The sequence below is a fragment of the Bos javanicus genome, chromosome 1, assembly GCF_032452875.1.
Source record: "Bos javanicus breed banteng chromosome 1, ARS-OSU_banteng_1.0, whole genome shotgun sequence".
Taxonomy (NCBI): Eukaryota; Metazoa; Chordata; class Mammalia; order Artiodactyla; family Bovidae; genus Bos; species Bos javanicus.
In genome coordinates, this window is record NC_083868.1 from 22,787,114 (window position 1) to 22,931,292 (window position 144,179).

General features: G+C 38.4%; 1 protein-coding gene across 1 annotated transcript; it reads left to right on the top strand.

Annotated features, from left to right (window-relative positions):
- The first annotated feature begins 66,147 nt into the window (after positions 1–66,147).
- Positions 66,148–120,751, top strand: LOC133254875 (putative uncharacterized protein ENSP00000383407). Its single transcript, XM_061429265.1, has 6 exons — positions 66,148–66,246; positions 72,158–72,289; positions 96,051–96,088; positions 98,956–98,993; positions 105,461–105,547; positions 113,672–120,751. Exons 1-6 carry the CDS (start codon positions 66,223–66,225, stop codon positions 113,758–113,760), a joined length of 408 nt encoding a protein of 135 aa, XP_061285249.1. The 5' UTR covers positions 66,148–66,222; the 3' UTR covers positions 113,761–120,751.
- Positions 120,752–144,179: the final 23,428 nt, after the last annotated feature.

Consider the following 144,179-nt stretch of genomic DNA (forward strand, 5'->3'; position numbering starts at 1 on the left):
ACTGACTCATTGGAAAATACCCTGATGCTGGGAAAGATTGAAGGCAGGAGGAGAAGGGGATGACAGAGGATGAGATGGTTGGATGGCATCACTGACACAATGGTCATGAGTTTGAACAGGCTCAGGGAGTTGGTGATGGACAGGGAAGCCTGGCGTGCTGCAGTCCATGGGGTCGCAGAGAGTTGGACACAACTGAGCAACTGAACTGAACTGAACTGAAGCCCTCCAGGTGATTCTGACAAAGGTGGTCAAAGATTTACTCCTTAGGAAACTCTGCCTTTTAGGTACTCCGCAGTGGATGATTCCAAGATGGATCAGCAGATAGCTCACACAAATAGAGAAGTCTGAGTTACCATCAAGTGAACCAGATATTTGGACCTCCTATCATTTCACTTTATACCAACTCTCATTGTAGAAAGGATGAAGTGTGTACACAAATGGAAGTTTGACAGTTCGATCTGTAATGAGGAATTAAGATTTGCATGGTTTTCCAATTCCCAATATATTTAAACTAGAAGTAAAGAAAAAATGACTTGAGAAAAGGGAGTCTTTGAAATGATAAAAAATGACTTTCCTAGTTGTCTTTCATGTTGATTTTCATGTCTATTTCTTATATGCTATTTTATTAGTCTATAATTCTAATTAACTTCTAGAGTTTCAATTAAAATTGAGTGAAAATACTCATTTCAATGAAAACCTAAAGAACAATAGTTTTTTTTTAATATTTACTTATAATGTAAATAATATAGATTTTTTTTAATCTTTAGTAATTTAATACACTTGCACTATGCTTTATTTAGCTTAGTTAAGTCAATACTTTTTCACTTTGAATCTAATAAGTACTTGAAGTCTTTAAGTCCTCAGATGACACTATGATAATAATAATATCAATAAGTATTGAATTTTTGTATGAAACACCTGACCTATCTGGTAGATACATGGACAAAAAGAAATCATAAGCATAAGCTATGCATTGTTGCTGTCTAGTTACTAAGTCGTGTCTGATTCTTTTACAATTCTGGGGACTGTAGCACTCCAGGGTCCTCTGCCTATCGGATTTTCCCAGGCAAGAATGTTGGAATGGGTTGCCATTTCCTTCTCCAGGGGATCTTCCTGACCCAGGGATCAAACCTGCACATCCTGCTTGGCAGGTAGACTCTCTACTTGGTACAAAGTGAAGTGATAGAAATTATATATCTGGCTCACTTTGTAGAACACTTCTCTACACTGAGCCACCAGGGAAGCCCAAAGTTATGGATATTCTTCAGCTATTCAAAAGGTGTCAGCCTTTCAAAAGGTATCACACACTTGGTAAAGCTAAATATTCTTATTATTTATCTGAAAAATGAAAATGATTGTTAATGAACCAACAAATCTAAATATTAGAACATATGAAACCACAAAATAAAGTAAGTTGGTAGATTAGGTCACTCATTTTAAACACCCCTTTATAGGTGCTTCCCAAGTGGCTCAGTGGTAAAGAACCTCCCTACCAAAGCAGGAGATACAGGGGTTGGGAAGATCTCGATGGGCATGAGTTTGAGCAAGCTCCGGGAGTTGGTGATGGGCAGGGAAGCCTGGAGCGCAGCAGTCAATGGGGTGACAGAACACAACCTGTAGGACACAACTGGACGACTGAACTGAACTGAATACTGTATCTAAGTGCCTCCTACAGGCCATGGTAGTAACTGCTGCTGTATAAATAGTCCCTGGACAACAGTTAGTCAGGGCCTCTCAGGATTTCTCATAGAAAGCTCCTTGAGGACAGGTATTCCTTTTCTAGTACTGTATTGAGCACCTCATCAGAGACCATCCATAAATATTCAGGAAATAACGAGAAAATATAAAGGGGAGTCAACTATGGCATCCCCCAGGGGGTGCTAAAGGCCCAAGTCTTGTTTACTTATGACTTCAACCAGAGTAAAATTGCTCTGTGTAGTTTCCATTTAAGTAAATTTATTTATTTAAGACATTTATTGAGAGTTTTGGGTTTCCATAGAATTGCAAAGGTAACTAAGACTTGCTCCCTCTCTTGAGGTATTTTACAAGCTGCTGTAGTGACTAATGTAGCAGAAAATTACATCAAGATTATCTACTCAGGGAAAATCCCTGGCCTTCTAGCTGCAGTAAATTAGATGCTGCTGCAGTGGCCACAACATTTACTTCAAGGCTATTTGCACTGTCACCACAGACTATCCCAGATCGTTTGCAACCATACCCAAAATTCTCTCCTCCTTAGGCATTCTACCACAAAGCTTGGGATAATTCCCTACTCCAGAATATCTAGAGTTGGGGAAAACATTCAACACCTTTCTACAAGCAACTTTCTATTCTCCCTAGATGCAGGTTCAGGATTGGCCAGACCTGATTGAAATAAAAGCACTATTCCTTTTAATCCTTTAAGACAGGTTATATACCATTTGATGGTCGGGAGCTGCATTGGAAAGAATGGCCACATGTATTTGGCTATATGCCCAGAAATTTGGGCCCTATCAGAGATGCCTGTTGCAATAATGACCCCTTTCTGGCCATGGATTCTAATCTCAAGTGTCTGTAACATAATCTGAACATAGATCAAAAGACTTCTGGGTGAAGTTTTCATAGGGTAATTTTCTTTTCCTGGCAATGATCAAAACTTTCCAATTGTACCTAACGAGAGAATATGATTTTTGAGTGATCAAGGTTTAAGTAAGTTTTAAGATTATTACTAACAAAATACATATCACCTGTGACCTAAACTGAGTTGGGACCTATAATTCTTTCAGGTAAGAAACGAGTTTGCAAACTTCTTTTAACTGCTAGGAACTTTACAACAAAAGTTTTTAATATTAAATTTGGAATTAGATGGGTAGAGTAGTAATTCTTAGTAGGAACTGCTTGGCTAACTCCGTGTCTCACAGAAAATTTATACCCTAATATTAGCTTTTGGCTAATGTTTATTCTATGAGTGAGATATAAGTTCTGTTTTTATAAGGGCCCATATTGAGTGGTAGAAACGGCCATGGGAGGGTCCAATTCTTATTGACCCCTTGCATATTTTATGTAAGCTGAAATATAACTTGAGATAAAGTGATAAAATATTAGGAGAGAGTTTAATGTATAATGTTACCGTCTGCAAGAAATAGGATATTTACCCTGTTTTTATAATCATGCAAAGAACCAACAAGACAGGTGTTTCTAAATGATGTTTAGTTCAACAAAGAATGTGTTCCTTTAATAGTGAGAGCCATATTTTTGTCTTATGCTGGCTCACTACACATTTAAAATTGACAGACATTGGAGCACTTCAAATTTATATCTTCATTTCAACCATTCATTTAGTAGGTCAAATCATCATTATATTTCACCAGTATGGTGGATTTTAATTCATTTAACGTTTTAATCTTTCATCAGTTTTTCATTTAAGAGGATTTCACAGCATATATGGGATTTGTATAAATTTGTGTGCAGTAAATTTATTCTTTTAACAGTTTTATTCTTTCATCAGAAATTCATTTAAATGGATTCCACTATATATCACTTCTACTTCCAGTGCAGCTTTAGGTCAGGCTGTAATTGATGCAAAAGCAATGAGGTATTAAAAGAGATAGGAAATATCTGAAATTGGAAAGAGTTCAAGAAGTGGCCCATTGTAAGGGCATTACGCTCCTCAGATAAAGTGGGGAGGGAGAATAATACAGCATTTTGATCTGAAGCCTTGCATGCTTTATAATTTCAATTCTCAACAAAGTCACAAAGATCTATTTTATCTAAGCCTGTGTCTTTAAAGCAAAATTAACTGCTCCAGTGCTCTAAAACAGCCCCCATATGGCCATGTGGATGTGTGTGCTTGTCTTTACCATCCATTTGAATTAATGGCACAGCTTCTTTCAGTGAACATTCTATCTCTTCCCTCCCCTCTGCCGACATTCATTAAATGACATCCAAGTGATAAACATTAATATAATAAATACAGTAGCTATGAAAATAACCCAGGGAAGAGGGGCAGTCTATCATGTTTTCATATAGAAGTAGATGAAAATCACCAGTAGTGCATTATAGTTGGTGACAGAAAACTGCGGTATGAGAGATGCCTTTACCCAAGAACAGAGGTGCTAGTGTTTGCTTTGTGTGCTTCAGGAAAGTAGAAGGTGACCTTGAGAAAAGTCCTCCTTGCTCTCCAGATCTCTGCAAAGGGAGTGACTGCTTTTATGATGCCTATTGTAAGAGGGCATTGGTGTCGATTGGTGAGTACTAGAGAAGATGCTAGAGAAATGATATTGGTGAAAATCAACATTTACTTGAATTTGCTAATGTCTCTTTAAGAAGACCATGCCCCAGGAAGAAATGTTCTCACCAAACTCACACACACATAATGGTAGTTTTGAGAGATAGTGTATGTATTTACCAACCCTATTGGGATAATTCTTTCACATATATGTGTGTGTGTGTTAAGTTGCTCAGTCGTGTCTGACTATTTGGGATCCCATAGACTGTAGCCCGCCAGGCTCCTTTGTCCATGTAATTCTCCAGGCAAGAATACTGGAGTGGGTAGCCTATCCCTTCTCCAAGGGATCTTCCTGACCCAGGGATCAAACCCAGGTCTTGTTCATTGAAGGGAGATTCTTTACCATCTGAGCTACCAATATCAAATCACACTGTATACCTTAAACTTACACAATGTTATATGTCAATCATATCTCAGTAAAGCTGGGGTGTGTAGAAAAAAAGAAAGAAGGAAGAAAGGAAGGAAAGGAAGGAAAAAAGAAAACAAGGAAGAAAGAGGAGAGAGGGATATATCTTGCGATATTGTTGTTTTCAATATCCTCCTTTATGAGACTGACATCTACTTCTGTCTTCTGGTTTATTGACTCTGTGAATTGTCACATCAAATGCCCAATTAATGTTTATAAAACTGAATTGAACTGTACTGAATTGAAAGAAGAAAATTTTAAATACTGGGAAAGATGATCCAACTCCATCATCCTCTCTCTCCCATCCCCCCACAAACTCATAGCATAATCCAGAGTTAGAAATATGGAATCAGTTTAGCTTATCACACTGTTCATAGTGCATATCTGTTTACTGCATCTGGTTAGGGAGAGAATATAACTGAGAGAAAAAAGATTGCTCTCAGACTAAGCATCTAAATTAGTTATTTCTAATGAGATTGATGATTGGTCATGAAAGATTGCAGGAGGGTTGTGGGAGGGTCATACTTCCACTTTAATGTCATGTCAAGCTTTCTTGTGCCTCCTCTTATAAGATTATGGAAGGCTCAGTCCTGATCCATTTATAGATCTATGGCAGTTTTCATATAGGAGTTTATGAGTGAGTTGGGGGCAATCCCTGGATTTCTCTCTAGGTTCAATGTATCTGTCATAAGTTCTAGATCCCATAGGGCATCCTAGAATGGGCTCAAATATAGAAAGTCTAGAATATTTCCACTTATGCCTAGAGAAAAGCTTCATTTTTCTACAGTGGTCTAGGGGAGAAAAGGAGAAGGTAAGGGACACATTTATTTTTCTCTCCAAGATTTCCAGCACTTTAGTTGATTGCATGCAAGAAAGTTCAGTCAACAGTTTTTGCAGGTCCATTTGGGTGAAGCTTCTTGTCCTCCAAAGGATATCTTATGTGAAGTGAAATTGCTCAGTCATATCCAACTCTGCAATCCCATGAACTGTAGCCTACCAGGCTCCTCCGTCCATGGAATTTTCCAGGCAAGAGTACTGGAGTGTGTCGCCATTTTCTTCTCCAGGGGATCTTCCTGACCCAGGGATCAAACCCAGGTCTCCCGCATTGCAGGCAGATGGTTTACTGTCTGAGCCACCAGAGAAGCCCATCTTATGTACCAGGAAGTTTATTACAGTAATGTGAAAGCCTCTTGCATGTGTGCATGTGGTGCTAAGTCGCTTCAGTCCTGTCCAACTCTTTGCCACCCTATGGACTGTACCCTGCCAGACTCCTCTGTCCATGGGATTCTCCAGGCAAGAACACTGAAGTGGGTTGCCATGCCTTCCTCCAGGGGAACCTTTCCAACCCAGGGATCCAACCCATGTCTCTTAGGTCTCCTGCCTTGGCAGGTGGGCTCTTTACCACTAGCGCCACCTGGGGAGCCTGAAAGCATCTTCCTGAAGGCTAATTTTATCTGGATGTAACTTATCAACCTTGCTGTCAAACTACAAGTGGAAAGGTGAATTTCACTGTATGGACAATTTTATAGCCTTTCAAATAATAATTTCCTGAATTTTTATGCAGGCATATATTGATGGAAATGAACAGATATTGAAAAGAGTAGAGCCACAAGCCACACCACAGAACTGAGGATGAAAATTATCTTCCTGCTTGTCTCTCCTCTCTTACTATTTTTGTAATGCATCAAAGCTCTCTTTCAAATGCAAAATACGAAGCTGAGCTCTTATTTATCTAACTGATCTTGCATACGTGTTTCCTTTAGCTTTGGCTGCTCTTTGGACCAGCAACCTCCTGCCAGCAATTTCTTATCAGTATGTTCATCTAGATGATTTTCTAGTTATTACTCTTCTGTTCAATATTGGTAAGATCTGGACTTAATACTTGAGTAATTTGGTTCAGGAAGAACTAAAAGTCTGCAAATCTGTAATCATCAATCAGTTACACAAGGTCTGAGCCCCACAATATATTAGACTATGTGAGCACTGTTGAGTATGTTAATAAACACATAAAGAACTCTCTCTAAATCTTTATTTTAAACTCATGTCTACATGGAATATCTTTTCTCATCCCTTTACTTTCAACCTGCCTAGGTTGTTTCAGAAGTGAATTTCTTATAGACAATATGTATTTGGGTCATGCTTTTCTCTCTGCTCCGCCAACTCTTTCTTCTAATTGCTGTACTTAGATCAATTATATTACAGATAATTTTTGATATGATAGGGCTTAAGTCTTCCATGGAGAAGGAAATGGCAACCCACTCCAGTGTTCTTGCCTGGAGAATCCCAGGGCCAGGGGAGCCTGGTGGGCTGCGGTCTATGGGGTCGCACAGAGTTGGACACGACTGAAGCAACTTAGCAGTAGCAGCAGCAGCAAGTCTTCCATATTACTTGTTTGCTGTTTTTGTTTCTCTCTGTTTTCCATCTCTCTCTCTTTTCTTGCCTTCTGTGAGTTACTTGACCATTTTTTTAGGATACCACTTTGACTTTTAATGACTTTGAATATATGTCTTTATATTGTTTTCTTAGTGGTCATTCTAGATGTTATAATATACATATGTAAGCTATTAACAGTGTACTAGTCTTCAAGTTTTACTACTTCCAGTGAGGTATAGAAATATTGTTTTCATTTCAGTCTCTTAATCCTCCAACTTTGACTCTATATATTGAATATAGGGTCTTTGCTTCAGTGATCAAATGTTATTTTTAAAAATTATGCTGAGGAAAATAGTCTTACTGTATTTTTGCCCTTTGTTTTGTTTATCTTTCTCTTCTGGAATTCCTAATCTCATCTCGTCATTTTCATTCTATTTAGAAATCTCTTCAGCCATTCTTTAAAGGTACTTCTGCTCATTAATAAATTCTCTTAAATCTCCTCTGTCTGAAAATGACTTTATTTTCTCTTCATACTGAAAGGACATAGTTGAGGTTAACAGTTCTTTTCTTTAAGTGATTGAAAAATGTCATTTAACTTCTTCCCAGCCTCTATGGTTTCAGATGAGAAAAATATCTGTAGTCTCCTCATAAATAATATGTTGTTTGGCTACTTTTTCTGTGTTTGCTTTCAAAGTTTTGTCAAAAATAAATAAAACCTTAATTTTAATATATCTTGGTATAGACCTTTTTGAGTTTATTCTTTTTATATTTGAAATTTGCTCAGCTTCTTGAATCTATAGTTTATGTCTTCCACCAAATTTAGGAGGATTTTAATCATTATTTCTTCAAATATTTCTTCAGATCTATTCGCTTTCTCCTCTTCTTCTGGGACTTTGATGACATAAATATTTGATCTTTTATTATTGTCCCACAAATTTATGAGGATTTATATGTGTGTGTATGTATGTAGTCTGTTTTGTCTGTTGTTCAAATTAGCTTATTCTGTTCTCAGGTTTACTGAATTTTTCCTTTGTCGTACTCATTCTGCTATTGAGCCCCTCCATTGAATTTTTAATTTGTTATTGTATTTTTCATTTCCACAATTTCCATTTGGTCTTTTAAATTTTTGATGAAATTTTACTTCTTTCCTGCTGTTTCGAAGGCATTCATAATTGCTTATAAAGCATTTTTATGATGACTATGGTAAAATCCTTATCAGATAATTCCAGTATCCTATTTATCTTAGTGTTGTCATCTGATGTCTTTTCTCATTCAAGTTGTGATTTTTCTGTTTTTTGTTATGGCAAATGATTTTCAAATGTCTCCTGGAAATTTTCATTATTATTTTGAGATATTCTGGGTCCTAATGAAGTTTTCTGCTTTATCAGTCATCCTTATCATGTCTGCTGCCATCTGTGGTTTTCTTTATCTTATGTCTTATTCTCAGGTTTATCATGTAGCACAAGACCTACATTTTGTGGGTTATAGTTGCACTGCCAATTTAGTTTTCTGAGTGTTTTTAGTCTATTTAATCTCTTTGGTTTGCTTAGTGCCATTTGGTATCCTCATGATTCTTTTTGATACCAGCTACCATATCAACCACCCAGAGTCTTTAGGGGAGAGAAGGGAGATTCTTGCTCACGGGATTGAGAAATTTCCATGTGTCTCCTATTGTTGGCAGGAATCCCACTCAATCCTTGCTTGAAAAGACTGCCTTGTGACTTTGAGCTTGGGGATAGGGGAGAGTCTTAGCCATAGGGGCAGAGAACACTTCTCCAGGTGAATTGTTTCTGGTGGTACACTTTTTCAATCTGGAGAAGGAATCAACGTACCTGAACCATGTTCATCTCTTAGGTTAGGGATCAGCAGAAGCTAGATCTGGTTTACCTTCTGCTGGAGCAGGAAGGGGCAGGAGGATGTGAGAAGATCCAGGCCTCTGTGTTGTCTATTCATCCCTGGGGTCTCTAGCTAGCCTATCTTCTCTTTCCCTTTCAGGGTTCTCTGTTGGATTATTTTCAGAGTTTTAACCTGTATTTAGTAAGAGAGGAAGAAAGAATAATGTCTTACATCATCTTGTTTCCCTTTTGCATTTTTAAGTGAATATATATTTTGAGGACTTCCCTGGGGGCTCAACAGTAAAGAACATGCCCGAAAATGCAGGAGACACAGGCTCAATCCCAGGTTGGGAAGATTCCCTGGAGGAAGAAATGGTAACCCACTCCAGTATTCTTGCCTGGGAAATCCCACAGACATAGGACTCTAGTGGGCTACAGTCCATGGGGTTGCAAAAGAGTCAGACATGACTTAGGGACAACAACAACGTTTTTTGAAAATATATTTTGATAAGTAAGATGTAATCTTCTATGTTGTCATTATAAATCCCTGGGCTTTTACATACTTTTGTGTGATTGTTGTTCAGTCGTGTCCAACTCTTTGAGACCCCATGGACTGGGGCCCACCAAGTTCCTCTATCCATGGAATTCTCCTGGCAAGAACACTGGAGTAGTTTGCCAAATCTTTCTCCAGGGGATCTTCCTGATCCAGGGACCAAACCCAGGTCTCCCATACTGCAGGCAGACTGTTTACCGTTTGAACCTAGGGCTCTTTATGTACTTAGGAACTTTATTAAATATGAAGAATAAATTTATTAGGAAAAACTAAGAAGAAAACCAAAAATGTGTAGTGATTTTCTTTTGGTTGATAAGATTATGAGTCATTCTTACTTTCTTCTCTATTATTTTTTGTATTTTCTACTTTCTTAAATCTATGAATGATATTATTTATTAAGAAACTTATTGATCAAAGAAGAAAAAAGATGCATGAGAACAAGACATGTAATAAGCATGGCTAGACTATAAATCACTAAATAATAGTAGAAATAATAGTATCAACATTTTTTATTTCTAGGAACTGGATTCATGGCTTTCTATGCATCAATACATACTGGATAAAATCATCATAATTCTCATTAACAGTTCAAAAAGATAATAGACCTCTAAAATCACAATGAAGGTAGTCTTAGAGGGCAGTGGGGAAGGGTGGTTATTTTAATAAATGGTGCTGGGTCAGTTGACTATCCTTCCATAGGAAAATGCACATGTCTCAACTCATATCTCTCACTACACATGAAAGTCAACTCTAAATGAACTACAGATCTGCATGTAAAAGGGAAAACGATAAATCTTTTAGAAGAAGCATTGGAAAATATCTTCATTTTCCTAAAATAGGGAAATATTTCCTAAATATGGCTTCAGAATCAATAACCATAAAAGAAAAATTATTAAACTCTTAAGAATGTCCATCAAACAATACTATTTAGAGAATATCAATCTGTAGATTGGGAGAAAATACCTGTGAATCAATAAGAAAAATACAGAAAACCCAAACAAAAAAATAAGCAGGTATCCAGAAAAGAGGATGTCAAAATGACCAATAAATGTATGGTAAAATATTAAGCTTTTTAGTTTTTAGAAAAATGCAAATTAAAATCACAATTAATACAACTGCATGCTCACCAGAATAGCTAAAGTAAAAAACACAGTATCAAATATTGGTGTGAATATAGAATTAATAAACTCTCGTATATTGCTGGAGGAAGTGTCCATTCATACAAGAAGTTTGGAAAATATTTGACTATTCTTATTAAAGTTGAACATCAATATATCCTATCCCAACAGTTTTAATCTCATTTATATATTCAAGAGAAATATTTACATATATTCACTGCAAGATATATAAAAAATTTTATTACCACTCTACACAAATAACTTCAAACTGGAAACTAACCAAATATCCATCAATTGTAGAATTAATAAATACACTATAGTTGATCAGACAGTGGAATCCAATACTACAGTGTGAATGAGTAAACTACAATTATAACCACAGTATGGATGTCCTGCATAAATATGGCGTTAAGTGTAAGAAGCCATGCACAAAAATGTATACACTCTCTGATTACATTCAGTAATGTTTGCAAACAGATCAAACTTATCTATAGTGTCAGAAGTCTGGATAGTGATCCTTTGAAGGAGAAAGTACCTAGAAGAGGAAACAAAAGTGGTTGCTCTGAGATGTTATTAATGTTCCATTTATTGATTTAGATTCTGGTTATATAAGTGTACTTAAAAATGTGAAAATCAATTGAGCTTACATTTACATTTTGTGTTCTTTTTTGTATATGTTATTTAATAAAAGTATGACTATATTTTCACATATAATAGAATTTTAATAAAGATAAAACCAAATAAAACACCTGTATGTTAGATAGGATCTGTAATCAATTTTAGTTTTTTATGAAATTCTTGCTTCACGAAGCCACAGAAACAGAGGGGACAATAATGAAGAGGTAGAAACTGGTGACAGATGCTCTTCACTCTCTTAGCCACTACCCTGGAGTGAGACAATCAATGACTTAGGAAACATATCTTATGCTTCTTCTCCTTTACTTTGTTTTTTTTTTTTTCGTACACCGGGTTATTGTTACCATCTTTCTAAATTCCATATATATGCGTTAGTATACTGTATTTATGTTTTTCCTTCTGGCTTACTTCACTCTGTATAATAGGCTCTTCTCCTTTACTTTGAATGGTCTCAAAATAAAATCTATCTTGTCTAACATTAGTATAGCTACTCTGACTTTCTTTTACTTGCTGTTCACCTTGTACATCTTTTTCCGTCTTTTCATTTTGGTCTGTTTTTGTCTTTGAACCTAAAGTATACCTCTTGTAGACAGCTGTGCTGTGCATTGTGCGTGCATGCTTAGTTGCTCAGTCATGTCTGACTCTGTGCAACCCCATGGACTGTGGCCCACCAGGCGCCTCTGTCCATGAGGATTCTCTGGGCAAGAATACTGCCCTCCTCTGGGGAATCTTCCCAACCCAGGGATTGAACCCAGTTCTCTCACATTGCAAGTGGATTCTCTACTGTCTGAGCCACCAGGGAAGTTCAAGAATATTGGAGTGGGCAGCCTATCCATTCTCCAGGGGATCTTCCAAACCTAGGAATTGAACTGTGGCCTCCTGCATTGCAGGCAGATTTTTTATCAGCTGAGCTACCAGGGAAATCTGTTATGCATTGTAACAAGCTACTAAAGGTTAGAGGCATGAGAATCAACATTGGCATTTGTGGGAATTGTTCTAAGAACACTTTGCCATTTTAATCCAGTTTAATATCGTTATGGTTATTAACAAAAAGGGGAATATATAAAGAACTTCACTCCACAGCCTTCCTATCCCTTTTTATGAGTTTTTAAAATGAGCTTTTATGAGCTTTTTTTTCTTTATTGTTTTACATGGATCAAAGTTACTGTCTAGTATGCTTTAATTTCAGTCTGAAGTATTCCCTGTGGTATTTCTTCCGGCAGTAGTAAATTATCTCAGCTTTTACTTATCTGGGAATGTCTTATTTTTAAAATTATTTGTAACTGGAGGATAATTGCTTTACATGACATACATCAACATGGATCAGTCATAGGTATACATATGTCACCTCCATCTTGAGCCTCCCTCCCACCCCTCAGTTCAGTTGAGTTCAGTTCAGTCACTCAGTCGTGTCCGACTCTTTGCGACCCCATGAATCGCAGAACGCCAGGCCTCCCTGTCCATCACCAACTCCCGGAGTTCACTCAAACTCATGTCCATCGAGTTGGTGATGCCATCCAGCCATCTCATCCTCTATCGTCCCCTTCTCCTCCTGCCCCCCAATCCCTCCCAGCATCAGAGTCTTTTCCAATGAGTCAACTCTTTGCATGAGGTGGCCAAAGTACTGGAGTTTCAGCTTTAGCATCATTCTTTCCAAAGAAATCCCAGGGCTGATCTCCTTTAGAATGGACTGGTTGGATCTCCTTGCACTCCAAGGGACTCTCAAGAGTCTTCTCCAACACCACAGTTCAAAAACATCAATTCTTCGGCGCTCAGCCTTCTTCACAGTCCAACTCTCACATCCATACATGACCACAGGAAAAACCATAGCCTTGACTAGATGGACCTTTGTTGGCAAAGAAATGTCTCTGCTTTTCAATATGCTATCTAGGTTGGTCATAACTTTCTTTCCAAGGAGTAAGCATCTTTTAATTTCATGGCTGCAGTCACCATCTGCAGTGATTTTGGAGCCCCCCAAAATAAAGTCTGACACTGTTTCCACTGTTTCCCCATCTATTTCCCATGGAGTGATGGGACCAGATGCCATGATCTTTGTTTTCTGAATGTTGAGCTTTAAGCCAACTTTTTCACTCTCCACTTTCACTTTCATCAAGAAGCTTTTTAGTTCCTCTTCACTTTCTGCCATAGGGTGGTGTCATCTGCATATCTGAGGTTATTGATATTTCTCCCGGAAATCTTGTGTTTCTTCCAGTCCAGCGTTTCTCATGATGTACTCAGCATATAAGTTAAATAATCAGGGTGACAATATACAGCCTTGACACTCCATCCCATACCTCTAGGTTGTTACAGAGTGCTGGGTTGAGCTCCCTGCATCATACAGAAAGTGGGAATGTCTTATTTTTTAAAGGATAGTTTTGTTGGATATAGAATTCTTGGTTGATAGTATTTTTCTTTTGCACTTTGAATATGTCAATTCATAGCTTTCTGGCCTTAATGGCTTCTGACAAGAAGTTAGCTGATAATTTAATGAAGATCTCTTATATACATTGAGTTATTTCTTTCTTGTTGCTTCAAAAATCTCTTTGGCTTTCAACAATTTGATTATTCTATATCTTGATGTGTATGTCTAATATTGTCAATGATACTTGTGTTGACTTTACTGATTTTACTGGGGAAATTAAGCCTGTTACCAACAGTCCCAATTCTTTTAATAAGTCTCTCAAATATTAACCTTGTATTCTATTTGACCTATATACATATGTACATTTGAATCTTTCCTAAATGACATCTAACCACAATGGACTGACCACAACTCTTGCCCCTGAATGAAGGTCAATCCCTCTGATTTTTCACCTATCACCTGAGTTACCCTCTTCATAGGGTTAGGACTGATTTTATCTGCTCTTTTTTATAATAAGATGTTCTCCAAAGTGTTCTCTGATGGTGATTTAGTCGCTAAGTCATGTCAAACTCTTGTGACCCCATGGACTGTAACATACCTGGTGTCTCAATAGGCTATAATTACATTGTGGAATAGGTGACAATGTACCACAGTAGCAAAGAGATGTGAACTAGGAAGAAGGACAGGGCCATCTGCTTTTGTTCTTCACTGACTGTTCTTCCTTCCCTCTCTTCTTACCGATGACAAAGTTCCTAGAGTCCATATTTTGGTGAACTATCTTTCAAAATAGCTGTATCAAGTGATACATTCAACTTTAACTCTCTCATTTGGAAAAAGATTGAACATAGTAAGATAGGGACATAAGACTTTGAGCTTATCTGGGCATCAAGAGTTGCTATTGGTCTGGAAGAGTGTATGTGTGTTATATGTATTTATACTACAGTAGGTCATCTAATCGGAGAAGGCAATGGCACCCCACTCCAATACTCTTGCCTGGAAAATTCCATGGATGGAGGAGCCTGGTAGGCTGCAGTCCATGGGGTCGCTAGAAGTCGGACACGACTGAGTGACTTCACTTTGACTTTTCACTTTCATGCATTGGAGAAGGAAATGGAAACCCACTCCAGTGTTCTTGCCTGGAGAATCCCAGGGACAGGGGAGCCTGGTGGGCTGCCATCTATGGGGGCGCACAGAGTCGGACACGACTGAAGGGACTTAGCAGCAGCAGCAGCAGGTCATCTAATATGACTGCATACGTCTTCTTACCTTCCTGTGGTTAGTGAAATGTTTTGTTGCCAAAACTATTATCTTTAAACAGGGCTAGTTCATAAGCTTGACACATAAACCAGAGATATTTTAGGTACTATCATAACTGGCTGAAAGGTCTACTCATGATTGCAATAGGTCATTGCAAAAATGACAGATCTGCCTTTATAACATTGGTGTTTGCCCTGAGATTCATGTAACATATAAAAATATAAGGAAAAACAAGCACTTCTTATAGCATCTTCTAATCCTTCATTGGATTGATATTATGGATCATCACATTGATAAAGATGTGGATAAACTGAAAATGAAATTGAAAAGAGCAATAAAGGTGATTAAAGATGTGGAAACAGAGCTTATGTGTAAATATTAAAGGAATAGGGCATATTTAGTTTAGAGATGAAGAACTCAAGGGAAGTCTTGAGCACTACTTTAAAATTTATTAAAGCTTTTAGGAGGAGCACACCTAACAGTTATGATTTTCTATTCATGGAGGACAAAATGAGAAAATAGATTTAACTCCTTACTTTTTATTATTATTATTTTACTTTCTGATTAACCACCTAACTAGATATTAATGGAATTCATTTCCCATTACCTAAATCACTCCCTGGCAGTAATTTGGACCCTAAGGGTTGTACATTAATTTTTTTTCAGAGCCCAGGGACACCATTTTGTACTCTTGAGCAGTGGCTCTATGTACTAAATAGTATAGGGCGAACTGAAGCTGGCTCACTGATCATTTAGTTATAGATCAAAACCTGACTTTAAGAGATCATCTGGCCCAGGATCCTTGGGGGTATAATGCATCATAGACAACATAGGTGTTTTGTTTTTTTTTCTCTTCTTGAAGCTTTCCAGGAATGGACACTTCATACCCTTTCTCATCAATGAGAAAGAAACACATACACATACTCTAGTTGACACATAAATTCATTACATACATTTACTGTTCATGAGAAAGCAGCATGTTAAATGCTGATGGTGAGAGAATGGAGAGTGGAAGGAGATGAAAAACAATAGAATCCATTATGTCTTTTAAAAAATGAGCACCTTAATAAATAATGGATGCAGAGGACATGATTTATGAAGGTGTAAGTCAAATTTGTCCATTTTGAAGGAGATCAGCCCTGGGATTTCTTTGGAAGGAATGATGCTAAAGCTGAAACTCCAGTACTTTGGCCACCTCATGCGAAGAGTTGACTCATTGGAAAAGACTCTGATGCTGGGAGGGATTGGGGGCAGGAGGAGAAGGGGACAACAGAGGGTGAGATGGCTGGATGGCATCACTGACTCGATGGACGTGAGTTTGAGTGAACTCTGGGAGTTGGTGATGGACAGGGAGGCCGGGCGTTCTACAATTCATGGGGCCGCAAAGAGTCAGACATGACTGAGTGACTGAACTGAACTAAACTGAACTGAAGTCAAATTTGTAGTTCTTTTCACTGATCCCAATTTACCTAGAAACTTTAATTCATAATTAGTTAAAAATCACAGTTACAAGCTATGCCTACATTACATATCTTTTCAAACTGGCCAAAAGGGCAGATTAAAGTTTAAATAATGAAAATAACTAGGTTATCCTGATTAGAAGTAGAGCTTTAAAGAAACTTGGCAGATTCTCCTGAAGAGTTGAACCATGGTATCTGATTTTATTAAATCATTAATACTTCTTTTTTTTCCAATAAGGTAAATGTGAAATTAATTTATGGTTCAAGAGGGAAATGAGCCCTAGTGAATTTTGATATCTTTAATCATACATCATTTTTTTTAATTAAAATGATACTTAGGATCGTTTGCACCATGATTTGAAAATTCACTATTCTGTACCGTCATTATTTCTTCTATTTATGATTGAATGTAGGTGGTATCTATAATTCCAAATTTCTGTTTTGGGAGTTTCACCTCCAGGCTGATCTGCCATCTCAGTATGTCAGAGAACTAGTTCCCAGCTTGCCACACTCCATTCCTTTCTGACAGTCAAGAAATTTGATTTTTATAATGAGGTGTAAATCCTAGAAAAGGGTTGTCTATAAAAGACTTCAACAGATATAAGAACAGGTGTATGAGTATGCCAGTGGTGCTGTAGGCTAAAAAGGAATGTGAGAACTCAGGATACCATCAGAGACTGAGAGAACGTCGGTTTACGTGTGTATCTAATCTCCATGTTCAATATACAGTGACAGTGAAAATTAACAGTGGTATATTTCATGTTTGGATCAATATCTCCTATGATTGTCAATGACAGAGGCATGGCATAATATACATGATAATCTTTGACATCCTCCTGTGACTTTCCACAAAGCATGAAGAAGAAGGTAGGGGAATATTTCCCCTTCATACTGAACCACACTTGAGGATAATTATAGCATGACATCACTGTAAGGACCATAGACACACAAAACAGAAAAGGAGAGTTTGAAATTGTGGCAAAAAGAAAGTAAGCTTTATTGAAATGAAAAACTTGTCTTAACTGATGGAGAAGGGTTTCATTTTAGAATTTAAGTGTAGTATTGATACTCTTGGTATTTAGTCAGCTTCTTATTTTATTACTATCTTTGAACACTTTTTTTCATATTTATATCTCAGATGATTATTAGAAAGAAACTTAACAAATGGCATGTATCCCTATTTAGGGTTCTTGTTCTTCCTTCTTCCCTAGCCCTAGGGAATTGTTATAGGTATTACTGGTCTAGCCAAGGCTATGGTTTTTCCAGTAGTCATGTATGGATGTGAAAGTTGGACTATAAAGAAAGCTGAGCACAGAAGAATTGATGCTTTTGAACTGTGGTGTTGTAGAAGATTCTTGAGAGTCACTTGGACTTCAAGGAGATCCAACCAGTCCATCCTCAAGAAATCAGTCCTGAATGTTCATTGGAAGGACTGATGTTGAAGCTGAAGCTCCAATACTTTGGCTACCTGATGTGAAGAGCTGACTGATTGGAAAAGACCCTGATGCTGGGAAAGATTAATGGCGAGAGGAGAAAGGGACAAGAGAGGATGAGATGGTTGGATGGCATCACTAACTCAATGGACATGAGTTTGAGTAAACTCCAGGAGTTGGTAATGGACAGGGAGGCCTGGCATGTTGCAGTCCATGGGGTAGATTCGGACATGACTGAGCGACTGAATTGAACTGAACTGAATTACTGGATTAGCACCTATATGTCAGGGTAAACCTGAATGCTCTTATCTTTAATTTACCAATCAAGTAAATTGTCACATTTATTCATAAAATAAAAGTGGCATGATACATAATGTTACAGCTATATAATTTCAAAAACCAGATCAAATTTTGGTCCAAAATACATATTCAGATTTTTGTGAACAAAATATGAAACACTCACATGGAGTCATAAATTCTAGTTAAATAACCAGATGTTTTGCTTATGTGATACCAAACATCCAGTTGCATCATTTCAGAAATATCCAGCTAACTGATTAGGTATTTCTATACTGCATGCAGATATTTGGCAATATTTATTGATGTATTTGCTCATGAAGCAATCACACAGAGGTGTGCAATCCTTTGTCATCTGAGATGAGTTTGGGTAGTTAGAGGGACATAGGCCTTAGAAAATTATATGCATTTTCTTTTTCCATTATATGTCTTATATGTTTGCAATTATTCTTTAACCATGATCAAGTTTTAATATTAATATCTTATTAGTCAAGATTATGGTTGGGTGCAGGAAGTGGGTATGAATCATGAATATAAAATGATCTTCTATCAGGCTTATATCACCCCTTGGACAAATTTCAAGTCCATTGGCTCAGATGCTGTATCAATAATTTGACTTTTAAAAAACAATTTGAGAAACTTTAATCTTGCTGACGAGGCTTATAATGATGATTCACAAGGAAGACCTATTTGTTTTTCTATATTTGCTTGTTTGCACATCATTCCTCCTGCTGGATTAGTGAGCAGAAGGAATTGTAAAACCACAGGGGAACAGTTTAAATGGGATAACGCAGACATTACAGAATGATTAACAGTGATTTCACAAAAGTGGAAGGTAAGCTGCTCACTTTTATGGAATGGAACAAATGTGTTTGGAATGATTAACAAAATAAGGCAACAACAACAAAAAAGGAAAAATGTAGCCACTCAATTCTATTTGGGTAACAAACCATATGAAATATAAATGCAAATTCTATCCCAATTCACGTACATTATTAAGTGTTAAACTTCAGTTAGACTGTGGCAGACAAGCCGCACAGAACATAAAAGCCACAGTGCTTAAATGTCAGCCATCCCACTCAGTTAAAAGGCAGTTTATATGGTGTGTGCTTTTCTTGAATTTTCTTATAAGCCAGCATAACACAGTGCTTGTCAATAGCATTTGAATAATGTCTAGACTCTCTTCCGCAGCTAGTAAGTCAATCAAAACACTGCAACCCTGAAAGCTTCCAATTATCTTATAAAATAAAGAAAATTCATTCACTCATTCATTTCACATATCTGTTGTTGTTCACCTGCTAAGTCATGTCCGACTCTTTGTGAACCCGTGGACTGCAGCACGGCGGGCTTCCCCGTCCTCACAGTCTCCCAGAGTTTGCTCAAACTTAGGTCCTTTGAGTCTGTGATGCTATCTAACCATCTCATCCTTTGTTGCCCCCTTTTCTTCCTGACCTGAATCTTTTCCAATACCAGGGTCTTTTCTAAAGAGTCAGCTCTTCACATCAGGTGGCCAAAGTATGTTTAACCTCTATTTTAGGGAGGGCACTATCTTTAGTGCTGAGAGAAATGCAGAAAAATATATGTAAAATTTTGTCCTGCAGAAGGTGGGCAATGACATGTCTATTTAAAATAAGTTTGTTGCTATCCAGAGGTACTTGTTTTGTCTGTTGCTTAGACTAAGTTGGAACCAGCTTTAATTTCTAGAATGCTGCTCCTGTAACTTTCTGAAGCAACTTTCATTATCATCCAGCTGTCCTTTCTTCTTTGCCTCCTTGCCCCTGCTCAGGGGTGGATGGACCAAAGAACTTTGAAAATACTGTCTCTACATCTCCCTAGCACAGTACCTCACTCAGGTCAGCTTTGTTCCATCTTTACTGCATTCTGATCCATGGATCTGAAGAACACAGGAGAATACTCTGGAGCTTTGATAATATGAGAAGGGTTCATTCCTAGGAGGGTTCAGGATTGTCTTTAAACCTTAAATCCTTGCTTAAAAAATGTAGTCCATAGACCAGTAGTATGGGCATCACTTGAAAGCTCTTACAAAAGCAGTATCTGAGGTTGCACTGAGATGTAATTAATCAGAATCTTCATTCATACAACTTGAGGTATGAGCACTGATAAACTACCAAAAGATAAAGGAATTGAAAGAGTTCTCTTTTACATTCTTTTTTAATTTAATTTTTATTGGAATATATTTGATTTACAATGTGTTAGTTTCAAGTGTATAGCAAAGTGATTCAACTATACATATATACACATACTAATATAGTCATTTTCAGAATCTTAGATTATTACAGAGTATTGAGTAGGATTCCCTGTGCTATATGTTCTTAATTTGGGTTCAGATTAATTAGGGCACATTAATCAGAATATGGTTTAATGAAGTCTTATTTTCAAAACAATGCAGGCAATTTAGGATAAGGATTGTATCTTTTCAGAAATTATATGTATCTCGGATTATATTTGTTTCCTAAATGCCCAGACCAATGATGACATACACTAAATAGATTTATGTTTAATAAGTTTATGTGGCCTGCACAGCATCAAATATAGAGCTATCTCTATACACAGTATATACTATTGACTACATATAAATGCCTCCTTGCAGTCAATATGTAATATTTATTAAGCTCTACAACTATTCCCTTTGCCAGAAACTGGAACTAAATAATGAAAAGAGATTTTCCTTGCTTTTAGGGTGTTTATAGTCCAGTTTGTGGGCAGTTACAGAAATATGCTGTCATATAAAGATACATAAAGTATAATAGGAAGATAATCTAATATTTCTGGAACATACCAAGAATGGCTTTGCAGAAACAGTATTTGAATTGAAACTTGATGGATGAGTAAGTACTTAAAATCAAAAAAGTTGGAGAGCATTCTAGACAAAGGAATCCAGGTGTAAGATAATTATAAGATAAACTTCTGGTATTTATGCAGAAAGGGTGAGAAGGGACACAAGATTGCACAGAAAGACAGTGGCCTGGACAAGCAAACCCTTGCATGACTTACCATCAGGTCTGATTATAACTGAGCAGACAATGTGAGAGCCACTGAAAAATTTTGGAACAGAATGTGACATGATCAGATGTATATTTTAGAAAGTGTGGGAAGTGAAGAGGATGGCTTGCGATCAGAGTTACAGAAACTATTAGGAGAAAATAGCAATAGTCTACTTTAGAAAAGATAAGAACATGGACTGTGACAATGAAAAGAGAGAGAGGAAAGGAAAAGAACTTCTCTCAGGCAGCAGAATGGTGAGGACTATAAAGTTGCCTGTATTTATTCAACTTTGACAAAGTCAAAGTGAATTGCTCTTGGCAGACGTATTTTCAATGCTGGAATGAGTAATTCCTCATATTTTTCAGAAAGTAAAAAGAACTAATGGTCTTCTGAGGATCAAATTTATGTGTGGTCTAGGAATTCAGAGGATAATATCAAGAATTTCAGAATCAACACAAAATGGGGAGACCTAGAGTTGACTCATTGGAAAAGACCCTGATGCTAGGAGGGATTGGGGGCAGGAGGAGAAGGTGACTACAGAGGATGAAATGGCTGGATGGCATCACCAACTCGATGCACATGAGTTTGGGTGAACTCTGGGAATTGATGATGAACAGGGAGGCCTGGCATGCTGCAATTCATGGGGTTGCAAAGAGTTGGACACCACTGAGCAATTGAACTGAACTGAGGGTACTTTCTATGAAAATCTAGGCAGAGACATTATCTTGGCACACACTGTCAAGACCAGTCCACAATAGTAGAACATTGGCTGTTATGCCTGATTTATTTCCTTTGCAAAAAATGCAAATATGAAAAAAATTTCCTCAAATGTAGGTAGGTTCCATTATTGCTTATATGATATGATTTAAGGAACAACTTCAAAAGCCTTGCCTGCCTGTTCCCTTACTTGCATCCCAAATTCTCATCATTGTAGAAGAAACAGGTATTTGGAGTAAGAAGTTGTCCATGTCAGGAGAAAACACTTAAAATATTCCCATGCTGTTGAGACACAGTAGAGGATCAGGAAATGTGAACACAGATTTCCTGTGAAATTACAGAACTGTACCTGAGTATCAGAGGTCATTACTCTGTATTTCCAGTTACAGTGTGATTTAAATAGAGGGCAGTGCACATCATGAGAAACGCTGCACTGGGTGAAACACAATCTGGAATCAAGATGGCCAGGAGAAATATCAATAACCTCAGATATGCAGATGACACCATCCTTATGACAGAAAGTGAAGAAGAAATAAAGAGCCTCTTGATGAAAGTGAAAGAGGAGAGTGAAAAATTTGGCTTAAAGCTCAACATTCAGAAAACTAAGATCATGGCATCTGGTCCCATTACTTCATGGCAAATAGATGGGGAAACAGTAGAAACAGTGGCTGAGTTTATTTTTCTGGGCTTGAAAATCACTGCAGATGGTGACTGCAGTCATGAAATAAAAAGATGCTTACTCCTTGGAAGGAAAGTTATGACCAACCTAGACAGCATATTAAAAAGCAGAGACATTACTTTGCCAACAAAGGTCTGTCTAGTCAAGGCCATGATTTTTCCAGTGGTCATGTATGGATGTGAGAGTTGGACTATAAAGAAAGCTGAGCACAGAATTGATGCTTCTGAACTGTGGTGTTGGAGAAGACTCTTGAGAGTCCCTTGGACTTCAAGGAAATCCAACCAGTCCATCCTAAAGGAGATCAGTCCTGGGTGTTCATTGGAAGGACTGATGTTGAAGCTGAAACTCCAATACATTGGCCACCTGATGCAAAGAGCTGACTCATTTGAAAAGACCCTGATTCTGGGAAAGGTTGAGGGCAGGAGGAGAAGGGGACGACAGAGGATGAGATTGTTGGACGGTATCACTGACTCGATGGGCATGGGTTTGAGTAGACTCCGGGAGTTGGTGATGGACAGGGAGGTCTGGCATGCTGCAGACATGGGGTCGCAAGAAAGATGGCCTTTTCATTATAGGGGATTGGAATGCAAAAGTAGGAAGTCAAGAAACACCAGGGGTAACAGGCAAAATGGCCTTGGAATACAGAATGAAGCAGAACAAAGGCTAACAGAGTTTTTCCAAGAGAACGCACTGGTCATAGCAAACACCCTGTTCCAATAACACAAGAGAAGATTCTCCACATGGACATCACCAGATGGTCAACATCGAAATCAGATTGATTATATTCTTTGCAGCCAAAGATGGAGAAGCTCTATACAGTCAGCAAAAACAAGACTGTGGCTCAGATCATGAACTCCTTATTGCCAAATTCAGGCTTAAATTGAAGAAAGTGGGAAAACCACTAGACCATTCAGGTATGACCTAAGTCAAATCCTTTATGATTATACAGTGGAAGTGCGAAATAGATTTAAGGGACTAGATCTGATCAATAGAGTGCCTGATGAACTATGGACGGAGATTCGTGACATTGTACAGGAGACAGGGATCAAGACCATCCCCATGGAAAAGAAATGCAAAAAAGCAAAATGACTGTCTGGGGAGGCCTTACAAATAGCTGTGAAAAGAAGAGAAGTGAAAAGCAAAGGAGAAAAGGAAAGATATAAGCATCTGAATGCAGTTCCAAAGAATAGCAAGGAGAGATAAGAAAGCCTTCCTCAGCAATCAATGCAAAGAAATAGAAGAAAACAACAGAATGGTAAAGACTAGAGATTTCAAGAAAATTAGAGATACCAATGGAACATTTCATGCAAAAATGGGCTTGATAAAGGACAGAAATGGTGTGGACCTAACAGAAGCACAAGATATCAAGAAGAGGTGGAACAGTCTTATGGACTCTGTGGGAGAGGGAGAGGGTGGGAAGATTTGGGAGAATGGCATTGAAACATGTAAAATATCATGTAAGAAACGAGTTGCCAGTCCAGGTTCGATGCAGGATACTGGATGCTTGGGGCTAGTGCACTGGGAGGACCCAGAGGGATGGTATGGGGAGGGAGGAGGGAGGAGGGTTCAGGATGGGGAACACATGTATACCTGTGGCGGATTCATTTTGATATTTGGCAAAACTAATACAATTATGTAAAGTTTAAAAATAAAATAAAATTAGAAAAAAAAAAAAACTCACCAAACCTCTAGGTATAAAATAGATAGCTAGCAGGAAGCTTCTGTAAGAACATAGGGAGCTCAGCTCGGTGCTCTATGATGACCTAGAGGGGTGGACAGGGGAGGTGAGAAGGGGGTTCAGGAGGGAGGAGATATATTTATACATATGGCTGAATCATGTTTTTGTACAGCAGAAACTAATGCAATATTGTAAAGCAATTCTATTCTAATAAAAAAAATAAGCAAATTCAAAAAAAAAAAAAAAGAAAAGAAAGATGCTGGATTCATTAAAAAAAAAAAAAAAAAGAAGAGGTGGGAGGAATACACAGAACTGTACAAAAAAGAGCTTCACGGCCCAGATCATCACGATGGTGTGATCACTGACCTAGGGCCAGACATCCTGGAATGTGAAGTCACGTGGGCCTTAGAAAGCATCACTAGGAACAAAGCTAGTGGAGGTGATGGAATTCCAGTTGAGCTATTTCAAATCCTGAAAGATGATGCTGTGAAAGTGCTGCACTCAATATACCAGCAAATTTGGAAAACTCAGTAGTGGCCACAGGACAATAAAAAGTCAGTTTTCATTCCAATCCCAAAGAAAGGCAATGCCAAAGAATGCTCAAACTACCACACAATTGCACTCATCTCACACGCTAGTAAAGTAATGCTCAAAATTCTCCAAGCCAGGCTTCAGCAATATGTGAACCATGAACTTCCAGATGTTCAAGCTGGTTTTAGAAAAGACAGAGGAACCAGAGATCAAATTGCCAACATCTGCTGGATCATCAAACAAGCAAGAGAGTTCCAGAAAAACATCTATTTCTGCTTTCTTGACTATGCCAAAGCCTTTGACTGTGTGGATCACCAGAAACTGCGGAAAATTCTGAAAGAGATGGGAATACCAGACCACCTGACCTGCCTCTTGAGAAACCTATATGCAGGTCAGGAAGCAATAGTTAGAGCTGGACACGGAACAATAGACTGGTTCCAAATAGGAAAAGGAGTATGTCAAGGCTGTATATTGTCTCCCTGCTTATTTAACTTATATGCAGAGTACATCATGAGAAACGCTGGGCTGGAGGAAGCACAAGCTGGAATCAAGATTGCCTGGAGAAATATCAATAACCTCAGATATGCAGATGACACCACCCTTATGGCAGAAAGTGAAGAGGAACTCAAAAGCCTCTTGATGAAAGTGAAAGTGGAGAGTGAAAAAGTTGGCTTAAATCTCAACATTCAGAAAACGAAGATCATGGCATCTGGTCCCATCACTTCATGGGAAATAGATGGGGAAACAGTGGAAACAGTGTCAGACTTTACTTTTCTGGGCTTGAAAATCACTGCAGATGGTGACTGCAGCCATGAAATTAAAAGATGCTTACTCCTTGGAAGGAAAGTTATGACCAACCTACATAACATATTCAAAAGCAGAGACATTACTTTGCCAACAAAGGTCTGTCTAGTCAAGGCTATGGTTTTTCCAGTAGTCATATATGGATGTGAGAGTTGGACTGTGAAGAAAGCTGAGCACCGAAGAATTGATGCTTTTGAACTGTGGTGTTGGAGAAGACTCTTGAGAGTCCCTTGGAGTGCAAGGAGATCCAACCAGTCCATTCTAAAGATCAGTCCTGTGTGTTCTCTGGAAGGAATGATGCTAAAGCTGAAACTCCAGTACTTGGCCACCTCATGTGAAGTGTTGACTCATTTGAAAAGACTCTGATGTTGGGAGGGATTGGGGGCAGGAGGAGAAGGGGATGACAGAGGATGAGATGGTTGGATGGCATCACTGACTCAATGGATGTGAATTTGAGTGAAGGCCAGGAGTTGGTGATGGACAGGGAGGCCTGGCATGCTGCAATTCATGGGGTTGCAATGAGTTGGACACGACTGAGCGACTGAACTGAACTGAACTGAGCGACTGAACTGAACTGAGTCAGACTATGGCTTAACGAGATCTAACTCAGATTTTCTCGAATATTAATGTCCTTTCAAATATCTGAGAATCTTATTAAAATGCAGACTCTGATTCAGTAAGTTTGAGATAGGATCTATCTCAACAAGAGATGTGTTTTCTGAAAGCTCCCAGTGATGTCATGTTGCAAACACTGGCTTAAAACGCCAGGAAGTGAGGAGTAAAGGTGACTAGAAGTTAAAAAATCAATTACCTCCCAGAACCCTGAAGGAATGAGACACAGGGTGGGTAATCTGGAATGTGGTGAGGGTCGTGTGGGTAGAAGGAGTTATTTGCCTTCATACTGCCTTCTCATAAAGAATACCTCTGAATACCACTCATTTATATTCCCTGGTGGCTCAGACATAAAGAATCTTCCTTCAATGCAGACTTGAGTTCGATCCCTGGGTTGGGAAGATCCCTGGGGAAGGGAACGTCCACCCACTCCAGTATTCTTGCGTGGAGAATTCCATATACAGTGTTTGGGGCTGCAGAGTGAGACACGACTGAGTGACTAATATTTTCATATGGCAAAGAGAAGCTGGTTCCTTTGAGTGATGCTTTATTTCTATAAATATTGCTAACAAGTTATACAGGGCATCCTTGCCACCAAGCACTCACAGAAGTCTTCACTTTTCTGAGGGTAGGGTCTGAAAACAGATAACCTTGCTATCATTAGTTTATTAGAAAAATGCCTCAAGATTATTTAAAGAGAATCTGCAGCCAGACTGACAAATCCGTAAACTGGAAGAAAATAAAAATAGAGAGAAACTATTTATAGAAGTAAGACAGAGAGCTGGGGGTTATTTAATAGAATTCTCACCTCAAATATTCTACACCACTTACTGCATATCTTCAGCTAAACTTGCTTTATTTTTTTGGAAAATCTAAATAATTGCTCACATTTTCCACTTCATATAGACATATCCTGATTGTAATTAGAAGAAGAAATGCATCTGGCGAATATAATCCGAAGCATAAAGCTGAAGTGAAGACATTAGATCTAGGTGACAGAACACTTAAAGGTGCAATTAAAAGATTGTCTCTGGCTATATTTATCATTGTCACTTCTAGCATAAAAAGTACTGGTTATTTTTAATGAAAGATTAGAATTTTCCTAAATGTTGACACTTTGAACAGCCATAATGCTAACAAATGGAAATTTTACCTGGCTTGAATTCAGCCTATAAAAAAACTCCCTTTCATTTTGCGTAACAGTCACTTGATCTGTATCAGCTTATTTAGTTATTTTATATTTTAAATAAATACAAAATATGTGACCAAGTAATATTACCAGGCTTTGAAAATTAGTCCCATGGCTGTTCGTGCTGTATAGCCATTCTCTGAACTTGTTGCAGATAGACAGTCATGGTATAAAAAGGATTAAAACTGTTTTTTGTATCCTCAACTTTATCAGGGATAACACATAAATCTCCATCATTTATACAGCATAGAGAGTTCTAAAGCATTAGTTTATCTGGCTTACACATTATAAAAGCTAGAAAGTATATATATTTTAAACCAATCACCTAATACAACCATAATGCAAAAAGTTGCATTGCAAGTTAGTACAGTTCCTGCTAAATGAATACAATAGAGCATGCTCCCAGAAAAGCTGGTGTCAATAAATAAATAACAATAAAAATAAATAACAATAAAATTTCATCCAAAGGGGTTAAAAATGTTTTGGGGGAAGCATATTGCTTTGCAAGAAAGGTGCTATCTTTGATGTGTAAATATTTTCATTTTTCTTCTTTGTATTGGATGAACTACATAAGGCATTGGCTTTTGCAAGAAAAAAGTTGTTAACAGATGCTTTAGTCATATAGATATAAATAAAACATTGATTACAATGTTCCTGGAGTTATTTCACCATCTCTTATCGTTTGTCCCGAAGAACTGCTTTGAAAAGTCGAGTTCAAATGGGGCTTTCAGAGTTGGCCTCAGGCAGATTCAAGAAGGAAGGATTCCTGTTCAATAACTTGCAATGCTTCTCCATGTTTTCTCTCCTCTGTACTGTCTTTTTAGCCCTCACTGTATATCTAGGATAGGGAATCTGTTTTTCTTTATTTCTTGTACAAAATCGGAAGTTTTGTGATGCGACAGGAAAAGTGATTTTGACATCCTTATAATAAGCTAGTTAACAGAATACATTTCCTAAAACCAAATAAATACCTAATAAATTTACTACATTTTTCAAATATAATTGATTATCATTTCTGGGCAATTGATTATAATTTATTTTTTATGTATTACTAGTAAATTATTTATTTATTTTTACAGCTTATAACACAACTTTTATTAGAAAAGTTATACATAACATAGCATCAACTATTTTCAAGAACAATATTAGTAATTTTATACTGCTAGTAAATTTATATTGCTAGAAAAACTGTAATTTTAAGGAAGTGTTTTTCAAAGTCTGGTTTAAATGTTTGCAATACAAACACAAAAGTTCAATGTACAAGATGAAAATAAGTCACTATAATTTGTAAAATACAGAACATGTGATAACAGAAAAATAAAATTAGGTAAGATGAATCTCAGTGTTTGATGCAAAGAAATAGAGCAAAACAATAGAATAGGAAAGACTAGAGATCTCTTCAAGAAAATTAGAGATACCAAGGGAAATTTTCATGCAAAAGTGGGCACAATAAAGGACAGAAGCAGTGTGGACCTAACAGAAGCAGAAGATATTAAGAAAAGGTGGTAAAAATGCACAGAAGAACTATACAAAAAAGATATTAATGACACAGATAACCATGATGGTGTGATCATTCTCCTATAGCCAAACATCCTGGAATGTGAAGTCAAGTGGGCCTTAGGAAGCCTCACTATGAACAGAGCTAGTGGAGGTGATGGAATTCCAGTTGAGCTATTTCAAATCCTAAAAGATGATGCTGTTAAAGTTCTGCACTCAATATGCCAGCAATTTTGGAAAATTCAACACTGGCCACAGGACTGGAAAAGGCCAGCTTTCATTCCAATCTCAAAGAAAGGCAATAACAAATAATGTTCAAACTACCACACAACTGCACTCATCTCACACGCTAGCAAGTTAATGCTCACAATTGTTCAAGCAGGGCTTCAAGAGTATGTGAACTGTGAAACTCCAGATGTTCAAGCTGGATTTAGAAAAAGCAGAGGAACCAGAGATCAAATTGCCAACATCCAGTGGATCACCAAAAAAGCAAGAGAGTTTCAGAAAAACATTGCTTCTGCTTTATTGACTGTGCCAAAGCCTTTGACTGCGTGGATCACAACAAACTGGAAAATTCTTCAAGAGATGGGAATATCAGACCACCTGACCTGCCTCTTGAGAAACCTATATGCAGGTCAAGAAACAACAGGTAGAATTGGACCAGGAGCAGTGGACTGGTTCCTAGTTGGGAAAGGAGTAGGTCAAGGCTGTAGATTGTCACCCTGCTTGTTTAACTTATATCCAGACTACATCATGCAAAATGCTGGCCTGGGGATGAAGCACAAGCTGGGATCAAGACTGCCGGGAGAAATATCAGTAATTTCAGATATGCAGATGACACTACCTCAATGGCAGAAAATGAAGCCATCAAGAGCCTCTTGATGAAAGTGAAAGAGAAGAATGAAAAAGCTGGCTTAAAACTCAGCATTTAAAAAATGAAGATTATGGCATCTGGCCCCATCACTTCATGTCAAATAGATGGGGAAACAATGGAAAGTGTGGCAGACTTTAATTTCTTGGGCTCCAAAATCACTGCAGATGGTGACTGCGGCCATGAAATTAAAAGACACTTGCTCCTTGGAAGAAAATCTGTGACAAACCTATACGACATATTAAAAAGCAGAGACATTACTTTGACAACAAAAGTCCATATAGTCAAAGCTATAGTTTTTCCAGTAGTCATGTATGGATGTAAGAGTTGGACCATAAAGAAAGCTCGCCACCGAGAATTGATGCTTTTGAACTATGGTGTTGGACAAGACTCTTGAGAGTCCCTAGGACTGCAAGGAGGTCAAACCAGTCAATCCTAAAGGAAACCAACCCTGAATATTTGTTGGAAGGACTGATGCTAAACCTGAAGCTCCAATTCTTTGGCCACCTGATGCAAAGAACTGACTCATTAGAAAAGACCCTGATGCTGGGAAAGATTGAAGGCAGGAGAAGGGGATGATAGAGGATGAGATGGTTGGAGTCCATCACCGACTCAATGGACATGAGTTTGAGCAGACTCCAGGAGTTGGTGATGGACAGAAAAGCCTGGCGTCCATGGGGTCGCAAAGAGTCGGACACGACTGAATGACTGAATTAAACTGAACTAAAGATGAATCTTTCTCCACCTCTAGTTCTCTCTTTTTGTTTCTGTCTCTCTTTCCCTCCCTTCCTTCTTCCACTGTATTTGAAATCCTTAATGTATCAAAAAGATGAGAAACAAAAAGAAAACCAGATAAATACAAAAATAGTCAAAAGAAAGTTGAATTTTACAAGAAATATCCATTGAGGGAACTGACCAGTGATAGCAATGATTTTAGGTGACTGCATTTTGGATATGACTGTGGATTCTAAGAATTAGGTAAAAATCTTCTTGACTTTGAATCACTTGCCAGCTCATTTGATATGGAGATGTCTGATCCCAGCTGAATAAGCCTTGGAATAAGACCTTTGAATAAGCCTTGGGAATTGGGCTTTCATCAGCATTTTAAACAAGTCCCTCTGATATTTTTATATACATCATGGTCTGAAAACCTCTGCATGATTGGATTCTTGAATCAATTGGACTTGTGTGCTTGATAGTCACAGTATCTAAGGCTGATGGTCTTCTTTTTCTTGTGTTGTAGAAGTGCAAAAATGTCATGTTGCTTTAAAAAGTATCTGTTGAAATTATTTGTCTTTGAAGAACAAGAAAGGTACAACTCAGCTCTCAACCAAGGGTTCTCAATTTCATGAATGTGTCCCTGTTTTGTGGTAGTCCTTAAATCAACTATCAAGTAATAAATTCTAAAACAAACAAACAAAAAAACCCCCACCAATATGTTGACAAATGAGGCTAAGTTTATTTACCTACTAGACTGAAGTCTTCCCTGGTGGCTCAGATGGTAAAGAATCCACCTGCAATGCAGGAGACCAGCATTTGATCCCTGGGTTGGGAAGATCTCCTGGAAGAGGGCATGGCAACTCATTCCAGTATTTTTGCCTGGAGAATCCCAATGGACAGAGGAGGCTGGTGGGCTATAGTCCATGGGATCTCAAAGAGTCAGACATGACTGAGTGACTAAGCAGAGCACAGACTAAGGGAGAACAATACCATATTGGGTCTTTGAAGTGTCTTAAGAAGCCACATGTTAGGACAGGATATTTACAGGGTTTGGAGTCTGAGTCTTAGGGTAGGTGATACATGGTGGGGAACTGTTTGGTCCCTGCTAACATTTATGACATAAAAGTTTAACCTTGGTGGACTTAAAAGGACAGGGCCTTGAAGTGAATCTTGCTAAGTTAATTGAAATTAAGTTAATTTTTTTAAAAACCTGTAAATACTGACCTTTTCTAGTGCAGTAGTCTAATAAACTTAGCTTTGCTTGATCAACACATTTTTCTGGTGATCTTTTGGGAAGCCAAAATTCAACACTACTAAACAATCAATAAATCATGTATTACTTTCTGGATATAATAGAATGCAATTAATTTCTGTTGCCTGAAATTAAAAATTATAAACTGTCTAATGTAGTATAATAAATGCTCATGGAATAAATTTCTGGAGGGCAAAAAAATGTCATATTGGGGGCTAACATTAAATAATGTAGAGTATAAGGAAATAGAATTACTACTTTGTGCCATCTCTTGTCTCTCAGTTTCTAGCATATTGTCTTAATAAAAGTGAATCTCTGATATTTATTTTTTGACAATGGTCATCGTGCTAATTTCATGAGGTCCATAACTTTTAAATAAAATCCTGCAGTTTACGTTATTTCAGTATCACCTATTTGAATCCTCTTTACATTTCAGTAGAAGACAGTCTATGATTCCTGAGTAACGTCTTTAGCATCTTGGTGCGGGTCTGCCCTTGGGAATTTGTTGCAGAGGCAACTCTTAACCAATAACTAATGAACATGGAGGGATTATTGGCCAGGGTGATTCCAAGTTTGTCAAGGTGTTGAATTTTAGTCATCCAATATGGTTACTGGCTTAATAACGCACTCTCACTGTTGCCTTCCCTCTATCTCTTCTCCATCCCCCTCTTGTATGAAGAATGTGTGCATGCATGCATTCTAAGTCACTTCAGTCATGTTTGATTCTGTGACCCCATGGATCATAGCCCTCCAGGCTACTCTGTCCATGGGATTCTCCAGGCAAGAATACTAGAGTGGGTTGCCGTTTCCTCCTCCAGAGCATCTTCCCAACCCAGGGATCAAACCCGTGTCTCTTATGTCTCCTGCATGGGCAGGCAGGGTCTTTACCACTGATGCCAGCTGGGAAACCCTGTGTGAGAAAAGTTATGCACAAAAATGATGTTCCTCAAACATGTCTGAAAATGGCCATAATTTAGTTAAAATTTTTTGTTTGCAGGTAATAGAAATTGATTTTGCCCTGCAGTGTCTAACTAAGAGGGTCTACTGCTAGGTTACTAGTTTTGACTCCTCACATTGCCAACAGGTGGTGGTGCTGGTTTAGTCACTAAGTCATGTCCGACTCTTCACAACCCCATTGACTGTAGCCCGCCAAGCTCCTCTCTCCATGGGATTTTCCAGGTAAGAATATTGGAGTGGGTTGCCATTTCCTTCTCCAGGGGGTCTTCCCAACCCAGGGATCGAACCCAGGTCTCCTGCATTGCAGACAGATTCTTTACCATCTGAACAACAGAAGTACCTGTTAATCAAGCAAGCTAAGTTTGTGCATAATCCTTGCCTTAGGATCTGCTCCTGGAGAGAAGCCAAACGAGACATAGACTTCATAGGAAAGCATGTTATCTTCATCCTTTCATGGTAAAACAGTTCCTTGAATTTCACCAGAGACAACTTTTGGTAAAGAGTCAGTGAGAATGTTCACTCCCTGGCAAGATGATGTCTAATTTGTCTTTCTCTATTTAGTGCCCAGTACAATGCACATCACAGAGTAGGTAATCAATAAATGTCTACTGAATGAATCACCATGGTCTACATAGCCTGGTTGCAGAGTATGATAATTCCAGAAATCTGAAAATCTCAGGAGACTAGAGTTGAACTATTCTGAGGATGAGAAAGGCATGTATTGAAAAAGTGTTTTAGCCAGTCCGTACCACGTAACCAGGACTGATGCTCAGGCAACATGCATGTGGATGGCTGGCCCAGTTGTCCATGGTGGTTGTAAATCATTATTTTCCATTTTAAAGCTTCTTTTGTCAGTACTGATTGGTGCATGCCCATGTTCTCCTCCTTTTAAAATATTTTCACATTATCCATGCTCAAAACTATTTTGTCTAACTCCTTTATTTCATATGTGCTTGGATCTGGCTCCTGAGATCTGAAGAGAATGCTCTTATATTCTCGCATGTTTCTTTTCTTAATGTCTCTTCTCCCCAGCTCATTAGCATTTCAAAGAAAGACACTGTCTTGGCCAAAATCATTGCTTATTTCTAAAGTACATACACCTGATCATGCATCCATACAAATATTTGTCTTCTGCCTCAGGAATTATTTTTCTTATCATCACTGATTGCCAGTCTACTGCATGGCCGGTTAGACAGCATTAAATATTAATTTTGGTTGATACTGTAGAACATTAGTTGTGATGGCCTGGAGAGTTTTAAGTCAGTACTTAAAACCAATCAATCAGAAAATGATATTTTAGTAGCTACTATAGGTAAAGCACTATGAACGTGGCCAAGGAGATCTACCAAAATTTTGGCAATGATCTCTGCCTTCTAAATATGTAAGATTCCAATCCAAGTGTGAACACAGTACTTATGTAGTTCCACGCAAGTGAGTTAACCCTTGTGTCTCATTTACTCCTATGTAAAGTGAAGATAATAACTACTGTGCAGATTTGATGTAAACTTTCAAATACATTGCTGTGGTTTAGTTGCTAAGTTGTGTCCGACTCTTTGCAGCCCCATGGACTATAGCCCACCAGGCTCCTTTGTGCATGGAATTTTCCAGGCAAGGACACTGGAGTGGCATGCCATTTTCTTCTCCATGGGAACTTGCAGACCCAGGGATTGAACTCAGCTCTCCTGTGTTGCAGGTGGTCTCCTGCATTGCAGGTGGATTCCCTACCAACTGAACCACCAAGGAAGCTCAATAAATGACCCTTAATGCTTGGTGGTGGTTTAGTCACTAAGCTGTGTCTGACTCTTCTGACTCCATGGACTGTAGCTGACAAGGTTCCTCTGTCCCTAGAATTTTCACATAATAGACTCAAAAATGGCAAGTGTGATCATCACTGGTCTTATTGCAAAGTTCAGATGTCAAACACAAGTAACACTTTAGAATATCACCTGGTAGGTATCAAAAGGCAGGGTAATTTTCCACATGCACAGCATCTAAGCACTGTTAATTCAGGGGAGGCAGCCATTCTGAATTGGAGAAACCTAGGGAATCATGTTGGCGTTAAATGGAATTAGAATTAAGTCTTGAAAAAGGGGTAGATGTTGACCAAACCTACTCACAGTCTTAAGATTGGACTGTGCAAGGTGGGCCAGGGTGCTTGGGACAGGTGACCTAGCCACACTAAATTAGGCTTCCAGGTTCAATTAGGCTTCCAGGCTGGGGTCAAGGGCAAAATGAGCCTGTGACTCATGTCCTTCACCGTGAAGAGATAAGATTGAGGAAGTTATAATTAGGTTATAACCATAGTGTAATGAAAGTAAAAAAGAAGATTGTAATGGACTCAGTTGTTAGAGGAAATGAACAGGGTGGAGGCAGAGGCTGATGAGGTGAGCAAGCACACCATCTACTGAGTTGGCCAAAGAGTTGGTTCGTGTCTTTATACAGGATATGGAAAAATGTGAACCAACTTTTCAGCCAACCCAATACTTCCTGAGAATCAACATTTCTTTGTACTCATTCTTCCTGGAGTAAGCATGTTTAGGGTGATCAAAAAAATGATAAAATCACTTGCCTTCTAATTTTTTTTTTTTAATTTTAAAAGAAGGTTTTACATCATACTGATTATACAAATGAAGAGTTATTTTCCAATTCTTTTGCCCATTTCATGTTGAAGTTTCATTTTTTTCCTACCTTAATTGTAGTTATTAATACAACAGTATTATAAGTTATTCTTTCATGGATTAGAGAAAATGTGAGATATTTTCTGTTTTTTTGTTTGTCTTAAAATTGGCCACATTTTTAGGGAAAATACTCACAGAGTCCACTCCTTAAAAGAAAATTTTAGAAATGAGAGTGATGTAAGACAGCAAATATGTTCTAGAGTTATTCTTAAAATTGTGCTATGCAGAGATGAAGGTGTTAACTTTAGTCCTCAGGTCCATTTTTCTCTTACCAGACAAAGATGCCTCCACTGAATTATAGGTATGAGAGCCACTATCTCCCAGAAGCACCTTGAAAAAGAGATGTCTAATCTCAATAATGTGACTTTTTTGCATTAAATAAATCCTCCATGTTCAGTAATTCTTAGTTCTTAAGGAGAAAATGTCGTATCCCTCTCTCATTCACCTCTTCTGAAGAAGAAAAGAATCTCAAATAAATTTGAATTTTACTAGCCAGAATTAATTTTATTTCTTCCTATTTGATATTTCTCATCATATTGTGTGTATGTGTGTGTATGCATGTGTGTGTGTACACATGAGTGTGTGTATGTGTGGAAATCCACTTTGCTTGCCAAATGTTTACCATAAAAACTATTTTCCTTTATATTGATTCTGTCTCCATTTCTTATAACTAAGTATATGTGTATTTAAAAAGCAGCTTAATAAGCCTTGTTTAATTAGTACACCTCTGAGGCAATACTTGGACAATGCTGGAGAAAGTATTTAACTGGGATGCTGTAAGGCCCACGAGGGGGAATTCCCTGGTAGTTCAATGGTAAGGACTGCACACTCTCTCTGTCCTATATGGGAGTTCAGTTGCTGGTCAGGGAACTAAGATCCCCAGGCGTAGTGACTTAAAAAAAAAAAAATGTTTCAGACCCAGGAGGCTTTTCACTTCTACAGATGAGCTACACTAGAGGGGCATCCTGAAGCAGCTTTATTCTCTCCTAAAAGATATGTTCTCTACACTTTTCAAGTACACTAACAATAATGTGCATTTGCAGGAAAATTTCTGGCCAAATCTGTATTTGGTATCAGTGCTGCTTCTTCTACATTATGACTTATGAAATGTGGTTAAATGATTATATAGAATGATCATTTGAGCAATAGGAAGGATAAGGAGAATTCTTTTTTCTGTAAATTTGACTGCAGGTGACTTTCTCTTCATCCAAACCAGTATATCCACACCTCCCCACCCCCAAGCACACAATCTCTTCAATGAAACAGAAACAAATATCAACTAAAAATAGAACAGTAAAATTATATGTTCACATTAGTGCTTCCAACCAGTGTACTACTGAGTGACAGTAAGGTTTTATTTTATCTATTTACATTTTTACTATTAGGGAGAAGCATACGGTTCACCCACGTATATACACAGCAGTAATGTAAAAAGTTAAATATTACTAAATATTTAAAACGCAGGAGTTTTTCAGATGCAAGTCTTATATGAATGGCATACACCTTATCTCATATTCTAAAATTATTTAGTTTGAGAAATCCTAAAACAAGTTTCCCTAGACTCAGAATTTTAGGGTTGGAAGTGATCATTAGTATTATTTAGCCTAACTCTCTGTATTAGAATAAAGATCTACAGGAATAACTAGGACTTGGCTCTCATTAAGGATAGAGACAAAACTGGTATCCATGTCTTTCACAAATTTTAAAGTGGTCATTATTTCCCTTTAATTACTGTCAGAAGAATATCCTCTTATAATGCTAACTTTCCTCATGAAAGTGAAAGTAAAGTGAAGTCTCTCAGTCGTGTCCGACTCTTTGCGACCCCATGGACTGTAGCCTATCAGTCTCCTCCGTCCATGGGATTTTCCAGGCAAGAGTGCTGGAGTGGATTGCCATTTCCTTCTCCAGGGGATCTTCCTGACCCAGGAATCGAACCCAGGTCTCCCGAACTTTCCTCATAACACTGTATTATAAAATCTTAAATATTAACACTAAAGGCTTCGACAAATTGACATGGTTGCCCTTGCCTGTACTGCGTGTCATTCTGGTGCTTAGTGGCTGAATATTAGCTCTGCATGGTGACTGTTGATGAAGATTTCTGCATGTTTCCTGACAAGCTATTCGCCTAGTAATACAGCTAAGAATGATGCTTTTTTAACTTATGGTGTTGTGTTATTATGCCAAGTTTCCAGTGGGGTCATCTCTGAATTCAAATGCCTTTCTTAGACCAGTCAGCTCAGCTCTCTCTGGATATTTTCTTGTTCCTTACCTAATTGACATGAGCTGTGCCTTGTTCCTTCATCCTATTAGACCCACGGGCTATTTCAGCTTATAAAAGTCATGTCTTATCGTAACTGGTTTTGGCTAATTTATAGCCATCTGAAAATGAATTAGAGAACAGATTCACCAAAGACCATATCTATACCTTGCTGCTTAGTCGCTCAGTCGTGTCTGTGGACACATGGACTATAGTCTGCCAGGCTCCTCTGGTCATGGGATTTCCCAGGCAAAAACACTGAAGTGGGGTGCCATTTCCTACTCCAGGGGATCTTCCCAAAACAGGACTGAACCTGCATCTCTTGTGTCTCCTGCATTGGCAAGAGTCTATCCTGTGGTCAATATTCAATTGATTTAGCGGAATGGGTGAAAAATCAGTCCAGTCAGTTGTGCAGCTTTTTTGAATGAAGCAACTGATTAATTTATTGTGTCACTTTTCAATAACTGCTGGATTTTTAATAAAATAATATTGTCTAAAGGTCTAATATAGGTGGAATGCTACTAGAATTTTGGCTGCTAGGAAAATCCCATGGATGGAGGAGCCTGGTGGGCTGCAGTCCATGGGGTCGCTAAGAGTCGGACACAACTGAACGACTTCACTTTCACTTTTCACTTTCATGCATTGGAGAAGGAAATGGCAACTTGCTCCAGTGTTCTTGCCTGGAGAATCCCAGGGACGGTGCAGCCTGATGGGCTGCTGTCTATGGGGTTGCACAGAGTCGGACATGACTGAAGCGACTTAGCAGCAGCAGGATCAGAAACACCCACAGTAAAGCTCCTTGGGAATGACCTCTAGGGCTTTTACACTCACCTGCTGATAGTTTGATTTAAATCACATTTCCTCAATCTGTTGGTGAGTACAGTATGCCATTTAGGACTGGATGAAGAAATGGATTTTCTTCTCATATTGTGTCTATTTCCTCCTCCAGCCTGGCAATTTTGTGAATGTAAAAGAAAAAGAATATTTTTCTAGCTTTTAGAACTTGATGTTGGAAAGTTTTTCTTAGTAAGGTTTAATAATTTTCAACAGAGGCTACATGGTGGACAGAAAACTGTGACTGGCATGAAAGAAAAGAAGCCGCTCTTTTAAATAATGAATAGCTGCTAAAAGGTCTCGTGCATTAGAGTTGGGGGGAAGGGAGAAGACCAGATTTAATCAGAGGATTCAGGAAGGAGGGTTGATGAGGGAGATTAATCAAACGAGTGCATGGTCATAGAAGGGACAGGATCAGATGATTCACTCACAAAAAATGAGGCAAAGCAGAGGAAGAGTGGGGGGAGGGAGACATGGTGAAGAAAGTCACATATGCGGTGGTAGTAAGATGTCAAACCTCATTAAAGAAGTTGTCCAAAACCTCTCTAATGAGCCGGAAGCAATATGCGACTCACCTGGTTAGAGGCTTTTCTGCACAAATTCAAACTCAGGCCAGGTTGCTCAATGGGTCTTCAGAGAAATTATGAACACTGAAGTGAATCCTAGCCAAGGAGAGCTGTGTTAACAGACTCTCCCCAACCACACCACTTTGGCGGTGGAGACAGAGATAGATGGCTTACCTCTCTGAGGTTAATATTGAGTTGGCTTCCCCTTTATGTTACCACTAATAATTGCAACAGTAGATATTGGGGCTGGAAAAACAAAAAATAAGAACAGCAACAAACAACGCAACACAGTTTGCCTGAAATGTCAAGATCAAGCGAGGCTGGGGGCCAGATATCGGCAAGCAGGGGAAGGATTTGATGGAAATCTGTCTCCCTCTGCCAAAAGACTTAGCTACACTGAGCCACCTAAGCCATCTGTATAAGCAGAATGACCTTGGCAGAAGTGGAACACATTATTTGTTCCCATGGAAGAAGGATGTGTGTGTGTGTGTGTGTGTGTGTGTGTGTGTTTTCATCTGGTGTCATGGTCTAGTACAGAGGTGTCCTCACTTTTCCTGCCAAAAACTCTGAGATGAAGGTTGGGAAGTTTTTTCAAGTTTTTTATCTACATTTGTCCTCCATGGAGGCTTTCAAATGAATGAAATTTTAAAGTCATCAGACCTCAATATTCTTTTTCCTTCCTCCAATTATAAGTAGTAGAAACTATCTTCTGCAATCATCCTTTTGGTTATGCCACTTAAAAGAACGCCTAGCTTTCATTTGCATTAAAATACAATGCTCTGTCTGGCTTTCTTCATCCATCCTGTGCTTCACTGTTCTGATTTGGCCTTTTACACTGCTCTCCCCACTTCTCTGCAGCTGAACATAAACTATTTTCCATCCTGCTTCCTTTATTATTTTCTTTCTTGAAGATTTGCCATTGTCCTCAACTAAAACATCACTCCCACCCCTTTCCATGAAACCAGGTCACCTATTTCTGTCCAAATTTAATTTTTAAAACTTTATTCTGTCTTATCTCGTGTGTATATATGTTTCTGATACTTAAAAAAATTCACATTTATGTCATGCTCTTCTCCACCAATGGTTTGTAAGTTCCTTAAGGATAGGAACACAATATTCTTTCTTTTTTTTTTATTATCATAGTGCAGAACTTATCAGTGTCATTGACTACCAGTCCCATTTACACCCAGTAAATACCATGCTCCTTGGCTGTCCCCTCAAGCTTGGGTAGACTATATCACTTTGAACTCAGATTAATCTTTTACATTTGCTGTTTCTTCAGGTCTCCATCTCAAGTTTTAACACGTCTCATGTCTTAACAAAAGCATGCTGTGGATGGATTCAGGTAACAAGGGCATGCTTGGAAAACTGAGAAAATGTAAGATAAGAGGCAAATTCACAATTCTCTCATCTCCCATTTACCCAACAGATGCCTGACTCTGCATTTATGTCCAAAATATTAGAGTCTTACTTATTCACATACTCAGCAGCAGCAGCTGTGTCTATTATTGTATTTACCATGTACGTTTCCAGAAATATCACTTTTCTATTACATTATGTTGTCTAATTTATAATACGGTATTATGTCTCCAGTCTCTTAGTTACTTACTGATGACAATTAAACCAAAACCACATTTTTAAACAAATATTTCCAAACCAAAAATAAAGAAAGAGAGAAAAGGCGTCATGTAGATGTCATCTTCTACATAAGCCTCACTTAAGTCCTAGCCATGATCTTGTTACTTGCCGTGAGAGCCAGACCAAGTAGTAAAAGAGCTCTGAGAACAGTGCGTGAAGTTCACATAGACCTTTAAATCTGAAGAATTTCGGTCTAAACATGTACTTGTGTTTATGTGCAATATTCACTTCTTTTCAGGATGTCTCAAACTGACCCCAGACAACCTTTCTTGTGGATGCCTGCCCTCCAGGACTCGTATTAGTCATTTAATTGCTCTTCTATCACTCAGTCTCTCAGGGTGTGAGCCTGACTCTGAGATCATTGTACTAATTTAAAATACTTGGAAACTGGCAAAAAGACAGAGTTGAGGATATATTGACTGCATCCTGGTTTCAGGAGGACTCACGTTTTCCATTGTGCTGAAAATGTCAAGTTTTTCCCTTCAACACTTTTCTAAACAACTCTCTCTCAATCAAAAGTCTCAATAGCAAAATAAAAATGAAAAAATAATGAATAGTTGAGAGAGTTAAGGAGGCATGAAGAGAATACTGTTCTGAAGTTTTATTGCATTTCCGGCCAGGAAAAGAAAGCACTACCGAGATCTCTGTGTCATGTGAGTGAGACTGCTTGTAGGAGAGCCTTGGGAAGTATTCCTGGGGATGGAAAGTTTGGATAAAATAATGAAGAAAAATGGCAAATTGATCCAGGCTATTATTTGTATTTCTAATTTGAATATTATGTAAAGCTGCTTCCCTCAGACTCAGGAGGAGCTTATTAAAAATGGCCCACAGGCCAGTGGGGCAGCCTCCTCTGGGGACGATACTCAGGGAATCCACCTTCTTAACAAGACATCCTAAATGATTCTCATGCTCAGCAAAGTTTAAGGGCCATATATACATAAAAGTGAAGTGAAAGTCACTCAGCCATGTCTGACTTATTGCGACCCCATGGACTATACAGTCCATGGACTGTTCTCCAGGCCAGAATACTGGACTGGGTAGCCTTTCCCTTCTCCAGGGATCTTAGTAAGGAAAAATATTCATCGAGTGTTATGTGCCATATTAGATATTAAAATAAAAGAGTCAATAAACCAAATCACTTCAAGAATTTCCGAAGGCAAATTATGACACCAAAGAAAGTGAACAGAGTTATGTGCTCCTATAGAGTTTCCAAAATTTAAGGACTGAGTTTTTAAATAGCTTACTTTCAGCTACTTTAAACAGAAACAAATTTTCTTATCAATTGAAATAATCTAAAAAATTTATGTAACATGTTCTTAAAATGTTTTGGCTGTTACAATCAGAACATTTGGAAAACTTATTGGTCTAAGCCAGTCTAGGATGTTTTGGCAGAACCAGGGGGCAAAGCAAGTTCCTTAACTCTTTGAGTTTCTTTATCTTAAAAATAAATGGTAGAGTTTTAAGAGCTCTAATAGTCTGCCTGGCCCTCTTTCTATGATTCATCAAGTTCTCCATGCATCACATTTCAAGAAGGGAACTGAAGTCTTCATTTCACAGGAAGGGAGGCCACAGAAGGAGGAGTCTTGTATGAGTCACTCACGGATGTTGGAGCAGGGATCTCAGCAGGGCCCCTTAGAGCCTGTGAGAAGTCAGAGCGTCCGTTTGAGGGTGCCCAGTTCTATCTGTGTCTTGGTGTGTGAGATGGTAACACATCGTCTGGTTTCTCTGTGATTGATTTTCCTCATTTTAGGGGTGGAAATAGTAATGATAACTGTTCTCACTGTATCATTATTACCCAGGGGATGAGCAGACATGTTTAAGTCACAGGGTGGGTATTCCATAAGGTTTCTTTATGCACTGTGAAGATGTGGCTTATTCACTGCCTTACATTACCTTCTCGAACAAGCACATTCAGGGCTCATGATGTTCTAGGAACTGATTGGAGTAACTCTTCATAGTAACTTCATAGTAACTCTTCATCCTTATAATAAGCCTGCAAGGAACTGTTACCATCCTACTATACACATAAGGAATCGAAGTTACATAACCTGTCTCCCATGGTCACCCAGACAGCAAGCCAGGCTGCAGTCTGGGTGCACAGCCTGTGCTGTCAATCTTTGTTCTGAGAGCCTACATGGAAGGTCAGAGAATAAGACATGGGTGGCGGGGGGGGGGGGCGGTGGGAACACACAATATTGTTTGTTAAAGACAGCATAAATTTGGTGTGTGTGCTTAGTCTCTCAGGCGTGTCTGACTCTGCCCATGTCAGCCGTGTCTGACTCTTACAGCCCATGGACTGTAGCCCGCCAGGCTCCTCTGTTCATGGGATTCTCCAGGCAAGACTACTGGAGTGGGTAGCCATTCCCTCCTCCAGGGGATATTCCCAACCCAGGGATTGAACCCAGATCTCCTGCATTGCAGGTGGATTCTTTACCATCTGAACCACCAGGAAAGCCCAAAATTTGGTGCAGCAAACAGATATTATCATAGCGCAATAGAACATCTAAAATGATGTGTTAACCTAAAAAACATCCAACTGTTGAGGCGTTCTTTTGAAAAGCCTTTATTCTGGCACTGGGAGTGTTCACAAGGCCTTTAAAATCTTCACATCATTCCCTCACAGGCACACCAGTGGGCAAGGGCATGCTGAATCTTGCAATAAGAGTTGCAACATTTCTTAAACATCCTCTTTCCCACATCTTCCTATCACACGTCTCATAGGAATAGTAACTCACGAGGAACGTTTTCCCTGATCTATTTAGAACTATCAAAATTCTCCCCAGCTCAGCAGAACCATGTTCCACTGGCAACTTCAGGATGCTGGCTGTTCTCTTTGTTATTAAATCATTGCACTTGGCCTCTTTTCCCATGGTGGATTCATGTCAATGTATGGCAAACCCAATACAATATTGTAATTAGCCTCCAAAAAATAAAGAAATAAATAAATTAAAAAAAAATGAAAATCCCTTTTACATGGGCTAAGAGTAAAAGTTTAACATGTTGTGGGGATAAATTTCATTACAGAAATAATCACTACAGAATAATAATCACTAATAATCATTTCCTTCTTACCTGGTTTATTTCACTCTGGTGCCTCCAATCTTGACCGTGAGGTTAGGTTTTCTTTAAACAGGATATTTTATAAAACAACAAAATGATTCATTAAGAAAAACAATGGACTGGGAACTAAAACTTAACATATAATAAAATTCAGCATAATTTTTGCAATAAACTGAATGATAGGTATGTATAATATTAATTTCCAATCTTGCCTTGTGAGTAGATTTATTTAGTTAATTAGAAGAAAAGAATTCTGCTCAGGGTTGATTTCAGTGGTTACATTTTTCTACTGCTCAAATTCTGCCAAACTTCTTAGGTAACAGGAGATTTTGCCCTGGGAGGTTTCTTCCATACTTCAAGTTCCTTTTGCTACAAGTAGACAATTCTCTGCGTTTGCTTATATAATTGTTCAGAGTGTACTTTAAGTAGAAGTTCTATCTTTTATGTTTCTACAGGGGTTCACTCAGCGTCAAGCTCTGCCAAATGCATGCTCTTAATTACTTCTTGCCTGAGGGACAGTTTCCCTTGGTTGAAACATGACCGGGAAGCTTTCTACTTCCCTGAATTCTCCATCTTCTTACTCAGCTGACTTTATGTTCTTTCACTCAGGGAATTTTGACTGAACACCTACTCACACCATACACTGTTGGGCATAGAGGTTACCAACACAAATGTTAATAAAAGACAACTTCTGTTCTCTGGAGGCTCACCCTTTACAGAGGGACAGATGTGTAAACAGACACCTATGATCTTATTTGATCAACGCTATGATAGAGATTTGCTTAGGAACCATGGCAACCTACAAGGAAGATAACAATCATAAAATACTATCGAAGTGAGACAGAGAAGACTTCAGAGAAAAAGTGACCTGTAAATAAGTTTTCAAAAGGAAGCTGAAGTTATGAGTGATGAAAGAGCAGGGTACCCTGAAAGGAAAAGCAGCACATGCAAAGACAGGAGAGATGGTGCATTAAGGAAACCCAAAAGAAGTTGGCGTGGCAGGGCATGAAGTGTGCAGGAGAGCTGGGGACATTGGGAGAGCAGAGGACATCAGGACTGGGTCATGAGGGGCCTTTCCCTCTATACTAAGGTTCTTGGCTTTGTTCTTAAGATATTCATTACAATGCCTCACTACACAGAAACCATTGATGGTTCATTTTCTAGCAACAAAATTTATCCCAAAAGGTATAAAGAATGCTCTGAGATACATGTGGTGATGGACTTAGTAGTTCTTGGTTTCCTAAGGCAACAAAATCAATCATTTATTTATTTCTAACTTAAAACATATAGTTTTTTTTTAATGTTGATAACCAGGAGCTGGATTATATAATAAGTAAGTGCAAGTAGTATGAGAAAATAACCAAATTCAAATTTGCCACTAATTTGTAGCTCAGTGCCCAACTCTGAGAACAAGAACAAGTTACCGTATCTGGTTCTAAAGCCTGAGAATAATATTTTATTAAGAAAACTTTTTCTGCCTTCCCTCCTTATTTCCCTCCCTCCCTACCTCTAATCTTTCCTCTGTCTCTCTCTCTCTGTCAGTCAGTTCAGTTGCTCAGTCGTGTCCAGCTCTGTGTGATCCCATGGACTGTAGCATGCCAGGCCTCCCTGTCCATCACCAACTCCTGGAGTTTACTCAAACTCATGTCCATTGAGTCAGTGATGCCATCCAACCATCTCATCCTCTGTCGTCCCCTTCTCCTCCTGCCCCCAACCCCTCCCAGCATAAGAGTCTTTTCCAATGAGTCAGCTCTTCACATCAGGTGGCCAAAATATTGGAGTTTCAGCTTCAGCATCATTCCATCCAATGAATATTCAGGACTGATCTCCTCTATAATGGACTGGACAGATCTCCTTGCAGTCCAAGGGACTCTCAAGAGTGTTCTACAACACCACAGTTCAGAAATCAATTCTTTGGTGCTCAGCCTTCTTCACAGTCCAACTCTCACATCCATACATGACCACTGGAAAATCCATAGCCCTGACTAGATGAACTTTGTTGGCAAAATGAGGTCTCTGCTTTTTAATATGCTGTCTAGGTTGGTCATACCAAAGGAGCAAGCATCTTTTAATTTCATGGCTGCAGTCACCATCTGCAGTGATTTTTGAGCCCCCCAAAATAAAGTCTTACACTGTTTCCCCATCTATTTGCCAGGAAGTGATGGGACTAGATGCCATGATCTTCATTTTCTGAATGTTGAGGTTTAAGCCAACTTTTTCACTCTCCACTTTCACTTTCATCAAGAGGCTTTTGAGTTCCTCTTCACTTTCTGCCATAAGGGTGGTGTCATCTGCATATCTGAGGTTATTGATATTTCTCCCGGCAATCTTGATTCCAGCTTGTGTTTCTTTCAGTCCAGCGTTTCTCATGATGTACTCTGCATATAAGTTAAATAAGAGGGTGACAATATACAGCCTTGACGTACTCCTTTTCCTATTTGGAACCAGTCTGTTGTTCCGTGTCCAGTTCTAACTGTTGCTTCCTGACTTGCATACGGATTTCTCAAGAGGCAGGTCAGGTGGTCTGGTCTCTCTCTCTCTCAATTTTGTACTCCCTGAGAGTACAAGCACTGTGTGCAAGAAGCAGGTGAGGTAGGGTGCCACAGGCAATAAGGGAAGAAGATGCGCTATGAAGGAAGCTTAAGACATCTGTAAGTCACTTGTAGCAGGTGGCGTCAGAGCCTCACCCACATCCTTTGTACCTCAATCAGTTCATTGTGCTCTAATGCAGATTTTGAGCTGTGACTGAGGCTTGGGTGTATCTGTAGAGGGTCATTCTGCTCACTCTAGCGGACTAGAAGTGCCAAGGAAAGTGAGGCTCTCTTCAAGAAGCAGACTGACTGGAGGTGATGTGCACCCACCCCCGCAAACCTCACCCTCCAGTGGGATAGCTCTGAGACATGAGTTTTGCTGCATTGCCCCATGTATTCCAACAGGATTAAACTTCATTCCCCCTGCCTTCCTGTCTCTGCATGAGTTCCCACTCTCTTACTGGTATTCCTTGTATTCCCAAATCAGCTATCATCATGTGAACCCTTATGTCAGGCTCTGCTGCTGGGGAATTTCCAGCCAAGGCACATGATGATAAGAAGTGCTAGGAAGGAGTCCAAAGGTTTTAGATAAAAGTAATGTTGAGATATCACACTCACAGCCAGGGATCACAGGAGGTAGAATTGGAAGAAAGTAGGGGCAACAAGACTCTTGATGAGAAGATTGCTAGAGTCTAAGGAAAGATTGTAAAGGCAGAATTAGGGCACCCGAGAGTTGGAGGGTGGAGACCAATGTGGAGACACTGGGCAGGTGTTACAGCAGTAGATGGGGAGAGAGTAGAATCAAGGCCTTGGAGGAGACTGATAGGGATTGGTCAGAGGAATAGCAGAAGGCTAGGAGAAAGGGTTGTCCATTCTAGGAGGGAAGAAGCAACCAACTATGCCAGGAGCTATGCAGAGATGGCATTGTGGTGGTTCCACTGGATTGGGAATTTGAATCATTAATGATCTTCCACAAATCCCTGTTCATAGGATGATGATGAAGGAATACTGTTTGTAGCAGATTAAAGAACAGTGGAGCTGACCAAGTGATTATAAACCAATCTTCAGAAGAATTCGGCTATAAAAATAAGGAAAAGAGAGTGGTGGTTAATGAGAAGGGGTTTAAGGTCAGAGAGGGTAGTTTTAAAATTTTTATTGGAATATAGTTGCTTTATAATGTTGTGCTAGTTTTTGCTATACAACAAAGTGAATCAGCTATAGATTTACATATATGCCCTCTTTTTTTGATTTCTTTCCTATTTAGGTCACCACAGAGCATTAAGTGGAGTTCCCTGTGCTATACAGGAGGTTCTCATTAGTAATCTATTGTATACATAGCAGTGTGTATATGCCAATCTCAGTCTCCCAATTTATCCCACCCCCCCTTTCTTCCCTTGGTATTTGTTCTTTATGTCTATGTCTCTATTTCTGCCTTGCAAATGGGTTCATCTGTACCATTTTTCTAGATTCCACACATATGCTTTAATATATGATATTTCCTTTTCTCTTTCTGACTTCACTCTGTCTGACCATCTCAAGGTCCATCCTTGTCTCTGCAAATGGCACACTTTCATTCCTTCTATGGCTGAGTAATAATCCATGGTATACAGATATATATAGCAAATCTTCTGTATTCATTCCTCTGTTTTTAAAGGCAGGGGCGGCTTACCCTGATGCATGGACTGCAATGATAGAACAAACACAGGTGAGAGGGCTGAAAGTGTATCAGTTAGCAGTGTAAGGTCTTTGCTCTGAAAGAGATGGTGCGGAGAGGGTGAATCAAGAACATAGAAGGAGATTAACCTCACATTGCCAAGTTAAAGAGAAACTGTTTACATGCCAGACACCTCAGGGGATGAAGGAAGTCAGGAAGCTGTTCTAAGACGGATGTCAGTTGTGAAATCTCCTCTTTTAACTGTTCTGATGCATTCCCGAAAGCTCATGCTCATGAAGAAAGTCACAGTGCTTGTTGCCAATGCAACGCTGTGTCTTCATCTGTGTGCTACAGAAACAGAAGGTGAATATAACCAAGGATTGAGAGTGAGGGAAGAAAGGAGTCAATTTGGCAAATGGAACTGTAACATTTATGGTGCTAGTGATTTTCAAACATTTTCAGAAGCAATGGAGAGAAGAATGAAAAGAAAATGAGTTTATTTTTTTCTAAAATGCATTTTTTTCCCTTGCTAACATCATCTAAATTTCTGTATTTTGGAAGTATAAAGACTGCACCATGTGTGTGGATTAGTACTACTCATCACCCTAGCAGTAAACAAGTAGATGAACGCTCTAAGTTTTAATAGTGTAGGTTGCTACTCTACGTCAACTTACTAAGTTCTCTAAATTCTAAGTGTGTACATGAGCACTTTTAACATCCACTCCTTCCCACCAAAAGAAAAAGAAAAGAGCTCTCAATATATATCCTAAATATAGCTCTGCATGACCTCTGTCTGCCATGTACAGACTTAGTGGGTTTTAGTTTTTCAGATCTTCTTTTTTGGTGTCTAATTTCCTAAAGTCCAAGACGGCTGTCTGGGGGCCTGAGAGCCAAGACGATGAACATGCAGATATCCAGGAAATGGTTTCCTTACAGCAACAGCTCTATTCAGCTCTGAGCATGTCCTCATTCTTGCCTGATGGGAGAGTTTCATAAACTGCAATTAGTGCTAAATTCAGACATATCGTTTCTTGCTGATGGGGGTGGTTAAGGTTAACTTCTTTAGCCTGCTTTAATTTAAAACAGGCCAGATCTAATTAAAGTCATCTCCAGATTCCAGTCGTTTGACATTTTAACTGTGTATTCTGTAGAAAAACAAAGCGTACAGATATTTTGCATATTACAGCAATGGAAAATATTTAAATCTTTTTGTTAGCATTCAAAGAAGATTTGTTTTTGTTTCTAGACAGTAATACTTTCTATTTTAGTCATTGTTTCCTCATCAGTCTGTGAAAAGAAAGCATTTTGTCTCCTCTTAAAGTTGGGGTTTTTAGCTGCTGCTGCTGCTGCTAAGTCACTCAGTCGTGTCCGACTCTTCACGACCCCATGGATGCAACCTACCAGGCTGCTCCTCCATGGGATTTTCCAGGCAGGAGTACTGGAGTGGGGTGCCATTGCTACTTTCCCACAAACTAAACCGGAGTGCCCTTGACTGACTGGCTTCTTTCTCTTAGTATCTGCTTGGCTAAAGTTTGGGTTTCCTAAACTTGGTTAAATCCCAGTGGTCCAAGTAAGATAGAAGACAAAACAATTAACCACTTAATCTAAACCATGTTAACAGTCAATCTAAGTAAGTCTAACATCCAACACTTTCACCTCCTGAACTATTGATGGAGACAAATCTATAAAGCAGCATATTGATGATGAAACAGTGCTGAGATGAGTCATTTAGGACACAAAGTAGACAGTTCAATTTCTAACAAAAAGTATTTGGAACCACTCTGGATGACTTATATTAGTCTTGTCCAATGGCTAAGATGGTAATTTGTAGTCATATCCAGCTTGCACTTCTGTAATGTTGTTTAATTATATGACATTCTCTTTTGCTTTTATATTCTACATAGTTTTGCACTTTAGTAAATGACTTTCACCAAACACATACAGGCCACTTTGTTTTTAAATTACTTTTCTTCAAGTTAACTAAAAATCCTCTGATTTGCCATAAAGGCAGTTTTGGAAGTCATTGCATTAGAAATAGAGAACTGTAAGAAATCCCAGGGAACTTCTGGTCCTGACTCTTAGAGATAGGAAACCTGAGGCCAAGAGAGGCAAAGTGAACTACCTAAACTCAAACAGCTTGTTACCAGTTGTGGCAGACCAATTGCAACATGGTTGTAATTGTTCTTGCCACTTGGCATCTACATCCATTGCCGTGTGACTTCTCAGCTGCTTCCATTAAAAGGAGGCATCTACTTGCCCACACACTAATCTGTGCTTGCATTGTAACTTCCTTTGGCTAAGGGAAGGCAGGAGAAATAAAGATGCCCATTCTACTGCAATAGATAACTAATACATAGTTTGTTCTAGTTTACTTTAAAAAAGAATGCCCAGAGTGTTCTAGAAAATCAGCAGTAGTCAGATTTTTTTCTGAACTTCCACTTCCAGGTACTTTGCAAATTTTCAAATATTTGATTTCTTTGCTTGTATATTGTGTCATTTCTTTTAGATCTTCTGTCTCACAAGGCTTTCTAAATATGTTCTTCTCTGATTTTCAGTTTTTAGGAACATCTTTGGGTGAGGTGGAATTTTTGATGGTTCTATTGGGCCTTATGCAGTGGCACAACATTTTAATCCACTTACAGCCTCCAGCACATTTATTTTTGGCAGACAGCTGATGCGGTCAGCTATGTCCATAGTAGCAGGCAAATTGCAGCAAGTGAGTAACTCTTAGTATGAATTAAAAAAAAAAAAAAAAACTTTAACCAAGGGGGAGGTCAATTTTCTGTGTTTGATAAATTTCAGTTCTTTGTTACCTGGAGCCATGCGTATTAGCATAAGACTTTATCATGTTTGAGGCCCAAATAGAATCATGTTATCTGAAAGCCTCTATCTATTTTGGATGATGTACTCATTCCTGGGCTTCCCAGGTGGCTCAGTGGTAAAGAACTGCCAGCCAATGCAGGAGATATAAGAGACGAAGATTCAATCCCTGGATCAGGAGGGCATGGCAGAATTACCTGGAGAATCCCATGGACAGAGGAGCCTGGCGGGCTACAGCCCATAGGGTCACAAAGAGTCTAACACAACTGAAGCGACTTGGCATGCACACACACACTCATTCTTACGGGAGGGTGGGGGAGAAAGGAGAAGTATGACATAATAGAATTACTATTGAACTTTATGATTAGAAATGTGAGTTCAGATTCTAGACCATCCACCTATTAGATGTGTCACTTAGAACAAATAATTTCGCTTAATAAATTTCTTTATTTTAAATTTCCAATGTACTTAGAGTTTTTTGTTCATTTGTTTTTTGAGGATAAGGTGAAGCATGTAAAGCATTTCTTAAACTGCCAACTCTAATCTCTTCTTTTGAACTCTATGCATTTTCCATTACTTATTGGACATTCTAGGTTGGATGTCCCACAACTAAAATCTCTGTTTCCAGATTGTCTACTGAAGTTTTCATTTTCTCTAGACTTCTCTAGTTCTGTCCAACAAATACTAAGATTTACCAATTGTCTAGGTTTTAAATCTCAAAATAAGTTTTTGATGCCTTTCTCTCATTTATACCTTATAAGGCATTCACTTACATGTGAGTTTATGCACCCAGAAGATACTTACTAATCACTCACTCTCTTTCTGTTGCTGCACATCCTCCTCCTTTCAGCCCCATCCCTGTGTTTCAAACCAGTTCTTGTTTCACATAACCGCTCTATTTCAAACTCTGCTCCTCAGGATTTGGCATCCTTCTTGGATCTCTCAGCCTAGACCTTGACCAGATTTTATTGATTTCTCTTAATCCTCTCACCAGTCCCAGGGTCTCTTGTCTCTGGCAAGAAAAATATCCTGTTTCTAGTCTGTGTCCCTTAGGACAACCAATAGTCAACCCCAATAGTCAGCTAATTCGGTTTGTTCCCATCTTAGGTCCTTCAGTCTATTTTTAAGAGCATGAGATTGAGAACCTGGAAAGAAGTTTAAGCTTCATCTTGGACACTATCTAGCTATGACCTTATGAAAGACATTTAACCTCCCTCTCTCTGTCCTTATTTGTAAAAATAGGCTGGTTATTTGTTAAATAACCATTAATTCAATTTGTTCCCACCCTCGAGGATCTCTGCTTTTGGAAGAAGAGAATCAGACACTCACACTGAGCATGTTACCTAATTGTAATAAATCTTTCCTCACTTATAAAATAAGAGGATACTGGCTGCAAACTGCCTCACCAGATCTTGTGAAGTGAGATGCACATATGACTGGTGCAGAAGAAGCACGTGCAACCTAAGAGTTCTTCCCAAAGACCTGGGTATAACTGTACAACACTAAATGCAACACTCCCCATCCTGCTGACAATTTAAAATAGAAGTATCTTAGACTCTAATTGGGCTCCTCTGGTGGCTCAGAAGGTAATGAATCTGCCTGCAATGCAGGAAATCTGGGTTCAGTCCCTGTGTTGGGAAGAGCTCCTGGAGGAGGGAATGGCTACCCACTCCAGTATTCCTACCTGGAGAATTCCATGGACAGAGGAGCCTGGCAGGGTCCAGACTACAGGGTCACAAAGAGTCACACAACTAAGAGACTAGCATCCTCACTTGTCTTCCCAAGTGGTGCTAGTGGTGGAGGACCACCTGCCAGTGCAGGAGGCATAGGAGCCACGGAAGCAGTAGAGAATGACATGTTTCATACAGTTTGTGTATAAAGTATGGGAGGCAGTGCAGGTAGAGAACAAAGTGAAAAGGTGAAACGCATGAAGTAAGGTTACGCAACGAAGCCAAGCAAGTAGTGACTTGTAAGAAATTAAGAGACATGAACTGTTGAAAACAGGGCAAAAGAATGTTTTAGGTATGAAGAATTACATGGGGAAATGCCTAAGAGCAAAACAAAGTGTGACGTTGGGCCACTGACATGATGAAATGGAGACGATGGCTTGCAGGGTAAGACTGTGGTGCCAGTTTCTGTAGACTTCAATTCTTGCCCTAGTAACAGAGAAATATATGTGATCCAATCTTTCCAACATTATCCAAATTTTATTTCCCCCAAACCCCCATGCCTTTTGTGTTGTTGTTAAAGTATCAGATTAGAAACTTAATGAATTTGTAAATCCTTTGATAATGTATTAAACATGATCTCTAAACCCACTTTCCGATGCATTATTTTAAACATGAAGTAATATTTGTGGAAGAAAAAACTGGCTGCATTTAAGCAATGATCCTTCCAAGGGATGTTTCCTGTGTTTTATTTATGAATATCAATTGCCTTCCTTTTCTGTGTGAATTGGGCTAGAAAATCACAAATCCAAGAAGAGGTTTTGGGTTTGTCAAATTCAGGACCTGCCTATTTTACAAATAAGAAGCAGAGAGAGAGGTTAAATGTCTCTCACAAGGTCATAGCTAGACAATGCCCAAGATGAAACTTAAACTTCTTTCCAGGTTTTCAATCTCATGCTCTTAAAAATAGATGGAAGGACTTAAGATAGCCAAGATGACATCAGAGACAAAGAGTAAAGCTGGAGTACATCCACTACCAGATAGCAAGACTTGCTCTAAAGCTATAGTAATTAAAAAAGCACAAAATTGGCACAAAGGTCAACCAATGGAATAAGATGGGATTCCAGAAACATATCCACTTGGAAACACCCCTTAATAAGTTGTTGTTTAGTTGCTAAGTTGTGTCCGACTCCTTTTCAACCTCATGGACTATAGATGGACCGGCTTCTCTGTCCATGGGATTTCCCAGGTAAGAATCCTGGAGTGGGTTGCCTTATCCTTCTCCAGGGGATCTTTCTGACCCAGATATCGAATCCACATCTCCTGCTTGGCAGCTGGATTCTTTACCACCAGCTGACCTAGGAAGGCCAGCCACCTGGCCACCTAGGAAGGCCACCTAGGAAGGCCTACATTTTTTTTTTTTTTGTATTTTTTTGTATTTGAATTATATTTTTGTATTTGAATTACCATCCTCAGTTAAGAATTTGAAGTAAGATTTGAATAAACATTTCTCAGTGTTGAAAAGGCTAAGAAACATGAAAAGAAGTTCAATGTCATTAAAACCACATTTAAAACACATATTCCAGAACAGCTAAAATTAAGAAGCTAAATTATAGCTCAATTTTTTAAAGTTGTACATGATGTTATTTCCTGAAACAAATAATTTATCATTAAGAAATCATGTAGAAAAATTTGCCTCGTTTCTTGTAGGCTAATAAAGTACTTCAAGCATCTGCTCTTGTCATCTCACCACCATAGCTCCCAACCCTTGTGTCATTATGGCACACACAGATAATGCTGATATTTATGACACCCGACACTCTACATAGCTGGAGGGGACAGGTCTGGGATCGCAAGTCCCTTGAGGCCCTGCCTGGTGGCCTGGAGGCATATCAGTATTTTTGGTTTGGCCAGCTCCAAGAAAATGCACGCTGTTTTAGCATCATTAAACAAAGCCTTGGCATAAACGCAGATACAGTCTGAGGTTTTCTGGATAATGGGACATAAAGCCTACATGAGCAAAAGGAGGAATTCATCGAGCACCCTGACAGCCCTTTTGTGGCACATATTTTCCTTGATACTAAATTTGTACCATACCAAAAGCAAAGAGATTAACAGTAAACAGCAATGAGTACTTCCTAGAGTCATGAAATCTTATGAAGGAAAAGCATTTCAATTCAGTTGGGTAAAAGGCCATATTCCAGAGTCATCAGCATCATGCAGTTCACACGGAGAGCTATTTGGGGCTAGTGACCAAGACCTTCTCTTGAAATCTCTTGGGTAGAAAATACTAGTTATATTTGCTATTACCAATCTATAACTTTGCTACTAAAGTGTTTAAAAAAATTATCAATGGAAAAAAACTGACAATTTTATTTGTATTCATAGAGCATCCTTTTAAATTAAATACATTTTCCCCATTCATTTTAGTGTTGTCAGATATTTTAAAACTCTAATTTATTCCAGTTTGCTCACAAAGTTTAAAGTTATCTTTCATTTCTTGCAGGTTTCTACAAGAGTTTGGAAAAAGATGCAAGAGACTTGAGATCATTCAATTCTATGTCATATGCTTTACTGATGAAATTGAGGGACAGAGATATCATTTATGGATTTTTCTGCCCCTGGAATGTGAAGTCAAATGGGCCTTAGGAAGCATCACTACGAACAACGCTAGTGGAGGTGATGGAATTCCAGTTGAGCTATTTCAAATCCTCAAAGATGATGCTGTGCAAGTGCTGCACTCCATATGTCAGCAAATTTGGAAAACTCAGCAGTGGCCACAGGACTGATATAAGTCAGTTTTCATTCCAATCCCAAAGAAAGGCAATGCCAAAGAGTGCTCAAACTACCACACAATTGCACTCATCTCACACGCTAGTAAAGTAATGCTCAAAATTCTCCAAGCCAGGCTTCAGCAATACATGAACTGTGAATTTCCAGATGTTCAAGCTGGTTTTAGAAAAGGCAGAGGAACCAGAGATCAAATTGCCAACATCTGCTGGATCATCGAAAAAGCAAGAGAGTTCCAGAAAAACATCTATTTCTGCTTTCTTGACTATGCCAAAGCCTTTGACTGTGTGGATCACCAGAAACTGCGGAAAATTCTGAAAGAGATAGGAGTACCAGACCATCTGACCTGCCTCTTGAGAAACCTGTATGCAGTTCAGGAAGCAACAGTTAGAACTGGACATGGGACAACAGACTGGTTCCAAATAGGAAAAGGAGTACGTCAAGTCTGTATACTGTCGCTCTGTTATTTAACTTATATGCAGAGTACATCGTGAGAAACGCTGGACTGGAAGAAGCACAAGCTGGAATCAAGTTTGCTGGGAGAAATATCAATAACCTCAGATATGCAGATGACACCACCCTTATGGCAGAAAGTGAAGAAGAACTAAAGAGCCTCTTGATGAAAGTGAAAGAGGAGAGTGAAAAAGTTGGCTTACAGCTCAACATTCAGAAAACTAAGATCATGGCATCTGGTCCCATTACTTCATGGCAAATAGATGGGGAAACAGTGGCTCACTTTTTTGGGGGGGCTCCAAAATCACTGCAGATGGTGATTGCAGCCATGAAATTAAAAGATGTTTACTCCTTGGAAGGAAAGCTACGACCAACCTAAACAGCATATTGAAAAGCAGAGACATTACTTTGTTAACAAAGTTCCATCTGTCTAGTCAAGGCTATGGTTTTTCCAGTGTTCATGTATGGATGTGAGAGTTGGACTATAAAGAAAGCTGAACACTGAAGAATTGATGCTTTTGAACTATGGTGTTGGAGAAGACTCTTGAGAGTCCCTTGGACTGCAAGGAAATCCAACCAGTCCATCCTAAAGAAAATCAGTCCTGAATATTCATTGGAAGGACTGACGCTGAAGCTGAAACTTCAGTACTTTGGGCACCTTATGAGAAGAGCTGACTCATTTGAAAAGACCCTGATGCTGGGAAAGAGTGAGGGCAGGAGGAGAAGGGTGGACAGAGGATGAGATGGTTGGATTGCATCACTGACTCAATGGACATGGATTTGGGTGAACTCTGGGAGTTGGTGATGGATAGGGAGGCCTGGCAGAGAAGGCAATGACACCCCACTCCAATACTCTTGCCTGGAAAATCCCATGGACGGAGGAGCCTTGTGGGCTGCAGTCCATGGGGTCGCAAAGAGTCGGACATGACTGAGCGACTTCCCTTTCACTTTTCACTTTCCTGCATTGGAGAAGGAAATGGCAACCCACTCCAGTGTTCTTGCCTGGAGAATCCCAGGGACAGGGGAGCCTGGTGGGCTGCCGTCTATGGGGTTGCACAGAGTCGGACACAACTGAAGTGACTCAGCAGCAGCAGGGAGGCCTGGCGTGCTGCTGTTCATGGAGTCGCAAAGAGTTGCACACGACTGAGCAACTGAACTGAACTGAACTGAACCCCTGGAATACCTTTTAAGCAACATTTTTCTTCTCTACCATATCTGCAAATAACTACTTTCTAAAATGAATCTCTTAAACTTCCTAAAAGTTTATTCTTTATAAAATTCTACTTTGGTTGCAGGAAACACTGAAAATCTTTATCAGACAAAGCTAGAAATTTCATAATTTCAAAACCAACATATTCCTGTAAACTCTTATTTAACAAATATGGTGCTCCTTAGCTGTCCCTTAGCTGGGACTCTCAAGGAGGAGAAAAGGACAAACTTTTTTTTTCCTACATTTTTTGTGTTAATCAATATAACAATGTACTTACTTGAGGACAGGTTTCTCCTTAATAAGAGCCACCTGACTAATCTTGTTAAGACATACATTGTGGGTGTGGGTCTGGTAAAACATTTCTATTGTTATTTCTAATCTTGTTAATTTAAGATATATGTTGTGGGAGTGGGTCTGGCTAAAGTATATAAGGCCTGGATAAGACTAGTGAGGGGGGCACTCTCCGTCCCCCTTCTGATGTCTAGGTCAGAAGCTTTCTCTGAACCTTTTTCACTGTAATAAAACTTCTGCCACACAAAAGCTCTGAGTGATCAAGCCTAGTCCCTGATCCCATAGCTAAATGTTTTTCTTCAGAGATCATGGATTCGACATCGTTCACCATAGGCTATCATCTTGGGGGCTCGTCCGGGATCTTCAGGACAAGGTAAGAACAATCAGAGCTCTAGCCTCTCTGCTTTCTCAGTATACACATTTTCTGCTTTATTTTACTAACTCTATGGTGTGCCAGTGTGTGTGTGAGTTATTGATAGCCTATGGGCCAAGTGTGTAGACTGAACTTCCCTTCTTTGGTGAGCTTTTCCTGGTCTCTTTGACCATTCTGTTAAAGACAAGGGCTTCCCTTGTGGCTCAACTGGTAAAGAGTCCACCTGCAATGTGGGAGACCTGGGTTCGATCCCTGGGTTGGGAAGATCTCCTGGAGAAGGGAAAGGCTACCCATTCCAGTATCGTGGCCTGGAGAATTCCAACTATAGTCCATGGGTTCGCAAAGAGTCTGACAGGACAGTGACTTTCACTTTCAACTTTCAACATCTTTGACCATTCCGTAACTGTCTGGGGAATTAGAACTACTAACCTCGTCTGTCATATCATAGATTTTGAGGGAATTTTGATCCATACCTTTACTGTGTACTTTTACTTAGACCCCAAGGTTGGGCTTCCCTGGTGACTCAGAGGGTAAAGAAACTGCCTTTAATGCCAGAGACCTGGGTTCAGTCCCTGGGATAGGAAGAGCCCCTGGAGGAGGAAATGGCAACCCACTCCACTATTATTTATTGCCTGGAGAATCCCATGGATAAAGGAACCTGGCAGGCTACAGTCCACGAGGTTGCAAATAGTAGGACATGCCTGAGCAACGAACACTATAGCTGTCCTTCAAAATCAGTCCATGAAAGTTAAGATACTTATTGTCTGTCATAAGAATATACGTACTGTAAGAGTACCCACCCCCCCTTTTCTGACTCCCTCTTTTTCCCTCTTCCTTTCCCTTTCTCTTTTCCTCCCTTTTCCTTTGATGGCTTAAAAATGGGAGAACAATGTTATCTGGGTGAATAAAGTAATAGATATGATGGTAATCCTGTCTACAGATAATTTCCAAAATGATACATACTTTATGTTCTACTACTCTAATTATGCTTCTTCAAAATCCATGACTTTATTCCTGTCCTTTGTTTATGAAATGTTAGAAATGGACTTGAAACAATAAATGATTATTTATTGAGTTAAGACATTCCTTTTCAATGAAAAGAGTGGGTAATTTATAATTACTTCAATTTAACTTAAGGAAGTACCACCTGGGGATAAGGTGGGGTCTCAGAATTGTCTGTACTATAGTTTCATGCAGTAAATTTGAATATAAGTATTAGATTTACCTCTATGTAATTTGAAAGGTTTTTCCTCTCCCTCATTCTAACTTTACCATTTTTACTGCTCTGAAATATCCATTTTTACTGCTCTGAAATATCCACCATGAGTGTCATGAGCTAGAGGAGTTTTAGATATCTTTCAGACCAGAGTTTCCCAACTGTTCTGTAGTGAGCTGCTGATACATTAAGAATGGTTACATATATGTTAATATAACACCTCCTTGGAACTTGCAGTGATCAATGGAACCTTAAGGAAACACCCATTTTTTGGTGTGTGTTCTTTAATGTGAAAAATGTTGAGAAAGGCTTAGTCTATAGGTTTTGTTTGTAGATTAAGAAGCTAAAAAATCCTCTAAATTTGAGAGACTTTGTCAGGGAGCTCCTTATTTCTAAAGCTAGGTATAAAATGATCCAGATCTTGTGGCTTCTGCTGTGATGTGTTTTGACCATGACACAGCCCTTCTTCCTTCTCTTTTAGTTTGACAGTGGAATTTAGTGGCTGCTCTTGGTACACACTGCAATTCGAAGAGGTGACCAAACTAATTCACAATAGCATTTGCTGAATTCCTCTTGCAATTCACTTTACATACATTGGTATCAATTTATGTGTGCTTCCCTGGTAGCTCAGCAGTAAAGAATTTGCCTGCAATGCAGGAGCTACAGAAGATGTGGGTTTGAGTTCTGGGTTGGGAAAATCCCTTGGAGGAGGGCATAACAACCCACTGCAGTATTCTTGCCTGGAGAATCCAGTGGACAGAGAAGACTGGCTGACTACAGTCCTGCTGCTGCTGCTGCTATGTCGCTTCAGTCGTGTCCAACTCTGTGCGACCCCATAGACGGCAGCCCACCAGGCTCCCCCGTCCCTGGGATTCTCCAGGCAAGAACACTGGAGTGGGTTGCCATTTCCTTCTCCAATGCAGGAAAGTGAAAAGTGAAAGTGAAGTCGCTCAGTCGTGTCCAACTCTTAGTAACCCCATGGACTGCAGCCTACCAGGCTCCTCCGTCCATGAGATTTTCCAGGCAAGAGTACTGGAGTGGGGTGCCATTGCAGGGTTGCAAAGAATCAGACACGACTGAAGTGACTTATCACACATGCATCAATTTAAATAAACAGATTTTAAGAAAGATCCTTTCATCACTTTTTTTTTTTAATTAAAGTGGAAATTGACATTCAGAGAAATTAAGTGACTTGTCAAAGATTTAATAGCAAGTTACTGAATTCAAATTCAGGTCTATTTGGTTCCAAAACTTGTGTCCTTTGCATACTATCGTGATAACTACCTGTTGGAATGAAAAGTAATTATCAACTTACAGAGTATAGAAATTCTATCTTCAGAGGAAATAGATAAAAAACAGTTTTTTTTTCAGCATTTGAGAAAAGAAGAATGTGAGGGGAGGCAATAGAAGGATTTGCTGTCCCCATCAGGACCTATTCTGCTCTTTGAATTAGCCATGACTTTTGGGTAGTGTCTTCATGTAACATAAAACACCTCAGAGACCTTTTTCCAAAAAAAAAAATTAAAAAGGATATTTTATTGTTTTGATTGCTTCTAAAAGATATAGGTTAGGAGAACTTCAAGTTGAGGGAAAAAGTACAGAAAGAAAAATTTTAAAGCAAAAAGAAAATATGAATGTGATATATTTTACAGCACCTAATTTTTGCAAAAGTTAATAGCAAGGAAGAAAAAGAGAAATAGAAAAAGATAGAGACAGAGAGAGTCAGACAAACAGAGGAATTAGTAGGGAGATTAAAGAAACTTGCCAGACATGACAACCGAATGTGACATGTAGTCCTTGTTTGCATCTTGACTCAAATGGAGCAAATGAAAATTATCACTGTTTTTTTAAAAAGATCATTGTGTGGCTGAGTAATACTCCATTGTGTATATGTACCACAGCTTTCTTATTCATTCATCTGCTGATGGGCATCTAGGTTGCTTCCATGTCTTGGCTATTATAAACAGTGCTGCGATGAACATTGGGGTACACGTGTCTCTTTCCCTTCTGGTTTCCTCAGTGTGTATGCCCAGCAGTGGGGTTGCTGGATCATTAAAAAGAATACATTTGAATCAGTTCTAATATCATGTATGAAACGAGTCACCAGTCCAGGTTCGATGCACGGTACTGGATGCTTGGGGCTGGTGCACTGGGACGACCCAGAGGGAGGGTAGGGGAGGGAGGAGGGAGGAGGGTTCAGGATGGGGAACGCGGGTATACCTGTGGCAGATTCATTTCGATATTTGGCAACACTAATACAATATTGTAAAGTTTAAAAATAAAATAAAAGTTAAAAAAATAAAATAAAAATCACAAGAGGAAAAAAAAAAACAATCTTGGGGGCTTCACTGGTGGCTGAGCAGTAAAAAATCTACCTGCCAATGCAGGAGACACAGGTTTGATCCCTGGGTTGGGAGGATCCCCTGGAGGAGGAAATGACAACCCACTGCAGTATTCTTGCCTACAGAATCCCAGGGACAGAGGAGCCTGGCGGGTCCCAGTCCAAGGGGTTGCAAAGAGTCAGACACGACTGAGCGACTAAAAACAAGATGAAGGTAATGGGTACAGATATGACATTGGCATATAAAACAGAGCTAAACTGAGGGAAGAAAGGAACAGAAGTTCAGCTGCACTTTTGCAAAGAGCCCGTGCCAAGACCGTGGGGCCCAGATGGGCTCCGCTAGAGAACAGACAAGCAAGCTGAGCACAGAAAACAGTCAAGTCAGAACCGAACCACGGGCCATGGTGCTGAGGATTCAAGGCCATCGAAAGTACTGGGGACGTCCTGGGACCACCACTTTCTAACACGAAAATTCAGATCTACGTACAAATGCAAAACGTTTGACTTTCGAGGAAGGGGAAAGAACAGCCTACCTCCAGCGAAATCTGGTATGAACTCTCTAGGTTAATTCCCAGCACCTGTGGTTGTTTCTTCTCCTTGGGTGGACTGGAAATGAAAAGATGTGTGTATTTAAAAGCTAAATGAACCATCAAATAAATGTAATCAGCCCCCCACCAAAAAAAAAAAAAAAAGATCATTGTGGAATTTAATTATGGAAAGTGCTTTGGCTATCTTGTCACATGACAAACCACCCCAGAACTTCGTGGCTTAAAAAAACCCAGTAATTTATTTCCTTACAATTTTGTAACTCGGTCAGCTCTCTTGAGGGACAGCTCTCTGCTCCATCTGGCATAGTTAATGTGGATCGCCAGGGACTTGGGCCTTACTCCCCAGATGGCCTTGGTCACAGGGCTAGCGTATTGGTGCTGCCTGCTAGCTTGAAGAGCAGTTGGGGCTTTCACAGGAGTCTTCAGTGTTGCTTCATGCAGGTCTCTGCATGCATAAAACAGCTGCGTTCAAAGAAGAAGGCAGGGGGAGTTGGCAGCCTCTTAAAGACAAGGCTTAGATCTAGCACAATGATGCCGCTGCCATGTTCTATGTATCAAGTTTCAGCCTCAGCTCATAGTCAAGAGATTGGAGAAGAGACTCTCTCTTTCCAAGGCAGGTGTGACACAAGGAGTATCTGACGTTATCGTGGAATAATTTTTAGGTGTAGCAATAGCCCTTAGATTATCTAAGAAAATGTCAAAAAACATTTTAGAGACACAAAGTGAAGGTATGTAGGAGTGAAATGACATTGTGTCTGGGGTTTAAAACACTTTGGCAGGAAAGAAAAATGAGAAGGATAAAACAGGGCATCTTGATGGTTTTTTGCACATAGATGATGGAAATATGAAGGGATTATTGAACTCTACTTTTGAGGATGTGTGAAAATTTCATAATGAAATTTTAAAAATATTGGCACTTGAATTAATGTTATAGCTTCTAAAAGACCTTAAAGAAGAGGCTCAAAGTCCTAGTTTCATCTGGTTTTGATTAAATTTTAATATTATATCTTCTCAAAATATACCTTAAATAATACTCCCCAAAAGTACTAACTTAAGAAAGCATGCAGAAATAGTGTAACTTACAGGGATGCCAAGGCTCTAGGGAGGATCATAAAAAAGCAGCCAAACACAGAGGGCTACTTGACACTCATGCCTATGCTGTCTAATGCCTTCATCTAAAAGTGTGAGAGCTTCATGCTTTGAGCTTGTGCATCCAGATTCAGACCTTGAAGGGAAGGGCAAGGGAACTGTGGCCTGTGGCCATGACTCTGACCTCACTGATTCTCTGCATCAGTTCAGTTCAGTTCAGTTCAGTTGCTCAGTCGTGTCCGACTCTTTGCGACCCCATGAACCGCAGCATGCCAGGCCTCCCTGTCCATCACTAACTCCCGGAGTCCACCCAAACCCATGTTCATTGAGTCAGTGATGCCATCCAACCATCTCATCCTCTGTCATCCCCTTCTCCTTCTGCCCTCAATCTTTCCCAGCATCAGGGTCTTTTCTAATGAGTCAACTCTTCACATGAAGTGGCCAAAATATTGGAGTTTCAGCTTCAACATCAGTCCTTCCAATGAACACCCAGGACTGATCTCCTTTAGAATAGACTGGTTGGATCTCCTTGCAGTCCAAGGGACTCTCAAGAGTCTTCTCCAACACTACAGTTCAAAAGCATCAATTCTTCAGTGCTCAGCTTTCTTTATAGTCCAACTCTCACATCTATATATGCCTACCGGAAAAACCATAGCCTTGACTAGATGGACCTTTGTTAACAAAGTAACGTCTCTGCTTTTTAATATGCTGTTTAGGTTGGTCGTAGCTTTCCTTCCAAGGAATAAATGTCTTTTAATTTCATGGCTGCAATCATCATCTGCAGTGATTTTGGATCCCCCAAAATAAAGTCAGCCACTGTTTCCACTGTTTCCCCATCTATTTGCCACGAAGTAATGGGACCAGATGCCATAATCTGAATGTCAAGCTTTAAGCCAACTTTTTCACTCTCCTCTTTCACTTTCATCAAGAGGCTTTTTAGTTCCTCTTCACTTTCTGCCATAAGGGTGGTGTCATCTGCATATCTGAGGTTATTGATATTTCTCCTGGCAATCTTGATTCCAGCTTGTGATTCTTCCAGCCCAGCATTTCTCATGATGTACTCTGCATATAAGTTAAATAAGCAGGGTGACCATATACAGCCTTGACATACTCCTTTTCCTATTTGGAACCGGTCTGTGGTTCCATGTCCAGTTCTAACTGTTGCTTCCTGACCTGCACACAGGTTTCTCAAGAGTCAGGTCAGGTGGTCTGGTATTCCCATCTCTTGAAGAATTTTGCCCAGTTTATTGTGATCCACACAGTCAAAGGCAATGCCCTGCATTAGTGCCAACAATTGTGAATCAACAGACCAACACTTATATGAGAAGAACAGCTCTTAGTCATGAGTAAGCAGTCTATCCTGCAGTCTATTACATGGAACTCAAAGTATTCTTAGATAATAACACTCCAAAGTAGAAGTTTACCATGCAACTCTCCAGGTATTTCTAATTAAAGGACAAGGGACAACTGTAGATGCCATTTCTAGTGGGGAACCAGAAATACATATAATTTAAAGGAAAAATAAGTCCAAGGCCAGCTGAAATAAAAGCACATTTGCAAGATCTAAATTTAACTTTGCAAGATTTCTACTTTTGGGTAAACAGTCAAAAGAATTGACATCAGGGATGCATACAGATTCGTGTATGCTCATATTCAAAGCAGCATTGTTTGCAATAGATACAAAGTAAAAGTAACCAAAGTGTCCATCAACATAAATCAATAAACAAATTGTGATACATACATCTTGGGGGGGAGGAGGGATAAATTGGGAGATGGGATTGACATTTACACACATACATAAAATAGATAAGTAACAAAGACGTACCATATACCACAGGGAACTCTACTTAATACTCCGTAGTGGCCTATATGGGAAAAGAATCTAAAAAAGTGGATATATGCATATGTATAACTGATTCCTCTTCTGCATACCTGAAACTAAGACGGCAATGTTAGTTGCTCAGTTGTGCCCAACTCTTTGCAACCCATGAACTGTAGCATACCAGGCTCCTCTTTCCATGGGATTTTCCAGGCAAGAATACTTGAGTGGTTTGCCATTTCCTTCTCCAAGGGATCTTCCCACCCCAGGGATTGAACCCGGGTCTCCTGCACTGCAGGCAGATTCTTTACCAACTGAGCTACCAAGGAAGCCCTTGTAAATCAACTATACTCCGATAAAAACGAATGAATGAATAAATAAATGAATTAATCATCTCCATTTCTGTTGAAAAATTGTGGTACATTCATCCAATGAACATTCAATTTAGTTCAGTTCAGTCACTCAGTCGTGTCCGACTCTTTGCAACCCCATGAATCACAGCACGCCAGGCGTCCCTGTCCATCATCAACTCCCGGAGTTCACTCAAACTCATGTCCATCGAGTCGGTGATGCCATCCAGCCATCTCATCCTCTATCATCCCCTTCTCCTCCTGCTCCCAGTCCTTCTCAGCATCAGGGCCTTTTGCAATGAGTCAACTCTTCGCATGAGGTGGCCAAAGTATTGGGGTTTCAGCTTCAGCATCAGTCCTTTCAATGAACACCCAGGACTGATATCCTTTAGGATGGACCGGTTGGATCTCCTTGCAGTCCAAGGGACTCTCAATTACACTAAAATAAAATTCTGATACATGCATTATGCTAGGTGAAAGAAGCTAATTACAAAAGGTAAATAGTGCATGATTTCACTTAAATGAGGTACCTGCTGCTGCTGCTAAGTCGCTTCAGTCGTGTCCGATTCTGTGCAACACCATAGACGGCAGCCCACCAGGCTCCCCTGTCCCTGAGATTCTCAAGGCAAGAACCTGGAGTGGGTTGCCATTTCCTTCTCCAATGCATGAAAGTGAAAAGTGAAAATGAAGTCGTTCAGTCATGTCTGACTTTTAGTGACCCCATGGACTGCAGCCCATCAGGCTCCTCCATCCATGGGATTTTCCAGGTAAGAGTACCTGGAGTGGGGTGCCATTGCCCTCTCTGAAATGAGGTACCTAGAATAGTGAAATTCACAGAAACAAAAAGTAGAATGGTGGTTACCAGGGGCTGGGGGGAGGGAGGAATGGAGGAGAGTTAGTGTTTAATGGGTACAGAATTCCAGTTTTATAAGACGGAAATGTTCTGGAGATCGATGGCTGTGATGTTTGCCCAATAACACGAGTATACCCAATGCCACAAAACTGTACACTTAAAAATGGTTAAAATGGGAAACTTTAAATGATGCATAATTTACCATCATAAAAAGAGTAAGGGATCCAACATTATTTTAATCAGTGGAAGAGGAAGAAGACATGGGTGATGGGGCGCACCTGGTACTGAGCTTTGAACCAGTTCTTTCAAGGGAAGGGGCTGCTTTCACGTTGGAGAATGCCATTTTTTCCAGGGTGTGCTTCATATTTTTAACTCAAATAGGCCTATGGTTGTTTCCACTGCATTTTTCTTCCAGATTTTAGGAATATTATTGTCACCATTGAAATCTGTTTACAAAGATCATGGTTAGTCTCATTCTCTCTTTTTATTAGTCAGGGCTCCTCATTAATTTAGAAAATTGTTTGTTCAACAAAGACCTGTTTCATTTGATAATGGTCTGTGAATCCCTGGGATTACGGCAAGGATTTTACTCTGGAGTAATCTCCCGGGAGCACTGTCCAAACAGCTGTGAAGCCAAGAGAGGGCACTGCGACAAGGAGCGGAAACTGAGCAAAATGAATCTTTTCTGCTTTTCGCTGGTAAGATTTTTAATACATGTACCATTTATATCCTCATTTTTATTTTATTGTCTGGAACTAGGGTCTACCCTAAACCCCCTAAGTGGTGATATTTTAGGATACATTGTAGGATTTCATAAGAAAGTCTATGTCAGAAAAATAAGGAAACATTTTCATTAAAGAACTTTAGCCAACTGTGTGCCGAGGCAAGTAATTTACAAAAGCAGCATATGTTTATCTATAACAATGATTAATTACTTAACAGTTTGATATTGAATTTCTAAGTGTGAGATGTAGATAGTCTTTTTGAGGAACTATTTTCTTCTTTTCATTATTGAGCACAAGAGTTTTTATTTTGCAAAATATGCTGCATTGGGCTTACTGGTTTTGCTTTGGGACATTCTGAGTAATCAAAATTCCTCCTTTATTGTTTGAGTAATGGATTCAGTTCAATGTTGGTTTGGTTAAACCCACCATGGAGGCAGCTTTCTGAGTTATACAGCCCTGTAAATGCAAGATACAATAGATTAATCCAGTCCTGCAGATGCGCTCATTCAAGGGAGTAGGCAGCTCTCAAATTCTTTTTTACATTATGGCTTTTTTTTCCTTTTAGCCTGAAGTGGATCAGTGGAAGTTAGCAGGTAGTCATAGATCTGGAAATATTTTATAACTCCAACCTGCAGTTGTGACCATCTGCCAATGCTAAAAATGGATTTCAAAAATAATTTTATTCATTTCTATCTGTGTTTACAGCACGGTATTATGCCTATTCATTGGTTTTTCAAGATGTCAATGGGAGATCCCTGTCATTTGAGGAAATAAAATGGTTTACTTTGATGTTTGTTTTCTTTCCAAATTGCAAATAAGATTAACATAAGTGCTAGAGATGGTGCTGACATAGTTGTAATACCTAAACAGGAGGCATTTTAAGCCAAGATATGGGATTTAATCTTAGAGCATCTTGAAAAATAAAATGCAATTGTGAGTTGTGGCAGGCTGAATCATCGAGTTCAGCTTGCCTATATACTCCTAATTTACAAAATAACCGCCAGTGCTCAACTTTGCTTTGTGCCATATAAATCTGACTGGAGAAATCCCATTCCAGGTGATTTAAGTGGTATTATGCATTTGCTTCTAGTTGCTCTAAAAGAGCTATATGTGGTTTACAGGAATATACTTCCCATGGAAATAGGCAGTGTAGCGGCAGAGCCGACCCTGTTCTGAAATCAGGCTGAATGGTGCTATAAGCAGTATGCTAATGTTTCTATAACATAGCAGAGCTCAGCATAGCATGGCATATGCTTTGTAATCCTGCTAGTAAAGACATAACCATATAATGAGTGTGATTGTCTTTCTCTGTAATATAGGGAAAGTGGCATGCCCTCAAAAAGGATTGCTTCAAAGACATGCCTCATGTACTCAGTTTAACTGCCAACTCTTTTCCATCTCTTTAAACCAGCCTTGTTCAGAAACGTATTAGCTTAGGTTTAACCATCATTAACACTGACTTATTGTGGGTAAGCATTCCAAAGTTTATATAAGGTTAAAAGTAATTTCTATAATAAGAAAATGTCCACAAGGTACTTGGTTAAAAAAAAAATTACAACTATTTTAGATATTTTTATTCCTTCTTGGGGAATAAATAAATAAAGTTATTTAGCATATGGGCTCCCAGTCAGGGTGTTGTGACACCCTACCATGCTGTTATGAGCTGTGAAAAAGGGGTGGGGTCACAGTTTTTGCCAGGAATTGGTGCGTAATTCAAAACACATTTTATCTGTGCCTATAGGAATGTGAACACATGGGGCACAGCATTTTAAAGAAGAGATTAAAAACTACTGACTTAGTGGAGAGATTGTAGAATTTAAAAATGGAAGTGTAAATAAACATATTGACCTTTAAATCTTTAAGAAATAGGTGATGCTAAATAATAAGCATCGCATAAAGATTAGCATTAGGAAAGTCAATGAATGAGTTAAACATTCTCTTAAGTGTAGGGGGAAATTGTAAATCTTTTAGTAAATGGGGTTTTTAAGAGAAATATAAAGCCAAACTTAATGAACTACCCATTTTTAACCAAGGATACTATAAATAATCCATTAAAGGTGATTGCTATTATTTTGGATCTATAAACTCCAAATGGGGTCTATTTTTCAAAAGGGAGGCAGGATTATCCTTTTATGTGGGCCACTCTGAATCCAGAAATTTTTTTAGAGTTTTACATGGTGATAAGGCTTTTAGAAAACCTGCTCATTAGAAGCAGGATGATTTTTTTGTTGAGCTCATCATAGAGATATTGAGCTTAGCTTGACTTTGTAACCCAGTAAGGTTACAAATCAATTTCCCGTGCACCATTTCTTCAGTGATTTGCAATGCTGCCCCTATCTTTATTTGGTTTATATATTTTATCCCATTGGTATAGCTCCATCCTTTTCTTTTTGACTGTTCTACATACCTATTAAGGTAATTCTAATGCCCAGCAGATATCTTACTCCTAAGAATGTCCTCTTCTTGTTCATCTTCATAATGTGGACTTTTTAAATCTCTTTGCTTCTATAAATATACTGAATCATCTTATCAAGTTATGTGAAAGATTTTTATGGGATTTTGATTAAAATAAATTTAAATTTTACACCTTTAGAGGAAATTGACTTCATTCTGAGGTTGAGTTCTCTCATCCACAAACGTGTATAACTCTCCTCTTATTCTAATCTTTCATGGCCTTTAAAGATGTTTTATAATTTTCTCTAAAAAATTCTTGCACATTTTTGCTAACTTTATTGCTAGTAGTCTAAAGAATTTTGGTTGCTATTGTGATTTTTTTCCTAATTTGTTTTTGCTGATTTGTAGATGTGTCATTGATTTTCAAATATTGATATTGCAAGGAAGTGGTGGTGGTTTAGTTGCTAAGTCATGTCTGACTCTTGCAATCCAATGGACTATAGTCTGCCAAGCTCCTCTGTCCATGGATTCTCCAGGCAAAAATACTGGAATGGGTTGCCATTTCCTTCTCCAGAGGATCTTTCCGACCCAGGAATTGAACCTTGGTCTTCCTGCTTCTAACAATCTATGTTTTTTTCTAGTACTTTTTATGTAGATAATCTGTAAATTTTCCTCTTCTGTAGCAATTATATCATTCTCAGCTTCTCTCTCTCTCTCTCCTATAACATTGACAAATAAAAATACTATATGGCAGGCATCCTAGTCTTGCTTCTAACGTTCATGTAATTACTTCTAATTGAGTCTTCCTGAGGTTTTTGATAAATAACCCTAATGAGGTTGAGGAAGTCCTGTCTTTTCCCAAATTGCTGAGATTTTATCAAGGATGAATAATACATTGTTTAAAGCCTTAAAATATTTATTGAAGTGATAAAAATTTTTTAAGCATGTTACACTATGTTTAACTGTTGAAATATCCTTGTATTCCTGTAATTGACCATGGTGAATTTTTAAATACATTATTAAATTTAATTTTGCTAACATTGCATTTAGGAGTTCTTAAAACTATAAGTAAAACTGGACCCTTGTTTTCTTGATTGGCAAGAAAAATCTCTCACTTTATTTTGCTAGAATTCCTGATAATCTGATGTTGTAATGCCTCAATATGTCCTCCACATATTTACCCGCATGATTCATGGGTTTTCTGTTTACTCTTTTATGTACTTTGGGTGAACTCGTCAGCATTTTCTAATTCTTTTGAGAGGTCTAGAGTTCATCCCAATTTTTGATTACTTAATACAAATGTCTGTGGTTATATTATTTTCAAGACTTCTTGTTTTATTCTTTGTTTCTGCCTGTTTTGGTTTCATCATGGGTTAATTATTTTAATTGTAATATTCCTTTTTTATTTAGCTCATGTGAAGATGATAAATGTTCTCTTTAAATTATTTTTCACCTGTTTTATGATTTTACGTTCATGCAATGGAATGGAAATGGAAATGGCTTTATTCTCAGACTGTCAGTTCAGTTGACTTTTTCTCAGCTTTTGATCCCTACATGTGTTCTGGCCGGTGCTGGAGCATAACTCTCATCTCTCTCTCTCTGAGTGTCTCCGAGTGTCTCGGTCTGTCTTTCCCTCTCCTCTGCCTCTCACCTCCATCCTCCTCTCTCTCTTTTCTCTCCTTCTTGGCCTCTTTACCTTTCTCCATCTAGCTGTGAGGCAAAAATCTCCAGTCTTTCTGAAGCCCCAGTTTAGAAACAAGGTTTGCATTGCTGGTCCAGGTATCTCATCCCAGGGTGATTCTTGGTTTATTACTGATCCAGTCACTGAATCAGTTGGCAGCTTGTCTCTGATCCCAGTTTGCCGGCTGCATTGAATTTTACTTTCCTGGCCTATGGCTTCCTAGAAGCAACAGCCTCGCAGCTTTGGGAAGGAGATTTTTTCCGCCTCCTCCTTTCATTTTTCAGCCTCCTGTGGGTGCTGCTACAGCCCCTGGATTTCATCAGGGTGCTTGCTTCATGCGGAGGACCACCATCACACATTATACCACAAGATCCAAGATCCATCAGTGCTGCCTGTTTGTGGGCAGACACTTAACAGGTTCAAAGCTTAACCTCCAGTCACCACTTTGTGATTCTGTTAGGCTTTCAACTTTCCTACATGTTTAGGCATTTAGAGTACACATGTCTTAGGACTTAACCTAGGTCTTTTAAATTTTCCAGATAATTCATTTGGAGCTCAAGTTGCTTGAATTATGGAATTGTAGCACAGAGCTTATTGGTTGAAATTTCTAAAGATAGACAATGTGAATACAATTCAATCTTTATTTTGTTTGAATCTTAACAAAAGGTATTTTTAAAGATGAGAACATTTGTTGTACAATACTATGATTTCTCACTCATTGTTTCAAGCAAGAAAGCTTTTTTTGTAATCCAGCAGACATTTATATTGATGACATCATTATCAGCATCACCAGTTACTATCACTGGAAATTTTCAGTATATTGAGTGTATACCTCTCTCCCTTAAGACTGTCTCCAGCTGATGCCACACAATACAATTTAATCTTAAAAGGAAAAAAATCATAACAAGTTAATTAGTCAGTAAGTTTGCTTCCCAAATACAAAGAAGCATAGAGTTCACAATAGTGTTACATGTAGAGTCATACATTTTAAAAATCATTATTCCAAAAAGATAAAAACAAGTAAATAATATAACTTATTAATATAAATACTTTAAACATAAATGTTAATGCCTTTATTGTACCTGTGAGATACTTTTGCTATTTCAAAGCATACTCTGTATTTAATTTTATTCCGAGTTCTTCTTTTAAGGTGAATGAAACTGCAACTTTACAGTTGAGAAAGCTGAAGTACAGATTGTGTTTCTTATACAAGGACATAGTACTAATTGGTATTCCCATCAGAGGGATGCATATAACTAAAAACTCTGACCTGACAGCCAGTGAAGTTTATTGGTGTTCTAAGAGGTCTTTTCTTACCTAGAACTTTATTTTCTCATCATGCTTCTTGAGAAACTGCCTCATTTGGGGCTTCCTTCATGGCTCAGACAGTAAAGAATCTGCCTGCAATGCAGGAGACCTGTGTTTGGTCCCTGGGTCAGGAAGATTCCCCTGGAGAAGGAAATGGCTACCCACTCCAATATTCTTGCTTGGAGATTTCCATGAATAGAGAAGCCTGGCAGACATCTGTGGGGTTGCAAAGAGTCAGGCACAACTGAGCAACTAACCCTTTCATTTTCACCAACACTTAGAGTTTTATTTTAATTCCTGGCTCTCTAGTGAGTGCTGAGAATGCCTCTCTTTGCTGTCTTGCTCATTGTTGAACACTGACATACCATAAAGTATAATCCCAGTGCAAAGGATCATTTAGATAGGGTACTGTATAAAGGTGGGTAGATGGTTAGACAATTTTCCAAATGAAAATTATCATTTCCTTATTCCTTAATTAACTCAGAAATCTCTCTACTGCAGGAAGGCTCTATGGACAGCTTATATGAGCCAGTCCCAGAGCAACAAGCTCACCAAGAGAGGAGCTCGGGTAGAGCTGATTCTTTTTTCTCACGCTCTGAGGAGAGTGGAAGATCACACAGCACTCTCTTCACGGTGAGTGAAACTTGAGTGAATCACCTCCTTTCTATTGTATATGTAGAATCTCTTCCTTAAAGAAGCATGTACATATGGCAAAAGACCCTGTTTTCTGAAACTTCTTCATTTACTTTTAATTTCTACTTTTCATTGTTTTGTCTTACATGATTTTGGCTTATTAGTATGAGCTACCACTTACAAAGTATGTATTAGATGATCATGTAGCTAAAATTATTTAATCAAAAGCAAACTTATGACAAAGAAGTAATTGTATTGCTTTCCAGATGATGAAATTGCAGGAGAGAAATACAACATAACTTGTTAAAGTCTATAAACCATTTAGTGTTAAAGCTGGCAATTAAATACACATTTATATATGTCCACATCAGAAGTTTACTGGTAAACCAGGTCTTCGGGATGAGTGGGGAGAACCTGAGATTTGTAGCATTTGCCAATTCCCATGGTTTGAATGGTCCTACTGTGGTTGACTTCAAGCTGCCAATGGTTTAATAACAGGTTTACAATTCCTGAATATTTAATTATTCATTCTTTCTAGCACCAACTTCAGCACACCACTCACTGCTTTAAAATCTGTGCTACTTCTTTACTAAGCTGCTGCTTAAATTTATGGACACACACCACCAACTTACAAAATGTTGAGTATTATTAGGATGCAAAGGCAAATAGTTTTGTGAATTATATTTATAATTACCAGAGGCAGAGAGTTCTCCATGCTCTGCAAAATTAGCCCTGTTCCTGTTTTACAGTGCAGGCAGTTTTCTTAGTCAATTGTGCTGTAATTAAATTAATCCCGTTCTAATAAACTTATTTCATTTCTACTTTGACTTAGGACGATATAAAAAGTCCTATGTCTGCAGCAAATAATGAAATTTTCTATACTTACAGATGTAGAAGTCACCTCTTACCTTTGTAATCACATATTTCCTCAATAACAGCAACAAAAAATAATATCAACTATTATTTACTCAGTGCTTTCTTTTTGTCAGGGACTATACTGGATGATGTTTTATATGAAATTATTTATGCTGGTCCTCACAGTAACATTATAGAAGTTTAGAAATGTTGAGAAAGGCTAAATAACTTTCCCAGTTAAAGAGAGGATGAGAAAAGATTAGATTAAAATACCTTCCAATGTTACACCAACCTGCACAGCTACCTATTTTATTCGTTGGGGACATTGGAAACTTATTTTCCCAGCTTACCGAATGTTTCTGTTTCCCAGAAACCTAGATCAACTAAAGGCTAATATACTATTATGCATGTGTGCCTAGTTGCTCAGTCCTGTCTGACGCTTTTGTGGCCCCATGGACTGTAGCCCACCAGGCTCTTCTGTCCATGGGATTTTCCAGGCCAGAATACTGAAGTGGTTTGCCATTTCCTCCAATAAACAAGTTCAATAATAAGTCTCAGTAAGTAAATATAATTTAAAAAATTCAGTGCAGTGGAAACGCCGCTCTGTATCCTTTTCAATATCCTTAAAATATTGATGTTGACAGATATGCAAGGCTATGGTTTTTCCAGTAGTCGTGTATGGATGTGAGAGTTGGACTGTGAAGAAAGCTAAGTGCCAAAGAATTGATGCTTTTGAACTGTGGTGTTGGAGAAGACTCTTGAGAGTCCCTTGGACTGCAAGGAGATCCAACCAGTCCATCCTAAAGGAGATCAGTCCTGGGATTTCTTTGGAAGGACTAATGCTAAAGCTGAAACTCCAGTACTTTGGCCACCTCATGCAAAATGTTGACTCACTGGAAAAGACCCTGATGCTGGAAGGGATTGGGGGCAGGAGGAGAAGGGGACGACAGAGGATGAGATGGCTGGATGGCATCACCGACTCGATGGACGTGAGTTTGAGTGAACTCTGGGAGTTTGTGATGGACAGGGAGGCCTGGCATGCTGCAGTTCATGGGGTTGCAAAGAGTCAGACACAACTGAACTGAACTGAACTGAACTGAAGATATGTTTAAGAGGAAGCAGCAGTATTTTTACATCTCAATGTGAGAGAGAGAGACCGTTTACATGGGGCATGTCAATTGACACTGCAAAATGTACGCATTTTTTTCTCTATAATTAAAAAGAAAAGGTGAATAGGATTAAAAGATTCAAGATATTTCCTTAAATGTATGAATTTAATAAGTATGCAAGAAAAATAAACAAGTTCATGGCCAACTAGTTCACTAGGATTGTTATCGAACTTCATTTACACTGCAAAAGTAGATGAAAATAAAACATGATTTAAATTGTTACAGCTCTGTTTCCGTATATATATGTGAAAGTGGAAGTGAAAGTGAAAGTCACTCAGTTGTGTCCGGCTCTTTGTGACCCCATGCACTATACAGTCCATGGAATTCTCTAGGCCACAATACTGGAATGGGCAGCCTTTCCCTTCTCCAGGGGATCTTCCCAACCCAGGGATTGAACCCAGGTCTCCCACATTGCAGGCAGATTCTTTACTAGCTGAGTCATATATATATATATATATTTATATATATTTCCATATATATATATAATTACTCAGGTAAATGTATACATTTTATATATGTGTATACAATAAATATATATGTATCACAATTTAACTTTAAAATATATGCATATATATCAACATAAATGTTTATATGTATATAAATATCCACTTGTGATAAATCACTTCAATTGTGTCCAACTCTTGGCAACCCTACGGACTGTAGCCCACCAGGCTCCTCTGTCCATGGGATTCTCCAGGCAAGAACACTGGAGTGGGTTGTCATGCCCTCCTCCAAGGGATCTTTCAGACCCAGAGATTGAACCAGTGTTTCTTATGTTTCTTGGATTGGCAGGCAGGTTCTTTACCACTAGCGCCACCTGGGAAGCCAGTATATGAATGTATATGTGCATATATGGAGAAGAAAATGGCAACCCACTCTAGTATTCTTGCCTAGAGAATTCCATGGACAGAGGAGCCTGGTGGGCTGTAATCCATGGAGTCATAAAAAGTTGAACACAACTGAGCAACTAACACATGCTTATGTGTATATATACACACAGTCACACTGAAAAGCAACTGGTTCAATTATTGATTCCAGTATTCAATTGTTGAATTACACCAATTGTGTCAGATTATTATGGACACCTATTTTATTCCTGATGAAAATGATTCCATAGCTTGGATAAAACAAAATTAGTCTTTTAATCATGAAATTTAGTGATTTTAGAACTTTCCTGACTTTCCATCCAAGTTTCTGAAGAATGGAGCCTTTTTTTCTCCTACTACTCTCTCCCCCCCTTTTTTTTCTAATTCAAGGGGAAAAATATTTGGACCAGTCATAATAGTATTGAAAATAGATGCTTCTTTATGGATTAATGTTCTGAAAATACTATGAAAAGACGTCTAAACTTAATGGAATTATTCCTCAACTCTGAGAGTCCTCAGCCCAAATGTGTTTGTAATTTTCCTGTAGGGGAGAGGTATTCTCAAACTTAAACACTTTACACCCAACCCAACAGCATACATAGAGTGGAAATTTATAGTTCATACTAAAAATAATGTCATTTGCCACATGAATTGAAAAGAAAAACAAAAGGAGAGAAGAATCCTAGGCCTCTAGGTTTCTCTTAATCTATTTTATTTATGCATACTTATTAGAAGTGAGAAGGGTTGTAAGATGTTCCAGGGCCCCCAAAGAGAAGATCAGGTGTAGACCAACTGCATAATTAGAGAGATGTTTAAGGGAAAAAAAGTAATGTTGGGATTTTAAATGAAGAACGTCAAAAATATCCAGTTTACATTTTAATTGAATTTCTAGGAGGGATTGGTAATGGAGAGCTAAATAGTCTAAAGAAGAACTTATTTTAAATGAGACTTTACTAAATTTTATAAAGATAATAATAAGTGGTTCATTTATAATATATAGCAAAGCCAGAGAGTTTTGGAGGGCTACTACCAAAAAAAGATTAACAATAATAATAATAGCTAAAAAGTTTGATAGAGTGAATAATCATGCAGCTAAGCAAATATGCTGAAAGAAAATAGACTAACATACTAGCCTAGCTAAAGACTGATTACTTTATTACGTTAATTAAAATGTCGGTTGTTACTGCTTGATTCTATACCTATTTTAGCACCACTTTATTATGTCTTAAGCTAATAAATGATCTTGAATTAGAAGAAAAGTGAGAACATAAAATGTTTATACCTCTGCCAGTTTGGGGTTAACAAGATCAAGCCTGAATTATCAAGCTTGCCATCTATATTGATTGGAGAAAGCCAATAATTGTCAGTTTTCCACTTCATTTTGTATCTCATAAATTAAGTCGGTAAGATATTTAAGCCTTTTCAAGTGTTAATGTGTTAGTTGCTCAGTTGTGTTCGACTGTTTGTGATCTCAGGAACTGGGACCCACCAGGCTCCTCTGTCTTGGAATTCTCCAGGGAAGAATACTGGAGTGGGCGGCCATTCCCTTCTCCAGGGGGTCTTCCTAACCTGGGGATAGAACCTGGGTCTCCCAAATTGTAGGCAGATTCTTTACTGGCTGAGCCACCAGGGAAGCCCTTCTCAAAAATGAGCTTAAATGTGGAACAGGGGATGTATCTCTATTATTTGTAGAATGAATAAATATTCATTCAATGAATATTGGTAAGCTAAATGAACGAATCAGTGAAAATTTATTAGTCACGCTAAAGAAAGTCTTAATTATGGAGAAAGTATGATGCAGTGTCATACATGAGCTTTGGAGGTGGGCATTCTAACTTTGCACTTACTAGCTATTTGACTTGTAAAAGCTGTTAAAATTCCCTAGACCTCAATGTCCTCCTCTGTAGAATGAGGACAACAATCCTCTGTATGGATTCAGCCTAGTTCATTTTCAGAGAAGAGCATCCTGGCTTTCCATTGAGTGCTCAAGTTAGAATGACAGATGTATTACAATAGAGCTGTGACTAGAACTGCTGCCCTGGGTAGCCTGTATGTGTACTGCCCATGAGCTAGGAACAGTTTTTACAGTAAAACAATTAAGTATGCCCATTGTAAAGGGAAAGTGTTAGTCGCTCAGTTGTGTCCAACTCTTTGTGACCCCATGAACTGTAACCCGCCAGGCTCCTCTGTCCATGGGGTTTTCCAGGTAAGGATACCAGAGTGGGTAGCTGTTCCCTTCTCCAGGTGATCTTCCCGACCCAGGGATCAAACCTGGGTCTCCTGCATTGCAGGCAGATTCTTTACTGTCTGGGCTTCTAGGGGAGCCCATAAGTGGGCTACAACTATTTCCCCTTACCCTCAGCCCTGCAGCAATTCTACTGTCTGATGTCAGATGAGAAGGGCCACTCCTTTAATTTTTAAACACTGATAAATAAATTATCTCAAATATCTATCTAGTAAGAATTCCAAAGAGTTGGGATAATTGTCACTATTGAATTTTATCAGCTAATTGCTTCTAATTAATTTTTAGCACTTATTTTGTGTGAGGCACTGTTAGAGTCAGTTGGCATATATTAGTGAATAAAATTGTCAAAGATTAAAAAAATAAATAAAAACAAAAGTAAAGAAGACCATGCCATAGAAACTGTATGTGGCCCACAGAGCCTAAGCTATTTCCATCTGACAATTCATGGAAAAAGTTTGCTGATCTAGCAAGCAACATTTTTAAAAAGAAAAACAGGTAGAAATTAATTTAATAATATTGTACTTAAGTATATGTAAAAGATTATTGATTTAATCTTTCAACTTGTAATTATTATGAAAAGTTAATGTGATACTTTATATTCACATAGATTTTGAAATAAGATGTGTATCTTATACATCTCAATTTTGATGCTAAAACTTCAGTGGTTAAAGTGAATCCTGCTCCTAATGAAACAATAAAACGTGTATTTTTGAGCCAGCTTCAATTTCAAAATTTAAATTAAATTAAAATTTAGTTCCTCAGTCAGACTAGCCGTATACCAATTGCTCAGTAGCCACATACAGTCAGAATGGCTACTGTACTGGACAGTGTAGAATTAGAGGCTTGAAATTGCTGGTGATGTTGAGGTATCCAAGTAACCAAATAATATTAACTCCCCACTTTACTTCGGGAAATACAAAGTATAAAAATACTTGATGATAAACAGTTATATACTTTTAAGAGACAAGACTATAGGGAATAAGTGTATTAACCAGCGAGGAAGCTGAGATTAGTGATGTGTCTGAAATGGATGCAGTCAAGACTGCAGTTCTGGCTTCTCAAATACTAATCTTGTTCTTTAACCTCTCTGTCCAAGCGTGTGTGTGTGTGTGTGTGTGTGTGTGTGTATGTTTTGCATGTCTAGGCAAGAGAGTAGGCTAGAGAGTAGGAGAGGCTGAGTGGGAGAATATGTTTTGGGGAGATGAGAAATGAAGAGGTGGGGAAGACAGAAAGATAAAGAATCCAACCTTGTTATATACACTGAATATAATCTAATATATATGACATGGCAGAGAGAACTTGAGATGGGCAATGAAGTTAATAAACTTGAGTTTCATTCCTGCTCCCCAGGCAGCTGAAAACTCTGTATCCTTGAAAATGTTATTGAACTTCTCTGACCCTAAGTTTTCTGAGCAATAGAATATGGATAAAGATGTCTGTCTCTTGGTTTGTAGTGAGGATCAAATGTTATAACACACGTTAAGCACCTGGCATAATGTATGTTAATGTTCACTTTGCTTCCTTCTACAACCCATCACACCAGGGCAGAGTGATCCTTTAATTTAATATCCTTGATTAAATGACTTTAAGTCAAACTCTCACTTGAGCTTGGATGTCGTTTTAAAATAACTGCTCAAAAAATTTGTAATCAACACTGCTTACCTAAAAGCATTGATTTTTTACCAGGCTGGACAGGAAGAAGCAACAGGATTTATTGTTGATGTGCATTAGAAAACCCAAGATTTTAATCTCCACAAATTGCCTCAAATCATGAACAACTGGTTTGAGTGCAATGTTTGACATTCATTCCGAGATTTCCCTCCATGTGTAAATAATAGTAAACAAGAAAATCTATCACAGTGACTCTTATTATCTTAATTTATATTTCAGGTGTTTCTTTGGTCCATTTTAAGTTAAATATTTTTTAAATGCAAGTTTATTTATTTCTTTATTTTTATGTTCTTACTCATCAACATTCAGCACTGATAAAAAGCACTGGAGAAATCAATTAAATTGCTCCCAGCTACCAGATATTAATGAGAGTGTAATATAGCAGATTCAAACAGAGTTTTAAAGACAAATGATACGATGCATGTCTAACAGTTGGTTAGAGCTCAGCACTAATGAGGCCAAGGTCAAGGGTTTAATCCCCTCTTGGCCAGTTGGTTTTGCTCTGTTCCATAGCCACTGGCAGGATCCATGACCCAGCCTGCCATCTTGGCCATGCCTGCCATTGATCATTAAGGAATCTGGGTTAGAGGATGAGGTGGCACCATCACCCACTACAGGAAGATCCACTGAAGGGAAGAACAACCCAGCTGACCAATAGTTTATCTGCCCATGAAGGTTTTACTTCCCTATAATCAGTCTTCAGGCCACTAGTGCAATTCTCAGCTTTCAACTTGGCAGAATTTATGGGGCAAGGGTGGGCTTCCCTGATAGTTCAGTTGGTAAAGAATCCACCTGCAATGCAGGAGACCTCCAGTTCGATTCCTGGGTCAGGAAGATCTCCTGGAGAAGGGATAGGCTACACACTCCAGTATTCTGACCTGGAGAATTCCACAGACTGTATAGTCCACGGGGTCACAAGAGTCAGACATGACTGAGCAACTTTCATTATGGGGCAATGGTAAGGGCATTAAAAGAGAAAACTGAGTTCTTGCCTTGGCTTTGTTTTTAAATAGCACTGAATAATCATTACATAATCTGACTCTTCATTGCCACCTCTATAAGATAATAGGATTAGACTAGATGTTCTCCAAGTCCCCTTGCTGCTGGTTCCATGGGTACGTTTTAATATTTTTTTGGAAGGAACGTTTTTTTTTTAAGATAAAACACTATTATTTTCCTTCTGAAACTGAAGGCAGACTTTTAAGATGGCCTTTAATAAACCCTACTGAAAAAATCAGGGTTCTGTAGAGAAACAGAACTAATAGGATGTGGATATATAGAAAGAGAAATTTATTTTAAGGACTTGACCAGTAGGGAGGCTGGCAGGTCTGAAATTTGGAGGGCAAGCCAGCAGGCTTGAGACCCAGGGAAGGGCTGATGTAATAAGGAGTTGAAAGGTAGTCTAGAGGCAAAAACCCTCTTCACTGGGGATTACAGTCTTTTCTTCTTAAGACCTTCAACTGTTGAGATGAGGTCCAGCCACATAATATAAAGTAATTTGCTTTACTCAAAGTCTATTTCAGTGTTAATTTCATTGGTGTTTGACCAAGTGTCGGGTTCTGTGGCCTAGCCAAATTGACCTACAGAATTCACCTTCGTTTGCTTTCTGGTATTTATGTCTTTATGTAATACTCACCTTTCTTTGTGTGTGACTTGATTCCAGCAGAATTTGGCAAAGGTGATAGAAAGTCACATCAATGATTAAGTTATAAAAGACTATAACGTCTGTCTTACAAGCCGACTCTCTCCATTGCTTTCTTGCTTGCACGTTACCGTGAAGCCAGATCCCATCTAGAAGGGGCCCGTGTGGCCAGGAACCCAGAGCAGCATTCAGCCTACAATCAGCAAGGGCAGAGGCCTTCACTTCAACAATCTATAGAAAACAATGCTGTCAACAATCGCTGAGAGAGCTTGGAGGAGGATTCTCTTCCCAGCTAAGCCTTCAGATGAGACCTCAGACTTTTGGGCCAATAGCTTGAATGCAAACCTGAATCAGAGGATCCCCATAAGCCGTGCTCATATTCCTGACACAAAGAACTTGTGAAATGATACATTTGTATTGTTTTAAGGCCTTACATTTTGAAGTAATATATTGTATAGTAATAGATAACTGCTGCTAAGTTGCTTCAGTCATGTCCGACTCTGTGCGACCCCATAGACAGCAGCCCACCAGGCTCCCCCGCCCCTGGGATTCTCCAGGCAAGAACACTGGAGTGGGTTGCCATTTCCTTCTCCAATGCATGAAAGTGAAAAGTGAAAGTGAAGTTGAACTAATGCAGGTCTAAAATTACCTTGATAAGTTATCGGTCAGAGGTCTTTGCAGATAACCAAAATCCAAGTTAGCTCATTTAAACAGAAAGAAATGGATTGCAGGCTTAAAAATTCTCCAAATTGTTGGGAGGTTGAAGACAGATCCTCTAGCTGAGTCTGAAGAAATGACTGAGAAGCACACTGAGAAACTTGCCATCCGGAAGAGAGCCGCTGCTTCCAGCATCATCCATCATAAGTGGTGAAATCCAGATGCCACTATCGTAGCAGCAGGCTTCATAACTACACTATCTCTGCTGAGATTTGAGATAATAAAAATGGATACCCACCTTGTTTTTTCTCTCATGTTAGTCAGTTTTGAATCAGTGTTTTCAGTTGGTCCATGTGATGGATAGGACTTAAGACTCACATCTTACCCTAGTAATGAAAGGATTCTTCTCTCTTTCTCTACTTCTTCCCTTCCTTATCTCTTTCCCTCCTTTGCTTCTCCTTCTCTTTCTCTCTCCTCCTCCTCCTTCTACACATTGATTTTAGGATTAGTGAATGACAGATGTTGGCTACAGCAGGAAATATATATATCAAAAATATCTAGAGATGACATGAAACACCATGTAATTAAATGCTGCATTATAAGTATACAGCCCAACTTCTACAATAATTCTCAGAAGGAATTTCAAAAAAATAATACAATAGGAGCACAAAATGTGAGAGTCAAACATAAAAGTCCCAGCTTTTAAATTTACCAGCTATGTAATCTCAGACAAGTCCTTTAAACCCAGTTTCTTCTCCTATAAAATAAACTGCTTGTTACTTTCACTCATCATTTGAAAATAAAAGGTGACAACCCAGTTAACATTATTAGTGCAGTGGCAGGCACAAAATAGATGGTCAATAGTAAGCATGATTGTGGTTTGTGGTTTAATGGTACAAGTTCAGTGGAGAAGGTAAAATTTAAGCTGGGCTTGAAAAGGAAGAGCTAGGGTTAAAAAATGGTGAAGGGATAAGTAATAGATTAATGCTGCACCCTGTCTTAGCATCTTCCACAAAAGGCCTTAAAAAGCACTTAGAACTGAGTGTCTTATAAATGGATACATGAACACACCGAAATGTGACATGTCATCTTAGAATAGGTGAGTAATGAAGTCAAAATAGGTAACTCCCAGGTTGGTATTCTAACCATTCAACTGCATTTCTTACTTGCCTCCAAACTACTAAAATTGGGAATTTTTTTGTTCTGTCTCCATATTAACATCAGCATTGACATAGCTATTAATAACATAGACACTAAAGGAAGAAAATGAGATTAACAAAGACATCCTATCAGCCAGGCCTTCATCAAACTATGAACAAGAGGAATCAGTGTCAAAACAATGCATGTAATCCTTTTCTTGATTTCTAGATTGTGAAATGACTCATAACAAGTTGACATATAAAACACAGATCAGCTTCATTAAAAACACTGCACTTTTCTTTCATTTTTATTTTTTATTCATTATATCTAGTCACATATCACTTTTCTTCTGCCACCATTTCGTATGTGAACCATTTCTGGTGGTTTTAAATAGTTTCCTCCTGTAAATAGAGACATATATTAAACTAAAATGAAATCAATAGATTAAGGTTAATTATTCCCTATTCTCTTTTTTATTTCCTAAGCTCAGGATACAATTACTAATTGAATCGAATGAAAGCCATGTTATCTCTTTAATCATGTTTTAAAGAAAAGGCTGTAAAGCAAAAAAGCCCATTCCCATTTTAATTTTCTCTTAAAAGCTTCTGTCATCCCCATTGACTTTGGATTGAAATATTGTAGAAAAGGAAACATGGATTGTTTCTACTGGAAGAGTTTTTCAAGTTCTTGTTCACCAACCTTCATGTTATAGGTGTAGAGACTAAAGTTCTGAGAAGGTTCTTGGACCTTACCTAGTTTAGTAGCAGACCTGGGAAATCAGGGCTTCCCAGGCAACTGAGTTAGTAAAGAATCTGCCTGCAATGCAGGAGATCCCGGTTCGCTTCCTGGGTTGGTGCCCTCTGGAGCAGGGATCGGCTACCCACTTCAGTATTCTTGGGCTTTGCTGGTGGCTCAGACAGTAAAGAATCTGCCTGCAATGCAGGAGACTTGGGTTTGGGAAGATGCCCTGGAGGAGGGCAGCCAGCAACCCACTCTAGTATTCTTGCCTGGAGAATTCCAATGGACAGAGGAACTTGGAGGGCTGCAGTCCACGGGATCGCAAAGAATCAGAGTGACTGAGCAACCAAGCACACACACCCACTGGGAAATCAAGCCAGGTTCTGGAGTGCCAGTCCAGTGCTTGTTCATTGTAAGAATGGAGCTTGATAGCTTTACCCATCTATTTCCTATCACACTTTTCACAGGTTTCTTCTTGTTCCATTTGGGGCTGTGAGGAATAAATAAGAATGATATAAGTGGCAGGCAACATGAAATTTAAACATTACTTGTCTTTCTCCTTTATAAAGCCTTCAGTTCAGACTCAGTTGTGTCCGACTCTTTGCAACCCCATGAACCATAGCACGCCAGGTCTCGCTGTCCATCACCAACTCCCGGAGTCCACCCAAACCCATGTACATTGAGCTGGTGATGCCATCCAGCCATCTCATCATCTGTTGTCCCCTTCTCCTCCTGCCTTCAATCTTTCCCAGCATCAGGGTCTTCTCAAATCAGTCAGCTCTTCGCATCAGAGTTGCCAGAGTATTGGAGTTTCAGCTTCAACATCAGTCCTTCAGATGAACACCCAGGACTGATCTCCTTTAGGATGGATTGGTTGGATCTCCTTGCAGTCCAAGGGACTCTCAAGAGTCTTCTCCAACACCACCATTCAAAAGCATCAATTCTTCTGCGCTCAGCTTTCTTCGCAGTTCAACTCTCACATCCATACATGACTACTGAAAAAACCATAGCCTTTACTAGATGGACCTTAGTTGAAAAAGTAATGTCTTTGCTTTTTAATATGCTATCTAGGTTGGTCATAACTTTCCTTCCAAGGAGCAAGTATCTTTTAATTTCATGGCTGCAATCACCATCTGCAGTGATTTTGGGGCCCCCAAAATAAAGTGAGCCACTGTTTCCACTGTTTCCAAATCTATTTGCCAAGAAGTGATGGGACTGGATGCCATGATCTTAGTTTTCTGAATGTTGAGCTGTAAGCCAACTTTTTCACTCTCCTCTTTCACTTTCATCAAGAGGCTCTTTAATTCTTCTTCACTTTCTGCCATAAGGGTGGTGTCATCTGCATATCTGAGGTTATTGACATTTCTCCTGGCAGTCTTTTTTTTTTTTTTTTTAGCTTTTTATTTTTTTTCTTTAATAGAAAATTATTTAATTAGTATACATGTGTTCCCCATCCTGAACCCTCCTCCCTCCTCCCTCCCCACACCATCCCCCTGGGTCGTCCCAGTGCACCAGCCCCAAGCATCCAGCATCGTGCATTGAACCTGGACTGGCATCTCGTTTCATACATGACGTTTCACATGTTTCAATGCCATTCTCCCAAATCTTCCCACCCTCTCCCTCTCCCACAGAGTCCATAAGACTGTTCTATACATCAGTGTCTCTTTTGCTGTCTCGTATACAGGGTTATCGTTACCATCTTTCTAAATTCCATATATATGCGTTAGTATACTGTATTGGTGTTTTTCCTTCTGGCTTACTTCACTCTGTATAATAGGCTCCAGTTTCATCCACCTCATTAGAACTGATTCAAATGTATTCTTTTTAATGGCTGAGTAATACTCCATTGTGTATATATACCACAGCTTTCTTATCCATTCATCTGCTGATGGACATCTAGGTTGCTTCCATGTCCTGGCTATTATAAACAGTGCTGCGATGAACATTGGGGTACACGTGTCTCTTTCCCTTCTGGTTTCCTCAGTGTGTATGCCCAGCAGTGGAATTGCTGGATCATAAGGCAGTTCTATTTCCAGTTTTTTAAGGAATCTCCACACTGTTCTCCATAGTGGCTGTACTAGTTTGCATTCCCACCAACAGTGTAACAGGGTTCCCTTTTCTCCACACCCTCTCCAGCATTTATTATTTGTAGACTTTTGGATCGCAGCCATTCTGACTGGTGTGAAATGGTACCTCATAGTGGTTTTGATTTGCATTTCTCTGATAATGAGTGATGTTGAGCATCTTTTCATGTGTTTGTTAGCCATCTGTATGTCTTCTTTGGAGAAATGTCTATTTAGATCTTTGGCCCATTTTTTGATTGGGTCATTTATTTTTCTGGAGTTGAGCTGTAGGAGTTGCTTGTATATTTTTGAGATTAGTTGTTTGTCGGTTGCTTCATTTGCTATTATTTTCTCCCATTCTGAAGGCTGTCTTTTCACCTTGCTAATAGTTTCCTTTGATGTGCAGAAGCTTTTAAGTTTAATTAGGTCCCATTTGTTTATTTTTGCTTTTATTTCCAATATTCTGGGAGGTGGATCATAGAGGATCCTGCTGTGATGTATGTCAGAGAGTGTTTTGCCTATGTTCTCCTCTAGGAGTTTTATAGTTTCTGGTCTTACGTTGAGATCTTTAATCCATTTTGAGTTTATTTTTGTATATGGTGTTAGAAAGTGTTCTAGTTTCAGTCTTGATTCCAGCTTGTGCTTCCTCCAGCCCAGTGTTTCTCATGATGTACTCTGCATATAAGTTAAATAAGTAGGGTGACAATATACAGCCTTGATGTACTCCTTTTCTTATTTGGAGTCAGTCTGTTGTTTCATGTCCAGCTCTAACTGTTGCTTCCTGACCCACATACAGGTTTCTCAAGAGGCAGGTCAGGTGGTCTGGTATTCCCATCTCTTTCAGAATTTTCCACAGTTTATTGTGATCCACACAGTCAAAGGCTTTGGCATAGTCAATAAAGCAGAAATAGATGTTTTTCTGGAACTCTCTTGCTTTTTCCATGATCCAGCCAATGTTGGCAATTTGATCTCTGGTTCCTCTGCCTTTTCTAAAACCAGCTTGAACATCTGGAAATTCACAGTTCGTGTATTGCTGAAGCCTGGCTTGGAGAATTTTGAGCATTACTTTACTAGCATGTGAGATGAGTGCAATTGTGCGGTAGTTTGAGCATTCTTTGGCATTGCCTTTCTTTGGAATTGGAATGAAAACTGACCTTTTCCAGTCCTGTGGCCACTGCTGAGTTTTCCAAATGTGCTGGCATATTGAGTGCAGCACTTTCACAGCATCATTTTTCAGGATTTGAAATAGCTCCACTGGAATTCCATCACCTCCACTAGCTTTGTTCATAGTGATGCTTTCTAAGGCCCACTTGACTTCACATTTCAGGATGTCTGGCTCTAAGTGAGTGTGAGTGATCACACCATCATGATTATCTGAGTCATGAAGATGTTTTTTGTATAGTTCTTCTGTGTATTCTTGCCACCTCTTGCTTAATATCTTCTGATTCTATTAGGTCCATACCATTTCTGTCCTTTATTGTGCCCATCTTTGCATAAAATGTTCCCTTGGTATCTCTAATTTTCTTGAAGAGATCTCTAGTCTTTTCCATTCTATTGTTTTCCTCTATTTCTTTGCACCAATCACTGAAAAAGGCTTTTTTATCTTTCCTTGCTATTCTTTGGAAGTCTGCATTCAAATGGCTATATCTTTCCTTTTCTCCTTTGCTTTTCGCTTCTCTTCTTTTCACAGCTATTTGTAAGCCCTCCTCAGACAGCCATTTTGCTTTTTTGCATTTCTTTTTCTTGGGGATGGTCTTGATTCCTGTCTCCTGTTCGATGTCACAGACCTCCATCCATAGTTCATCCAGCACTCTATCTATCAGAGCTAGTCCCTGAAATCTATTTCTCACTTCCACTGTATTTAGGTCATACCTGAATGGTCTAGTGGTTTTCCCTACTTTCTTCAAGTTTAAGTCTGAATTTGGCAATAAGGAGCTCATGATCTGAGCCACAGTCAGCTCCTGGTCTTGTTTTTGCTGACTGTATAGAGCTTCTCCATCTTTGGCTGCAAAGAATATAATCAGTCTGATTTTGGTGTTGACCATCTGGTGATGTCCATATGTAGAGTCTTCTCTTGTGTTGTTGGAAGAGGGTGTTTTCTATGACCAGTGCGTTCTCTTGGCAGAACTCTATTAAACTTTGCCCTGCTCCATTCTGTACTCCAAGGCCGAACTTGCCTGTTACTCCAGGTGTTTCTTGACTTCCTACTTTTGCATTCCAGTCCCCTATAATGAAAAGGACATCTTTTTTGTATGTTAGTTCTAGAAGGTCTTGTAGGTCTTCATAGAACCATTCAACTTCAGCTTCTTCAGCATCACTGGTTGGGGCATAGACTTGGATTAACATGATATTGAATGGTTTGCCTTGGAAACGAACAGAGATCATTCTGTCGTTTATGAGATTCCATCCAAGTACTACATTTCGGACTCTTGTTGACTATGAGGGCTGCTCCATTTCTTCTAAGGGATTCCTGCCCACAGTAGTAGATATAATGGTCATCTGAGTTAAATTCACCCATTCCAATCCATTTTAGATCACTGATTCCTAGAATATCGATGTTCACTCTTGCCATTTCCTGTTTGACCACTTCCAATTTGCCTTGATTCATGAACCTAACATTCCAGGTTACTATGCAATATTGCTCTTTACAGCATCGGACCTTGTTTCTCTCTAAAGACTTGTGTAAATATAATTTCATGAATCACAACACATCTAAGGATACTTAAGCAAGTTACCAGGTGGCTCCCCCAGTGCAGAAGACCCAGGTTAGATCTCTGGGCCAGGAAAATCTCCTAGAGAAGGGAATGGCTACCCACCCTAGTATTCTTGCTGGAAAATTTCACAGACAGAGGAGCCTGGAAGATTGCATTCCATGGGGTTGCAAAGAGTCAGACACAGCTGAGCTACTAACACTTTCACTTCAAGGAAGTTCTAATAATAAACCAAAAGCAAGTTCTAAAAAATGGTACAAATGAACTTATTTAGAAAACAGAAACAGACTCACAGACTTAGAGAACCAACTTACGGTTACCAGGGAGAAAGGTGGGTGGGGAGAAATAGACTGGGAATTTGGGATTGACACATTACGCATAGCTATCTTTAAAATAAGATGTCTTTCCATGAAAAAAAAAATCTGGAAAAGAACCTTTTTGAAAAGGAAGAATCTTTTGTAATTCAAATAACCATCTTCTAAGTAACCTATTTCACCACCTGGATGTTCATAGCACTGTGAGAGGAGTTTGTTAGTTCGGGATTGATAGAAAGCTCACTTAGCTCACCAGTAGACAAATGGCCAAGTTCTCCACAGTTTACCAGCCCTGTCCCTGATGGGTTAGACATAGTACTCATGCATTCTCCAGGTGCTGCAAGTTCTAAGATCTGCCCTGAGATGATGAGCCTTGTGGGGATACCATACACCACCTGTTTCTCTTGAGGAAATCAGAATTCATTAGCACATAGGATTATTACTCTTTGACAGGAGCTAGACGGGCTGGCAAGAAAGTCTACTTTTCACATCAGAATGAACTGATATTGCTTCTGCTGCTGCTTCTTGAATGCATTCTCATGGGGGGATAAAATCTGTTTTCCCTGAGAACTATAGGTTTATTATAGTCATATACTGTGGGGGCTCCAATGTGAAGTCTGGCATCTAAATTCAATGATTCCTAAAGTGCCGGTTTTTAATTAAATGTGCCATCATAAATTACTGGGTATTCTTTGATGATTATGATGATGGCATTCACAAAATGATTAGTGCATTTAAAACGCATCAATCTACTATTCATACACTTGTCTTCAAATAAAACTACATATTCATTCTATATAAAATAGATAACCAATAAGGACCTACTGTATAGCACAGGGAACTATCCTTAATATTTCATTATAACCTATAAGGGAAACGAATCTGAAAAAGAGTACATGCTATGTGTCTAAAATGAAATATAACTGAATCATTGTGCTGCACACCTAAAACTAACACATTTTAAGTCAACTGTATTTCAATTAAAAAAAGAATCCAACCCAATCAGACAATTGGCAGAAGACCTCAATGGACATTGTGCTAAAGAAGACATAAGGATGGTCAAAAAATACATGAAAAGATGCTCCACATCATTAATTATTAGAGAAATTCAAATCAAAACTACAATTAGATATGACTTCACACTCGTCAGAATACGTGCATGCATGCTCAGTCATGTCCAACTCCTTTGCGATCCCATGGGCTGTAGCCCACCAGGCTCCTCTGTCCATGGAATTTTCCAGGCAAGAATACTGGAGTGGGTTGCCGTTTCCTCCTTCAGGGGATGTTGCCAACCCAGGGATCAAACCTGCATCTTTTGCATCTCCTTCATTGCCAGGCAGATTCTTTACTACTGTGCCACCTGGGAAGCCCCAGTCAGAATGACCATCATCAGAAATATTAAAAAAATAAATGCTAAAGAATGAATAGAGAAAATGGAACCCTCCTACACTGTTGGTAGGACTCTAAATTGGTAGAGTCACTATGGAAAACAGTATGGAGGTTTGTTTAAAAACTAAAAATAGAGCTACCATATAATCCAGCAATCCCACTCCTGACCAAATATCTGGAGAAAACCATAATTTGAAAGGATACATGCACCCCAGTGTTCATTGGAGCACTATTTACAATAGCCAGGACATGGAAGCAACCTAAATATCCATCGGCAGATGGATGGGTGAAGAAGATGTGGTACATATATACAATAGGATATTGCTTGTCCATGAAAAGGAATGAAATAGTGCCATTTGCAGCAACATGGATGGACCTAGAAATTGTTATACAGAGTAAAGTCATAAAGAGAAACAAAAATACTGTATAATACTGTTTATATGTGGAAGCTAGAAAAATGATACAGATGAACTATTTGCAAAGCAAGAATACAGTAGATATAGATGTAGAAAGTAAACATGTCTACCAAAGGGGATGAGATAAACTGGGAGACTAGGATGCACTACTCTAAAATAGATAACTAATGAAAACCTACTGTACAGTACAGGGAACTCTTCTCTGCTCCATGGTGACCTAAATGGGAAGGAAACGTAAAAAAGAGTGGATATATGTACAACTTTGCTATACAGCAGAAAGTAGCATAACATTGTAAAGCAACTATACTCCACCAAAAATTAAATAAAAGGTTATGTGCAAAAATACTAAATTATTCATAGTATTGCTTTGTTAAGAATATTTTTTCTGAGTTTTCTGTTTAATAGTGGCATATGAAAAGTGAAAGTGAAAGTCACTTAGTTATGTCCGACTCTTTGTGACCCCATGGACTGTAGCCTGCCAGGCTCTCCTGTCCATGGAATTTTCCAGGCAAGAATACAGGTGTGAGCAACCATTCCTTTCTCCAGGGAGTATTTCACACCCATGGATCAAACACAGATCTCCTGCATTGCAAGCAGATTCTTTACCATCTGAGCCACCAGGGAAGCCCAGTCGTGGCACATAGCACTATATTTTCTCTTCTTTTTCACATCACTCTCCCTTCTGGCCAACAGCGTTCATTTATGGGATCTCTGATCTAGATGAAGGGTGGATTTTCTATCTGTGTAATCCCAGGTGGCGCTAGTGGCAAAGAATCCACCTGCCGATGCAGTAGACTTAGAGATGTGAGTTTGACCCCTGAGTCAGAAAGATCCCCTGGAGGAGGGCATGGCAACCCACTCCAGCATCTTTGCCTGGAGAATCCCATGGACAGAGGACCCTGGTAGGCTACAGTCCATAGAGTCTCAGAGAATCGGAGATAAGTGAAGTGACTTTGCATGCATGCATGCATAGAAGTAGTATTGTGTACTCATTAAGGCATCAGGCATAAAATCTCAGTTTTACCACTTACTGGTTATGTGACCTTATGCAATTTAACTGCTCTGTTCCTCAGTTTATTCATCTGTACATTGAAGATGATTATAACAATATAAACCTCACAAGATTGTTGAGAGGATTAAATGAATTACTACATATAAAGCATTTGGAACTATGCTTGAAAATCCATGAGTATTCTGCCATTGTTATTCTGATACTGTGTTAATCAAGAAATTAGAAAAAACAATAGCAATTTGCTTTAACCTCCTGGGCTCAGACTAGCTATAGTTACTAACATTTTCTTTGTGGTGTTGTCTATTCAATAATTTAGGAGACTTCTTCATGTGATTTTTCTCCACATGTTTGTAATCAGGTATACAGGCAGCATGGAAGAACTCATGGGTTGCAGGCCTCCTTCACAGGGAAATGGTTTGTTATCCAGCACAAAAAACTCCTCCTTGTTTTCAGAACAGAGCTGAAAGCTGGCTACATATTTTTTCATCTCTCTGGTGACTTTCAATGCACTGCAAAATTAACCCACTTTATAAGCATCATAAGCATCCTCTTTGCTAGATGCCTTTTAGAATTTTCTTAAAGGAACTTCTGTGAATTTCCATGTCTTTTTTTGAACATCTGTGGGACCTTTATTGAAGCCTAAAAGGCTAAGAAATGTCCAGACATAGGCTCATTCAGTTTGGGTGCAGCAATCTTGGAATAATGGCATTTTGATATTAAAATCATTTTAATTATGCAAGTGAATTGGCTTTATTCTTGCAAGAGAATGAGTTGAAATAAAAGAAATTGGGTTAGCTTATTTAAATAAGAAGTTATGGCACCCCACTCCAGTACTCTTGCCTGGAAAATCCCATGGACGGAGGGGCCTGGTAGGCTGCAGTCCATGAGGTCGCTAAGAGTCGGACACGACTGAGCAACTTCACTTTCACTTTTCACTTTCATGCATTGGAGAAGGAAATGGCGACCCATTCCAGTGTTCTTGCCTGGAGAATCCCAGGGACGGGGGAGCCTAGTGAGTCGGACACGACTGAAGTGACTTAGAAGTATATGTATGTATACAACTATGTGTATCATATTTATGTTCAACTCCTGCCTCAATATCGGAATTCTATGTAACCGTTAATGAATAATTAATCTAATGAGAAATAACATCAGTAAGTACCTTCATTGGTTTGGAGATTTTATAAAGGCTAGCTCATTTAATCTTCAAAATTAGAAAAATCATGAAATCCAACAGGACCCTCCTGCTGAGAGCAGTAGTCATTGATTATGGCTTTTGAGAGAAGAACCAGTTGCAATACCTTTTTGACTCTAAAAGAGTGTATGGTACATAATAGATGCTCAATTAATGTTTGTTAAATCAACTGTGGATATATGAATGAATGAATTATATTATTTTAAGGAATATATGGGAGCGATGAAAATGCCTAGCGTTTAACCAAGGTAAACACTGTATGTGTGACCCTAGACAAGTCAGTTTACCATCTGGGACCTCAATTTATTCATCTGCAAATCAAAGGTCAGATCTCATCAACTCTTCAGTCTTAAAAACTCACCATGGGATTTACACCATCATTTACTGTCAATCAATATTCTCTGTACAGAAATACTTTTCACATTTCCATTAGCTTGGCAACAACAAGTCCTGACATATTCGCTTCATTTTTCCTTTTGACTTTGTGATTTGAAAGTAAGATTTAAAAACCAATAATGCAAGAAACATGCACATATTAGATTCAACCCCAAAGGACAGTCTCAACCCCACAGTATGAGACTAGATAGATGGCAGTTGGTATCCAAAATTTCTGTATTCTTTTAAAAGGCATCTTCTCTTTTTTCATTTCAAATTGTTTTTAAATTTTCCCTAATTTGATCTAGTTTCATAGTTATGTGAAAGCGCTTTGCTCCTAGAGCCTACCCTCTTCTACTTGAAAAATAACACAGCTTGGACATACTTTTTTAGTTTCTACCAGCCCATTCATAATAATTTGTCTACATTTCATTTTTTTATTTTCCTAAAATTTGCCAGGGGTAAAAATTAAATTAAGCTACAAATTCCCTAATGAATGAAAGATAAGACTAATAATTAGTACTTGACTGAAGGGATAATAAAGGCTAATAGGAGCACGCTTTACCTGGTATTTATGGCAAGTGTCAAATTAATGGAGTAGACAGAATGACTTCATTGACTCTCCGAAGTGATATTTCCCTTTTGTAGTTCAGAGTGTCACACACACACAGACACACACACAGATATAGTTCTGAAATAAAGCTGTGTGTAGTGTCTCTGGACTTGCCCCTCCAGGAATAAAGACCCTAGGGTCTGAACTCCGAAGCATGTGACAGTCTGCTTACGTAAGCAGACTGTCCGGTACAAGCAGTACTAAAAATTGCTTAACCAGTTCAGTAGTCATTTACTACTAAGCAACACCAGGGAACAGACGTCTTCTGCCCTGTTTGAGTAATCCTTTTCCTTCATATCATCACACTTGAAAGCACATTTCGTGTGCTTCACTCTCCTACTCTCTTGTAGGACACAGGTTCCCTAAGAAGCACCACATTGTCTCTTTCATTTTGATAGAGATTCCAAAGAAATTCTAGCTCAAAATCTTTTTCAAAGTAGTCAGTAAAAGAAAACTCTTTAGTAAAAGATCCCCAAACCTAAGCTGATTCATTACAAGCAAAAATTGGATGACCTGGATTCCAGTAAAACAGAATAAAGTAGACAGTCTCTAGAGAATGTTGTGACAATATTTGTTTTAAAAATTACCAGTATCCGAGTATGGTTACATGAAATTTTTTCAATCTTGGTCCAGATACCTCTAAACCTCATCTCTTAATGTAACTGTGTCCCTTTCACCACATCGGTAGCCATGTATATTTAACCAGCTTTGTGTAGGATTGAAATCTGATTGTATTAACTTAGCCAAGGCTTCACCCAGGTGAAGCAGGAGACTCTGCTTGAATAATATGCCCTCTTCCCCAATTCAAACACTTGGAGCTCAGTTTCACACAAGTTTTGTGTCATCTGGAATTAATCTCTTTGGTAGCAAAAAAACAGTGAATTATTGATACAATAAGTGGATTCAAAAAGAATATGTTTCAAGTGATAACAAATATGAAAGATATTTAACATTTCTTATCTTTCTTGTTTCAAATCTGTCTTTGGTATTGGTTAACTAGTTTAGAGTTAACCATTTCTCAACATACTCAAAAGAGACAGAAGTATTCTGAAGAGAACAAGATTTGCGATCTGAAGAGATTTATCTACACTCATGTACACAGATTAATGTGACTCTGGGACAATGGATTCAGATTTTTGAGACATAATTGACCCAAACTGCATGCTTATGGGGACGGGAAGTTTGGTCCTTCCTAGCTAAATTCCAAATATATATGATAGGAATATATCATATATATGACGGCCACACAAAGATAGGTGGCCATCCCCTTTCCTGATGACCCTCACAAAACTGGTGTGTCTGCTGATTGTGAGGGAAAAGACATAATGAGCTTCTGGGCTGAGGGTCAGAGGCATTTAGACCAAGACTGAATTTCATAAAAAGACCATGAATAGAGATTGATTACTTTTAGGACACATGATAACAAAGCATAGAGAATCGAAGGAGTGATCAATCTGACCACTAACTCCTCAAGGTTCTGTTGCTATTCCAACTCATGTCAGGGCTTGGTTTATGACTCCCTCATCTTTACTTCTGGCCCAACTCTCTTCTACAAGACTGTCCTCTAGGTGATCCATAGGCATCTTAATTTGGCAAAAGTAGTTCAAGTTTGGGGACTGACTGCTTCAGCAGATGGGTTTTCAGTTCTACTCAACAACTTGAAATAGGTGATTCAAATTGTCCTTGAAGTTAAATCTTGATAAAAACATAATAAGGGTTTGAGGAAGGGCCCCCTCAGTTACTATGTAGGGGAAAGCTTATCTTGGATTTTACAGTACTCAGGCTCTCAAGCATTGCAGTAATAAAACCAACTGTGAGTAAAATCTGCAAAAAATACTATGCTGTATACTTGAAACAAATGCCATACTGTAAATCAAGCACACTTTAATTTAAAAAAAAGTGCTTTCCTTCTTCTGATTTTTGTTCACCACTCCTTTCAGCTTTAGCTTCTATGTTTTTCTCCTTATATGGAATATTGGTCCCCAAATTCTTTACTATAAAAATTCCTACCACACCAAAAAAATTATTCAGAACATGGTCTGCTGCCTATCATATAACATGTGTTCAAAAAACACTTTGGACACCAAATACATAAATGGTTTTAGGATGAAAGACTGGATGAATGATAAAGAGAAAATCTGAAGAGAGTTCTTAAAGGTGCCTAGAAGCAATTTAAGCCCTTTCAAAGATGGATGGTGAAAGACATGTTGACATTGTATTCTGCCAGGGTGTAAGGGATATGACATCAGCTTCTCTGAAGAAAAAGCCTGGATGAATCACAGGTGTATTTCAGCACACTTGGGGTTTTGTGGTAAGCTACTGTCCATCTTTCTCAAAAGAAGAGAATGTAATTAACATACTCGTATATATCTTTCCTTGTGGTCTTGAAGGGTTGATGGAGGATATAAAGTTGAGGTTACAAGGATTTAACTACAGAGTTTTGTTTAAAGGATTTGCTTATTAACTGTCAAGGGCTTACACTAAGGTAAACATGTATCAAAGTTACAAATAGAGAAAAAAGTAAAAACCAGAACCATGATTATACTAAATATATTTAAAAATACAGTCATTTTAGTAGGACAAGGCAAAGTGAACTCCATTTGGATTATACTCAAAGATAAACTATACTTGAATTATCTTTATGATTTCTTGGGGTATTATTTTATTTTACTTTTTATTTTATTTTACAGGAAGTTTCTAATTTTGAGAATGGGAAAACAAAAAGAAAGTAAGTCAAATTTACTTTGAAAACTTTATGTTCTCTTAGTTCTATAATGTTGAATGGAATATTTTAGTGGGTTTCCTGTCAAAGTGCTTTTTAAAAATCGTCACTTACCAATCTAGGTATACTTTACTCTGCTACCATTTATATTTATGCTGATGCATAGGAAACTGGTGTTGTGACATTGCTGTAGACAAGGATGCAAAAATTAAATTTTCAGAAGAAGAAACGTGTCTAAACTAGGTTCAGATTAAAGTGGAAGCCTACTTGAAAACATGTTTCTATTGGTGACCTATTAATCTTCTGGAGTTCTTCTAATCCAAATAAAAATGTGTTTGCAAAGAGATTTGGGTTATTTAGGTCAGGCTTGGCTTTGTATTCAGCACATCAAGCTGCCAGAGGATTCGACACACACATGTTGCATAAGGTAATGGGATTTTTAACTAATAAGCAGGAAATACATAGAAGCAGGAAGTTGGTTTATGGGGAAATTTCCAGATTGGTTGCTGATGATACAGAAGAACAACTTCCTTGCACCCCGGAATGGTCTGAGACTAAATTGTCAATATGTGAACTTCTTCTGGATGTAGTCTTTTTTGACAGCTCTTACCAGCCCCCAAACCTCCCTCTGCCCCCACCTCCACCCACAAAGCACTTTGTGCTTTCATAGTCTTTCCTCCCTTTCTTGCTAAAAGCTTTCTCCCAGTAAGGATATAAAATGCATCCATAGTAAGTAGGTAATTGCATGATTAACAGCTTAGAGCACCTGCCAGGGTAGTTGTATTTCAGCCATAGTTAGCTACTTAAACTACATCAGTGGCATTTTAAGCATGAGTAGGAATAAAGAAGGGTTTTTTAATCAGGGCTCTTATCAGTCTTAAAAGTCGCCCCTCCTATGTAACTGTTTATTCTATCCACGGATAAGGAACTCGCTAATCCCAAATCAAATACTTACACAAAATTGCAGCTTTTGGTTTATGACTGATGCTTCTACGGATTAGATGATACCCAAACATGGAGGGGCAGAAGCAGGATAAATGAGAGGGAAAGCACCCGATGATGACTAAACTAGGTTTTTCAAACATAAGCCAAATCAATTAACGTGCTTTGCAAATTCCTACCAGTTAAACTTGAAAACTTTATTCAGTCCCTCAATTCTTTTGCCCATCACTCCCCTAAAAAGAATAATCCCTTTTGTCATTATGCACCTACTTCACTTTATAATATTATAAGTAGCTTTTTTTTGGAACACTTGCTACTTCCCAAGAGATGTCCTGAATAAGTATTTTGCAGTAAAAAATTAAAACAAAACAAAATAACATGGTTAAGAAAAAAGAAACACTCTATATGGAGGAGTTTGCTTATAAACCTGAGCTTAAAAAAGGTGAATAATGGAAAACACCCCAGTTATAACAAAATTGTTTATACATACACAATATGCTTATGTTCACCGAAGGTGTAAATTGACTAACACAATCAAGTATCAATTTATAGTCAATCTTATTTCATTTCTACCCACCTGACTCACCATTCCCACCACCCACACTGGGATTTTTATAAAGCATTTCTTAGACATACAATTTCATGTTCCACTATATCATTAAAAACACAAGAATTATTTTTAAAAGCATAACTACAACATCACATTTAGAAAAAAACATAACTACTACACTGGAACAAAATAAGAAAAATAATCAAATATCACCAAGTCTAGAGTCAGTGTTAAAATGTGTCTGGTAGCCTCAAGTGCTTTTTTTAATAGTAGCTGGTTTATTTGAATCGTGATCCAAAGAAGACTCATGCATTGCATTTTGTTCGTGTTTCTCAATTTATAGGTCTCTCCTCCCATTTATTTGTTGAAAAAACTGAATTGTTCTTTCTGAGGAATTTTTTATAGTTTGAATTTTACTGATTGCATCCTATGTGTGTGTGTGTTTTAAACACATGTTCTCTGTTCTGTTTACTGTAAATTTTTAGTTAGATCTCCAGGCTTGATAAGATTAAAGTTTCATAAGGCTTGATAAGATCCAAGTTATTTCTGTCTTATGTATTTATTTTTAAAGTAGGTCATCAGTGACTTTATACTTCCTGTTGCATTACATGGGAAGCTCATATATCGGCTTGTCTCTATTTTTATGACTGTAAACTTGCGTATTGGGTTCAGATGGTATCAGACTGATCCATCCAGCACACGTTGCCCATCAGCCTTTCAATTAAAAACTTTAATTAGAATTGGCGATTATTGCACACATTTATTGTTTTATTGGGCTTCCCTGGTGTCTCAGAGGGTAAAGTGTCTGCCTGCAATGCAGGAGACCTGAGTTCGATCCCTGGGTCAGGAAGGTCCCTGGAGAAGGAAATGGCAACCTGCTCCAGTAATCTTGTTTGGAAAATCCCACGGACAGAGGAGTTTAGTAGGCTACAGTCCATGGGGTCGCAAAGAGTTGGACAAGACTGAGGAATTTCATTTTTCATTGTTTTATTAGGGATTATACAGTGGTTGTATTCAAATTGCAGTATTTTTCTGTATTTATTGAATATAGTTATTTTTAGAAGAACTATTTGATTATTTTGAGGTACACTCATATAGAATGGCCTACTGTTTTCTTTTTGCAGGGTTGGGAGTGCTGAGATTTGTGAATGTTTCTTTATATTGCATGAAAATTTCCAATCCAAGATTATACTTTGATTAACTACACTTTGTCATCTAGGCTCAGGAAAATTCAGGTCCAAATGTAAAACTTACTTAGAGGTAGAATTTATTTCTGCTCACCATGGCTTTGCACTCATGTCTAAGTGATCTAATTTCTCTTTCACTTAAAACATCATTTATTAAATCTAGACTTAAATATCTGTTTCTTTTATTCTTCTAGGTCAATCCGGAGATCTATGTCTGAAAGTAAAGTATTTGGTTAGTAATTCATAAGATTTCTTATGCACATGATACATTCTATTTCTCTAAGAGTGATTTTCTTCTGTTAATGCCATAAAGTAACCGAAATTGATGAATGAAAACAAATTGATTTGTCTTTGAATTATATAGAAGAGATTTAAAAAAGAAATGTGGTTTTATTCTAATTTTAAATGGCTATGACAAATAACAATAGAATGGGAAAGACTAGAGATCGCTTCAAGAAAAATAGTGATACCAAGGGAACATTTCATGACAAGGTGGGCACAATAAAGGACAGAAACAGTATGGACCTAACAGAAGCAGAAAATAATAAGTGGCAAGACTACAAAGAAGAACTATACAAAAAAAAAAAAAAAATTAATGACCCAGATATTCACGATGGTGTGATCACTCACCCAGAGCCAGACATCCTGGAATGTGAAGGCAAGTGGGCCTTAGGAAGCATCACTATGAACAAAGCTAGTGGAAGGAATGGAATTCTAGTAAAACTATTTCAAATTCTAAAAGATGATGCTGTGAAAGTGCTGCACTCAATATGCCAGCAAATTTGGAAATTCAGCAGTGGCCACAGAACTGGAAAAGGTCAGTTTTCATTACAATCCCAAAAAGGCAATGTCAAAGAATGTTCAAACTACCACACAATTGCACTCATCTCACATGCTAGCAAAGTAATGTTCAAAATTCTCTAAGCTAGGCTTCAACAGTACATGAACCGAGAAATTCCAGATGTTCAAACTGGATTTAGAAAAGGCAGAGGAACCATAGATCAAATTGCCAACATCCGTTGGATCATAGAAAAAGCAAGAAAGTTCAAGAAAACCATCTACTTCTGCTTTATTGAATACACCAAAGCCTTTGACTGTATGGATCACAACAAACTGGAAAATTTTTCAAGAGATAGGAATCAGTTTAGTTCAGTCTCTCAGTCGTGTCCGACTCTTTGTGACCCCATGAACTGCAGCAGGCCAGGCCTCCCTGTCCATCACCAACTCCTGGAGTTCACTCAAACTCATGTCCATCAAGTCGGTGATGTCATCCAGCCATCTCATCCTCTGTCGTTCCCTTATCCTTCTGCCACCAATCCCTCCCAGCATCAGAGTCTTTTCCAATGAGTCAACTCTTCACATGACGTGGCCAAAGTACTAGAGTTTCAGCTTTAGCATCAGTCCTTCCAAAGAACACCCAGGACTGATCTCCTTTACAATGGACTGGTTGGATCTCCTTGCAGTCCAAGGGACTCTCAAGAGTCTTCTCCAACACCACAGTTCAAAAGCATCAATTCTTTGGTGCTCAGCCTTCTTCACAGTCCAACTCTCACATCCATACATGACTAATGGAAAAACCATAGCCTTGACTAGATGGACCTTTGTTGGCAAAGTACTGTCTCTGCTTTTGAATATGCTATCTAGGTTGGTCATAACTTTCCTTCCAAGGAGCAAGTGTCTTTTAATTTCATGGCTGCAGTCACCATCTGCAGTGATTTTGGAGGCCCCCCCCCCCAAAAAAAATCTGACACTGTTTCCACTGTTTCTCCATCTATTTCCCATGGAGTGATGGGACCAGATGCCATGATCTGAGTTTTCTGAATGTTAAGCTGTAAGCCAACTTTTTCACTCTCCTCTTTCACTTTTTACTAAAAAGAGGCTTTTTAATTCCTCTTCACTTTCTGCCATAAGGGTGATGTCATCTGCATGTCTGAGATGATTGATATTTCTCCCGGCAATCTTGATTCCAGCTTGTGCTTCCTCCAGCCCAGAGTTTCTCATGATGTACTCTGCATATAAGTTAAATAAGCAGGGTGACAGTATACAGCCTTGACATACTCAGCCTTTTCCTATTTGGAACCAGTCTGTTGTTCCATGTCCAGCTCTAACTATTGCTTCCCGACCTGCATACAGGTTTCTCAAGAGTCAGGTCAGGTGGTCTGGTAGTCCCATCTCTTTCAGAATTTTCCACAGTTTCTGGTGATCCACACAGTCAAAGGCTTTGGCATAGTCAAGAAAGCAGAACTAGATGTTTTTCTGGAACTCTCTTGCTTTTCCCATGATCCAGCTAATGTTGGCAATTTGATCTCTGGTTCCTCTGTCTTTTCTAAAACAGCTTGAATATCTGGAAGTTCACAGTTCATGTATTGCTGAAGCCTGACTTGGAGCATTTTGAGCATTACTTTACTAGCATGTGAGATGAGTGCAATTGGGTGGTAGTTTGAGCATTCTTTGGCATTGCCTTTCTTTGGAATTGGAATGAAAACTGACCTTTTCCAGTCCTGTGGCCACTGCTGAGTTTTCCAAATTTGCTGGCATATTGAGTGCAGCACTTTCACAGCATCGATTTGAAATAGCTCCACTGGAATTCCATCACCTCCACTAGCTTTGTTCGTAGTGATGCTTTCTAAGGCTCACTTGACTTCATATTTCAGCATGTCCGGCTCTAGGTGAGTGATCACACCATCATGATTATCTTGGTCATGAAGATCTTTTTTGTACAGTTCTTCTGTGTATTCTTGCCACTTCTTCTTAATATCTTTTGCTTCTGTTAGGTCCATATCATTTCTGTCCTTTATTGAGCCCATCTTTGCATGAAATGTTCCCCTGGTACCTCTAATTTTCCCGAAGAGACCTCTAGTCTTTCCTATTCTATTGTTTTCCTCTATTTCTTTGCATTGATTGCTGAGGAAGGCTTTCTTATCTCTTCTTGCTATTCTTTGGAACTCTGCATTCAGATGTTTATATCTTTCCTTTCTCCTTTGCTTTCTGCTTCTCTTCTTTTCACAGCTATTTGTAAGGCCTCCCCAGACAGCCATTTTGCTTTTTTGCATTTCTTTTCCCTGGGGATGGTCTTGATCCCTGTCTCCTGTACAGTTTCACAAACCTCCATCCATAGTTCATCAGGCACTCTATCTATCAGATCTAGGCCCTTAAATCTATTTCTCACTTCCACTGTATAATCATAAGGAGTTTTATTTAGGTCATACCTGAATGGTCTAGTGGTTTTCCCTACTTTCTTCAATTTAAGTCTTAATTTGGCAATAAGGAGTTCCTGATCCGAGCCACAGTCAGCTCCCGGTCTTGTTTTTGCTGACTGTATAGAGCTTCTCCATCTTACCTGCCTTCTGAAAAATCTCTATGAAGGTCAAAAAGCAAGAGTAAAACCAGACATGGAAGAATGGACTGGTTACAAATTGGGAAAAGAGTATTTCAAGACTGTGTGTTGTCACCCTGCTTATGTAATTTATATGCAGCATACATCATGTGAATGTACGCTAGGCTGGATGAAGCACAGGCTGGAATTAAGATTGCAGGGAGAAATATTAGTAACCTCAGATATGCAGATGACACCACCCTAATGGCAGAAAATGAATAAGAACTGAACAGCCTCTTGATGAAAGTTAAAAAAGAGAGTGAACATGCTGGCTTGAAACCTCAGTACTCAAAAAACTAAGATCATGGCATCCAGTCCCATCACTTCATGGCAAATAGATGGGGAAACAATGGCAACAATGAGAGACTTTATTTTCTTGGGCTTCAAAATCACTTCAGATGCTGACTGCAGCCATGAAACTAAAAGACGTTTGTTCCTTGGAAGAAAAGCTATGACCAACCTAGACAGCATATTAAAAAGCAGAGACATTACTTTGCCAACAAAGGCTCGTCTAGTCAAATGGTTTTCGTCTATGGTTCTCCCAGTAGTCATATATGGATGAGATATATGATATGAGAGTTGGACCATAAAGAAAGCTGAGCACCAAAGAAATGATGCTTTTGAACTCTGGTGTTGGAGAAGACTCTTGAGAGTCCCTTGGGCTGTAAGGAGATCAAAGCCATTAATCCTAAAGGAAATCTGTCCTGAATATTCATTGGATGGATTGATGCTGAACCTGGAACTCTAATACTTTGGCCACCTGATGCAAAGAACTGACTCATTGGAAAAGTCCCTGATGCTAGGAAAGATTGAAGGCAGGAGAAGGGGATAACAGAGGATGAGATGGTTGGATGGCATCACTGACTTGATGGACATGAATCTGAGAAGGTCTGGGAGCTGGTGATGACGGGAAGCCTGGCGTTCTGCAGTCCATGGGGCTGCAAAGAGTTGGACACAACTGAGCAATTGATCTGAACTGAAGACAAAAAAACTATTGGCTTATTCAGAATTATTTCCTTTTATACTAAAAAAAAAACAAAAACCTTTTATTGGCTGATTACCTTCCAGTTTCCCAACTTTAGCTTGGAGGGCCCATAGTCAAGATGATCTCTTAGCTATATTTTCATAGCTAGGAATTTAAGAATGAAATAAACAATGGTTGAATTATAAAAGACTTATCATAGCATCTCAAGTACCAGCGATTTTCTTCAGTTTTTGTGGCTATAGTATACATAGTAATAACAGAAGCAATTGGTTTGATGTGTATTTTAATTCTAGTGCATGCTAAGTCGCTTCAGGCTTGTCCAATTCTTTGTGACCCTATGGACTGTAGCCCGCCAGGCTCCTCTGTCCATGGGATTCTCCAGTCAAGAATATTGCAGTGGGTTGCCAGGCCCTCATCCAGGTGATCTTCCCAACCCAGGGATTGAACCTGAGTCTCCTGGGACTCCTGCATTGCAGGCAGATTCTGAATTAAAAATCTAATTATTTTTAGAAAGTTAATAGATGATGCTTCTCTTTGCCATTTGGATGATAGGGGGTCACTAGTTATAAAACATTTGTAGTGACAAGACAACTGGATTATTCACTCAATAATTCATTTTTTTATGGAGTTTTTCAGAGTGGTGGGCACACTTTCTCCCCAGCAGGGCTTAGGAGTTGGATACTCAAACCCCAGTCTTCCTCTTTTGAAAGCCAGTTTCCTGGATAGGGTATGAAAAGCACTCAGACCAAAGTGGTGATCATCTATGGATGCATCTACTAAGGACATCTGCATTTTAATAGGGTCTGATCTTCCACCAGTGGTAATATCCACAGGAGCTGAGTTCTGTCTCACTTGTCAAGGCCCTGTGAGCAGTAGCTGCTAAATATTTTGAATGTCAGCCCTGATTTGAATAGTGTATGGCCTGAAATGAAAGGAAGCAAGCCAACTTTTGTTTTCCATTTATATATGCCATTGTCATAGTGTTTTCAGTTTGTGCTCACAAGACTCTATAACATAGTTTTTGATGATCACCTGCCTTCTCTGTAGTCAAATATCAAAGGAAATAGTGACTTTAAAAACAGCACAGCAGGAGAACTGACTTGTGGACACAGCACAGGGGATGGAGAGAGTGGGAAGAATTGGCAGAGTAGCATTGACCTATCTGTATATACTGCCACATGTAAAATAGATACCTAGTGGGAAACTGCTGTAGAATGCAGAGAGCTTAGATGGGTGGGATGTGGGTGGGGCAGTAGGGAGGTCCAAGAGGGACAGAATATGTGTATACATATAGCTGATTCACTTCATCGTACAGCAGAAACAAGCACAACATTGTATAGCAATTACACTCTAATAAAAACCAGCCCAGCCTGCTGAGTTTGTGTAATACTTTGGTTGCATTATTTAAACTTTGCTTTATCAATGATGTGGTACAACATATGGGATGATTAGTCTTTGTAAGCAGGTTAGAAGGGCTTCCAGGCTTCCCTGGTAGCTCAGCTGGTAAAGAATCTGCCTGCAATGCAGGAAACCTCAGTTGGACTCCTGGGTTGGGAAGATTCCATGAAGAAAGGTTAGGCTACCCACTCTAGTATTCTTGGGCTTCCCTGGTGGCTCAGATGGTAAAGAATCCTCCTGCAATGCAGAAGATCTGGGTTCAATCCCTGGGTTGGGAAAATCCCATGGAGAAGGGAATGGCTACCCACTCCAGCATTCTGGCTGGAGACTTCCATGGACTGCAGAGTCCATGGGGTCGCAAAGAGTCAGACACGACTGAGCGACATTCACTAGAAGGGCTTCCAGTTCTTCATTCTGGTGCAGTTCAGTTCTTTACAGCATGTTTAGACCCTGCTCCAGGTGTTGGGAGAACAAAGCTAACACTTAGAAGAAATTGATTGTTCTCCCAGTCAAGGGTCTTAGAGTTTCTTGAAATAGCTCAATGTTCTCTCGATATACTTCATTAACCATTTTGTTAAAAAGAATGAAGAATGTGGAGGATGGAGCTACTTTGATATATAAAAAATAAATGGTTATTAATTCAAGAAAAATACTCCAAGAATAATGTAATCAAAAGTTTTCAAGAGTATTTCAGTAGCAACCTTCTACCATCTACGTGTAGGTCCTTATTTAGTTCATAGGAAAAAAAAAGAGGGGGAGCCCACAGGACGTTGGTTGTATTCATGAGGGACCAGAACTCTCCAGAATGGACCACGATGCTTTCTCAACATATTACTTACCATGCTACCCCTGTGTGCTCAATTTGTTTTGATATCGAATTTCCTACACTTACTGGACAGATGTTACTGTGACTTCTAACCAATCTTCTGCTTTACTTTAGAGGGAAAAACTGTGAATGACACAATTTGGCAGGAACCCAGCAAATCTGAGAATGACTCCCACATCAGAAGACTCTGTCAGCTGAAAGGTAATTGCTAAATTTAGTTCCCACTGACTTTGCATTTTCCCAAAGTAGTATAAAGGGCAAGTAAGAAAAATTTACATCTTTCTTCATTAAAATAAGCATTGCATTATAGTCTACTTAAGAAGGAAAAACTAAAAGAATAGAATTTGTATATTATTAATAGAATGTATACTTGTGTGTGTAAGTGGACAGACATGCAGAAGGAAAGTATAATTTAATTAAGTTCCCAGTTGAAGCAAAGAATCAGTTACAAAAAATTTGAAATCCTTTAATGTCTAAAATAATGCAAAAATATATTAAAACTCAGCACATAGAAAAACCTTATAAAAATAACATTAATATATTAACCTTTGTGATTTTTAGATTTTCTTTAAATATTTAAGAGAAATACCCTTGACTATTAATGCAAAACTATGTCATTTTATTTAAAAAAAGTCTTAAGAAGAGCAAATTAGCAGCCAGGTGTAAAAAACTTTATTAATAATAAATGATTTCATAATTAAAATTACTTAACTTTGGAAAGGTTATGAATAAAACAGAAAGTCTTAAGAGTTCACAAAGATGGACAGTAACATAAAAAATTAATATCCTTGGTATTTTCCTTCAGTGTTACTGGAACAATAAATAATTGCTCATATTAGTTATTGATTATTTAACTATTTGTATTTTTAAATTTAATTTGAATTTTAAATTTAATTTTAAAAGATATTTTAATATTTGGGGACAAATATTTTTATAGTTAGGAGTTACATAGTATGATTGTTCAAATTTTGCCTTTTGAGTGCTGTGAAGGAGCTCATAGATTTACAAAGTAATCATTTATGAAAATAATCATTTTCCTTTGAACTGCTTCAATTTTATCCAAGATTGAATAATGTTCTACTGAATAGTTTTGAGCTTAATTTCAATACTTACAGATTTCTCCATTATAAATAAATAAACAAGTGAAACATTTGGGGATTATTTTAGACATTTTTTAAAAATTATAAGATAGGCAATGTTTTACTTATATTGTGTTTGATTAAATTCTGTCTTTACCTCATGAATGTTAGTGATATTCATTCACACCTAGGTTAGTTAATTAAACTTTCATCCACCCATCCATTCATTCATCCATCTCTGTAATAAGCATGTTACTTTTAGATTATTCCACATCAACCTATGAATAAAGAAGTTATAACTATATTATAGAATATTTTTGTTATAAATTTTTCCATAAACTTCTTCAAATGTTCTATTTTCTTAAACTTCCTTTCTGTAAAATGTTGTGGTGTTTGTTTTAAATTTATAGAACAGTCTTTTGGACTCTGTGGGAGAGGGAGAGGGTGGGATGATTTGGGAGAATGGCATTGAAACATGTATAATATCAAATATGAAATGAGTTGCCAGTACAGGTTCGATGCAGGATACTGGATGCTTGGGGCTGGTGCACTGGGACCACCCAGAAGGATGGTATGGGGAGGGAGGAGGGAGGAGGGTTCAGGATGGGAAACACATGTATACCTGAGGCATATTCATGTTGATACATGGCAAAACCAATACAATATTGTAAAGTTAAAAAATAAAATTAGCAGTCATAGGTAAGTAATTCTATTACAGTTATATTGACAAAGCAGCAAAATATCTTGGCCAAAGGTGAGGTGTTTTCTGATTAGTGATCATTTTGTCAGAAAACAAAAAGGAATGCTTTTACAGACTTTTCCACTTTGATATTTCTCAGATTCTTAAGTGCTCCTGTGTTCAATCTGTCTGTGCACGCATGCATGCACACACGCATTCACGAATGTGCCTAAGAAGTTCAGTTGACATTTCAGCAGTACCAGCTGAGTCATAGGACATCGCCTAGGGATTAATGCTAGGCCTGAGACCAACGCTGTTGGTGCCATTGTAAATTGAAGGGAGAAATTTAGTAGGGAAGGATGAGCCACAAGTGTGGACTTGAATTTTATGGGTGTAGTAGCTTCCTTTGGAAGGCTCAGAATATTTCTAAGCAATTAGTGCCCTACATATCAACCTATAATATTTCTTTCTCACTTTAAACACTATTTTTTGCTGTTAATTGAATAATTACTTAAGAGTGGTTTATTGGGCCTGAGGATAGGCAGTCTGTGAGGTTTACTGAGATGAAGACAGGTAGGTACATCATTGCCAATATCCACAGCCCATGATTTTATTGAACACTAAAGATGAAATTGTAAAAATCATCTTTCAATAAAACAGAAGAAAGTATGTAGGGAAATTGTAAGAGTGATGTTAACATAAATAATATATTATAAACTCCAAGAACCAAAAATTTCCATTTCTCTCAATTTCAATTACAAAATGATGTTTCCACATGACACAAGTTATATTAACAGCAAAAATTTAGTCCTCTGGAGTCCTGACAAAATACACTTCCACAGGTTATATTAATATTAAGCTAAGGATTTGTGCCTGGTATTTTAATCCATAAAGATATTCACATAACCCAAAAATATGACTGTGTTATGTTGGTTAAGACAAAAATTTATCACAATAAGTTAAGAGCTGGAAGCATTTTCCATTGATGTGATCCATTTCCTTCTTCTAGGAATACTTTTATCTCAATCTGCGTACGTGCTACTGAGACAACATCTGCAAAATACATGTGGGTTAAACTGAATGCTCAGGACGTTACAACTGAAAGATTGGCATAACTTGCCAATTAATTAAGGGAAATTAATCTGTAATTTTTTTTTTTCAGCACTCAAAACAGGCAGAATATTAGTAATATTCATTTTAGTAAATTAAGATCGATTTTTTAAAAATTTAAATATATTTTGGCCTTAATTTTATGGGGGAAAAAGCCTGAAAAGAATTGACTTTTTGAAATCTATGCATTGGAATTTACCCAAGATCAAATTATGATTTTTTTTTTAAATTATGATTTAAGTAAAGACATTTTTTAAGAAGAGAGCTTTCATTATTGTGTACCAGAAAGTACAAAGAACAAAAACAAAGCCAAATTTTTAAAAAAGATAAAAGAAACAAAACATATTTGCAGATTCAGAGATTTTTTTCAAACAGTGTGATGTGGTAGACTATACCATGAATGAAACAGAAAATATGTTTAAAAAAATGGTATATTTTTGTACAGTTTGTAAGAAGCTGGATACACTCAGGAAATACGGTTAGTAATGAAAGGAGAATTAACTCTACTCATACTACTGCAAAATTATTTTTAAAATGAATCCTTTTTACATATGATTTTGATGAGATTCATTATAAAAATCCCATTGGTAGAGACATTAGGACCTTCCAGTTTAACAGTGGAATTGCCATTTGCTTGAAATATTCTTTCCTGAATTGTAGTCAGTATCATTATTTGGCCAGCCTCTTCTGAGCAAGCATATAAATATTTTGGCTGAACTTCTCTGGATCTTATTAAGTCTTCTTCTTTATTGGCATGTTACCCTCATTTTTAAGATAGTAAATGTATATAGTCACAAGTGTATTTACCATTCTATGTAATTTTCAGGAACCACAATTTGATTGAGATATTATTTCCCAAGAGCATGTGATTTAACTCAGATTAGACTGGACTATGTGAGGAATGACAGAAAGAAGCCTGATTTCACACCTGAATCTCTGTCTGTGTGCTATGTATGAATAAACTTCCAGAGGAAAGGTTTCCTGCCAAATCAGTCTCTTAATTTTAAGGACATCTATCTGAATTGAATGTGAACATAATAAGATTTAGTGTTTTGTACAAAAGAATCTTGAAACCCCTTCCATTCTTCAGGAGAGTTCTTACTAGGATTAGAGTTACCTATGGTCAGAAGTCCAATTTCCGTTAGAATCACCTAGAAGCTGAGTAGCTGCTACTACTAAGTCACTTCAGTCGTGTCCGACTCTGTGCGACCCCATAGACGGAAGCCCACCAGGCTCCCCCATCCCTGGGATTGTCCAGGCAAGAACACTGGAGTAGGTTGCCATTTCCTTCCCCAATGCATGAAAGTGAAAAGTGAAAGTGAAGTCGCTCAGTCGTGTCCGACTCTTATCGACCCCATGGACTATAGCCCATCAGGCTCCTCCATCCATGGGATTTTCCAGGCAAGAGTATTGGAGTGGGGTGCCATTGCCTTCTCTGAAGCTGAGTAGAGATATTGATTTTTTAACCAAATCCCTTTTTTTTCCTGCATCTGCATTTGAAGGGTAGTTGGAATGTGAATGTTTATGCTGAAAGATACATTCTTAAGTATACTGTCATTTGTGACCTGCTGATGTAGTCCATGCATGTGCAGATAATCTACTGCTACAAACCAACCAACCCAAACCTTAATGACATAAAGCAAAATTTCATTAGACTCATAGATTTTGCAAGTCAGGGATTCAGTCAAACTAGCACTTTGTGGAGAAGGCAATGGCACCCCACTCCAGTACTTTTGCCTAGAAAATCCCATGGACGGAGGAGCCTTGTAGGCTGCAGTCCATGGGGTTGCGAAGAGTCAGACACGACTGAGCGACTTCACTTTCACTTTCCACTTTCATGCATTGGAGAAGGAAATGGCAACCCACTCCAGTGTTCTTGCCTGGAGAATCCTAGGGACGGGAAGCCTGGTGGGCTGCCGTCTATGGGGTCGCACAGAGTCCGACACGACTGAAGTGACGCAGCAGTAGCAGCAGCAGCACTTCACGACATCTGAGGCTTCTTTTAGGAAAACTTAAATGACTGTCGCTGCTGTTGTTCAGTCCCTCAGTCATGTCTGACTCTTGGTGACCCCATGGACTGCAGCATGCTAGGCTTCCCTGTCCTTCACCATCTCCCAGAGTTTGCTCAAACTTATGTCCATTGAGTTGATGACGCCATCCAACCATCTCATCCTCTGTCACCTCCTTCTTCTCCTGCCCTCAATCCTTCCCAGCATCAGGGTCTTTTCCGATGAGTTGGCTCTTCTCATTAGGAGGTCAAAGGATTGGTGTTTCAGCACCATTCCTTCCAGTGAAGATTCAGGGTTGATTTCCTTTAGAATTGACTGGTTTGATCTCCTTGCTGTCCGATGGATTCTCAAGTCTTCTCCACCACTGCAATTGGAAGACATCAATTTTTCAGTGCTCAGCCTTCTTTTTGTTCCATCTCTCACATCCATACATGGCTACTTGAGGGGGACTTACATGTCTGATGGCCGGAATCATCTAAAGGTTTCTTCACTTACGTGTTGGGTGCCTGTTTGGGATAACTGCAGATTGGGCTCAGCTGGGACTATCACCTGAGAACCAATATGTGGCCTCTCCATGTAGCTTGAGCTTCTCCCAGGCTAAAGGCTGGGTCTCAAGAGGGAGAGACATCAGAGGGAGCTTCACATATCACACAAGGAAGTGTCTGGAGAGTGAGCATCACAGAAGATCCAGGTAGAAGCTGCCAGCTTCTTCTGACCCAGACTTGGAGGTCTACATTCTCCTCTGACAAACAGATCATTATGGCCAGTTCAAGTTAATAGGAGAATTAAATTATGTTTCTTGGTGGAGGCATGCCAAGGTCACACTGCAGAACAACATATTGTTGTGGCTGTCTTTGGAAACTGTAACTTGCATATTACCTTATTCAGTTATTGCCTTTGTTGATAGTTAGGACCAAACTGCTCTTATCTTTATAATTTTTTTTTTTTTTGGTAGGGTAACAGTTGGGAGTTAGGGCTTCCTAGGTGGCACTAGTGGTAAAGAATACACCTGCCAGAGCAGGAGACAAAAGAGATGTCATTTCCTTCCCTGGGGCAGGAAGATCCCCTGGAGAAGGGCATGGCAACCCATTCCCGTATTCTAGCCAGGAAAATCCCAAGAACAGAGGAGCCTGGCGGCCTGCAGTCCATAGGGTCCCAAAGAGTCAGACATGACTGAAGCGACTTAGCATGCACAGATGCAACATACAGGAGATAACAAATACATAAAATGTATAAGATTACAAAACAAATAGCTATCCTTCATAAAATGCCATTGTCCCGGTGTCCCTTTCTTAGTTCAAAACCCTCAAATTCTCCTAATTTTTAAGCTGAGGCTACACATGGCTAGCTTTACAAATAAATACTGGATGCTTGGGGCTAGTGCACTGGGATGACCCAGAGGGATGGTATGGGGAGGGAGGAGGGAGGAGGGTTCAGGATGCGGAACACGTGTATACCTGTGGTGGATTCATTTTGATATTTGGCAAAACTAATACAATTATGTAAAGTTTAAAAATAAAATAAAATTAAAAAAAATAAAATGTTGATACAAAAAAAAAAAGTTTGTTTAGGTCAGACAACATTTTCAAAATCAGGAAATTTCACCTGAAAATTCATATGTTTATACTTTCTTGAAAAACATGAGGGACAAATCGTCCATCCTGGGTCCAACATCTGAGGTGATTTCGGTTGAGAGAGCTGAGAACAATGGCTGCCCGTTAGCAATGGTGGACTTTCGCCTCACCAAAGATCTCCACATGTCTCCTTGTCAAAATTCACTTCATTTAGTTAAAGTACTTATTTGCCTTCCGTAGGTATTTATATCTGCAACATTGGTCTAGGGGGTTATGTCCACATTTCTCTGCCTAGCACGCAAGGCCCATTACCATTTGGCCTTCTTCACCCACCCAGCCTCACCTCCTCCCGTACAGTATCCATAATTGCCTTCTGACGTGACCTGTCTCAGTTTCTACTTTTAATTAAGCCTGTTGCTCTTATTCCACACTACAGGTTAGTGTTGACAGCATTGCTGTTGTGTCTGTAACTTGTACTTTTCTTCTGTGTTTCCAGACTGCCTCCCTTCTTCAAGCCCACTGCGACCCTGCCTCTTCCATGAGTTCAGTGGGGCTTAGTGTTCTCGCCCCACAGTAGTGTCTGAGTCATTCATTTACTGCCTCACACTGTATATAAGGGAGGTAAATCCAGTGTGCACCTTTCTCACTCACATGCTTCCAGATTCAAGAGTACAGGAATCCACCTCACTTTCTTTTCCTGCACCCAGAAGAAAAATTATAGAGGGAGCTCTCCAAAATTCAGGTTAAAGGGATCTGAAAAAGAAAAGCAATGGAAAGAAATAAAGGAATAGAGGAAAGAACATTTTTTTTTTCCAACTAGAGAAACTTAAAAGGCTGTAAAGACTCTGCTTCTAGCTTCCTGACCCTGTGATGGAAGATCTTGCTTCCAAGAGCCAGATCACAAAAACAGCTCATTTTAAAATTTCAGTGTTTTCTGGAACCCTGTGGTGTGGTAACTTGGATGTAAAATATTAACTTATTGGTGTAAATAACTCTGAGACTGAGCTGTGAATTTACCTTAGCTTGTAACCATAGCTATAATGGGGATTTGGGGAAAAATTTGCTCCTGTTTTCTGCATAGAGGATAGGCCTTGCCTGTCCCTTCCTCCCCTGAAGAATGCAAGAATGAAAAACAGTAGAAAATTGAAGTAGTGACTGGAAGTAATACAGAGTAAAAGTGATAAAAGAAGTCACTGGACTGATTGCCGGGTGACTTCTGTGGGTCTCAGGATCCCCATCTGTAAACGAGCAGGTTTGGATTAAGTGATCCATGAAGTCCTGTCTTCTTTTAGCACATGGTGTATTTCAAATTTAAATAAATGAACCCCTTGTTCAGGGCCTGAAAGGGAATGCTAGTCTTTTGAAAAGGTTTCATTTAGCTGCAAGCAAATGGATGACACATTCCAAAGCTTTTACCAAAGCAGGCAGAGAACAATTTTAGCATAAATAATTCATGTTGCGAAGACATAAGCTAATGAAGCTCAAAATGCCAGGGATGGAAAGCTGAGTTTAACAGAAACAAGTGAGGTGATAGTTCCATGAAATCATAGCATTTTGGAGTCAGAAGTGGTTTAGTAGCTTGGATGCTACTGTTTTATAAAATAGGATGGGGGGAAACTGAGTTCCAGAAAAATTTCATGACTTGCTCAAGGACACAACTGGTCAGAGACATTCTTCATTTATATTTTGTTTAATTTCTATTTAAGTTTGACTTGTTTCTTATAAAAACAGCATATCTTTAGGAAAGTAAATATTTATGATCTAGTCAATATAATGCCTTAATAGACTAAAGAAAAATATAAGTATTCAATTGCACTTAAACTTCTTAAATTGTGTAATTTCTGGTAATCTTCATATAACACCTCTTTTCATAGATCTAAATGAAGATGATTTTCTTTCGAGTCATAATGCACATACTCTTCAAGGAAAAAAACTACAACATATTTCTTATCAGGTAATGTAAATAATCAACATTTATATAGCATTTTGTGAAAATCATCTTGTTATTAATGTGTACATAGTCTACAATACTTAGTCTTGTAGCTATTTGTATTTAAATACTACAGGATGTTTTGTAACTGATATGACTATGTCTCTGTGAATTGGACTATAAATGAAAAAAGTAAATGATGATGAGTTAATAAGCCACTTTGATTATGCAAAACACTATGCTCCACAGCCTTTTGATAAGGAACTCTGAACTTGGTAAATTAATATACTGGGACTTTCTCTGACAAGACCTGTGCTAAGTGCTTAGAACTATCTGGCAACCTTCAGTGAGGGGCATGTCCCTCATGTTCTATGTTTGATATAAAAACATATTCTGTGATTTTTGACATATCCCTTTAAAGCTTGCACTAATTAGCCCCAGGAGTTCAAGCAATTAAGAATGTCTGAACCTTGGCCCTTCCTAATAACAATAATATAACATTAATTACCAGTCAAATAATTATTATTCACCCTGTAAAAAAAAAATCATGTCTGAGTCAATAGGGCCAACTCAGGCATCATGCTGATTTTTGATATTTTTCTGACAGCCACAGAGCTCTCTTTAACCATTCTGATAGTTTTATTAGAAAATTTAGAACTGACCTTCCTCAATGCACTGGATTGATCAATAGGCAGAGGATATGTAGCATATGAATTAGGAGGGGTTGATTTGGTGAGGAAAGAGAACTCGAATTTCTAAAGCCAGCCTGACTTCTGAGGCAGTCAGAAGCCCCTAGACAGTGGATCATAACTTTTGATCAAGTACAGTTTCTGCTGTTTGCTCTGATGCTGCCTGAGTCGTGGAACTGTGCTCCCAAGAGGGCAGCTCTACCCAATTACACTTTACTGCAAAGTCCATCTACCAATGGGTTCTCCTGCCATGTGTGGTTGAGAGCTCCAAAAACAGAGCTCTGCTTGCATCTTAATTTGCCCTCGTAGGTACATGGTGGCACCAGTGGTAAACAATCTGCCTGCCAATGCAGGAGATATAAAAGATAGGGGTTTGATCCCTGGGTCAGGAAGATCCCTTGGAGGAGAGAATGGCAATCCACTCCAGTGTTCTTGCCTGGAGAATCCCATGGACAGAGGAGCCTGGTGGGCTATAGTCCATGGAATCGCAGAGTCGGCCACAACTTAAATGACAGTAGCAGCAGTAGCAACATGACCTTGGCAATTTACTTAATCTCTCTCTGCCTCAGTTTTCATCATCTGTAAAGTCAGTCTATAAAGAACCTGTATTTCCTGGCTGTCATGAGGATTACATGAGATATTTTATTAAACTGCTTAGCTTCATGACTGGCATTTCGGAGATGTTTTTAAAAATTCAGTTGTTACCATAGACCTTCCTCTCTTCTTTTATTTTTTTCCTTCCTCCTCCTCTTGCTTTCTGCAGGAACTTAATGACACTGTCACAAGCACAGCTGGCAGATCATTTCTGAAACATGCAGTCTCATCCTCCCAAATTTAGATAAGACCTCAGATATAGTATCTTAGTGAAACATCTGATAGCCAGGAAAAAATAACTGGTTTACAGTAAGAGCTCCCCTGACATGCTTTATGCCCAGAGAAATTCTTCTTTAGGATTTTAGTAAAAAAAAAAAATAAATAAATAGAACCATCTCTTAAAAATAAGAAAATGATGTAGAATGTCCTTAGAAGAAAGGGTTAAAGATAAATCCTTGCCCTGTAACACCAAACTTCTTGTACATTTTAATTGGCCTTCTAGAATGGTAACCATTCAAATGTACCATGTAGTTTATCACTAAAGATTAGTTGAGGAAATTCATACCCAGTAACAGACAGGCAGGAACTAGCTAATCTAGAAATCTTCATTTGAGAGTTGGGGAGTGGTCTTATCTATCTTTAATATCCCCCTTCTTATTCATAACAGGCATTCAGTGGAGCTTAGTTAATTAAGAAACACATTTTCTGTATGACAGCATACTTCAGTGTAATAGAGTATTATTAAATATTAAGCAGTACTATGCAAATTATTAATCTATTAACTCCTTGAGACTGAGGAAAAGTAGAATGAGTTTACTCTTTGAAAAATGAAGGAGAGAGGCAAACATTCTCTGGTGTGAAGGGAAAACTGACCCATAGGTGGAATGGACTTTGCAGACTGTGACTTCTCATCACGTGAGCACATGACTTAGGAGAGCAATGTTTCTCCAGGTGTGGCCTGAGGACCATCTATATCAGACTCATTTAGGGTATTTGTTAAAAATGCAGATTTCTAAGCCACATCCCATTCCAAGTGAATTATCATGTCCGGGGTCCAGGAATCAGTATTTTTATGTGAATTTTCAGAGGAGGCTCAGGACATGAACCATGAGACTCTGGGAATCAGATGATTGATGACTACTTGTCTGTGGCCTTGATGTCTCATCCATTTTTACTTTTTAAGCCCAAATTTGGCTCAGGTCGGGCCTGGGAAGACAAGACCTTTTGGAAAACCAAAGTTAATATTTGTTTCATATTATAGGAATGATATGCATTTATTACAGAGCTTTTTAGAACTATATAAGAGTAGAAAAGATTAAAATACTGAATACTATCTTAAAAAGGTAAATATTTTCATACCACTGGCCATTTTACTGAGTATCATTAACATGGGATAAAGTTCATAAGATGTAAAACATATTATAGTTATCATTACTGTACTTCATGCTTACAAAATATATTTTGTACAATAAAAAACATTCAGAATAAAAGACTTAAACATTAACTGAATTTCCAGTCAGAAAACACTCAACCAGACATGCTCCTTTCATGCTCTCAAAATGAGAAGATCTCAGATGTATTAAAAAGAAAGTACAAGGAACCAAGGGGCAGGAGTGGAGGGAAGATGTTTATGGAATGCTTTCCCCAAACTGACTTCGCTTCATGAAGCTTTTTGTTGACTTGTCCTGGGATTAATTCTTTGGAGAACCAGGCTTGCAGAAGAAGTGCTAATGGGGGGAGTTTGAAGCAAAACCGACTGTCTGGTCCTTTGATCATTATAATGACCATAAAGAACATCTCCGGGTAACTTGACTCCCAGCATTTATTTTTGTATCCTTGTTCTTGTTTGTTCTTTTCTGGCAGCATTCAGTTGATGGCTCAAACCTTTTGTAGCATATTGAAAAGGGTATAAAATATGCAGTAATACAGACTTTGGGCTAATATATTTTCAAAAATGTTTCATGCCTCATTTCTCACGTAAATTCTTTGGTTGCATTCAACCTTCAGAGCATTATTCATATTCATGATAGAAAAGAAGGATAACATTTATTACTTTCGGTGCTAGTGATATTCAGCACTGTCAAGCACCCCCCACAAAGGAATGCACCAGAACATTTTCTCCCTGAGCAACCTCAGGGAGAAATATTAAATTTAAAATTAATGTTAAAATTAATATACTTTATATAAAATACAGAAATATATTTATTTGTGTTATATAGACTTATAATAAATATATATATTTTCATCAAAATATATGTATTTTCCTTGAAACCCTAGGTTCCCTTCTGTGGCAGTTATTAAAGAATTAAAGGTTAGATCACTCCACATCCTTTCAATTTCTTTCTTGATGTTCTCTTCTATGCAGACTGTAAAGATAAGTATTTGAATTGTCAGCTTTCTCTGTAGTTAGGGGTGGTCATGAAATGCAATTCTGGTCAATGAGATGTAGTCAGAAATGCCTAGGGAGGGCTTTCTTTCTTTTTAAATTTTTAAATGTACTTTTTTATTGAGATAAAAGTCACATTATATAAAACAACTATTTTAACCATATTTAATTGTACAATCTGGTGATACTAAGCACATTCACTTTGTTATGCAACTCTCACAATCATTCATCTCCTGAATTTTTTCATTCCTAAACTGAAACTGTCCCCATTAAACACTAAGTCCCCATTCCCCCTCCTCACCCTCCCACCCTCTACCCCCACCTCTGGCATCTACCATTGTATTTCCTGACTCTATGAATTTGACTGTTCAAAGGACCTTATATATGTGGAATCAAATAGTATTTATCTTCACTTACTGACTTTCTCTGGTAGCTCAGATGGTAAAGCATCTCCCTACAATGCAGGAGACCCGGGTTCAATCCCTGGAAGATCTCCAGAGAAGGAAATAGCAACCTGCTCCAGTACTCTTGCCTGGAAAATCCCATGGACGGAGGAGCCTGGTAGGCTACAGTCCATGGGGTCGCAAAGAGGTGGACATGACTGAGCAACTTCACTTTCACTTTTCACTGTATATTGGAATGTATTTTTAAGGTTAACTTAATATATGTCCTACAAACAGATCTAACTTTCTCCCCCCACACTGTGCAATAGAGTAGGTTCTCATCAGTTATCTACTTTATACATATCAGTATATATATGTCAATCCCAACCTCCATTTATCCCTTCCCCATCCTCTCTTGATATTCCTACACTTTTTTTTCTATATCTTTTTTGAAAAAAATAAAAGCAAAGCTTCATGAGGAGACAGCTTTGTCCGTTGCCCTTCTCCCTCCCTGGAGCTGGGACTTGATTTCTGGTGAGCTAGCAACTGTCTTGCAACTATAAGGGCAAAGGCATGTGTCAACGATGATGAAGCAGGCAAATACGTGGACTTTATTCATCAATGACATTCTTGAGTAACAGCATCAACACTGGGCCACCTATATCTGGACTTCTTATTGTGTGGAAATGTAAGTCCCATACTTGTTTAAGCCACTATTCTTGGTTTTCTATTCCTCAAAGCTGAGTATATTCCTAACTGATATACTTTGTTTTTAAAACTGTTAACTTCTGTTAATGCTGAATCCTAATTGACCTAAGACATTAGACCAAACTGTGCTCATAGAGTTGGATGACATCTAGACTCAGCTCTGATTGTACAATTAGATTAGCCTCCTTCAATTCTCAAGCAGTATAAGCAACACCTAGAGTTGAGTTCGAGAAGCCAATGGCACCCCACTCCAGTACTCCTGCCTGGAAAACCCCATGGATGGAGGAGCCTGGTAGGCTGCAATCCATGGGGTCACTGAGGGTCGGACACGACTCAGCGACTTCACTTTCACTTTTCACTTTCATGCATTGGAGAAGGAAATGGCAACCCACTCCAGTGTTCTTGCCTGGAGAATCTCAGGGACGGGGGAGCCTGGTGGGCTGCCGTCTATGGGGTCACACAGAGTCGGACACGACTGAAGTGACTTAGCAGTAGCAGCAGTAGAGTTGAGTTAGTCATTTAGTCTGTAAAATGAAAATGAGATTAATAACAAAAAAATCAATTGACTGCATACAGTTCGTTGGCTACATATACAATTAAAACTGCATCCAATACAGCACACCATTGCTGGGAAAGTTATGTAGATTAGATCAAGGTAAAATTACTTTTTGGTGAGTTTTACTGAGGTCATGGCACCAGGTGAGTAGAGAAGAACTTTAAGGTTATGCTATGATCTCGTTAACAAGCAGCAGAGGCAGGTCTCTTATTAGGTTTCATCAGACAAATTTTTTCTGGTTCTAAGCAAAATTGTGAACAAATCATAAGGCGGGGGCGGGGGTGGTGGAAAGAGGCCCAAATAACACTGTTCAAATAGTACCTGCAAGTGTCAGTTAAAAAATAGTCTTTATGTACGATGTGATCATTTAAAGATAATCTACTAATGCTGTACATTGCTCTTATTTTTAAGTACTTTCTTCTCTATACCATTAGCTATTGTATTAGTTATCTGTTGTCCATGCTTTGCATGCTTAGTCGCTCAGTTATGTTTGACTCTTTGGGACCCTATGGACTATAGCCTGCCAGGCTCCTCTGTCCATGGGATTCTCCAAGCAAGAATATTTTCCATTTCCTTCTTCAGGGGATCTTCCCAAACCAGGGATTTAAATTTGTAGGTCCTCTGTCTCCTGCACTGCAGGCAGATTTTTTACCCACTGAGCCAGAAAAGAAGGCCAGTTATCTGTTGCTACATAACAAACTACTCCTAAATCAGGGTCTTAAAACAACAAACTTTTATTATATCACAGTTTCTGTGAGTTAGGCATTTGGGAGTGCTCGTGACCGAGCGACTTCACTTTCACTTTTCACTTCCACACAATGGAGAAGGAAATGGCAACCCACTCCAGTATTCTTGCCTGGAGAATCCCAGGAATGGCAGAGCCTGGTGGGCTGCTGTCTATGGGGTCGCACAGAGCCGGACATGACTGAAGCGACTTAGCAGCAGCAGCAGCAGCAAGCTGGGTGAATCTATCTCAGGGTCTCTCATGAAGTTGCAATTAAAATGCCGCCTGAAGTCTGCCTATCGCTGAAGAAACTGCTTCCAAACTCCCTCTCATGGCTGCAGTCAGGGGCCTCAGCTCCTTGCAGGGGCTGGGGGCAGGGGTGGTTGGAGGAATCAGACTCTCATCAGGTTAGCCTTTGGGGCTGCTTGAGTGTCTGCAGCATGGAATTTGGCTTCCCCCAGAGTGTTATCCAAGAAACAGAGTAAGAAGGAAACTGAAGTGCCTTCTAAGATCGATTCTCAGAAGTCATACACCATCATGTCCACCTTATTTTATTTGTTGAGAGCAAATTATTAAATCCAACTCAAACTAAAGGGAGGAACATTGTGACCCATCTCTTGAAGAGAGCAGTAAAAACAATTTGTGGGCATATTTTAAAAGCACCAGAGCTACCCTAATAATATTTTGAAGCTATAAGTGGACAGGTGAAGGAGGATTTCTGTATCCCATGAGTGAGATTACAACTCTTTTAGCAAATAGTATATAGAACTCTATTTTGAAGTGAGAATAAAATATAACCTCTTTTTTTAAAAAATGTAAGACTTTAAAGAGTGACTTTAATTGGTATTCAAAGAACATGGAATGTTATGAAATACACATCTTTGTCACTGGTAAATTAAAATCAGACTAGATATTGTATCAGTATCCAGTTATACTTTATCTGTCTCTAGATCTGTCTATCTATCTATCTATTGTCCCTTTTAAAGCAAGGAAAAGAGCTTAAGTGACTCTCATTTTAACTTTAGTTTATTCACAGAAAAGGAAATAACTAGTAGTAACAAATGGGAGAGGGAGAGGGTGGGATGATTTGGGAGAATGGCATTGAAACATGTATAATATCATGTATGAAACGAGTCGCCAGTCCAGGTTCGATGCACGATACTGGATGCTTGGGGCTGATGCACTGGGACCACACAGAGGGATGGTATGGGGAGGGAGGAAGGAGGAGGGTTCAGGATGGGGAACACATGTATACCTGTGGTGGGTTCATATTGATATATGGCAAAACCAATATTATGTTGTAAAGTTAAAAAAAAATATGAACAAGCTATCTTATCTAGCCAAGTTCTAATTCTAAATACCTGAGGGAGTTTTCACTTCTTGATCATTTCAAAAGGTTGATAGGAATTATTTGTGTATTTCTTAGTATTATTTCAATTTTTAAAAGAATTGTATAATTTTTAAAATGGATAGTAAACACATCCTGGTAATTTAAACTGTGCCAAGCTAGTTGATGTCTTTAAAATGAAACACAAACCTGAAAACATGGGCCTAATTCTTTAAAAATCTGTGGGCTTCCCAGGTAGCACTGTAAAGAACCCTCCTGCCAATGAAGGAGACATAAGAAACACTGGTTTGGTCCCTGGGTTGGGAAGAGCCCTTGGAGGAGGGCATGGCAACACACTACAGTATTCTCGCCTGGAGAATTCCATGAACAGAGGAGCCTGGCGGACTACAGTCCATGGGGTTATAAAGAGTTGGATATGACTGAAATGACCTAGCACACACACTCTGCACTCAGTGGCAGAATAAAATCCAGTCCCTCAGCACTGGTTTCAGTCACTTCAGCTACACTGTCGGTTTCCACTTTTTGCCTCTTGGTCCTAGACTAGACCTTGTGGGACTTCTGCCTAGCTTTGAACTGTATAGTAACCAAACTTGCTTTGCCTTTATTTGAGTCATAACTCTTGACTTTGGACTTGTTTAAACTCTCTGTGCTTCAGTTCCCTTATGTGTAAAATGATGAAAGAAAAACTTCTTATGATTGTTAAAAATGTTAAATGAAGCAGCATATGTATACTACCCCTAAAAATGTTCAATGAACATTTATGTCCTCTCCCTAAACTCCTCTTAATCTGACAGAAAGACTGAAATTCATGTCTATTTTCTGTTATAAATTCTATCCAGTGCCTTTTGCTGCAGTCTTGTGGTGTCCCAGACAAAAATTGTTTTTAATGCCAGGGACCAAACCTGTGTTTGGTTGGGTGGTGCTAGTGGTAAAGAACCTGCCAGTGTAGGAGAAACAGAGACGCAGGTTCGATCCCTGGGTTGGGAAGATCCCCTGGAGGAGGGCATGGCGACCCACTCCATTCTTGCCTGGAGACTCCCATGGACTGGAGCCCACCTGGGTCCTCTGTCCATGGGATTGCAAAGAGTCAAACATGACTGAAGCATGCATGAACATACATATTCATCTTTGTATAATGTATGTGGAGATGAAATTATGGTGAAACATAAATTAGTGTACTTTGGTAATATGATAATCATGGTTGAGAAAATGAATCCTTTCCCAATTATGCTGATACCTTTGTACAGTTTTTTTTTTTAAAGAACGTCAACATCAATCTTTTCTTTTTTTTAACATTAAAGAGGGTGACCTTTGAATACTGAAGTCCATCTCTCTGTCAAAAACACATTAAGCCTACTGTGTTCTATTTAAGTGGTTTTTCTCTTTCCCCAAAATGTTAATGCCATAAGCACTGTGTTCTATAGTTCTTTGTTACATTGGTTTTCAGCTGCCACATGGAAACGTTTTTAGAGAACATAAAATGACTTGTCCTTATGGAGAAATTTCCTGACCCAAGAGAAACATAAAGCATTTCCTTCAAAGAAGGATGAGTTTTTCATATTAAAAAAGTCCTTAAGATTTAGCAATTTCTCCTAGGGCATGGAAAATATTTTAGTGTTATAAAGTATAACTGGCATCCTTTGTATGCCGGTTCTCTCTTATGACACTGAAATCTTCAGATCACATGAACCACCTTCCTTTCCTGGTTGAGCTATTGCTAAACAAAGGTTCAGGGAAAGAAAATGTTTTATAGCAGGTGTGGAAAATCTCCAGGACACTCATGTACAGCAGCAAGTCTTGAAGTATTACGGGCCTGAGTAGACTGTAAGTCCTTTTTGAAGTTCTTTTTCTAGATTGGGAAGGCTGTAAGATAAATTATACAACTTTATTTAATCATTATTTCTCAGAATGCAATATAAGCTTAAGATTCTATGGAATGTAACCATCTACAAAAAAATCATGTTTCTTTATATAAGTACAAATACAGTGAAAGCGAAAGTTTCTCAGTCATGTCTGACTCTTTGCCAATGACTATATAGTCCATGGAATTCTCTGGGCCAGAATATTGAGTGTTTTCCAGCATTTTTTTTTTTTTTTTGCCTTTCCTTTCTCTAGGGTATCTTCCCAACCCAGGGAGTGAACCAGGGTCTCCTGCATTGCAGGAGGATTCTTTACCAACTGAGCTATGAGAGAAGCCCAGTTTCAAGATATCTCCATTCATGGCCCTCTCTTCCCAAAGATAATTAACATATTAACATTGAAGTTTCAATAATAATCTTAATAGAGATTCTTGCTTAAGGAATAGTTATGCTAGGTAGGAAGAGGTGATAAAAAAATAACTATTTAAATATTCTGTTCCCTGAAAAAATTACTGTACCTACCTTTGCTGTTTCCCATGCCTTCTAAGTTTTTAATGACTAGTTAAAATAGCAAAGAGCTGTGGGGAAAAAACAACTGAATCTCAATGAACACTGGAAGGACTTCCCAGATGAAAAGAAGGCTATGTGTTTGGGAGGAGTAAGAAATCATTAGAAACAGAAGCGAAAGAACTAGATCAAAAGACCTGGAGCTACCACTGACTTGGCTCTTAAGCTATTAAATTCGTATTTCTGTGCTTCAGTTTCTCACTCTTAATGTATTGGACTAAATGAATACAAAAACTTCTTCTTTTTTGATATTTATTAATTTATTTGGTTGTATTTGGGTCTTAGTTGCAGCATGCAGGACTTTGTGTCATAAAGGATCTTTCTTGCAGTGTGAAGAAGACTCTAGTTGCAGACACGGGCTCGGTGGTACAGTGCACAGGCTTAGTTGCTCTGCAGCATGTGGGATCTTAGTTCCTACACTAGAGACTGAACCCCTATCCCTTGCATTACAAAGTGGATTCTTAACCACTGGACCACCAGAGAAGTCCTCAAACTCTTTTTCAAAAGCTAATCATCCACAATTAATAAGAGCCCAATCCCATTTTTTCCTTGATACTCTTCTGAGGTCCACGAGTTTATATAAAGTAACAAAAGGGATACTTCTATAATCTATTTCAGCATCAACAATTTCCTGTGTTCCAGCTCCTCATTTTGTAGATGCATAGGGAAGTGAAGTGGCTTGCTCAAGTGCACGTGGCTGGTCAAAAAGCAGAGCATTGCAACAGAGCAGCCATTTATCTGCAGATCAAGTCTAGTCCTATTAAACTAGGTTTTCCAGACATTTTCATTTATGTGTTGTTTATGTTAAATTATAACTCCTACATACAACAGGTGTATTTTTTCTATGTAATTCCCTATACCCATAAGTCCTTATATTGCTAGGAATTCAACAGGTGCTTAATAAAAATTTATTAATTTATATGTGTGTATGCTATGTCACTTCAGTCATATCCAATTTTTTCAACCCTGTGGATTGTAGTCCACCAGGCTCCTCTGTCCTCAGGATTCTCCAGGCAAGAATACTGGAGTGGGTTGACCTTCCCTCCTCCAAGGGATCTTCCCGACTCAGGGATTGAACCTGAGTCTCTTATGTCTTCTGCATTGGCAGGTAGGATCTTTACACTCATGCCACCTGGAAGTCCATTAATTTGTATGCTGATTCTTAAATTTCTTCTTTTTTTAAATTTTATTTTATTTTTAAACTTTACATAATTGTATTAGTTTTGCCAAATATCAAAATGAATCCACCACAGGTATACATGTGTTTCCCATCCTGAACCCTCCTTCCTCCTCCTTCCCCATACCATCCCTCTGGGTCGTCCCAGTGCACTAGCCCCAAGCATCCAGTATCCTGCATCGAACCTGGACTGGCATCTCGTTTCATACATGATATTTTACATGTTTCAATGCCATTCTCCCAAATCTTCCCACCCTCTCCCTCTCCCACAGAGTCCATCATTCACATTTTTTGGTCATTTTGAGGTCAACCCTCAAAAATATTTTTATGATGAGTTTCAGAAACTTCTTCAAAATTTCAAAGCAGAGGATATTATGTGGATGTAAGAAAGATATTGTTTCTGCAGCCTTTCCCCTTAAACCAACACAACCCTATTTGCATCTCTGACTTGTGTAATCCTGGCAGCTTCCAGCTGACTTGGCAGCGCCTCCACAGTAAAAGACTGACCCCAGCCCATGGGTCAATGAGCAAAGAACATTTTTGGCTGTTCATACAGAAATGGGGAGAGATGGCCACGAACTGGTAACTTCTGTGATCCTTGGGAAATAGAGCTTAGCTGGCACATTATTCCAGGATCAGAATTATGCCTCCCCAAATCTGCTTGATTTTAACTTCTATCACAGAAATAATACGTTTTGTAATTGTAAGGAAGAGGAGTCAGAAACCTGTATTAGAACTTCAGTAAGTGATTTATCTTTATTTAGTGGGAAAAGACTGTTACAAAAAGGGACATATTAGACATGGTAAATTACACTGCTTAGCTGTTCAAATGCCTGCATTTCCTTTCCCCATCTTACCCAGTGCAATCTTTCTTTCCTGTGAATAACCATAACATTTTATTTGTATCTTTCATATGACATGCCTTTTCCTCCAGATGTGTTTTTGACCAGCTCTTCAGTTCCCATGTATTGAGCATGTTAAAGACCCTGGTTGAGATGTACAAAATAGCTCTGGAACTCCAAAGATCACACCTTTCAGTGGAGGGGACAGACACAAAAACTTAGATGACTGGTTTTCAAAATCACTCATAGTAAGAAATGAGCATCACAAGACAGACTGTTTTATTCTCTTTTGCATCTCCCACAGGTTAGTGAAAGTGAAAGTTGCTCAGTCATGTCCAATTCTTTGCAACCCCATGATCTATATAGTCCATGGACTTCTGCAGGCCAGAATACTGGAGTGGGTAGCCTTTCCCTTCTCCAGGGGATCTTCCCAACCCAGGGATAGAACCCAGGTCTCCTGCATGGCAGGCAGATTCTTTACCAGCTGAGCCATAAGGGAAGCCCAAGAATACTGGAGTGGTTAGCCTAGCCCTTCTCCAGAGGATCTTCCTGACCCAGGAATTGAACTGGGGTCTCCTGCATTGCAGGTGGATTCTTTACCAACTAACCTATCAGGGAAACCTCTCCCACAGGTTAGATGTTCAGTAAATGTGTGTTGAATGAATAAATAAATACTTTTTAAACCTTCTAGGAGAATATATTCCATTTCATTAATGAATGTATTCAACTGCCTATTCATTCAATGACATTTTTATTGTGCTAAACACTATTTTAAATGCTGATACAGTTTGTGTTCATTTAACTTCTATCACAGAAATAATACTTTTTGTGATTATATAATGGCAACCCACCCCAGTACTCTTGCCTGGAAAATCCCATGGATGGAGGAGCCTGGTAGGCTGCAGTCCATGGGGTCGCAAAGAGTCGGACATGACTGAGCGACTTCCCTTTCACTTTTCACTTTCATGCATTGGAGAAGGAAATGGCAACCCACTCCAGTGTTCTTGCCTGGAGAATCCCAGGGAGGGTGGAGCCTGGTGGGCTGCCGTCTATGGGGTCGCACAGAGTCAGACATGACTGAAGCGACTTAGCAGCAGCAGCAGCAAGTACTCTAACATCAACTTGGCAATTTTTCCACTAATTATTTCTTCAATCAATATTTCATTTGCATAAATGAATTTTCAAACTGTCTTTTTAGTTAGTTGCAGTTTCAAGGAAGCAGTAAAATAAGCCTCTAAAAGAAAACTTGTTTATTTTCATGTGTTTGGATTGATTGATCCTAGTTCATAATCCTCTTGGTTTTATTGCTCTCCAATGAGTTACTAAATGTTAATTGATCATTGGACCTTACAAACTATCCTTTTAGAGTTTATTTTAGGTCATGCTGCTGCTGCTAAGTCGCTTCAGTCGTGTCCGACTCTCATATAAAAGACAATGGGGATCTAGTTTTGGCAGAAATAGATTTAATTTAAAAGAACCTGTATTCTTAAATGATAGAATGTCTCCCAATTATAGAAGTAATATATCTTCATTGTATAAAACATGGAAAATTCATGGTATATAAAGAATAAAGGAGCCACTTAAGTGGTATTTACACTTTTTATACAAAGTTGCATTCTGATTTTTCCCTTAAGAGTGTTTTGTGAGCATTAAAATAACTCTTCTGCAAAGTCTTAAGAACTTGTAAATCTTGTAACTAAGTGAAGAGTCATAAGACTACAAAACAGAGAAACTGTTTTCTGTTTCATGCAAAATACATGAAAATACTTGAAGTTTCACTTCAGGGTGCTCATTACAGCTTCCTTTTAAAATAAACCAAGGAAATATTTTTTTTAAAAAACCTCTGTTTCCTCTCTTGAAGAAATTTTGTGATATACATATCAGGTGATTTGGCTTTTTCCATTTGAATACTTGCTAAAGAGTTTACCAGAGAGGAAACTTTTTCTAAATCAGAAATTAAGAACAAAAAAAGAACAAAAGGAAATTACTTTTCTTCAAGGTCTATCATGTTACTTTCCAACTTCCTTTTCCTTAGTAGGGAGAGAACATAATTCAAACAGTTAAATGATTTGGATTTATTTAGCCTCCAAAAGCCCAAATTTCTCCTGTGTACAAATAAGGGGATACAATTGGAAGATATTTAAATTCCTTTGGAGCAAAATATACATACAAAAGAGAAAATATGTGTGTATGCATATGAAACATTAAATATTCATATATATTATATATAAAGATATATATAAGAAGATACAATATATATGTATGTATATTTGGATAGGCCTATAAATTTAAGTGTGTACCTGATATTTATCCTCTATATTGGAGAACCATATTTAACTTATAAATCAAAAGCTGGAATTTGATTGATCTTAAATTCGATTGTCAACACCAGATAACTAGTAATTATGTTGGCTCCTAAAATTCTTGTGAGATAGAACATTGGATTAGAAGTCAGAATACTTGATTCTCATCCTAGCTCTGTTATTAATGAATTATCTTTCCCTGGATAAGCCACTTAACTTCTCTGGGTTTTCCCATTTTTTAAATAGGCTGGTAGACTAGATGTTCCGTAAGTTCCATCCTGGCCCATAAAATATGATTGTAGGACTAATCTAGTTCAATAATTCATTGATGCTATTTTCTAAAAATTATTCTGTCATACTAATAGTCAAGCAAAGTGTCAGAAAATGAGGTGCATTTAATCTAACACTTGTAACAAAAATTTTACATTATTTAAGGAATGTGAGCCAAGTGAACTAAAAGATATGCACATTTATATATAAAAGATATAGTATGTGTGTGCTCAGTTGCTTCAGCCATGTCCAACTGCTTTCGACCCTATGGACTGTAGCCAGGCTCCTCTGTCCATGGGAATCTCCAGGCAAGAATACTGGAGTGGATTGCCATGCCCTCCTCCAGGGGGATCTTCCCAACCCAGGGATCGAACCCAACAGGTCCTGTGTCTCCTGCATTGCAGGTGGATTCTTTTCCCATGGAGCCACTTGGGAAGCCCGAAAGATATAGCATATACATATTAAAATATATGTATGAAATATTTAATTTATATTCACATATAATTACTGTCTTAATGGAGAAAAACAGTAAGTAAATTAAATACAATAATTTTAAAATTTCCCCTAATTTCTTGATTCCTCATTCTGTTTTTTGCATTATTCTTTACATTTTAAAGAAATAGGTAGATTTTACCAAATCAAATCTTCATCCATTTACTCATCATGTTATTATTTTAACTACTTCATATGGAGTACTAACTGTCAATATTACGGATACTAAGGATGCTGCATGATACCTGTACAGAAGGATATGGTTCCTGCCGACCTTCAGTTTAGAGCCTGCTGAAGAAGAAAGACATTTAGCCAATGATGACACAATTACATAATCCTGAAATTGCAGTGAAAGACAAGAAGAAGAAGAATGGGGACCTAATTTGGACTTGGGAGTCAGGATCAATCTCTGGGGAAAAAAAAAATGACATTAGACTGAGGTTCCAGGGATGAGTAGGAAGGAATTAATCAGGTCAAGAGAAGGAGAATGAGCATTCAAGGTAGAAGGAACAGCAGATATAAAATACTTGAGAAAGGAGAATTGTGTAGTTTGGGAACCTAGAGGTCTGCACCGTGTGAGCCAGAGGGGACCCTAAAAACTTGGCCCTCATAGATCCAGTTAAGTATTATAGACCTTATTAAGAGAATATTTGGGATTTCTGAAGTAATTTAAGGTAGTAATATCACCAGATTTACATTTTTCAGAGGGAACTCTAACATTATATTATAAAGCAACTGAAGGGGTGTGTGCGTGCATGCTAAGTTGCTTCAGTTGTGGCCAACTCTGTGTGACCCTATGGACTATAGCCCACCAGGCTCCTCTGTACATGGGATTCTCAAGGCAAGAATAACGGAGTGGGTTGCCATGCCCTCCTTCAGGGCATCTTCCTGACCCAGGGATCACACCCATGTCTCCTGCGTTGCAGGTGGTCTCTTTACCAACCAAGCCACCAGGGAAGCCCACAACTAAATGGGGTGGGTACAAAGACTAAAAGAAAACCAGCTGGAATTTAGAAAGATGGTAACAATAACCTGGTGTACGAGACAGCAAAAAAGACACTGATGTATAGAACAGTCTTATGGACTCTGTGGGAGAGGGAGAGGGTGGGAAGATTTGGGAGAGTGGCATTGAAACATGTAAAATATCATGTAGGAAACGAGTTGCCAGTCCAGGTTCGATGCACGATGCTGGATGCTTGGGGCTGGTGCACTGGGACGACCCAGAGGGATGGTATGGGGAGGGAGGAGGGGGAGGGAGGAGGGAGGAGGGGGAGGGATGGGGAACACATGTATACCTGTGATGGATTCATTTTGATATTTGGCAAAACTAATACAATTATGTAAAGTTTAAAAATAAAATAAAATTAGAAAAAAAAAAAAAAGAAAACCAGCTGGAGACTTGCCAATAGTGTCAATAAAAGAAAATTAAACATGGATGAGAACAGTGGAAATGGAAAAAGGAAAGAGATTCAAGATACATTTTTGAGAATAAACCAACCTCAGTAATGGGATAAATACAAGTAAACCGAGGAGAGGTAAATAAGAAAGGTGATAATCTGATTTATGGAATGTGCAAAAGGATGGATGAAGATGGTATTCAGGGAGTTGAAGAAGACCAGATGAGAAACAGGTCTGGAGGAGGCTAGAGGACAGTCATGATCATGCTTATAAATCATTTGAAATGGAAATTTGGATATGTTGAGTGTGAAGCTCTGAAGAAAGTCCTACAAAAATAAATTGGGAATCCTCAGCATATACTTTCTATTAAAAGCCGTGTGTGTGTGTGTGTGTGTGTGTGTAGTTGAGAAAAAGTGATGCAATATTATATGAAAATCCAGAGCTAGTTCTAAAGGAATTTAATTTTGAGAGAAAAAGAGGTGTCAGCATATAAGAGAACAGCCAAAAAAGGTGCAAGGAAATCCAGGAACATGATGTCACAGAAGCCAAGCAAAAACAATGTTGCCTGAAGGTCATCGTGGTCAATATTGCTGAATATCAGGTAGTAATGAGTTCGTGGAGTTCATTGGACCACAAAAGCAATTTAAATGCAATAGGAGAGACAAAAGGTGATTGATGAGTACATGAGGTGGGTTGAAAGGATGAGAAATTAAAAAGATTAAAGAAAGCATATAGTTAAATTTTTTGAGAAGCATGCCTAGGAAAGGGAGTAGAGAGTGGTATATAAAAGATGGTGAATTAAAGATGGATGAGATCAGAACACCTGTAAAGGCTATTGGGAAACATCTTTTAAAAAGGAAGATGATCAAAATTCAATAAAGAGGGAAGATGAATGAAAATATAAACCAACTTGTGTCATTCATCTGGTTAGAATAAAATACATATTCCCCAGCCTGCTCTAAAAAAGCCTCCTAGTTAAATCTCTGGCTTTATCTTGTGCCATTCTTCCCTTCCCTCATTTCCTTTCTCATACACTAAGAATTCTCCCATGATTTCCAGTTTACAACCTTTGCACAATCTGTGTCCTCTTCCAGGAATTCTCTTCCCTCTGCTGTTTCCCTGACTCACTCTTTTCCATAATTCAAGTTTCAGCTGAGATGTTCCTGAATATCCACTGAATCCAAAATGATCTCCAAATTTTCACGTCTGGTTCCTTCTTTTCATTCAAACCTCCATTTGTTTCCTCAGTGAAACCCTTCTGATCACTTACTGTAAATTAGTAACACCCCTATCCCCAAGCCATCGCCCTGAGAATTCTTGCCACAGCAGTTCTTGTGCCACATTTTACTGTTCATGTACTTGTTTATATGTTAATGGCATGTCACTTCTCTCTAGAATATAGGCTCTGTGAAAGCAGGTATCCCATCTTACTTGCTCCATGCCATATCTCCAGAATGTATGATAGTGCTTGGCACACGTAGGTGTGCAATGAAAGTTTGCTGAATGGTAAGTTTAATTTACAGGTCAGTCTTCTTAGAAAACATCTAGAAATTAAAAGCCACATTATTAAAATTTTAATCAAATTCAGTACAGATATACAAGTGATTGATTGGAAGATTGTAGTGAATAACATTATTTAAAATATTATAGATAATTTATTTTAATAGATGATCTTAATGATTCCATATCTCTTATAATAATATTAACTCTAACTTTCATCCATTAGGTATATATGCTATCTAATAGCAGGAGAAGGTTTCTCAGAAGTACTTTGCATTTAGAAAGTAGCCAGACTACTATAATAAATTTATTATGGATAATCCATTTCATAGATAAAACACATATATGAAATCAAGAATGTATTTATATTTACAAACATTTATTGCTATGCACAAAAATGAATGAAATGTAATAACTCAAAAATGAGTGAGTGAATAAAGGAACACATGTATACCTGTGGTGGATTCATTTCAATATTTGGCAAAACTAATACAATATTGTAAAGTTTAAAAATAAAATTTTTAAAAAAGTTAACAACACTGTGCTTTTAAAAAGCTATGTTAGAGTATAAACAAAATAATAAGGGGTCTGTTTGGTTGAACACCTCTAGGCCATGGAACTCACTCTTTTGAATTTAGACACTATTCAAATGCTTCCATTTCTCCTAGGCACAATTGTTAACATAGAATTCAGTTACCATGGTATCTTAACATTTTTCCCCAAATCAAGTGTAAGTCTTTTTCTCAAAGAAGGAGGAGAGAAAAGTTTATTTCTGATGCCAGTGTTTCAGTGGAGACATTAGGCTTTGTCTGTGGGAGGACGAGGTTGCCGTAAGAAAATAAGTATAACAACAAACCAAAATATCATGCTCAGTGGTTGTGCCATGCCAGCCCATTACTCCAGCTCATTTCTGGAAGGGACTAAAGATCAGAAAATGCCTCTTCCTGACTTGTAGTAGACCTATAAAACCAAGTGGGCTTCCCTGGTGGCTCAGCGCTAAAGAATCTGCCTGCAATGAGGGAGGCAAGAGATGGGGCTTCCATCCCTGGGTCAGGAATATCTCTTGGAGGAGGGCATGGCAACCTACTCCAGTATTCTTGCCTGGAGAATCCCATGGACAAAGGAGTCTGGCAGGCTACAATCCATAGCGTCATAAAGAGTCAGACACGACTGAAGTGACTGAATAGCAGCCGCAGCATAAAACTGAGCAACTCAGAAAGTACTGAAAAGGAATACTAGGGAAAATTATACAAAGAAAAAATAGCAACAGAAATTGTGGTGAGCTGAACATGACCTTTGGAAAAAGAAGAAAGATTTTGCATATCTAAGAAAATCTCATCACAGTCCTTTCTGAAAGATTAAGAGGATTCAGTATTTTCTTTCATTTACTTAATGCAAATAGGTACGGCTTTCTCTGACAAAACATCACGGTTCTTACTTAGGTATTATCATGCAGAGACAGAACATCAAGTTTATGTTGGTTGTTCAAAGTCATTCTTAAAGATCAAGAATAAGAACTAAATTTAATAATTGGAAATATTTGCATGCCAGAGATCTTTTTCTTCCAAACATTTCTTTGGGCTTATAGTCTGTGTCAAAGGATGGGAAGCACTGTTACAAATGTGTCTCATCCAAACATTAATGAGGAAGCAAATCATTCGCCTTTTGAAAATTGCAGTACCTATTTGGATGTCATTTATCAGCTGTCCGATGGAAAGAAATGAGGGAGAAGCAGGCAGAGAAATATTTCTGAATCCTGAGTTTTCTGGATGAAAAAGATGTATTCCTCTATGTATTACTTCTTATCTTATTAATACAACAGAATGCAATTATTTTACCCACTAGTATAGCATTTAGCATGTAAAGTATTAATTGCCAAAATATTTTGCAGTCTTTAAGAGAGCAGTATCTTAAAAATAATAAGTAAAATCAGTGTAAATGCAAATTAATCAACATTCAACTAGTGACAAATATTTGTGCATCTTCCAAAACACTTTGTCTTTAAAGCAATGTTAATTCTTTTACACATTTTTTCCCACAATAAGCCAATGACGCTTATATGCTAAAACATAATATAGAATATGATGCCTGTTTTTTCTTTTCTCATTGTGTATCTTCTAGAAAACAAGAGGCTATTTTTTAAAAAAGTATACTGTTTGAAAATATTTTAGTAGAAGTTAAATGCTCTTTTACCAGAAATTTCTAAGGAAAAATGAAGAAAATTTGAATAATGCTTTTTTTTTTTTTTGAACACCATCAGTCTATTCCAACATACGTAAATAGCACCTTTCAATTTCTGTTTCCATCTATGTTATGCTACAAAAGGCTTGTTTTTTTTCACCATTTCACATTGAGCAGGGGTACCTCCTTTATAGATGGCTCTGGATTCAATCCATTTTGTTACATTTTGATGTAAAAAGAAAAGAAATGGTAAAAAAAATAAAGTTCTGCTTTATTATGATTGGCCAGCTGTAATGCACTTTATAAATTTGAACCTCCAAAATGTGGTGCCATTTCAAGATATCGCTTCAATTGTCTCAGGGTACAGGTTAAGGTCACATTATGAATTTCCCTACATTTATGACCTCGACACGTTTTATATATTTTTTTGGTGGAGATTTTTCTTTACCCTGAGCTATGTTTGTGCTAGTCTGTAAAATCAGGTGATGACCCAGTGGAATCCATAGGGACATTAAAGAGATTGCAGAAACTGGTTTGGACCAAGAAAGCAAGAGTGCCCAGTCTGAATGAGATGAAACCTACATCAATAAACCTCCGTAAGTAAGAACTTAATGATCTCATTATTTACCTCTTTTATATATTGTATCAGTAGTGTATATGTGTCCATCTAATCTCTCAGTTTCTTTCCCTGTGCCCTGCCTTACCCCTTGGTATCCATATATTTATTCTCAACATGTGTCTATTTCTGCTTCTCAGTGAATGGGAAGGAAGTCCAAAAGGGAGAAGATATGTGTATATGTATGTCTGATTCACTTTGCTATACAATAGAAACTAACATACCATTGTAAAGCAACTATATTCCAATAAAAATAATTTAAAAACCTCAATGAGCTGATAAAAAATGTCTTGAGGAAGAATTCAGATAGTATATATTAATGAAGAACATTTTGATAAGGTCTTAAAATAATTACTAAATATTGAGGGCTTTTTCTTATTGCCAAGGTATTTGTGAAACAAATATCCTCACACTGTTCCTGAATTTCACTTTGTATCTGTGCCACTCCATCTCTCTTCTTCAGAACCAGACTCGGGGTAGAGTAAGAGAAAGCTATGGGTAGAGCTCAGCAAGATGATAAGGACCAGCATTGTCCACTTTTTGCATTCCTTGCCCTCACAAAGCAGCCCAATTCAGTTTTGATGTGAATGCCACTGGCAGGTCATGCAACTTTGACTTTCATTTATTTATTTACAAGAATGCCCTATTAATCATAATCTTGTGTTTACACTCACTAAACATTTGAACTTAAATAGAGTCAATGAATGGTGTAATTTACTAAGGGTTATATATATTTCTATTTCCTATAAATTTTTATACATTACCAAAAATCTCATCACACCTTACAGTACATGTAAATATAGGTCTTACTGATCAACTTTATGGGACCAAAGATATACCGTTCTCTGTTTTCTCAGTCTTGTTCTCTCTTTTCCAAAATATTTCACTATGAGAAACACATCATGCATAAATCTCTTTGCAGATCGATATTAAATTAGAGAATTTTAGGTTATCAAGAGAACTTCAGAAAATCTCTACTGAGATTTCATTCTTTTAATTAAGACAAAAATCTGATTTGCTTCTTTATATGTCTTATATGTGTGACCTCAAAAAATTAAAAAAAATACTTAAGAATAAAAATACACCATATCATGTTTATAAAATATGAGGATTTTTTTTAATTTGTTATTTTTCTAAAGTATCTTTCAGTACACTATTTCCACATGGATTCCAGTCAAACTGGCTTTAATCTTTATACACAACTTCAAAAAAAAGTTAGGTAAATCCGTTTTTACAAAACAAATCACTTAATATACCAAAGACATACTCTTTAAAGAAATGCTAATTTAAAATTATTTTGTAAAATTATATGACTTCCTGGTTTAACCTGTGATGTTCATTCATTTCTATTATATAAAGGGAATTATAATAGTCATAATTTCTACATGTGCAAAATTATTTGACAGACTTACCTCTTTAACCTATTTTTCTTTATCATTCAGAAGATGAAGATGAAACATTGATTTCCTGTATGAAATTAGCCAAAAGCCAAGAAAAGAAAGTTAATGTTAATGCAAGGGGGAAGGAAGGAATGGAAATTAGACTGGATTCTATTTCTCCATCATTGGCTAGATCCAGTGCTTCAAATGGATGCAGCTTGGCAGAAATGCTATCCCATAATGAAGGTAAATTTCAGATGTGGAACAACTGGAAACCTTTTCCAGAAAACCCTTTGTGGACATACGTTGATTTCCAAATTGACCAGACTGGACTGTGGGACAATTGTTTCCACTGCACTCACCACCCCCGTCTCAAGTCTTCTTGTACAGATATGGATCTCCCACACTCATGGGTAAGTTCGTAAAATGACGGAAATGTATCATCTTATCTGGATGTTTGTACTAGCAGGAAAGAAACAGATAACAAAGGTGCTAATCAGTCAAATTTACCAGTCTCTGGAAAGTTGCCAGAGTTAGAGCTGTCTTTCCAGAAAGCAATGCAACTCTAGTGACTTCTGTTATCATGTTGCTATTGCATATATTCCTTTGTGTTCAAATAAACTATTGCATAGCTCAAACAGTAAAGAATCTGCCTGCAATGCTGGAGAACGAGATTTATCCCTGGGTCTGGAAGATCCCCCTTTGGAAGGTCATGCCAACTCACTCCAGTATTCTTGCCCGGAGAATTCCATGGACAGAGAGGTCTGGCAAATTACAGTCCATGAGGTCTCAAAGAGTTGGACATGACTGAGTGACTAACACAGACAATGTTTTCCAGAGATTTCTTTTTAACTAAAAGAAAATAAAGGATGTTGTTTGCTGAATTATCTAAATTATTGCCGTTGTGTTGAAGTTTCACTGATAGTTAATACATGAAAGAGTCGCTCAGTGGCTCAGATGGTAAAGAATCCCACTAATTTAAATGAGCATTTTCTGTGGGCCTGCTATTCTCATAAGTACATCATATGTATTATTTCATTTAAATCTCACAACCTTATAATGTAGGGAGTGATGTTCTAATATTAATTCTTTCCTGTTTTACAATTGAGAAAGATGAGGTATAAAAAAGTAACAGGTATAATATCACAAATCTAACAATTTGTGAAGCCAAAATCTAGAACCTCCACAGTCCTATGCTACAGATCCTGATTTTAGCTAATATATTATAGCATTTCCCATGTACTAAACTAATGGTATATGGCACACAAGAAAGAGCAATGGTCTGGAGTTAGAGAAATCTGGGTTTGAATTCCAGTTCTGCTACTTGGGCAAATTATTGAACCCTTTTAAGCTTACTATTCTCAATTGTAAAATGGAAGGTGCTCAGTTGTTCAGTGATGCCAGACTCTTTGTGATCCCAGAGACTGTAGTCCCCCAGGTTCTTCTGTCTATGGAATGTTCCAGGCAAGAATACTAGAGTGGGTTGCCATGCCCTACTCCAGGGGGTAATAGAGAAACTAAAATTATATAGCATAGATATTCTAAGATTTAAGAGTGTGAATTTTTTTTTTTTACAGATGAGTTACTTATCTGCCTGGTTTATTCCTCTTTCCTTTAAAACCATCATCCTAACCCATAATACTTAGATCAAATACTTTGTCCTCTAGAAAACTTGCCTGGGTCATACCAGATAGGAGCAATCTCTTTTTCCTTTGAACTTCCAGATTACTTAAGGGTATTCTTCTTTCATTGTATAGGCATTAAATCTACATTAGCATCACGATATTAGACACTGACGACACAGAGCCAAATAATACATGCATTGGCCCTATCTTCATGGAGCTTATCACACTCCATCCTGTAGCAGGACGAGCTGGGCATTAGTTTACTTGCTATAAATAATTTATGTTTATATTCTCCCTAGTCTCTAGAATGTTGCTGTTTGCAACTCTTTGAGACCCCATGGACTGTAGCCCGCCAGGCTCCTCTGTCCATGGAATGTTCCAGGCAAGAAAACTAGAACGGGTTGCCATTTCCTACTTCAGGGGGTAATAGAGAAACTAAAATTGTGTAGTTTCAACCATGTTCAACTCTTTGCGACCCTATGTCTGTACGTGGCCCATCAGGCTCCTCTGTCCATGGGATTTCCCAGGCAAGAATACTAGAGTGGGTTGCCATTTCCTTCTTAGGGGATCTGCCTAACTCAGGGATAGAACCTATGTCTCCTGCATTGGCAGGTGATTCTTTACCAATGAGTCACCAGGGAAGCAGAATGTCATGGGCACTCAAATATTTGAGTAACATTTGCTGACTAAATGAATAGAAGTTTTAGAAACCAATAGACTTTGTTACCATAGATCTAGAGAAAAAAATTACTTCTTCATTGTCTAACTGTTCTATATTAATGCAGTCATTGCTGTTGTTCAGAGCTAAGTTGTGTCTGACACTTTGCGACTCCAGGGACTGCAACATGCCAGGCTTCCCTATCCTTACTATCTCCCAGAGTTTGCTCAAATGCATGTCTGTTGAGTTGGTGATGCTATCCAGAGGATGGTGGCTCATCCTCTGCCACCCTCTTCTCCTTTTGCCTTCTATCTTTCCCAGCAACAAGTCGTCTCCAGTGAGTCACCTCTTTGCCTCAGGTGGCCAAAGTATTGGAGTTTCAGCTTCAGCATCAGTCTTTTCAATGAATATTCAGGGTTGATTTCCTTTAGGATTGACTGGTTTGATCTTCTTGCAGTCCAAGAGACTCTCAAGAGTCTTCTTCAGCACCACAATTTGAAAGCATCATATATGAACTCTACTACCATGTGTGTATAGTATGAGTGTTTGTGGATGTGTGTTGGTTTCAGTGTGTATGCATAGTAATGTTTTTCTTTTACTTAGGTAATTTTGTCTATTTTAGTACATAGCTAAGGTAAATAAGTTTTATCTATAGAAAGTCAAACATCTGTAGAATGCTCAGAATTTCAGACGGTAATGTTCAGCATTTGTAAAAGGAAAACCTCAGTGGACTTGGACAGAGGGTTCAAGAACATGTTAGAGTTAAATTGGTTTGGTAAATTTAATGAGACCACTTGCACTCAGGGATTTGAGACATAGAGTAAAAGAAGTTGAATGAGGGCAAAGTATTATTTTTATATTTTACATATATATTCTATAATAATAGCAAGTAAAACTATCTAGTTTCATTTTAGCATATCTAATATTTTTCTGTAATAATTGCAGGGCTCTTATTTGAGTTATACTCACTTTCATTCTAGGCAAGATACAGAAGGCAGGTAGTGTCAAGGAAAAAGCCTTCTCAAATGAGTGTTACATCAATGACAGGTAGTCAGTAGTGACCAGATTTTTTTTCTAAATGTACCAACATATGCAGATTCGTTGGAGCAAGGCCTAAACCCCACATTTTGGGGGAAATAAAACTAATCCACAAATTAGTTTCTTGATCTCAGAAATCTCAACAATAATGGATTCCTGTGTCTTTTATCTCATCATTGTATCAGTTTTGAGGCAGCTTGAAATTGGCTTGTCTTCAGACAGTCCTCATTCTTCCAGATACATCTCTGCTAACCAACTTCAGGCTCAAACTCTCAATTCTAGTTCTTCTAGAGCTGGATGTAAATGCCAACTCTGACATCACTAGCAGAGTGAGATTGGGCAAACTCCTTACCCTCTTTAATGAACAAATTTCAATTCTGTATTGGTTTCAGATCTACTCATTGCTTTTCCTCTGAGTGACTTTTTGCATACTGAAAGCACTCATTTGTAAAACAAGGTTATCAAGGTCTACTACACAAGGGATGTTGGGATGATTAAATGAAATGGTGTCAGGACTCTGTCAATAGCGGGTGATATTTATGCCCAAATCAAAGACTCCAGAGCTTGTGCTGGGCTCGGAAAGTAGCAATATTTTACTCAGTTGAAATACCATAAACAAGCTGAATCCAGACAGGGAAATATATTCTTTGTGAAGAGCTCTTCACAAAAGTCAAGAGGGGGAGAATGAGACATACAGATATTTCATGTGTGGTTTAGTTGTTGGTAGGGTCTATGGGATCTGAGGGGTGAGGAGAGAGATGTGATTATAGAATTGCTAGAAAATGAGAAAGACAAAAGATGAGATTTATGAAAGCAAATACCCCACAAGAGAAATGTGAAAGGAAAAGCTATATAAGGATGCCAGTCTTTTCTAATATCCGCGATGAGTGGTGTTGAGAGGGAATTCAGATGCATCTTAAGAAAGATATCAATGAACGCAACCAAAAATAATATTGAAACCAAGTGTTTACAATCAACTTACAAGAAGAGTGATTGAAGAGTACTTATGAAATCCTGTATGCTAAAAACTTGAAACATAACAAAAGAGAAGAATGAGCCATAGGCTTGGTGGGAATAAGGACAAGAAAGAATAAAGTTTGCATGTTCCAAAGGTGATGAGGTCTTCCTTTAATCTTATATTTTAAAAAATAATCAATAGCAGCTAATATATTTTTCCAAATCTGGGATTATTTTCCAGATTTTTAAGAATAAACAGTTTTTCAGATTAAGAAATGGAAATAATCTTGACATGAAAAAGGGGAACAGATATCCATTTTTCACTTTAAGTGTCTAAAACGTTTTGCAATCTATTATATAAAAATAGTGTAATATATTTAAAAATGATAATAACAAATGTTTTCAGGAAGAAGGAAAGTCAAAGGCCTCAAAGAATACAACAGAAACCCACACATAGAAGAATTTAAAATGTAGTATAGACGGAAAAATGAGAATGAGAAACAAAAAATTTCATAGAGGTCAAAGAAAAATGAGTGAAGTTTGTATACAAAATCTCAAGGTGAGAAAATAAAAAAAAAAATAACTACTTAAAGCATCTTTATATGTGTAAGAAGAGAATGAGATGAGTGAAGCTAGAAGGTCTTATTGGAGTGTTACATGAACCCTTCAAAATTGCTCCAAAAGAGAGTGTGGAAAGTGGAAGATTTCTTTACTGAACCATTTTAGTGAGAAGAACGAATGTGTGCTAACGTTAACCTAGAAGTAAAGGAGCAAAGATTTTACATTAATCTTCTAATTCAAATAGGGAATACTGCTGCCGCTAAGTCGCTTCAGTCGTGTCTGACTCTGTGCGACCCCATAGATGGCAGACCACCAGGCTTCCCCGTCCCTGGGATTCTCCAGGCAAGAACACTGGAGTGGGTTGCCATTTCCTTCTCCAGTGCAGGAAAGTGAAAAGTGAAAGTGAAGTTGCCCAGTCATGTCCGACTCTTGGCGACCCCATGGACTGCAGCCCACCAGGCTCCTCCGTCCATGGGATTTTCCAGGCAAGAATACTGGAGTGGGGTGCCATTGCCTTCTCCATAGGGAGTACTGAGTGCTCTAATTATTGACATGGGAAAATGTTCAAGTGATTTCAGAGTTTCAATACTCTCCCTCCAAAACTACCGCACTATGGGAGAAATGGTCTGTGCCCATCTTCTACTTTCGTCTTCCTAGTCTCAACCTTGGCAAACTCTCCATCTCTCTGATGCTAGCCTACCTCTTTCAATCAACGTGACACATCATTACCAGATTAATCTACCAGATTAATTTACTTGACTAATCTACCTGATTAATGCTGCCTGGATAATGATTCTGAAGCTCAATAATATTACTGCTCCCCTTACAAACCTTTAAGTGTCTCATCAACACCTACAGGGTCAAAAGCAAACTCATTGACGTAATCTACCTTATAACTAGATCCTCACAAGTCTCCTTCACACACACATACACACACACACACACACACACTCTATTACCAAAGTTATACTATCATTTTGCTAAATCCAGATTTTTCCCCATCTTTATCACTTTATTTATACTGTTTTCCCATTTGTATCTTTTTTTCTTCTCTATTTGATGAATAGTATGGAAGTTTAAAAATATATATATAGTCAAGTTAGAATTCATGGTGTACACGTTGAAGGAAAAAATGTGTGAAAAGGAATGAGGACTGAGAGGACCAGTAAAAAGAGAATAAGGAGGGGCATGGTTTAGGAAAAAAGAAAAGTTAATTTCATAGATTCTATTATTATTTTCTCTGTACATTAGTGATGTTAGACTCCTGACAAAAAGTCTCTGTGGTCCCACTGATGAGGGTATTAATATTTTTACAGGTTCAGTGTATGATATACCAAGATGACTGCTCCCATATCCACCCAGAGGAAAACAGGCTCTGAGCCATCAATGCATAATTCCTCATAGTTTAATGCCCTTGTGTCCAACTCTAACAGCAAAAGCTATTTGTTAGAACAGCTTTAAACTTTTATTTGTTTACCTTGGATTTATGGTGGTATGGAAAGAGAACAGGTTTTAATTAATAGATTTGGACAACTTGTGAAAAGGAAGGCAGAATTAATGATAATTTGGACTGAGAAATTCCAAAGGAAAAATAGGAAAATGGGATAGAAAAGTACCGAAAGATATTTATGCCTACTACACTTTTTGCTGAAATTAATTAACTTGAGAGTCAAGATAATAAAAATAATTTTAAGGCCCTAAATGAACAAGAAAAAATAATGAGTATTTTATGTGAAAAATTTTAAATTATAGCCAATATAATGTTTGAAGGAAGGATAATTAATATTTACTCAAGAGAAGAATTTGAAAAACAGAAGATGCTGCAACAGTTTGTTCATTCATTCATTTATTCATTCATCCATGTATTCACTCATTTAGCTAACTTATATCAAGTGCCTCCTAAGCCACTTAGGCTCTAAATGTGTGTGTGTGGGGGGCGGGGGGCGGGGCTGGGAAATCTACCATTTCATATCTGTAATGAGAGTTTGAAAGTAAAACTGAAAGTTGCTCAGTTGTGTCCGACTCTTTGTGACACCATGGAATAGCCCCAGAATTCTTCAGGCCAGAATACTGGAGTGGGTAGACTTTCCATTCTCCAGGGGATCTTCACAACCCAGGGATAGAATCCAGGTCTCCTGCATTGCAGGTGAATTCTTTACCAGCTGAGCCACCAAGGAAGCCCATTGAGAGTTTAGAGGGTCTTATTTAAAAAAGGTAAAAAGAAAAACAAATAATCACAATTCTTTGTATAAAAATTCACAAAGATGGGAAACATACAGTAGTAATTGTACATAAAATAATCCTGGAAAAGATCCAGCCAGATGTGCAAGCACATTTACATGAAAAAAAAAGAGTTCATAGAAGAAACACTTAAATTATGAGATATTATAATAGTGCAAGATATCAGATTTATGGAAATTATTTAAGCTGAATTTGAAGAGAGTAAATTGTAAATGTTTATGAAATGTTTAAATGTCTTTTATAATAAAATCCTGTATAATGAATATAAAAATAAAATGAGAAAATATAATTGCTCTATAAGTGTAAAATTGTATTCTAGAAGTCCAGGATAAGTAGAGGTATCATTAAACTAGACTTTTGAATATGAGCAATGTAGAATGCAAACAAATCTAATTATTTGGGTTGGTGTTTGGCTTTTCTCAATTTTACAAACCTTCTGAATATCAGTGAAAACAACAGATCTGTGCTAGTCCTAGAACTGTTATAGAAACCAAGAATCTCTCTTTTTCATGAATGGCCTTAAAGTTTTGCCTCACTTTTCTCTGTGTTGTTGTTGTTGTTGTTTTTCCTTTGTGCTTGTTTATTCAAGTGCATCGGAGAAGGCAATGGCACCCCACTCCAGTACTCTTGCCTGGAAAATCTCATGGACGGAGGAGCCTGGTGGGCTGCAGTCCATGGGGTCACAAAGAGTCAGACACAACTAAGTGACTTCACTTTCACTTTTCACTTTCATGCATTGAAGAGGGAAATGGCAACCCACTCCAGTGTTCTTGCCTGGAGAATCCCAGGGAGGGTGGAGCCTGGTGGGCTGCCTTCTATGGGGTCTCACAGAGTCGGACATGAGTGAAGGGACTTAGCAGCAGCAGCAGCAGCAGCATTCAAGTGCATCAAATTAAGGAGAAAGTTGAACTGGTACACTCCATAATAAAATCTCTCTAAAGTCATCATAAAATGTTTGTAATTTACAATAGCTCTTATGATAATGATATAGGCTCCATGATAATCAATTATAACTACATTTTGGCTTCTACAATCAAGATGAAATTTGTTTCTCTGGATTCTCAAATAGACAAAGGCAGAAAACAAATATCAGTCTGAAGGGGACCCATTTATGCTTATTGACCATGGGAAACCTCAAGCTCCTCCTTCCTGAGAGTTTAACTCTTCTGCGTGTATTAGCAGAATAAAGACAATCTAAAGCTGGACCTTGACCCTTGCAAAGAGAGAGGTGTAAATGTTAGGACATTTTATATAATGAGCCTTGGAGAATGTTCCAAGTATTGGTAGAATTTTTTCTGTGCCAGAGAAACAAGCTCATAATTCAAATATTGCTAAGTAAGCTAAAGACCATGCCTCATTTTGAGTGCACAGCCAGATGTGTCAGAAGTTATGTTGCACAT

Coding starts and splice junctions, on each gene's coding strand:
- LOC133254875 (XM_061429265.1), top strand. CDS start 66,223: ATGAATCTTTTCTGCTTTTCGCTG. Junction 66,247..72,157: donor ATCTTTTCTGCTTTTCGCTG/GTAAGATTTTTA, acceptor TCTCTACTGCAG/GAAGGCTCTATGGACAGCTT. Junction 105,548..113,671: donor AAGACTCTGTCAGCTGAAAG/GTAATTGCTAAA, acceptor CTCTTTTCATAG/ATCTAAATGAAGATGATTTT.